The 140,796-nt window shown below is 33.6% G+C and overlaps 10 protein-coding genes, 1 long non-coding RNA gene and 7 pseudogenes across 12 annotated transcripts; 13 read left to right on the top strand and 5 right to left on the bottom strand.

The window, feature by feature from the left end:
• Positions 1-1,430: 1,430 nt before the first annotated feature.
• Positions 1,431-14,567, bottom strand: LOC120149676 (annotated as a pseudogene).
• LOC120149677 lies at positions 1,802-13,995 on the top strand. The gene is made up of 3 exons (XR_005518483.1): positions 1,802-1,934; positions 9,689-9,693; positions 13,985-13,995. It is a non-coding gene; the product is annotated as an uncharacterized LOC120149677 (long non-coding RNA).
• Positions 14,568-25,942: 11,375 nt separating the features above from the next.
• LOC120149631 (peroxidase A2-like) lies at positions 25,943-27,331 on the bottom strand. The gene is made up of 5 exons (XM_039162365.1): positions 27,080-27,331; positions 26,814-26,993; positions 26,554-26,716; positions 26,052-26,476; positions 25,943-26,003 (listed from the first exon to the last, which is right to left on the bottom strand). Exons 1-4 carry the CDS (start codon positions 27,290-27,292, stop codon positions 26,061-26,063), a joined length of 972 nt encoding a protein of 323 aa, XP_039018296.1. The 5' UTR covers positions 27,293-27,331; the 3' UTR covers positions 25,943-26,003; positions 26,052-26,060.
• A 13,039-nt stretch (positions 27,332-40,370) lies between these two features.
• LOC120149616 (peroxidase A2-like) lies at positions 40,371-41,626 on the top strand. Its single transcript, XM_039162347.1, has 4 exons — positions 40,371-40,583; positions 40,669-40,848; positions 40,946-41,108; positions 41,186-41,626. The coding sequence occupies exons 1-4, from the start codon at positions 40,386-40,388 to the stop codon at positions 41,599-41,601; spliced, it is 957 nt and encodes a 318-aa protein (XP_039018278.1). The 5' UTR covers positions 40,371-40,385; the 3' UTR covers positions 41,602-41,626.
• Positions 41,627-42,769: 1,143 nt separating this feature from the next.
• LOC120149772 (protein NRT1/ PTR FAMILY 4.4-like) lies at positions 42,770-45,574 on the top strand. Its single transcript, XM_039162479.1, has 5 exons — positions 42,770-42,916; positions 43,005-43,222; positions 43,299-43,739; positions 44,066-44,196; positions 44,446-45,574. The coding sequence occupies exons 1-5, from the start codon at positions 42,799-42,801 to the stop codon at positions 45,230-45,232; spliced, it is 1,695 nt and encodes a 564-aa protein (XP_039018410.1). The 5' UTR covers positions 42,770-42,798; the 3' UTR covers positions 45,233-45,574.
• A 4,054-nt stretch (positions 45,575-49,628) lies between these two features.
• Positions 49,629-53,785, bottom strand: LOC120149596 (probable E3 ubiquitin-protein ligase RHA4A). Its single transcript, XM_039162327.1, has 3 exons — positions 53,532-53,785; positions 53,352-53,437; positions 49,629-50,013 (listed from the first exon to the last, which is right to left on the bottom strand). Exons 1-3 carry the CDS (start codon positions 53,742-53,744, stop codon positions 49,830-49,832), a joined length of 483 nt encoding a protein of 160 aa, XP_039018258.1. The 5' UTR covers positions 53,745-53,785; the 3' UTR covers positions 49,629-49,829.
• An 11,377-nt stretch (positions 53,786-65,162) lies between these two features.
• On the top strand, positions 65,163-67,684 carry LOC120149572 (chaperone protein dnaJ 72). The gene is made up of 3 exons (XM_039162307.1): positions 65,163-65,697; positions 66,115-66,184; positions 67,351-67,684. Exons 1-3 carry the CDS (start codon positions 65,189-65,191, stop codon positions 67,408-67,410), a joined length of 639 nt encoding a protein of 212 aa, XP_039018238.1. The 5' UTR covers positions 65,163-65,188; the 3' UTR covers positions 67,411-67,684.
• A 7,161-nt stretch (positions 67,685-74,845) lies between these two features.
• Positions 74,846-77,878, top strand: LOC120149758 (annotated as a pseudogene).
• A 726-nt stretch (positions 77,879-78,604) lies between these two features.
• On the top strand, positions 78,605-80,630 carry LOC120149757 (annotated as a pseudogene).
• A 4,202-nt stretch (positions 80,631-84,832) lies between these two features.
• Positions 84,833-88,946, top strand: LOC120149654 (annotated as a pseudogene).
• A 1,584-nt stretch (positions 88,947-90,530) lies between these two features.
• On the bottom strand, positions 90,531-96,491 carry LOC120149653 (annotated as a pseudogene).
• A 4,889-nt stretch (positions 96,492-101,380) lies between these two features.
• Positions 101,381-122,143, top strand: LOC120149811 (palmitoyl-acyl carrier protein thioesterase, chloroplastic). Of its 2 annotated transcripts, XR_005518490.1 has the most exons (8): positions 101,381-101,564; positions 102,257-102,856; positions 102,992-103,125; positions 104,105-104,218; positions 104,512-104,683; positions 104,799-104,867; positions 105,296-105,632; positions 122,099-122,143. XR_005518490.1 is itself a non-coding variant. In XM_039162520.1 (7 exons), the coding sequence occupies exons 2-7, from the start codon at positions 102,353-102,355 to the stop codon at positions 105,563-105,565; spliced, it is 1,263 nt and encodes a 420-aa protein (XP_039018451.1). In that variant the 5' UTR covers positions 101,381-101,564; positions 102,257-102,352; the 3' UTR covers positions 105,566-105,826. The 2 variants fall into 2 exon arrangements, 1 of the variants encoding a protein (XP_039018451.1); XM_039162520.1 differs by lacking the exon at positions 122,099-122,143 and having other exon boundaries at positions 105,296-105,826.
• Positions 108,091-109,519, top strand: LOC120149812 (annotated as a pseudogene).
• Positions 114,034-117,958, top strand: LOC120149756 (putative receptor-like protein kinase At3g47110). Its single transcript, XM_039162464.1, is given in 5 exon segments — positions 114,034-114,662; positions 114,854-115,212; positions 115,215-115,367; positions 115,458-115,557; positions 117,794-117,958. Coding segments are annotated over 5 exon segments (1,401 nt in total). The 3' UTR covers positions 117,954-117,958.
• Positions 122,144-123,704: 1,561 nt separating the features above from the next.
• LOC120149755 (gibberellin 3-beta-dioxygenase 3-like) lies at positions 123,705-124,885 on the top strand. Its single transcript, XM_039162463.1, is given in 4 exon segments — positions 123,705-124,165; positions 124,300-124,331; positions 124,334-124,645; positions 124,648-124,885. Coding segments are annotated over 4 exon segments (1,032 nt in total). The 3' UTR covers positions 124,875-124,885.
• A 576-nt stretch (positions 124,886-125,461) lies between these two features.
• On the top strand, positions 125,462-128,243 carry LOC120149754 (annotated as a pseudogene).
• Positions 128,161-131,955, bottom strand: LOC120149607 (serine-threonine kinase receptor-associated protein-like). Its single transcript, XM_039162335.1, has 7 exons — positions 131,403-131,955; positions 130,875-131,010; positions 130,135-130,216; positions 129,500-129,675; positions 129,034-129,171; positions 128,814-128,953; positions 128,161-128,617 (listed from the first exon to the last, which is right to left on the bottom strand). Exons 1-7 carry the CDS (start codon positions 131,518-131,520, stop codon positions 128,352-128,354), a joined length of 1,056 nt encoding a protein of 351 aa, XP_039018266.1. The 5' UTR covers positions 131,521-131,955; the 3' UTR covers positions 128,161-128,351.
• A 3,999-nt stretch (positions 131,956-135,954) lies between these two features.
• LOC120149608 (GTP-binding nuclear protein Ran-3) lies at positions 135,955-137,816 on the top strand. The gene is made up of 8 exons (XM_039162336.1): positions 135,955-136,041; positions 136,162-136,231; positions 136,480-136,536; positions 136,628-136,745; positions 136,982-137,071; positions 137,162-137,341; positions 137,414-137,491; positions 137,622-137,816. Exons 1-8 carry the CDS (start codon positions 136,039-136,041, stop codon positions 137,689-137,691), a joined length of 666 nt encoding a protein of 221 aa, XP_039018267.1. The 5' UTR covers positions 135,955-136,038; the 3' UTR covers positions 137,692-137,816.
• The last annotated feature ends 2,980 nt before the right edge of the window (positions 137,817-140,796 follow it).

The raw sequence follows: 140,796 nt of genomic DNA, 5'->3' as shown, positions 1-140,796 counted from the left end.
CGTTCTATTTCTTATATTTCATAACAGTGTTGTTATGTGCAGGGAAATTGTGGGCCTAATTGACGAGCTTGTGATCAATACAAGAAGGTCGCTATAGCAGCTACTAGGGAAATTGAAAAGTAGAGAATATGATTGAACTTGAAGGATGTATGTTTTGTGAATGTTGAATAGGAAAGGAACTCTTATTTCGAGTATAGCGTTGCATAAAAACCCCTCTTGACGTAGATTACTATTATAAGTTTAATATATGCTCCTGTTTATATTAATTTGATATTAGCTCAATGTATATGGTATGCCATTTTCTCTGTTTTTAACTTCAGACAGTAATACAGGGGCAGTTAAATCTTCATTGAAGATTTGAGGTGCAATGCTTAGTTAAACTTCATTGGTCTCCATCTTCAACGTAAATTTGATCACATACTATAAGAAAACCCATTTGCCTTAAATTTCATCAAAACCAAATGGAGGTTCTTTATGGATTTTAGACTCAATGACCATCAGTGATAAATGTTCTTGTTATTAGCTATAGAATCTAGGTACTTTTCTTTTCCTGGAAAGAAAAAAAAAGGTACTATAATGACCAACTAATTATCTTATCAAAATGACTTCTCTTGCCCATTCTCTGCTGGACTGCTAATTGTGCCATGTACTATAGTCGTGAGATCATTTTATAACATTTAATAGTTGAGGGATTCAACAAAGTAACCCTTGTGGTCGGAGACCATTTATGTATTTTACTCTGTGTATTTATTTTGATTTTTTATATTTTAAAATTCTTAAATTTTTAAGATTAAAACCTACCGACTAATATAAATGCATAAATTATATTTATCCATCTAGTTTGAATTAAAATTAAATTAATTGCACGAACCAACTGATCTTAATGGTTAAGGGACTTGTTATTCTCTAGAAGTCACGGGTTCAAGCACCAGTAGGGGTATGAGCGTTTATTGTCAATTGATTGAGAGTCTTTGATTGCTTTGTAATTACTCCAGATGTATATTAAAAATTAATTTCCGTAGAAAAATAGATTAAATGTATTATTCTAATTAAACAAAGAACGCATAATCATAGGGGTAAACTGGTAACTGTTTAACGACTGACCAAAAATATTTTTTTTTCCTCTTAATTTTGACGTTTGTCCGTATACGGGGAGAAGGACAATGCATTGTATTTGATGATTTTTCACGATATTCAAATTTGGCACAAATCTCTGAACTGAAGGATATGTCTGTTCTTCTTGTTATAAGATATATAAAACTTCCAATAACTTTGTTTGATCAATGATTAATGAACTAAACTTTTGGTATTGTTATTATTCCAAAACGTTATAGGACTATGTTCCTGGTATGCATTTTGCTACAGTTTCCAACCAACGACAGAACATGATCAGAACGAGAAAACATTGTATTAAAGAAGAACAAAAACACACCTAAAGTTTAAACTTAACATATGGACAACCATATCATTGGCCTTGTAATATAGTCCAATCTTCTAGTTGATATTTCTGCAATCCAGCCTGACCTCTCCATTGGTACCAGTCAAGGGTTATGTTTCCCACCTTTATCATGGCCTTAGCAAAGCTAGCAAAAAACTGACTTTGGCTTCTTGTGAACCTATTGACAATGGCCACAGTCTCAGCCCCATTAGTGGAGAACAGTTCTTGATCGGATTGAAGGAGTCCCTTGCGGTTTTGAAGGTTCAAAAAGTACTTGTTGTCAAAGCTAAGGGAAGTTTGTTCGTCAAGATCGATCAAACTCGTGACATCTCCACCTTTAGGACATTGTTATTGAAGTGCTTTCGCGTACGTGGCGTTGAGGGTCGGGTCGACTTCGCCAGATACGTTATTGAAATTGTAGAGGCGGTCCATGAAAGCAGCGTATTGTGCCCTTCCAAATGTGTGAACACCTGAGAAGTATCCGGAATGAAAAATCGTTGACCCAAATTTTATCTGATGTAACTTTATTGGTGGAAGAATTACCAGACAAAGTGACAAGATCAGTGGAATCAAGTCCAACGCTCTCGAATCTGGCAGCAATATTGGCAAGGCTATCATGTTGAGTTGGGATGCCTCCAATTCCTTCAAGGTGTGCAATCCGACTATCCATTCTTCCTAGTGGGAATTTCCATGATTGACCTTCAACCTGCACACCAAACATCCGCTTTAACATTGTTCTAACACTAATTTGGAAGGAATACAAAAGATTAGAAGCATTAATTGGTAATGGAAAATAATACCAAGGTAACAGAAATTGAGCAAAGGGCCAAAATATCGGCACAGGAGACAACACGAGGAGAAGCTTTCTCTAACGCTGTTTTGATATCATCGATAACGACATATCCATCGGTTGAAAGGTTTGGAGTGGCAGTTTTTTCACCGTCCGTACCATTCAGCAGTAGTGAGGCATCGCAACCCTGTATGCGTGCATATTAATGTGGCTATAGGCATGTTACGTACGTTTCGGTATCAACGAGGAGCAAAAATTGTTGTGTTAGTTTTTGGCAAAAATTGGTCAAATCCTACATTGGAAATTAACAAAGGATGGAATTCTTAGCCTATAAATAGAACATTTTGGTTAAATGTTATCAATCACCCAAGTGGTGTATTAGTATTAGCTATATAATAGAGAATTTAAAGGGAAATTCTTTTGGGGTGTACTTTAGCTTTTGGGCATGTGTGAGAGTTAAATATTTGTAGTGTGGTTGTATAATTTTCCACATAGTAAATATTTTTTTCTTTAGTTGTCTTTTGACAACGCCTGTGGTTTTTCTCCATTTGAGAGTTTTCCACGTTAAATTATTGTGTTTTTCTCACTTTTATTTTTCAAGTATTTTTGTTAATGTTGTAATCTAAAGGGATTGTTTGATTACAAGGGTCTATTTTCCCAACAATTGGTATCAGAGCCAATGGTTTGGTAAAAGATAAACTTTAAGGCGGTGTAGGAATTTCTTTAAATTCTTAGTATGCTCTGTGGTTGCGGCTTGTCCGATCTTCTACATCAGAAAGATTTTTTAGAAATTGTTGTGGTTCAACTGGAGGTCCTTTAAATACATTATTGTGTTTATTGAGTGTGGTATTGTGTAAGTAAGTGCAACCAAGAAAGTTTTGTCACAAAGGCTTTAATCGCCTAAGGAGGTTGAGACTTAAGTGGTACTATTTGTGTCCCCCCAATTTCCTGGAAACTTTCTTAGTGCATTTTGTAGACAATTGTTCACTCATTATTCAAGTGTGAGATCACACATTGTTGAGCAAAAATGAGTATCAGATTTGATATTGAGAAATTTAATGGGAGAATTAATTTTGGGTTGTGGCAAGTACAAGTCAAGGATATACTAATCCAGTCTGGATTGTATAAGGCCTTAAAGGGAAAGCCAGCTTCTTTGTCCGAAGGAAAGGAACCAGATAAACCTAGTGACAACAGTGGAGACAAGGGAAAATCCAAGATGAGTGAAGAAGAATGGGAGGAGTTATGAGAGCAGCAAGTCATTCGTCTCTGTCTAGCCAAAATGTTCTTGCTAATGTTGCTAGATGGTCATCAACAAAGGATCTTTGGGAAAAGCTTGTGGAAATGTACCAAGTAAAAGTCTTTCAATAGTTATATTTGAAGGAGAAATTTCACAAATTACAAATGGAAGAAGGTACAAAAAATTCTGACCACTTAGTGCACTCAATGGGATTTTCTGAACTGGAATCTATTGGAGTGGAGATGATGAAGATAAAGCATTGAGACTTATTTGGTCTCTTCCATCTTCCTATGAGCACATGCAAACCGTTTTAATGTACGAGAAAGAGAATGAATTTTTCAGAAATGACAAGTAAGCTGATTTCGGAAGAAATAAGGCTGAAAAATGGAGAGAACAAATCTTCTGAAAGTGGAGCATTGTCGGTTTGTGGAAATAGGAAGATGTATAAAGGCTCCAAGGGAAAATTATCTGCTGGGGATGTGGGCAACCTGGACATCTAAAGAAGGATTGCAAAAACGGTGGAGCTAATTCGGCTAATGGCTCCAAGTGATGCTACTAATGTAGTCGTCTTGAAAATGAAGGCGATGAATTTGCTTTGTAAAGAAAGATATATATCCTCATGGCATGATAGCTACCAATTGAGTTGCCATGGAAAATGATGTATGAAAAGGTAGCATGTCCACATTTACACATGGGCATTGCTTGACAGTTGATGCAAGGTGTGTTGTGGAATTGATGTCGATGGCTAATGAACTTCCTAGAAAGTCAACATTGGAAGTTGCACCATAACTTATTAGCAGTTTTCGACATGAACAGGTCGTAAAAATTCTTGGAGTTAGTGAATTCCAAGTGTGTATACTCTTATGGTGGAGTATGACAATTCTTGTTTTTAGAATTGTGACTATCATAGCTGATGGTGTTATTGAGGTAGCTGTTGTTTTTTATGGTGAAGAATTGTATGCAATTTTTGCCAAGGTAGAGATTTGTTAGTTTTTGGCAAAAATTGGCCAAATCCCACATTTAAAATTAACAAAGGATGGAAAAATTCTTTTTAGCCTATAAATAGAACATTTCTCTTTGGTTAAATGTATGTCAATCACCAAAATACAAGTGGTGTACTAGAAAGCTATTAGCTATACTAGTAGAGAATTTAAAGGGAAATTCTCTTGGGGTACTTTAGCTTTTGGGCATGTGAGAGTTAAATATTGTAGTGTGGTTGCAATAATTTTCCACATAGTAAATATTTTTTTTTCTTGGTTGTCTTTTGACAACGCTGTGGTTTTTCTCCATTTGGGATTTTCCACGTTAATTATTGTGTTTTTCTCTCTTTTATTTTTCAAGTATTTTTGTTAATATTGTGATCTAAAGAGATTGTTGGATTACAAGGGGTGTAACAACCCGAATATTTACAAAATAAATTTAATTGAAATTGGACGTTAATTGTGAAAATTGGTGAAATTTAATGACTGAACTAAAATTTATGAAAGTTTATAGGCCATTTTATAAGTTGAAGGAAATTCAGGGACCAAGCCCTGAATTCCTCCAAGTGTCGGCAGGCTTATAATTTAAGCGTGGTTTCTGATTGTAAATAAGAAAACACAATTGAGAATTTGCTCAATTTTCTTCTCTCGTACCCTTACTTCCAAGCCCGATTCCGACGCCGTTCGACGTCCAATCGTAAAATTGAAACCACCGTTGTATTCATCATCAAGCGAGGAACAAACCATTCAAATTAATTGAAGTGAAACGCTGCCAAACGTCTGGAATTTTCAGTCAAAGCATCGTCGTTTTTTTTAGCTCTATCGCCGGGAAAAACTTAAATTCACCCGATCGTTGTTCCGTTTACGACACCTCCTGCATCGTGTTCCTTGTGTCATTGCGAGTCCGCCGGTGTCAACCTTGTTCGCCGTCGACGGCGGCGTGAGGAGGTGGAGCAGTCAAAGATTCGGCCGAGTTGAAATACGAGCTCTCCGTCGTTCAAAAATTTGAACCGATCGTTGTAAGTATCTCGAAATCGCTCAAATAATTTTTAGAAATTTTTCCTGGAATTTTCCGACACCATGGCACTGTTCACGCGCCGCACGCGCCGCCGCAGGGAGAGTGAACTGCATGAAAACCGGTTTGACCAGTTTTGAACCGGTTTGACCAGTTCGAACCGGTTTGACCGGTCTGAACCGATTTGACCGGTCTGAACTGGGTTGACCTGACCCGACTGTTGACCCGACCCGACCGTTGACCCGACCCGACCGTTGACCGTTGACCGTGACCGTTGACTTTCTTTGACTAAAAACTTAAAATGGCTTTGACCGACCCTTAAAACGACCGTAAATCTTTTCCGAGTATACCTATCCTGATAGTTTTCGACGTGCCAAATCCATTTCCACAGTGTTTCGCCAAATTCAAACCTGAAGGTCTCCAAATATACGGTCAAAGTGGTTGACTTTGACTTTGACCAAGAATCTGAATTTTCGAAAAGTCATACTTTATATTTTTCGACGTCCTGATTCTGTTTCCGCAATCCGTTTGGCCAAATTCAGACTCGAAATACCCAAATTGATAGTCAAACTCGAAAAATGCTTATATACTTAAGAAGACTAGCTTTGAACATTAAATAGGATTTGGGACTGATAGATTATTATTGTTTGAAGGTACAAGAGACTCTCCGGATCGTTCGACAGCTCGACCCAGCTCTTCTAGATCAGTTAAACCACGTGTGCCAGTATTCACCCGTTCGAAAATTGTAGCAGAGCGTGGTGAAACCAGCAATCAGTAATTTGCTATTTGAACCTATTATCGAGGTGTGTTCCCTACTTATTATTGAACTGTTTTATTGGTTTTAATATGTGGTACACCGAATTCATTGGCTATTGTTTTATGGATGCACCAATTTAATGTGACAATTTATGGAATATGGCTGCTATCAATTTTGTTTTGAAATGGTATATGATTACCATGTTTTTGGATTTATGGAATTTATGTCACGGTGCAATTGAATTTTGGAATTAAAATACGATGGAATAGCTCTGATCAAGCTAACTGGGCCTAATGTGACTTGAGGGCCCCAAGATGTTTCATTAGGTTGGCTTCCTTGCTGTGTGCTTAGGGTAAGCTATATGGACTTATTGACTTGGGCTTAAGGATACAAGCTTCAGAGCCTATCATTAAGTCGGCTTCTTTTTGCTATGTGCATTAAAGTAAGCTATATGGAAAATAATTTTGGGAACTACTGATGGTGTACCAGAAAAGGGTTTAAACTATGATTTTCAAAAGTTAAACTCTTTTACGAATTTGTGAGATTACTGGACTATGATTTGTACCTATGGTGATTTTTGGAAATGTTGGGACACACTGAGCCTAGCTCACCTTTTGAAAATGTTTTCCCCTTTCAGATACTGTTGGTTAGATACCTTGGTTCGAGCACTTGGAGGTCAACATATCTTGAAGTAAATCAAATTGTAAAGTTTTTTTATCTGGCAAGTTGACTTTATTTTGGTGACATGGACCTTATTTTAAAATATCGGATTTATAATGATAACTCTTTTGCTAATACTGCTCGGTTTATTGTGATATTGAATTTGAAGACAAGTTTTAAATTAAATTATTATTTATTGGTACTATATTTACGAGTTGGATTTTGATAGTATAATTTGTTTATAATTTCATGTTATTTATAATGTGATTTTATATTGATGGAATAACGGTTTCGAAAAATGTCTTTAATAATCATAAGTGATCCACTAGACTTAGTCGAAACGCATAGGTCGGTTTAGGGGGTTACATTTATTGGTATCAGCGCTTTTGGTTTTTAACCCTCGGACTGTGTATGAGTCCACATTGAAAATACAGTTTTGAAATATTTACAAAACGAGTTACTAAGGCCATGTCACAAAGTTATTAAGATTTTAACTATGTTCGAGACTCCAAGTGCTTATCTAACCTTAAGTTTATCTTCTGTAGTAATCTCGAGATCTACCAAATGAGTGCTAGACGTGGTCGTCGAACTAGTCGTGGACGAGGTCGAGTAGCTAGATTTGCAGATCCGATTGAGAGATACGAGTAGATCCCCCACCTCTAATAGGTGATCCTGCTCCTACGACACCAACGAATATGCCACCTACCGATGGTATTGGCATGACTACACCGATCATAGGAGCGACCGATATTGAGTCAGAGTCTACTGGAATTGCATTGGATGAGAATTTTAGTAGACAGTTTCTGCAGTTAATACAGGGAGCAGTTAGAGCTACTGGTGTTGTATCTGAGGTTCCTATTTCACAGACGTTGATTGCCAATGGAGTTAGAACTTTTGGGGACAGATTGGTGGAGCTCCTACTGAAGCTGAGGATTGGCTCCAGGATACAGAGAGACGCATGGTCAGTTGGGTTTGGACTCAACTAAGAGATATATGGGGCTGTAGCAATGTTAGATGGTAATGCCTACACTTGGTGGGAGTCAGTGACCAGTATGTTCCTACCGATCGTTTGACCTGGAATTTCTTTAAGGATTGCTTTCTGAGTCGTTTTCTGGGAGAGTGCTACTTAGCTCAGAGATGACAACAGTTTCAAGACCTGGTTCAGGGAGACATGACTGTTTCTGAATATGAGATCGAGTTCCTGAAATTGCTGAAGTATGGATTCAGTATGGTACCTACGGAGAGAGATCGATGTCGTAAATTTGCCCTTGGACTCATATACGAGCTGCGTAGGCAAGTTGTAACCCATCAGGATGAGATATTGATGTACTGGTGGGCAGAGCCAAAGATGCGGAAGAGGTGGAGGTTTTAGCTTCTGGTAGAGAGCGTGTTGATCAAGATTGATCTAAGAAATTTTCAGGCCCGATGGAGTCATCAGCACAGTCCGGAAAGAGGACTCGTACTTCAGCCCTCAGAGAAGCAATACACGTTTCAGGCCTGCAACATCCTCACCTTTAGCTGTCAGTCGAGGCGGTTCCTCGTCGTATTATAATGGGCCCCTTTATGAGTATTGTGGTAAACAGCACTCAGGAGAGTGTCGTAAGAAGATGAGTCTTTGCTATCAGTGTGGATCTAGTGGTCATTATCGGAGGGATTGTCCTCAGTTAGTTTCGTTTGAGCAGACCACTACCCAAACTCATGTGCGTTCGCAGACTACAGTACAGACCCCAATTAGAGATCGTAGTCAAGGAAAGACTCGAGGATCAGCGTCCAGGACAGACAGTAGCCCGACCTCAGCAAATAGAGGGCCAACAGCTTCTGAGGCTAGACAGCCAGCTTTGGTTTATGCAACTAGACGTCGTGATGACAGAGATGAGCCTGAGGTTATTGCAGGTACATTTACTATTATTCTACCCTATACTTTGCATTATTGGACAATGGTTCCACTCACTCTATGTATCGAGCTCAGTATCTCGAAACCTTCAGATTCCGATCGAGAACACTGAAAATACTGTTACAGTTACAAGTCCAGTAGGACAAGCGGTATTAGTGAATAAAGTATTCCGGCGTTGTCCTCTCGAGGTTCAGGGAGAAATTTTTCTCGCTGATCTTATGGAGCTTCCTTTAGAGGAGTTCGATCTCTTGGAATGGATTGGTTGAATAAACACAAGGTAAAGCTGGATTGCGAATACAAGCGGCTACTCTGAAGACTTCAGATGGTCGGACTGTTGTGTTAATTGGTGAACGGCGTGGTTATCTCTCCAATATAGTTTCAGCGATGGAAATTGATCGTATGATCCGGAAGGGATATGAGACCTTCATTGCTTGTATTTTGAACACCAAGGGTGCATTGTCCACGATCGAGGAGATTCGTACAGTTAGCGAGTTTCCTAATGTTTTTTCGGAGGAGTTGCCTGGGTTACCTCCTGATAGAGAGGTAGAGTTCGAGATTGAGACTTATGATGGATCGTCACCTATTTCTATGGCACCTTATCGTATGGCTCCAAGGGAACTTAAAGAGTTGAAAGTCCAATTGCAAGAATTATTCGATCGAGGATTTATCCGACATAGTACTTCACCATGGGGAGCTCCAGTTCTGTTCGTGAAAAAGAAGGATGGGTCGCTAAGATTATGTATTGACTATCGGAAATTGAACAAGATGACGGTCAAGAATAAATACCCTACCCAGGATTGATGATTTATTTGATCAATTGCGAGGAGCTACTATATTCTAAGATTGATCTTCGTTCAGGGTATTATCAATTGAAAGTTAAAGGATCAGATATTGCAAAAAACGGCTATTCGCACTAGATATGGTCATTATGATTCTTAGTGATGCCTTTTGGTTTGACGAACGCTCCTGCAGCTTTCATGGATTTGATGAATCGGGTGTTCCGATATTTGGATCAATTTGTGGTGGTCTTCATTGACGATATTCTGATCTATTCTCGTACTGAGGCAGAGCATGACGAGCATCTGAAGATCGTTCTGCGGACTTTGAGAGAGCATCGTCTATATGCCAAACTAAGCAAGTGTGAATTTTGGCTTCAAGAAGTGTCGTTTCTGGGGCATATTATTTCTGCGCGAGGTGTTCAGGTTGATCCCAGCAAGATAGAGGCTATTATGAATTGGAAACGACTTAAGAACGTATCTGAGATCCGCAGTTTCTTGGGCTTGGCTGGTTATTATCGACGTTTTGTTGAGGGCTTCTCGATCATTGCTTCTCCTTTGACAAAGTTGTTAAGGAAGAATGTGCCGTTTGACTGGGGCGAGGCACAACAGGAGCTTTGAGAAATTAAGGCGGTTTTGACTCAAGCACCGGTGTTGATTCAACCAGAGTCCGGGAAGGATTTTACAGTGTATAGTGATGCCTCACACTCAGGACTTGGCTGTGTTTTAATGCAGGAAGGTAAAGTGGTGGCTTATGCATCCCGTCAGCTGCGACCTCATGAGTGTAATTATCCTACTCACGATTTGGAGTTAGCAGCAGTGATTTTTGCCTTGAAGATTTGGAGACACTATCTTTATGGAGAGAAGTGTTATATTTTCACGGATCATAAGAGCTTAAAGTATCTCCTGACCCAGAAGGAGCTTAATTTGAGACAACGGCGCTGGCTAGAGCTTCTGAAGGATTATGATTGTGTGATGATTATCACCCTGGTAAAGCTAACATTGTAGCGGATGCTTTGAGTCGAAAGACGGTATCGGAGTTGAGATCTTTAATGGCCAGGATGAATTTATATGATGATGGCACTTTGTTAGCAGAATTGCAAGTTAAGCCGACCTTGGTTGATGAGATCAAGGCTAAGCAGCCCTTTGATAGCTCCTTGCTTCCCATCTTTGAGCAAGTAGAGCAGGGACAAGCTCAGATTACGCCCTTGACCGGGATGAAGTTCTATGCTTCAAAGGTCGGTATTGTGTGCCTGATGATGCCGAGTTGAGACAGACTATCCTTACTGAGGCTCATAGTAGTCCATATGCTATGCACCCCGGTGGAGATAAGATGTATCGGAATTTGAAAGAGAGGTATCATTGGATCGGCATGAAGAAGGACATCTCAAATTTTGCAGCGAGGTGTTTGACTTGTCAACAAGTTAAGGCAGAACATCAACATCCATCAGGTTTGTTACAGCCTATTAAGATTCCTGAATGGAAATGGGAGCGTATTACTATGGATTTTGTTACTGGCTTGCCTATGACACCTTCGAAAAAAGATTCAGTTTGGGTGATTGTTGACAGACTTACAAAGTCAGCTCACTTTATTCCTGTGCGAGTAAATTATACTTTGGACAAGCTGGCAAGATTGTATATTTCAGAGATTGTCAGATTGCATGGTGTTCCATTGTCTATTATTTCTGATCGAGATCCGAGATTTACTTCGAGATTTTGGAAGGCGCTACATACGGCTTTGGGAACAAGATTGGATTATAGCACATCCTTTCACCCACAAACTGATGGTCAATCTGAGAGAGTGATTCAGATACTTGAGGATATGTTGCGGGGTTGCGTAATCGATTTTCATGGTAGCTGGGAGAAATTTTTGCCTTTGGCTGAATTTGCTTACAATAACAGTTATCAGACCAGCATTCGTATGACACCCTATGAAGCACTCTATGGGCGTAAATGTCGCACTCCGATCTGTTGGACTGAGTTGCGAGATAGGAAAACGTTGGGACCTGAGTTAGTGCGAGAGACGGAGGACACAGTCAGATTGATACGTGACCGTTTGAAAGAGGCATTTGATAGGCAGAAGTCTTATGCAGATCAGAGAAGGAAAGATATACAATTTGAGGTTGGTGATCAGGTCTTCTTAAAAGTTTCACCGTGGAAGAAAGTATTGAGATTCGGGCGTAAGGGTAAATTGAGTCCAATTTATTGGGCCGTATCGTATTCTGAAGAAAGTTGGACCTGTTGCTTATCAGCTTGAGTTGCCTTCCCACCTCAGTCGTATTCATGATTTTTCATGTGTCTATGTTAAGGCGATACCGTCCAGATCCAGGTCACATTATTCAAGTTGAAGAAGTAGAGCTGAGACCGGATTTGTCATATGAGGAGGAGCCCATTCAGATTTTAGAAAGAGATGAAAGAGTTCTTCGGAATAGGCGAATTCCAATGGTCAAAGTTCAGTGGAGTAATCGAGGCCCCTCAGAAGCTACTTGGGAGACATTGGAGTCATGGAGGCTCAGTTTCCTCAACTATTCTCATAAGGTAAATTTCGAGGACGAAATTTCTTGTAGGGGGGAGAATTGTAACAACCCGAATATTTACAAAAATATTTAATTGAAATTGGACGTTAATTGTGAAAATTGGTGAAATTTAATGACTGAACTAAAATTTATGAAAAGTTATAGGCCATTTTATAAGTTGAAGGAAATTCAGGGACCAAGCCCTGAATTCCTCCAAGGAGTGTCGGCAGGCTTATAATTTAAGCGTGGTTTCTGATTGTAAATCAGAAAACACAATTGAGAATTTGCTCAATTTTCCTTCTCTCGTACCCTTACTTCCAAGCCCGATTCCGACGCCGTTCGACGTCCAATCGTAAATTGAAACCACCGTTGTGTTCATCAAGCGAGGAACAAACCCTTCAAATTAATTGAAGTGAAACGCTGCCAAACGTCGGGAATTTTCAGTCAAAGCATCGTCGTTTTTTTTAGCTCTATCACCGGGAAAAACTTAAATTCACCGCCGATCGTTGTTCCGTTTACGACACCTCCTGCACCATCGTGTTCCTTGTGTCGTTGCGAGTCCGCCGGTGTCAACCTTGTTCGCCGTCGACGGCGGCGCGTGAGGAGGTGGAGCAGTCAAAGATTCGGCCGAGTTGAAATACGAGCTCTCCGTCGTTCAAAAATTTGAACCGATCGTTGTAAGTATCTCGAAATCGCTCAAAATAATTTTTAGAAATTTTTCCGGGAATTTTCCGACACCGTGGCAATTTTCACGCGCCGCCGCAGGGAGAGTGAACTGCTGGAAAACCGGTTTGACCAGTTTTGAACCGGTTTGACCAGTTCGAATCGGGTTTGACCGGTCTGAACCGGTTTGACCGGTCTGAACCGGGTTGACCCGACCCGACTGTTGACCCGACCCGACCGTTGACCCGACCCGACCGTTGACCGTTGACCGTGACCGTTGACCGTGACCGTTGACTTTCTTTGACTAAAACTTAAAATGGCTTTGACCGACCCTTAAACGACCGTAAATCTTTTCCGAGTATACCTATCCTGATAGTTTTCGACGTGCCAAATCCATTTCCGCAGTCCGTTTTGAACAATTAAATAGGATTTGGGACTGATAGATTATTATTGTTTGAAGGTACAAGAGACTCTCCGGATCGTTCGACAGCTCGACCCAGCTCTTCTAGATCAGTTAAACCACGTGTGCCAGTATTCACCCGTTCGAAAATTGTAGCAGAGCGTGGTGAAACCAGCAATCAGTAAATTTGCTATTTGAACCTATTATCGAGGTGTGTTCCCTACTTATTATTGAACTGTTTTATTGGTTTTAATATGTGGTACACCGAATTCATTGGCTATTGTTTTATGGATGCACTAATTTAATGTGACAATTTATGGAATATGTCTGCTATCTAATTTTTGTTTTGAAATGGTATATGATTACCATGTTTTTGGATTTATGGAATTTATGTCACGGTGCAATTGAATTTTGGAATTGAAATACGATGGAATAGCTCTGATCAAGCTAACTGGGCCTAATGTGACTCTTGAGGGCCCAAGATGTTTCATTAGGTCGGCTTTCCTTTGCTGTGCTTAGGGTAAGCTATATGGACTTATTGACTTGGGCTTAAGGATACAAGCTTCGAGCCTATCCTTAAGTCGGCTTTCTTTTGCTATGTGCATAAAGTAAGCTATATGGAAAATAATTTGGGAACTACTGATGGTGTACCAGAAAGGGTTTAAACTATGATTTTCAAAAAGTTAAACTCTTTTACGAATTTGTGAGATTACTGGACTATGATTTGTACCTATGGTGATTTATGGAAATGTTGGGACACACTGAGCCTAGCTCACCTTTTGAAAATGTTTCCCTTTCAGATACTGTTGGTTAGATACCTTGGTTCGAGCACTTGGAGGATCAACATATCTCTTGAAGTAAATCAAATTGTAAAGTTTTTTTTATCTGGCAAGTTGACTTTTTTGACATGGACCTTATTTTAAAATATCGGATTTTATAATGATAACTCTTTTGCTAATACTGCTCGGTTTATTGTGATATTGAATTTGAAGACAAGTTTTAAATTAAATATTATTTATTGGTACTATATTTACGAGTTGGATTTTGATAGTTAATTTGTTTATAATTTCATGTTATTTATAATGTGATTTTATTGATGGAATAACGGTTTCGAAAAATGTCTTTAATAATCATAATGTGATCCACTAGACTTAGTCGAAACGCATAGGTCGGGTTTAGGGGGTTACAAGGGGTCTATTTTCCCAACAGTTACGTTAACGAAACAATCATGAAATTGAAGTCGAACGATCTTGGGAAATATCCAAATGTCATTTCCTTCAGCTTGCTGCAGCACACTACGAACAATATTGGAAATATTTGGACATGTTTTGGCATAGAATGTTGGACTAAGTTGAGAATGGGATCCCCCGAGCATCATTGCAGCAGCTAGCAGAAAAAGGGTGGTAATGGTTTGAAACCCAGACATTTTCTTTGATGGGTTAATGATTTTGAAAGGAAAATGAGATACTGAAGAGACCCTATAGAAGATCCCTTATATAGAGGGATTGCCATAGCTGGGGGTTACAACTTGCAGATTTGAGCATTATCTGCACGGGGGATTGACTTTCAGTGTGAATCACTTATTATTTTCATCACTTTATCAATAAAGCAGGCGCGTTATTCTGATCCAAGTTCTTGACTTGAAGATCTGAAGCAAATCCTTTTTTTTTTAGAGTGACGAGCCGAATAGGGATTCAAATCTTCCAAGATTCCTTTTATATACTTTGTAATCATGTTGTTAATTAGTGAATTATAGTTCCAACCTGGAAGTCATTATCATCATTTAAATACATTCTAATTCAATGCACGTTGTTTTAGCTAGGCATGCAGCTGGTTTAAGAATTCATGCACCGTATCAGTTATGTTTTCTGTGAAATGCGATGTGACATATCGAATTGATTGATTAATTCGTGGAGATGCAGTTAACCCATTCAAGCAAATTATATGCAATGTTTCTTCACCATATTTTGGCTCCTGGTCAGTATGCTTTTATCTCCCAAAATCATGGTTTTGGCTTAGCTAAAAGGGATTTATGTATTACATATATATATTTCACTATAAATGTTCTACCTCATTAAAAATTAATACAAAAGTAATTAAATATTATAATAATGAAATAAATTAGTAATAAGTCAACTACATAAATGTGTATAGAATAAATAATTAAATATAAGTTCATAATACATATCATTCTTGCCTTAAATAAATAAAACGACAGACTGTGGGGGGCTTTTTATTAAAAAGTCGCATTCAAACTAAATATTATAATGGAATGTTTGTGAAAGTGGAAGACTTGAAGCTGATATGGAGAGTTGAGAAGCTACACGGTGGCTTCCCACTTAAGATTCATTGCTGCAAAAAATTGACCAATAATTTGGCGTCCTTTTTCCAGCTGACGTGGAATTTGTAGAACTATATCTTGTTATCATGCATATACTGTACTACTACTGTATGTGAAAAAGGTTGCATGTTCCTTCTAGGTCAAACCAAAAAATTATTACTATCGTTTGTTATTCTAAACAACACCACATGTATATTTACATATTAGCATGAATTAAATAACTTTAATAACAAAGGGGTTTACTATTATTTCGAAATTTTGAGTTTAAACGCTCCATATGCAAGAGTATGAATATTTATTGTCAAATAGTTAAAAGATCAAGAGAAAAACATTTTCATTTTTTATTTCTTCATTTTCTCTTATATATATGAGTTTTATTGTAAATCTTTGCATTTATTATTGTGAGGTTAAATCTTTGTAAATACCTATCTAGAGAGATCTTTTTTTTACACATAGTAAACCTTGTAAAAAGGAGAAAAATTCTAGTTTAACCTTTAGAAAAACTTGAGAATTATAAATGTTGCACCTTATCCTTGAAAGATAAGAAAAAAATTAATGAATTTATTAGAAATCTTTATTGGTTAAGGGATTTGTTAGTTTCTACCGAGGTTTTGAGTTTGAGCACCGCATATACAGGAGTATAAATATTCATTGTCAAAAAATTACAAATTTATGAACATATAATATTGTATTCACCTCATATAAGATATCTAACAAATCATTCTTGCTGGAGAAGAAAAAAAAAAGAAATGCATGCATGCGACACACACTGTAAGGAAGCACAATGTTGCAAGAAAAAACATATTACTCTTGTATATTAACACGGGCACTTAAGCCAAGTTTATATAGGTACACATACAACAATAACTGCTCATAACAGATTGTAAACAAACTCTAAACAACCTGCTAACTAGCAAACATATTCTAAACCACCTGCTAACTATTCTTCAACTTCCTCAACTGCACTACCACCTACACTGCTAATATTCTCCCTGCTTTCTTTTCATGCTCTTCTATCAAATGAAAACACCTGAACGTTAGATCGAAACTGTTCAAATAAAGATTTGGACAATGGTTTAGTAAGCCCGTTTGTAACCTGATGGCTTGCTGGATCATAGTTCACAACCACTTGTTTGGCAGCAATCTCTCTCTCACAAAATGCACATCAAGCATGTTTAGCCTGCATGACATCTTACTACTTATGACCCAAACCACTGTTTACACCAGATACTGGCACTCCTTATTTCACCACTCCCATGTCTGAAAGAAGTTCATCAATCCAGGTCACCTCAGCTGCTACATCTGCCACGCTGCGATACTCAGCTTCCATCGTGGACCTTGAGACTGTTTCTGCTTCTTAGACGTCCAGAACACAAGATTATCTTCCAAGAATACACAATGTCCTAAATTGACTTCCTATCATCACGATTACCTCCCCAATCTGCATCAGCAACGCCACTATCTTCACATTCACTCCCATACGGGGCTATCACAAGTCATACTCAAGTGTTCCTGCAAGATACCGAAGGATTCTCTTAACAACAACCAAGTGACCCTGTCGTGGTGCATGCATATACTGAGCTACTTGGTTCACACTATAGGTGATATCAGGCTGAGTATGACACGCATATAGCAACGTTCCAACAATGCTACGATACTCCCTTGCATTTTCCAGCAGTTCACCAACATCAGACTGTAGTTTACTCAACACCATAGGTGTAACCACCGAGCCAGCTTTATCCATACATGTCCTTGGTAGCAACTCAAGGATGTACTTACGTTGACTGAGTATTACTGAACCTTCACACCTCTCAACCACAATGCCAATGAAGTAACCAAGTTCACCCAAATCTTTTAAGGCAAAAACTAGACCTAATTGTTACACCACATCATCAATTTCTGCATTCGAGCTACCAATGACAACAATGTCATATACATACACAAACATATATGTGTAAACCCCACTATTGTTACAAACAAACAACGACGTGTTAGCCCTAGACTCAGTGAATCCAAGCTGAAGCAAACACTGTTTCAATCTTGCTTGCCAGTTTCTAGGCGCTTGTCGAAGCCCATACAGTGCTTTATTCAATTTGCAAACAAGTTGGCTGCCATCATCAACATACTGCTCAAAACCTAGTGGTTGTTGTATGTAAACATCTTCATGCAGCTCACCATGCAAGAACGCATTATTTATATCAACTTGACGCAACTACCACCGCCTCGCTACAGCTAATGATAACATCACATAAATCATAGAAAACTTAATTACTGGGCTAAACGTTTCAGTAAAATCCTGCCCAGGCACTTGTGAATAGCCCTTTGTAACCAACCTAGCTTTGTATCTCTGAATTGATCCATCTAGATTAGTCTTTAGCTTGAACAACCATTTACACCCCACAATTGATCTACCAGGTGACAGCTTCATCACAGTCCATGTACAATTGCTCTACAGAGCATCAAATTCAGCATATACTGCTGTTTTCCAGTTGGCAGACTTTAACTCATCATAGACATTGGTTGGTTCCACTGTTTTTGGAGCCATCACGTACACCTTAGGTCAAAACACACCATACTTGCTCCTCGTGAGCATAGAGTGGGTATTTCCAGGAGGTACACTAGGCACTGATGATTCTTGAACAACATCAACATCATCATTGGAAAGCAAGGTATCTTGCACAGCATCACCATTTTGTATATTATCAGCAGTACTGTGTTTGTAACACCCCCAACCCGTACCCGGCCCGAATACGAGTCTGAGATGTCACATTGACTTTTCAAACTTTGAATCTTGACAAAATTCAAAGAAAATTTAAATATTTCATAAAATCAAAGCGGTTTAATTACATAAATTGACCAGAATAACCACAATCAATCAGAGCATAGTTAACTCAATCAATTAGTACATGCCAATTGTATTCAAAATAACCAAACACATTTAAATCATCTATTTTCTGATCTGAAATTTTGTAAGGGAGATGCTGACATGTCTTGCTCTTATTCGCTTATCTTCTCGCTTCTGTAACCTATGTGTGAAACAATCACACGCTAAGTCTATGACTTAGTGAGCATAAACAACTGACTATAGCATATCATAACTAATTCCTATTATGATTTCATGTAATCATGATAATCCATAAAATGCATCCAAATATATATATATATATATATATATATCAGGTACATACATATTGCTTCACAAATAAATACCCATATCATCATATAATTCAAGTAACATATTTCCTAACCCAAAACATATAAAGAGTATGCTCTTACACCTATTCTTCTTAACTAAGCTATGTACACATCACCATCATATCACCTATATCATTTCACCATAAAGATTATAAACAAGGAACATAATATCATACAAGGTTCTTTTATATCATCTTCTTTATTAGCCCATGTACACATATGAGAACTATATATATGTGAGTCTATAGAGGTTGTGCACTAATGCTATCACCACAGCTCGTATAAATGCATTGGAGTGTCATGTAGAATTACACCAAAGTGTCGTGTAGAAATGCACCATAGTGCCATATAAGATGTCCCTATAGACCACGTAGAATATTCCTTAAGAATCATATACATATGCCAAGGACCAAATATATGTCTCAAAAGACCTCATACATGTTCCAAAGAATACATATATGTCCCGAAGGACCGCGTAGACCCTCGACTCTTGGCATGCCAACTATACCCTAGCTCTCATGACACATATCATGGCATTATCTTTTATCTTCTTCTTTTTTCCATATTCATGTAAACATATCACTTATTCATATAAACTCGTAGCTTCATTTACATATACATGTAATCACGTAGTTCATGTAAATTCTCATATCATTTCGTATTCATATATCTCATAGCATATAACATTTCTCATGTGTTCCTATAAACATGTCATACATATCAGACATGTTTACACAACTCATTTCTATATAACTTACATGAATCTATATTATTTTTCATATACTCATATACTCATATAATATAATATTTCATATAACCTCATATATCACATCACATAGATATATACTCCAATACTCATAGTTACATATCACTTAAATTATTCGTATTTACATAATTCATGGTCATATAACTTCTATCACCAAGTCACTTATCTCTTATTCTCATATGTTCATATTTATCATATAACACATAAGATTTATTGCATATTTATATCGCATTCCTACATCACTAATTCCTAATATAATTTATATCGTATCATCTATCTTATTCTTTATTTCTTAGTATGCACTTACATTACATAACCTATATTATACCTATATATATATATATATATATATATATATATATATATATATTTATTACACATGGATCATTATCATACCTAAATCATAAAACACTCAATTATTCCTCATTAAGATATATATATTCATATAATCTCATATTATCCTAAGTAAATACTTATCTTATGGTTTGGTATCATCATTTATACTCAATTTCATTCACTAATATATTATTCTCATATTACTCTATAGTCTAATCTTATTTAACTCATCACCTTTCTCATGTAGTCATATAATCTATTATATTGATTCCTATAATTGATCACGTATACTATGTAACATATATGGTCACCTATCACATAACCTATTTCACATTCCCATGTAATCATATGATCATTTATATTAATTCCTATAATTTATCACATATATTCACACAAATCATTTAATACATATTGTAATATATACACATATACTCAAATCAAATATGCATATGATCATAATTCATGCATTCTAATATAGGAAATAGACTCGTCGCAAGTCTTATTTCCATTAAATATCATAAACTAACTTGTATACACTCACATTGGCCTCACTAAGTTCTAATCTTAACTTGATGTCATCTCGTAACTTGTTCGTGCTCGATATCTACATGTTTATACATGATACATATCAGTATTCCATGGATATACTCTATCTATCATTTCTTAGATCAAAAGAAATGTCTATTTCAATTTCCCTTTGAAGTGCATCGATGCATTATACAGTGTATCGATGCATCCCTTAACATGTGCATCGATGCACTCCTTATGCATCGATGCATTAATTGCATTCGATGTTTCCATTTTTAAGGGTGCATCGATGCACTTTTTGTGCATCGATACACACTAAACAATTTCTGAAATTTTACCCTTGATGCATCGGTACACATTGAATGTGCATCGATGCACATAGCCCAGAACTGTCATTTTAGCACGAAAATCATCAACTCTTCCCTTAATTCTTCTATTTTAAGCCCCTATTATGTCATTAAACTCAACTATCATTACTTGAACCAACTTATATCCATATAAATCATCTTTAACCTCAAAATCCTATCTTTCTTATGAAATTCAAGAATCATACTCAATTTCTAACATGTTCCAAATTCCATTTTATTACTTCATATCTCTTAATTAGATTGATGACAAGTCAAATTTAACTTCCAATTCAAGTTATAAACTCTATTCCAAGATTTTTTCCAAGAACCTCAAATCTTTAATCCCTCCTAACTCCATCATACTTTGATTTTAAGATAACTTAAGCTTTCATTAAGCTTAGTTATCATCTAATAATCAAAAACCAATCTTAAATTTAACCAAAAACCCAATAATCAGAAAACTCACCTTTGACACTTAGTTTTCACGCGTGAAAGAAGAAGAAATATGAAGAGAACTCTGGAACTTCTTTTCTCTCTTCCCACATGATTTCATAATCTTATAAGGGAAAATAAAAATATTCCTTATCAAATGACCATTTTGCCCTTTACTTAATATAATAATTACTAATAACTTTTATGATTTATTTCCAAATAAATCATTGAACTAATTCATTATTCTAATCTAATCACCAAATTCTGAAACTTTACAATTTGATCACTAACCCGGTATTGAGGATGTTACAGTGTTCTTGCGATTGAGATTGATTTTCAGAAGCTAACCATTCATTAAAGTTTCCTGAAGTGGCAGACTCACTTTCTCTAGGTGAAATCCCTCCTGAGACCTCCTGCACAGCACCAGACAGACTATCAACAGTTTCCATAGCCTCTGTTACTGCTCTTTAACTGCTGTACATCAGTCACAATCTCCAGATCACCTGATTCTAATTTGGCTACCTCATCCGCACTTGTAGACGGTTTATTAGATAGCCCTTCAAACGGGAATACAGTCTCATTAAAGACTACATGTCTGGAGATATAGATCCTCCCATTCGACGCAAGGCACAAGTAGCCTTTGTATTGTGAACTATACCCCAAGAAGGTACATGTTTGAGACCGAAACTCAAGTTTGTGAGTTTGAAAAGGCCTCAAATGAGGAAAGCATTTACAACCAAACACTTTCATCAAATTATAGTCTGGTTTCTTACCAAGCAGCTTCTCATAGGGAGACACACCATCTAACACTTTCGTTGGCAACCGGTTAATGGAATACACAACAGTCATGGCAGCATAAAACCAGTATTGCACAAGCATAGAAGCTTGTGTTAATAACACGAAGGCCAATTCCACGATGTGTCTGTACTTCCTCTCTACAATTCCATTTTGCTCAGAAGTGTGTGGACATGAAAGTCTATGCTCAATCCCTTCTTGTAGCAAGACCCGAGATAAACTCCTGTACTCTCATCCCCAATCACTTTGGATTGATTTGATTACAACACCAAATTGATTCAGCACTAGCTTCTAAAATAACCGAAACACCAAGACAACTTGAGCTTTGTTTTGCAGAAAGTAAATCCATGTATGTCTCGAGTAAACATCAACAAATGTTAAATAATATTTAAAACCTTTGGACGCAACATGTGCTGGTCCCCAAAGATCAGTCAACACTAATTCAAAAGGTTGTTTATAAACAGTGGTAGAAGGAGGAAATGGCAGCTTGTGACTTTTTCCAACACAACAAGCATCACATGTTTCATTTATATTGGAGGGAAAAGATACATCAACTGCTTTACATGCTTTTATTACATTATTATAACTGGCATGCGCTAATCTCCTATGCCAAAGGTGATACAAGCTAGAACTACTACCATTAGCAACATTAATTCAGGCTTTATCACAAGCACTTGATGAGCCAGCCCCCGAAAACACATACAGATCATCTTTCACTTTCCTTGTCAGCAACACCTCACCCGTAGAGCTATCCCGAACTTGACATCCATGCGCATGGAATTCAAAGTACACCTTATTATCCCTAGCACACTTTAAAACCGAGAGCAAATTGTTTGTTACACCAGGTACATAAAAGAGATCATTCAAAAGTAACTGTCGAGATGATGATGACAAAACAACACTACCAATCATATTAACTCCTAACGACATTTCATTACCCACAACAAGCTTACCTGGGCCAGAGTGCTCAGCTCGTTGAGTGACATTCTTAGATTCGGGTGTAACATGATGTGTAGCACCCAAATCAACCACCCATTGATTCAAACCAGTTGCTAATTCAGCACGAGCAGAGGATGATTCATCTACCTGAGCTACTCCACGCATCTTAGAGTGATAGCAATCACAGTTCGAGTTTTCCACAGCAGTGAAGTTTATATTTGTTGCTTCCTGCTTAGCTCGAAATTGACTTGTATCAACATCTACACTAGTGAAGGTTTCACCAAACCTATGCCAGAACCGATTGACAAGGTGTCCAACATTGCCACAAAGTTGACACTGTACACGTGGTCGTCCTCGACCACGCCTTGCCGAACGGCCACCAGACTGAAACCTGTATGTTGAATTGCGATTGACACCACCAACATTATTCATCGTGCCATGAGCAACATGAGCATTTGCAATGACATTTTCTTCTTGGTCAATAAACCCAGCCAATTGGGTTTCAGCATCAACTAACATGGTGTACACTCTATCAAGAGGAAGAGACACACTACTGGACGTTATAACCGCCATGAATGGTTGATAATCTCTTGGTAATCCTTTAAGGATGTTGGTAATGTGTTCTATAACAGGAACTGGACTGCCATAGGATGCCAAGGCATCGCATACTTCCTTAACTCGGGTAAGGTAAACCCTCTTGCTATCCTCCCCCTTTCGAAGAGACTGTAACTTGTAGTGTAAGTTCATAACCGACGTCGTGGATCGATTAGCAAAGAACTACAAGACAGTACTCCATACTGCAGTAGTTGTTTCTGCACCAACGAACTGAGGTAGCAGATGGGCGTTAATGGTGGACAAAAGCCAGGAGGCCACATCACTGTCTTGAGCGACAAAGTCACCATAAGCCTCTTTAGCAACTCACACACCATGTTCATTAGTGACCATCACCGGTGGAGCTCGCATCGTACCAGTCAACAGCCTTTCAAGACGATGACTCCTCAAGGTAAGAAGAACTTGTTGCTTCCATAGCAAAAAATTTGTCTCATCAAGAACCACATTCACTTTCTTCTTTGTGAACACTTTACAACTCCTTGATGCAATCCTTAGCCAAAGAACAAAGACCTTCACGCAAACACCAACACCAGCTACGCAGTAGCAACTTCACCAGGATGAATGGCGATTGATACCATGTAAGGAAGCACATTATATTGCAAGAAAACGTATTACTCTTGTATATTAACACATGCACTTAAGCCAAGTTTATATAGGTACACATACAACAATAACTGCTCATAACAGATTGTAAACAAACTCTAAACAACCTCCTAACTAGCAAACATATTCTAAACCACCTGCTAACTATTCTTCAACTTCCTCAACTGCACAACCACCTACACTGATAATACACACTATACTCTTTAGAAGTTTAAATGGATATCTATAAAACTAATTTGACTTAATAAGTAGTGGCTTGGAGAAAAATAAAATAAAGAAAAAGTTAAATATAATTTATCTTACTTTGTTTTATAATTTTCGTTTTCTAAAAGGTCATGTATGTAATTTTATCATTTTGGATAGGACACCTACCAAGTTCCCTAGTTTTGCCCATGGTGCTGAGAAGGGACGGGCACCTGAATTTGATAGGTTTTGACCTAATCCTATCTAATTGAGTCAATTTTAAAAAAAAAATTAATTCGGATCGAGTTGAATTTTTTAGAGGTTACGTTTGGCTCGGGATGAGTTTGGATTTAGAGTGAAAAAATATCCTACTCGACCCAAAAAAATAAAATTTTATCTTATCTATTTAGGGATAATTGCAATAATACTCATCTATATATTATTGAATAAAAATAATATTTATTAATAAATATATTATTTTGGGTCGGGTCGGATCGAATTCGAGTTTTATCTCAAGGGTCGGGTTCGAATTGGGTAAAGGGTGTATATTTTTCGGGTCGGATCGGATTAACCGAAAGCCCGACCCAACCCGATCCCTGCCCATCCTATTGCTAAGTTAGATAATGCATAGTTTTCTTTTTGCTCCAGGACATTAAATACTAAAAGTTTGAATACTAAAGAAGAAGAATACAAGAGGAATCACGAATGCATTCCTAGTGTAGGTCACCAATCCTCTAAAATAGTAGATGTTTCTGTTCCCATATATGCGACTACTCTATTACAATCTCTCTAGTACTCCATTATCCTTTCAAGCAATTAAGAGAAATCAATAATGGAGATTATTAGTATTGTCTTGCGCATGCAATTATGCCCTTGATTCCCAGACCCCTTGCGCAGATTCTAGAAAATAGTAACTCAACACTCACCAATCTTTCAAAATTCCCCAAAATTTAGCTTGGTCCCCTTTGACAAGAAATAATTCAATGTCATTATGCATCCCAAGTAGCATGATTTCATGGCTGGAATCACGAAAATAGGTCCACTATATATATGGGTAATATTGACAGACAAATTGAGCTCTACAGTCTAGTCCTTTATAGCAGAACAACGATACCATATGTTTCGTCTCGCCCCTTTCATGATACACATATAATTCAAATCGTCCCCATTCAACAATTCGCTAACCTTAAATTCTAAGAATCCTATGTTACTCGGACTCAAGCGTAGTAGCAGACACATGTGTCTAATACTTGAGTTTTTCCATGCATTTGGAGAGCTACATTTCCCTATCTATGTCCAGAAATATGTCTGAAACGGGTGCTGGACACAACTACATTTGAAAATGAAGATTTGGAGCAACCAATCATTATCATGCATGCCATTATGATTCTCCTTATCCCCACTTGCGTCAACGGCCCCTCTCTCCAAGTCTTCTGCAATTATATTACATTTCCTGCAGCGTGGCTGCATGCACATTTCTCTTACATATTTCAACACCATTATAAATTCTAATACTTTAAATACATCATGACAAAAAGCTTAAACGATTCAGTTATATCAAACTAAAAGAATTGGGATTCAATCCCAACTTTCAGCATAGTGAAAGGGCCAAAACCATTGTTTTACCATTATTATTCATTTAGAACGAATAATGAACAAAAAATTTGCTATTATTCCAAAACGTCATAGGACTATGTTCATTGCATGCATTTTGCTATAATTACCAGCCAAAGACAGAACATGGATCAGAACGAGTAAGCACTGTATTAAAGAAGAAAAGAAACACACCCAAAGTTTAAACTTAATTTGTAACATATGGACAACCATATCATTAGCCTCTTAATAAACTCCAATCTTCTAGTTGATCTTTCTGCAATCCAGCCTGACCTCTCCATTGGTACCAGTCAAGGGGCTTATGTTTCCCATCTTTATCATGGCCTTAGCAAAGCTAGTAAAGAACTGGCTTTGGCTTCTTGCGAACCTGTTGACAATGGCCACAGTCTCAGCCCCATTAGTGGAGAACAGCTCTTGATCTGATTGAAGGAGTCCCATGCGGTTCTGAAGGTTCAAAAAGTACTTGTTGTCAAAGCTAAGAGAAGTTTGTTCGTCAAGATCGATCAAACTCGTGACATCTCCGCCTTTAGGACATCGTTGTTGAAGTGCTTTCGCGTACGTGGCGTTGAGGGTCGGGTCGACTTTGCCGGATACGTTATTGAAATTGTAGAGGCGGTCCATGAAAGCAGCGCATTGTGCCCTTCCAAATGTGTGAACACCTGAGAAGTAACCAGTATGAAAAAATCGTATTGACCCAAATTTTGATCCGATGTAACTTTATTGGTGGAAGAATTACCAGACAAAGCAACAAGATCGGTGGAATCAAGTCCAACGCTCTTGAATCTGGCTGCAGTATTGGCAAGGTTGTCATGTTGAGATGGGATGCCTCCGATTCCATCACGGTGTGCCGTCCGACTATCCCTTCTTCCTAGTGGGACTTGCCATGATGGACCTCTACCCTGCAGACCAAACATTCGCTTTAACATTATTGTTCTACTACTAACTTGGAAGTAATACAAAAGATTTGAAGCATTAATTGGTAATGGAAAATAATACCAAGGTAACAGAAATTTGAGCAGCAAGGGCCAAAATATCGGCACAGGAGACAACACGAGGACAAGCTTTCTCTAACGCTGTTTTGATATCATCGATAACTGCATATCCATCGGTTGAAAGGTTGGGGGTGGCAGTTTTTTCACTGTCCGTACCATTCAGCAATAGTGAAGCATCGCAACCCTGCATGCGTACGTATATTAATGTTAGTGGCTATAGGTATGTATACGTACGTTTCGGTATCAATGAGGAGCAAAAATTGTTGTTACATTAACGAAACAATCATGAAATTGAAGGCGAACAATCTTTGGAAATATCCAAATGTCATTTCCTTCAGCTTGTTGCAGCACACTACGAACAATACTGGAAACATTTGGGCAGGTTTTGGCATAGAAAGTGGGACTAAGTTGAGCATGGGATCCCCCGAGCATCGTTGCGGCAGCTAGCAGAAAAAGAGTGGTAATCATTTGAAACCCACACATTTCTTTTTCTTCGACGAGTTAATGATTTTGAATGGAAAATGAGATACTGAAGAGACCCTATAGAAGATCCCTTATATAGAGGGATTGCCAAAGCTGGGGTTTGCAACTTGCAGATTTGAGCATTATCTTCAAGGGGATTGACTTTCAGTGTGAATCACTTATTATTATTATTATTCTTTCATCTGTTCATCAATAATGCAGACGCGTTATTCTGATCTAATTTTGGATGCTTGACTTACAAATGAACTGCACATCCTTTTATCAATAATCCTAGATTCTTTTTATACTGTCCAATCATGTTTGTCAATTAATTATAGTTCCAACCTGGAAGCCATTAGTATCAAGTATTCAAATACATTCTAATTCGATGCACGTTGTTTTAGCTAGGCATGCAGCGTAATGCCATGTGATAATGCATCAATATTTTTATGCCGCATTAAACCAAAAGCTACATGAGTTTATCGGTAGCTGTGCATACATATCAAATTGCTTGCATTATTCTTTGAGATGCAGTTAACCCATTCAAATAAATTATAAACAATGTTTCATTACCATGGTTTCTAATCATTATTTTTTTATAAATTCTAAATTTAATCCTAATCTTATTTAGAGTGAGAGAAAAAATAGATTTAATCCTAATATTATTTAGAGGGAGAGAAAAAATAGATTTTAGATTAAAAAAGAGGAATGCTCCTAATGAATTTAGAACCCATAACATAAGAAAATATAAAAGAACAAAAATAATAACTTGATCATCGACTAAATATATTATTATTTTTTGTACTCGAAGAAATTTTAAAGTTTTATATCGCAAAATCATGGTTGGCTAAGCTAAAAGTGATGTATATATTTCACTATAAATATTAAGACATTGATGTTGTATCTAATATTGACCTCATTAAAACTCTTAATACAGATAAATATAATGAATAAATTATTAATAAGTCAAAGATATGAATGTGTTTATAATTGATAAATAAATATAAATTCATAATATAATCAATAGGGTTAATTCAAGTGATAAACAATTTGATATCATTTAAGTATATCTTGAGTTTGTATCCTTATATATGTAAAAATATCTCCGTTATTACTTGAGAGACTCATCTGCTAAAATTAAATGTACAATACATATCAATTTAAATTAATCATAACAAAATCTCAAAGAACGGAAAGACAACCAAAAGAATATATATATATATATATATATATCTCGCGTTCTTACGTTTTTTTAATAAATAAAACGACAAACTTGGGTGGGGGGTTTATATAAAAAAAATTGCACTCAACCAATATTATAATTGAATGTTTGAGAAAGTGTAAGACTTGGACCATATTAAGATTCCATAACCGCACTCCTTAATATCACCTCGATCCATCCCTACATGTATTATATGTAAACAAGGTTACCTAATCTTTTAGATCAAACCAAAAATATTATTATAACATATTATTTTAAACACCGCCATATGTACTTGTGTGTGTGTATATATATATATATTCGAGAAAATAACCTCAGTGACCAAAAATATCTTATAATATATGATTTTAACCAACTTTTTTTGGATTTGCGAAAATGACCAACAAATTCGCAACGCGAACTCCTATTTCGCAACCCAGTTTCCAAATTCGCAACGCGAATTTGTAAATCGCAATGCGAATTTATAAATCGCAACACAGAAGTCAAATTCGCAACACAAAAATCAATTTCGCAACACTGAATTTCAAATTCGCAACTGAATTTCAAATTCGCAACTCGATTTTTGATTTCGCAACACAAATGTTTTGGGTATATAACTACGCAGCAGCAACAACTCATAACCTAAATCCTTAAATCGCAACTCATTCCATCTCCATCTATCACTCTCTCCGGCGACATCCGTTCCTATATCCAACGATATCCTTCCCCATCTCTAATTTTTTTTACATAATTTTATTTCTATACAATTTTTCAATGATTTCTCTCCCAAATTATCAATTATTAACTTAATAAAGGTATGTTTTTTCTCTAAGTTAGTGCTGATATCTAGTTTATAGCTCGTTTGTTTAGTAAATTAATTTACAATTTGTAAAATGAAATCATTTAATGTTGATCATGTTTGGATAGATTTGTGTTTTGGAGGGTCATGGGAGAATGTTCATGGTGTTTTACAATATGTGTCTTTACCCATGAATCTTCAACTAAAACTGTCATTAAAAAAGTTAACTTATAAAACTCTAATGTTACGTGCTGCAAAGAAATTGAATTTAGAGCCTCTAAGTGGATTTAGGCTATCTTATCAGAAAAGAGGTAAAGTTTATTTGTTAACCGACAATGAAGATGTTGAACGATTCATTGCTTACATTAGTGTTTCGCAAGATGATGTTACATTGTATGTTGTTGAACCTAGAAGTAGTGAAGTTGGGTCAGTAGCGGGTAGCAATCAACTCAGTTCTTCAACCCCAGTTTATAGTGCTCACAATGTGCAACGTTGTTATCAACCTCAAAATTTAATGGTTCCACCACAATTTCATCTCCAATAAAATTTTGTTTCACCACATTTCCAATACCAAACACAATCTCAAAACCCACAACCTTTTACTAATCCAAATCCCAATCAACTTTCAGCACCAAATTTCGGTTTTCGTATTGACCAGTTAGACGATTATGAGCCAACAGAAAAAATTGTGAGTACTAGTCAGTATTCGAAATTTGATCTTGGTCAATTCCCGGACTTTAATCTTGGTCAATACTCGAATTTTGATGATGTTTCAGAAGAAGAAACAAACCTGCATGTAATGATTTTGATATTGGTCAATACCTGAATTTTGATGATGAAACAGCCGCTGCCGAGGAAGATGTTGTTGATGATAATGAGGAGGAAGTTACGACTGTGAATTAACATGTGAACATACATTCTGTAATTCATATAACCCTGAAGAAGAAGAAAAAGAAGAAGAAGTCCCGAAGAAAAGAAAAAAAAGAAAATGCCACGTGAGTATAATTGGAATATGCCAGAATTACTTCAGATACCGGAAGAAGAGTTGGTAAAGATAGCAATTGATTGTTATACAAAAGTTATTCGTATCAAGAAAGATGATTGTTTTGATACAAAGGAAGACTTGAAGATAGCTTTGTATACGAAATGTGTGGAAGATGGCTATCAACTAAAAGTTAACAAATCAAGCAAAGATCGTTTCGAAACAAAGTGTATGATTGACAAAAACTGTACGTGGCGTATGATTGTAAAGAGGATAAAAGATTATGAAATGTTTCAAGTTAGGACTTTTATTGATAAACATACATGTTCAAGAACCCAAATTTTTCCTCACCATAGACATGCAAACAAAAAGATGTTGGGTGGTTTTCTGGCTGAGTTAATGTTTATGAATGTCAGAGTATATCGAGGACATAAAATTATGACTGACATGAAAGCTCGTTTCAAGATCAATATCTCATATTCTCAAGCTTGGAGAGCCAAATGTTATGCCTTGGACTTGTTGAGGGGGTCTCCAGAAGCATCGTTTGCCCAACTGTCAGCTTATTGTCACAATTTAAAGCTGAAAAATCCTAGGTCGGTAACTCATATCAAAACAGATAGAGATGGACGCTTTGAGTTGATGTTTATCGCCATTGGTGCTGCGATTAATAAATCAATATAATTTTGTTGACTCATTTTTGTTAGTTACATGCATTTCACATTTAAATGATTATATTTCTTGTGTATATTATTTTGTAGATTCGTTCGTTTATTACTTGCATGCGCCCAGTTATTATAGTTGACGGAGCACATTTGAAAGGTCGATACCTTGGAGTAAACTTATTAGCAGTGGCCATGGATGCTAACAATGGGATACTGACGATAGCTTACGGGGTTGGCAAATCTGAAACCTCTAATTTATAGACATGGTTTATGGGGCATCTTAGGGATTACATACGTCATATTAGCAATCTGACAATCATATCCGATAGGGAAAACTCAATTGACAACGCTGTTAGAAGGTGTTTCCCAGATGCTTTTCATGGACTTTGTGTGTGTTCATTTGTATAGAAATCTAAAATCAAGGCCGGCTGATATAAAAAAGGACAAATGGACATACTGGAAAGCTGTAAAAGCTTATCGGGAAGTGGATTTTAATAAGCATATAAATTGTTTAAGACGTGTTTTGCCTTAATGTGCTCAAACACTAGAAGATGTCAGGTTTGAAAGATGGTCAAGAGTACATCAACTTGGAGCAATATATGGTTTCATGACGTCTAATAGTGCAGAATCAATCAACGCTCTAAGTCGTCATTCCCAGAAATTACCCATTACTATGTTAATAGAGTTTTTTCGAGCCTCTATTCAACAGTGGTATTACAAGAAAAGAAACCATGCATGTATTATTTCTTTAAATTCGTAACTTATCATATATTTTACTAAGTATTGTTTATTTAAATTTATAGGAACATTGGAACGTCGTGTTACACCATGGACTGAAAAAAAGATCACTAAACATGTTGTGAAGTCAATGTCATGGAGAGTTAAACCATGTTCAAACACTTTGTTTGAAGTATTGGATAATAACTTAAATGGGCTTGTCGATCTAAATGCAAAAACGTGTAGTTATATGAAATGGCAAACATTTGATTATCCGTGTGGCCATGTTATAAAAGTTGCTATTCATCTAAACCAAGATGATTCTAGCGCATACGCTATGGATTGCTACACTACAGAAGTATATCGACAGACTTATGCCGAGATTGTCTACCCTATTCCACATCATTCTGAGTGGGATATACCGAATGACTTACAAACAGTTTTGCCACCAGTCATGGACAGCAAGCTACCTGGCCGACCAAAAAATCATACCGTCTAAGGGTGAAGAGAAGAGGATATCGACATGTAGTCGGTGCAAGGAAAGTGGTCATACAAGGTTGACCTGTAGATCACCAGTTCCATCACAATCATCTTTTCCTCTACCAAAATATGATCCTTATCAAAATCCAAAGCTCATATGGTGCCAAGCAAAAGGAAATCAAAATCGCAATCAAAATTAAAATCCCAATCACAACCGGCTTCACCTTTTAGGACTTATTAACTTAGGTGATTTTTAAATGCAAACTTTGTATTATGTGTATTTTATGTGTGAATGCATACATTTTCAGTTAGACATTCATTAGTAACTTGAGTTTGAACATTGCTATAATCTGTTCAGTTGTTATCACTTATCAGATTGTTGTCTGTTATCTTTTTGAAGGTGTTTTCCTTGAATTCGCAACGCGAAAGTTAAATTCACGTTGCGACTTTTTGTTGCGATTATTGCGAAAGTCAAATTCACAACACGAAAATGAAAACCGCAATGCGAATTTGACTTTCGCGTTGCGAATTTGACTATCGCAACGAGAAAATCGCAACGTGAATTAGACTTTCGCGTTGAGAATTTGATTTTCGCATTGCAAAAGTGTACCTTCAACAGTTTTTTTGCCTTCAACATAATGCAGATTGAATTTAAACAAATCAACTTTTACAAATCAATGAATCAAGTAAAAAATAATTCTTATTTACACATCAATTAAACAAATCAACTTTTACAAATCAACAAGCAAAAAATAATTCTTATTTCCTCAACAAATAAACTTTTACAAAGAGAACAAATCAATGTAAAATTCAATTAAACAAGGAAAAAAAGTGTACCCTAGACAGTTGTTTATGCACAAATACATCAATTTCATGCAGCTCACGTCAAAATAACCTGCAGAAACCAAACATTTGCTCAAACAACACTTTCTACACATCTAAAACCAACAAACAACAAATTATTGAATTCTAGATACTTAACAAAACATTTTCAAACCAACAAAGAGTATATATGTTAACAACACTTGCTCAAACTTACCAATTATTTATGCAAACTTTCAGTACGCGGATGCAGGTAGACAACGTCTCGCATATATCGCTCGAGCCATAAAATGCCGAAACCATAAGCCTACTGCAGCTCTATCTCTATCTGTGGGAGGTAGAAGGTGTTTATTTCCTGTCATCAAACGCTCCAAGCACATGCATACAAGAGGACCACAATCCCCTCTGGCTCCCTCTGTTTGTTGTGGCGCGGTATCGTCTCTGATCATTGTAACTTTGAACTTTTTTGGCTTCTTGTTTCCAGAATTAGTCCAATAATCAATCGTGTCCAAGTATTTCGCCAAATGAGCGCTCCATCCCTTACAAATAATATCTCTCAAATCAGACAATGGTATGTAATTCAACATGTTGTCATATACCATTGTCTTCAGGGATGGGAGCTGAAGCTCGACGAGAAGCCAATGATGATGTTCCAAAACAGGGATAAACACCTGCAATCATAAATAATTGCGCAATATTCTTCTGCAAATTGAAACTTAAATGAATTGCATTTCTTCAACAAAAAGACAAAACAAAGAAAAATACTAACTTCACAGGGCAGTATTGGCAGTAACCGAATGAATTTACTAAGCAATCTAAGTGAAATTCTTATAGATTATATATTGAAATTACCAGTAAATTTATCATCAATATCAGAAAAATCTAATAATAATACAACAATTTCAAAATAAAAATAAGAGATTAAACTAACTCTCGGTGGTTGATTTTCCATTTATGACCGTGAATGGTTGTGAGGGTTGCTATGAGAGATGGAGATAGACGGATTTCGTCGGAGATGGGAACGGATTTCATCGGAGATGGGGACGGATGTCGCCGTAGAGAGTGAGAGATAGAGATGAGACTGAGTTGTGATTTAGAGTTTTAGGTTGTGATTTGCGATAATACTGTTTACATTTGTGTTTCTCAATTAATATTGTGTTTCTCAATTAATATTGTGTTTCGAATTCGAAAATAAAATTCGCGTTGCGAAAATAAACGCGCTTTGCGAATTTGACTTATGTGTTGCGAATTTGACTTTTGTGTTGCAAATTTGACTTATGTGTTGCGAATTTGACTTCTATGTTGCGAATTTGACTTTTGTGTTACGAATTTGACTTCTGTGTTGCAAATTTGACATCTGTGTTGCGAATTTGTTGGTCATTTTCGCAAATCCAAAAAAAGTTGGTTAAAATCGTATATTATAAGGTATTTTCGATCACTAAGATTATTTTCTCTATATATTCTAGTTACCTAGAAAAATATTTTTATTATTTAATTATACAATATTTTTCTCCACATCCACCCCGACCAAAAATATTATAATTGAACTATTTTCAGATTGAATCGCGACCAATAACATAAAAAGTCAAATTAAACTATGAAATTAGATTTTTTTAGTCAACTTAATTAATGGTTACAAATATCCAAGTAAAATCAAATTTAAATTGAGAATATTATACTTTTACTTTCTTTTATGTTATTAATACAAGTTTCATATCATAATAATATATATTTTTAAATTATTATAGGATAATATTTGTTCAAAATCTTCTTAAGTTAATAATCGACCAACTGACGCAACTATTTAAACCCAAAACCTCTAAAGTAGTATTTACATTGATTTTGTTTTCATAAGATGATAACATGTGTTACCATTATATTAATTAATAAAATTAATTAAAATTAATAATAAAATAGTGATTTAGAATTTAAAAAAATATATACCGAAGTTATTACTATTAAAAAAAAGAACTAAGGCAATCTCTAGTCCTCATCTCTACTCTAGCGCATCTCTATCTCTAGTCTAGAGATGAAACAGTAATTTATATCCAGCTCTATCTCTACATTACCAATAAATCTACTTTATTCACGATATTTAACTATTATAATATTAATTTTAAAAATATAAAAAAATTTGAAATAGTACAAAAAAATTAGTATAATTATTTATTTAATTTCAATATATTTTTATATATCTTATAATTTAATATACTTTAATTAAAAAAAACTAAATCTAGCACGAGCTACAGTACCGCGTTAGATGTGGCTCAGTATTATAACAATATTCTACACTGGAGATAGATGTAGCGCAGGGCTGGAGCACGCTACGGTGAAAATATCTCCACTGTAGCGCAACGTTGGATATGCCCTAAAGTAATAGATGGATGAATAATTTTATAGATATTCATGTAAACTTCTAAAGAGTATTGAGCCACATGCATTCATTTTTTTCTCATGCAAGAGAGCATGATTTGTTAAGGTAATTACTAAGGTTGTAAATGAGACCAGCTAAATCGCGAATTATTTGATATCGACTCGATCAAAGCTCGATAAATATTTAATTTGAATAGACTCGACTCAAGCTCGTAGCGAGTCGGGCTACTTCATAGTCGACTCAAAAAACTCATGAGCTACTTAAAAAAATAATATATTTAAATTTTATTTTTTAAAAATTAAATTATTAATAATATTAACATTTACATGTTGATTTTTTAAAAATGTAATATAAATATATTTAATATTCAAGTTCGAGTTCGAGTTTGAGCTTTAACTCGGTTAAGTTTAAGATTTTTTTGTTTTATTTTGAGTTTTTTTTAGCTTTTTCGAGCTTCAATTCATGTTTTTAAGTTCAAGTCGAACTTGAAAATTTTAGGCTCGCAAGTTTTCGAGCTGAATCGAGTTCCATTTCAGAGTTTTCGAGTCGAGTCTGACTCGACTAATTTACAGCCTGTACTATGAAGTTTTCGTCGAGTCGGCATTTTATAATTAAATAATGAAAAATAAATTTTTCAAGCTAACTAGTTTATATATATACATACGGGTACATATGACGGTGTCTAAAATAACAAATAATAATAATAATTCTTTAGCTGCGATTGAATTTTAAGTGAGAAAGAACTCAGTAGCTTCGCAACTCTTAATAATATTGGTTGAATGCCATTTTTTATTTTTAAACCCCCAAAGTTTGTCGTTTTATTTATTAAAAAGGCAGGAATGATATGTATTTTGAATTTATATTTAATTATGATTATAGGCACATTTATATCGTTGACTTATTAATAATTTTTGGGCAAAGTACACAAAGGTACTCTAACTATAGGATATTTCTTTATTGAGTCTACTGATTATTAAAAGTTATAAAATGATCCTTCAATTATAGGGATTTGCTTTGTTGAGTCTCTCGACTGTTAAAAGTTACAGAATGGTCATCCAACTATTCATTAAGTTTCAAACCCATCCTTTTTTTGTTAAAAAATTAACGATCGTCCAAGCTAGATGTAAACATGTTGATTGAGATATGATAAACTTTTGAGATTATGATATCATATTTTATCATATCGCAGTCAGCATGTTAACGTTCATCTTAGATTATTGTTAATTTTTTAAAGAAAAAAAATGAGTTTGGAACATAATGAATTATCATGTGACCATTTTGTAACTTTTAGTAGTTGAGAGACTCAACAAAGTAATTCCCTATATTAGGGGGCCATTTTGTAATTTTTAAAAGTTGAGGGACTCAACAAAGTAACTCCCTATAGTTAGGGGACTATTTTATAACTTTTAATAGTCAATGACTAAAAAAGTAGTATCCTATAGTCAGGGGACCATTTGTGTACTTTACCCTAATTTATTTAATTATTTTATTTGTATTAAGAGTTTTTAACGAGGTGTTAATATTTTTTTGACAAAAATAAAAATAGTTAATTTTATTTAAAAAAAATTATAATAAGGCTTTATAATTAGATCCGTAAACTAAATACGTAATTATGATATTCTCCTATAACTATTAATACAATAAATTAATCACTTAAGATCATATAATGACCATATAAAGAAAATATGAAAAAACCCATCCAAAAAAACTCAAACAATAGGTAGATACTGTAAACGCAAATCAAAGTTGAACATCATGAGATAATTATCTAGTTACACAAGTTACGTATCCAAATTCAATTTAAGGGTCGAAAATATGAAAGATCAACATGATAACAAATGAGGGTCATCTTGATCAGTCGTGGCAACATTAAATCCAACTATAAGAAAAATAAACGATAAGAATAGTTAAACGAACAAAAAAACCCTAAAACATAACAAAAGATACAAAAAAATATACCATAAAGACGGAAAAAATCATGTCATGAATATAGAGTTATTACAAGAAAAAAAGTGAAATATTATATTATATTTTTTATGAGGTGTCAATATTTGATACAATATCAATGTCATAGATTAATATATTGATAATACAAACTCATATATCATTATATTTATAGTGAAACAGAATGTAATATATATATATATATATATATATGGATAAGATTAAATTGTACAATGTGAAACTCTTTTAGTTTTATATAAATTTAATATCGTTTGATAGGTGAAAATAGATAGTTGAAATTAACATTAAGAAAAGAGAATATATTCACAGGGTGGAAAAAACAAGGAGTCAATCTAACTATTATATTCACTCATCTAACAATCTTAAATTTATATAAAACTAAAGAATTTTACACTCTGTAAGTGGATCCTAACTCATATATATGCGTATGTATATCATTTTTAGCTTAACCAACCATAATTTTGAGAGATAAAAGCTTAAAATTTCTTGAGAATAAAAAAAATAATGATCAGAAACTAAAATATGGTGAAGAAACATTGCATATAATTTGCCTGAATGGGTTAACTGCATCTCCATTAATTATGCAAGCAATTTGATTTGATGCGGCAAAAAAATATTGATGCATTATCGGATGATGCCGACACGTTAGATCAACACATATGAGCACCGTTAATGATGAATATCATTAAATTAATTTATAAAACGTTAAATTATAAAATATTAAGTATATAATTATAAATTAGTTAAAAAATCTAAATATAATTTAATTAAAATAAAATATTTATAAAACATTAGTTTTTATAATAAAATATATCATTGACCACCAAACTATTTACCTCTTTTACTTTAACTACCAAATTTTCAATTTTGTAAATCATATCACCTAATTATTTAGATCTTGTCAATCAAGCCATCTGCCGTTAAATATTAACGGAGGAGATGATGTGGCAGTTAATAAAATTTTTATAATTATACATTTAGTCCTCATTACTTACACATTCTATTAATTTGGTCATAACTTTTATTTAATTCAATAAATTTAATTCTCAATCCGATAGTGACATGTGTCACCGTGTGATTGGATTTTTTAATATTTTTTATTTTATAAAATTTTTATCCAATCAAATGGTGTAACGTGTCACCAATTCAATGAATGGAAAATACATTAAATCAATAATTGATGTTGGTGGGGTTTGAACCTGGGACACAAACCAAAAAATTGAGCGCCCTAACCACTAAGCTAGACCAATAAATTTTTCTAGTATACAAAAGATAACCTATATAATTTATAATATAGTTAATGGTAATAAATAACCTTATAAGGACTCAAACATGAAATAATTGAATAATATGAAATTATAAAAAATATATAAATAAATATTATAATTGATTAATAAATGAATATGTTTTATTTATATTTTAAATCACATTTTAATGCAAAAATTAAAATAAAAGTGAATTTAATATGTTATAATTGAAATGTATCATTTTACATATTTTAAATTAATAAATTATCTTCATTATTATAATTTATTGAACTGAAATGTATCATATCTTATATTTTAAAATATATAACATCGATCGGATCTAATCTTATTTAACAACTCTATATTAAAATAGACCAATTAAATAAAAGCAAGTTTCTCGTAAAATTTTCTTCAAATATATAATGAATAAATAATAAAATATAAAATTCTTACTCTAACCGGGATATAAGCAAGTCAATGCATAAGTTAAAATGGTTACTACGATAATGCTTCAACTATCAGGAAAATTCTAAGTCAACTATGTTCTTCGTTATATTTCAATTGTAATATATTAAAATTATTTTTATTTTTTCATTAAAATGATTTAAAATATAAATAAAATACATTCACATATTAATCGGTTATAATATTTGTGTATATATATCATATTATTGTATTATTCAATTATTCCATGTTGTATTATTCATTTATTCCATGTTGGAGTTCTTATTAGGTCATTTCCTTTTTTTTATTTTCATTAACTATATATATTATGTCGTGACAAGTTTGTCATTTGAATGGTGCAACCTAGTGGTTGGGACATTTGCTTCCTCTCCTTACGTCATGTGTTCAAACCCCACCAGCAGTAATTATCAATTCAATTAATTTTCTATTCATTCAATTGGTGACACATGACACCATTTGATTGGATGGAGATTTTATTAAATTATATTAAAATATTAAGACAAAATAACAAATCATATAGTGACACGTGTCACCATCTGATTGAGGATTAAATTTATTGAATTAATTAAAAATTATGACCAAATTAATAGAATGTGTAAGTAATGAGAATTAAATTTTTAATTATACAAATTTTATTAACTGCACATCATCTCCTCCGTTAATATTTAATGGTAGGAGGCTTGATTGACAAGATTTAAATAGTTAGGTGACTCGATTGATAAAATTGTAAAATCGGTAGTTAAAGTAAAAAGGGTAAATAGTTAGGTGGTCAATAGTATAGTTTACTTAAAAACTAATATTTTTTAAATATTATATTTTAATTAAATTACATTTAGATTTTTAACTAATTTAAAATTATACGTTTAGAAATTTATAATTTAATATTTTATTAATTAATTTAATAATATTCATCGTTTAACGTGTTCTTCCACGCTAGAATTTTCTATCACATGCATATAATATTGATTCGTGCCTGGAACTATTAATATAATATTAATAACGACTTCCAGGTTGAAACTATTATTCACTAATTAACAAACATGTTTACAACAGTATAAAAGGAATCTTGGAAGATTTGAATCCCTATTCAGCTCGTGACTCTAAAAATGTTCAGAAAAACAAAAGGATTTGCATCATCTTCAGATCTTAGATTTCTAAGTCAAGCATCAAAACTTAGATCAGAATAACGCGTCTGCTTTATTGATAAAGTGATGAAATGATAATAAGTGATTCACACTGAAAGTCAATCTCCCATGCAGATAATGCCCAAATCTGCAAGTTGTAACCCCCCAGCTATGGCAATCCCTCTATATAAGGGATCTTCTATAGGGTCTCTTCAGTATCTCATTTTCCTTTCAAAATCATTAACACGTCGAAGAAAAAGAAATGGTGGGTTTCAAATGATTACCACTCTTTTTCTGCTAGCTGCTGCAACGATGCTCGGGGGATCCCATGCTCAACTTAGTCCCACTTTCTATGCCAAAACCTGCCCAAATGTTTCCAGTATTGTTCGTAGTGTGCTGCAACAAGCTGAAGGAAATGACATTTGGATATTTCCAAAGATTGTTCGCCTTCAATTTCATGATTGTTTCGTTAATGTAACAACAATTTTTGCTCCTCATTGATACCGAAACGTACGTATACATACCTATAACCACTAACATTAATATACGTCGCATGCAGGGTTGCGATGCCTCACTATTGTTGAATGGTACGGACAGTGAAAAAACTGCCACCCCCAACCTTTCAACCGATGGATATGCAGTTATCGATGATATCAAAACAGCGTTAGAGAAAGCTTGTCCTCGTGTTGTCTCCTGTGCCGATATTTTGGCCCTTGCTGCTCAAATTTCTGTTACCATGGTATTATTTTCCATTACCAATTAATGCTTCAAATCTTTTGTATTACTTCCAAGTTAGTAGTAGAACAATAATGTTAAAGCGAATGTTTGGTCTGCAGGGTGGAGGTCCATCATGGCAAATCCCACTAGGAAGAAGGGATAGTCGGACGGCACACCGTGAAGGAATCGGAGGCATCCCATCTCAACATGACAGCCTTGCCAATATTGCAGCCAAATTCAAGAGCGTTGGACTTGATTCCACCGATCTTGTTGCTTTGTCTGGTAATTATTCCACTAATAAAGTTACATCGGATCAAAATTTGGGTCAATACGATTTTTTCAATCCGGTTACTTCTCAGGTGTTCACACATTTGGAAGGGCACAATGCGCTGCTTTCATGGACCGACTCTACAATTTCAATAACGTATCCGGCAAAGTCGACCCGACCCTCAACGCCACGTACGCGAAAGCACTTCAACAACGATGTCCTAAAGGCGGAGATGTCACGAGTTTGATCGATCTTGACGAACAAACTTCTCTTAGCTTTGACAACAAGTACTTTTTGAACCTTCAGACCCGCATGGGACTCCTTCAATCAGATCAAGAGCTGTTCTCCACTAACGGGGCTGAGACTGTGGCCATTGTCAACAGGTTCGCAAGCAGCCAAAGCCAGTTCTTTACTAGCTTTGCTAAGGCCATGATAAAGATGGGAAACATAAGCCCCTTGACTGGTACCAATGGAGAGGTCAGGCTGGATTGCAGAAAGATCAACTAGAAGATTGGACTATATTACAAGGCCAATGATCCATGATATGGTTGTCCATATGTTAAGTTTAAACTTTGGGTTTCTTCTTTAATACAGTGATACACTGTTTCCTCATTCTGATCCATGTTCTGTCGTTGGCCTAAAACAATAAATTAAGTATTTAAGTAAATAATAAATTATCAAATTTAGTTTACGAAACTAAAATATCTTGTTTTTGTCTTGTCTTGCTTTAAAAGAGTTTAAATATATTATATGGTGTTAAATTTATTTTTTCTAATTCAAAATTTTATGATATTGCTAATAAGATTTTAATTTAATTTAAATAAGTTTATTTGATTTTGAATTTATTTCACTTGGATTAACTTTCTTTTTTCAAATTAAATTAGGTTATGACTCAATTAGATTTATTAAAAAAATTTACTTAATTCAATCGAATAGTATCACCCTATTTTTAAGGTTAAACAAAATGTGATTATAATAAATTAAATTATAGCTTTTTTATTGTCAATTTTATCGTATAGATTGCACTCTTAATAGGAGTAAATTACTCACTGTACCACAATCAAATAATTCTTGTGATTCAAACCTATTACATAGATTAGAGGTGAACATCCACGATCATTCGATCAAAGTTATCGAATGCAAGTTTTGATTTGATCATTCGAGTTTTGTAGATGCCAACTCTTTCAATTCAATTTGTTTTATTCTTAAATTTCATAACGTGAATCATCATTACTCTTACTTAAGAAATCTAATAACTCATTACACTAAATCTGGATGTTTCAATGAAATTAATTGTGAACTATACTAATTATGGGCTATGACCCACACATTTAAGAGATGACAATACGAACCAAAAAAAGGATAATGATGATATATAGGAATGACCAATGTGTTTTGGCATTACTCAGTCTCCATGGCAGCAGAACCACCAACATCTAGATTCTCGACCTAAGTGGGAAGATCAGAAGCTATTGATTACCTTGTTGTGGAAGCTGACTTGCTTAATCTTAAATACAATTTTGACCGCATTAATAAATCTAATGGATGTGATGGGACATGGCATTGGCACTACTACTAGGTCAACTTGGCCAAGACCATCAAGAAAAAGATAACCGGCAATTGTTTCATGATAATTGATTATAAATTTAGAACTTACTCGACCATTTCATTTTATTGTGTAACATACAGATTTAGAAAGGAAGAATGAAAGTCAAAGGAGAATCCATTTCTGGTTTCATGGAGGAGGTGTCTGTTGATTGGAAAGGCCGGCCCTGCAAGGCTAACAAGCATGGTGGAATGACTGCTGCTGTCTTCGTCCTTGGTCTCCCTTTCTTTCAATGTGTTTTACTTTTACTAGTGGAGAACTCGTGCAATCATCTATAGGTTTAACGGTGGCAACTGATTTTCAGGTCTTCAAGCATTCGAGATGATGGCAATTGCAGCTGTTGGGAACAATCTAATAACCTATGTTTTCAACCAGATGCATTTTCCTTTATCGAAGTCTGCCAACATAGTCACCAACTTTATAGGAACCGTGTTCCTCCTCGCACTCGTCGGTGGATTCTTCTCTGATTCGTATCTCGGCAGCTTCCGGACCATGTTGGTTTTCGGATTCGTGGAGCTCTCAGTAAGTAAAATCGTTTAATACTGAAAAAACTGGTGTTATTACAGCATTTTTTTTTATCCCTAGATGGTGTTTGCAGGGCTTTATATTACTTTGCATTCAAGCACATCTCCCACAGCTGAGGCCACCCCATTGTGATATGGTCTCTAATGGAGATCACTGTGAGGAAACAAAGGGCTACAAGGCCTTAATATTGTTTCTTTCACTCTACTTGGTTGCTTTAGGAAGTGGTTGCCTCAAACCCAACATTATATCGCTTGGGGCTGACCAATTCACCAAGGAAGACTCCAAGCAATCCAAGAAGCTCTCCACTTACTTCAACATCGCATACTTCGCCTTTTGCATCGGAGAGTTAGTTGCACTCACTCTTCTGGTTTGGGTCCAAAGTCACTCCGGGATGGACGTTGGATTCGGTGTCTCCGCCGCTGCTATGGGAATCGGGATGATCAGCTTGATTTCGGGTACGAACTTTTATCAGAACAAGCTCCCGAGAGGAAGTATTTTTACTCCGATCGCTCAGGTGCAGTGCCTTGATTGTTAAGCAACTTAGCTATTTGTGAACCTCTGTTTCATAATGACTATTAAAAGCAATAAAACTAAAAGAAACTTTGAAAACTTTCTAATTACTTCTTTTCTAAGGCTTGGTGATGATATGAAATCTTCTTATTGCCTCAACTTTTTGTATATAATATTATCTTTTTGGACGGCTCATTGCATTGCAGTAGTCAATTTATCGACAATTTGCAACTATTTAAGTAGAAACACTTGATTGTAAAGGAGAAAGTGAAAGAAGTTGAGCACATAGAGTTTTCTCTTTTTCATTGATTGGGTTCCAATTGTCTACAGGTTTTTGTTGCTGCAGTAAGAAAAAGAAAGCAAATCTGTCCTTCAAATGCAGAGATGCTCCATGTAAGTCAAAGCAATGCCCCGAATACACCGGTCGGTGTCGGAAACCTTCTTCATACCAATAAGTTCAGGTGAGGTTAAAGTATTACATGCAAAACGGAGATGAAACTAGGAATTTTGTATAATGGGATCGATATCGAAATTAAAAAAATAAATAATCAAATTATGTTGAATTACAATACAAGACTAAATGTCATATTTGAACCAAGTAGTGGTACTAAAAGCACATTTTGACCTAAATTTATGGAAATGGTCCATGAAAAAGATAGTAATATTTATTTTTAAGGCTTGTAATGATTTTGATGATATTGATATTGTAGATTCCTTGACAAGGCATGTATCAAGACCCAGGATGGAAAAAGTGAGAGTCCATGGAGACTATGCACAGTGAGCCAAGTGGAGCAAGTGAAGATAATCATCTCGGTTGTTCCCATATTTGCCTGCACCATCATTTTCAACACCATCTTGGCACAGCTCCAAACATTTTCAGTCCAACAAGGGAGCACAATGAACACCGAAATCGTCAACGGCTTCAAAATCCCACCCGCCACCTTGCAGTCCATCCCTTACATCATGCTCATCTTCGTCGTCCCACTCTACGAAACACTCTTCATCCCACTCGCCAGAAAAATCACCGGCAATGACTCTGGAATCACTCCTCTTCAAAGGGTTGGTGTCGGGCTATTTGTCGCGACGTTCTCGATGGTATCGGCTGCCGTGGTCGAGAGCAAAAGAAGAGTCTCGAACTCACATGACGACAATGGAACCATGTCCATCTTTTGGATTGCCCCACAGTTCCTTATATTTGGGATCTCGGAGATGTTCACGGCAGTGGGTCTTTTGGAATTCTTCTATAAGCAGTCCCTGGAAGGGATGCAATCGTTTCTGATTGCCATGACCTACTGCTCCTACTCGTTTGGGTTCTACCTTAGCTCCATACTCGTTTCCCTTGTTAACAAGATTACAGCTTCTTCGTCTCATGGGGGGTGGCTGAGTGACAATGACCTTAACAAGGACAGGCTAGACCTTTTCTATTGGATGTTAGCTGCCCTTAGTCTCATCAACTTCTTCAATTATGTGTTTTGGTCTGCTTTTTTTTACTTATAACCCGTCTCTGTCAGATGGTGGACAATATCATGAGGACCCAAAAGCAAGGCAAAGAAGCTTAGAAGCATTCCTATTGTATTAGTGATAGTTTATAGTTGCATAATAGATTCAGTAAGATTTTCCTGCTAGTCATCGTCATTAACTCATTATGTTCTATAGTAGTGAGTGTTGACTATTATGTGTGTTGGAGTTGAATTACAAGATTGAGCAAAGACAGAGGATTGAGCACATCATTTCTCTTTTTTGGTGGAGGAGAAAAAAAGGAGGAATATGTGAGTGGTAGGGTTCTTGCATTACTTAATAGTTTTTTTTTCAATAATAGTTATGGGTGGGATTCACCAATCTCAAACATTATGTTGAGATTAAACCTCTTTAAATTAATAATGTCGGGACCACGTAAATTTATTAATTTAAAGAGATATTAATTAATCAATAAATTAATAATTTATTAATTTAAAGAGTTTTTTATGATTCAACGAATCGACATTATTCTTCATGAATAAAACATATATATTGTATTAACTAATTAAATGATTTTCTTGTACAATGTGACTAATTAAATATAATACATACTCCTAAAAAACAAAGTTCATTGTAGTACGTAGTACTAATTAAAACTTAATGAAAGTTCATGTATGGTGGGAAATCAACCACTATATAAACAACATCAAACATTCCTAATTAGTCAATTCAAATCAAAACCAACCAACTATGACTTTACATTTAAAAGGTATCCCAAAATTAACCATGACAAATCAAATATGTAAAGCACTACGTGAGTATAAGAAAGATCACCCCACATGCACTCAAAAATATTTGTAATATTGGATTGATGAAAATTTTCATTTGAAAGTTAGTCAAGGTTCAATATCGAACACACTCAAGCGATCATCTGAGTATTTTTCGACTAACTTAGATAAAGGGGATACCAAATGACATACACTGCAAAATATCCAAAGATTGAGAATGTTCTTTATGAGTGGTTTCTCTAATGCCAAAAACATGTAAACATATCCAAAGAGTTAATTTTAAAAAAGGTAAGAGAGACGATAAAACTTCTATACCCTCAACAACCTCCTGAGTCGCACAATTTTTTTTAAGGTTGGCTTGAGAAGTTCAAGCTAAGACATGATATCAAGTCATTTCATCGCTTTGGAGAGAGTAGTTTTGTTGACATAGAGGACATGGAAAACACATTGGTGGCTATAAGATAAAAATAAACCAGTATCATAGGAATGATGTTTTTAATATGGACGAAATTGGTTTATTTTTCAAGTTACAAGCTGATCATACTCTTGCAACGAAACAACTTGAATGAAGAAAACAAAGCAAAGAAATACTTACAATTGTTATTTGTTGCAATGAGGATATAGCTCTGAAAAATTTCTTTATGGGTCATTGGAAAGTACGCAAGCCACATTACTTCAAAAATGTCAACATGAACAATTTGAATTGTCAATATCTTTCCAACACAAGAGCATCGATGACTAGTATGCTTTTTGATGAATATGTTCATTTACTGCACCGAAAAATTCATGGTAGAAAAAAAATTTGGTGGTAGATAATTGTCCAACCCATCTAAAAAATATTAAAGGGCTACATAATGTTAAGTTGTATTTTTTATCACCATACATGGCATCAAGAATCCAACCATATAATGCAGGGGTAATAGCAACTTTCAAGATGCATTACCGCATGAGATTTTACCATATAGTATTAGAGGACTATGAGTTGGGAGAATCTGATCCAGAAAAGATTAATGTTTTAGATATCATCAATCTTGTAGTCTCAGCTTGGATGATAAATATTCAGCAAAAGACAATAGTCAATTGTTTTCAAAATTGTAAAGTTTCTTCGTAGGATGAAGTAGCTCTCACATGTTACCTTTCTCTAATGAGTGTCCGTTCTCTAGGAGACCGTGTCTCCTTTCGGTGATCAAAGATAAGTGAATCATTTCTCTCTTTCTCTCAATTTTCTTTGGATTTTTTTCTAAAAAATATAACTCACATCATATCTTCTTTGCATGGATGGCTTTTATAGCCCTCGATGAGATCTTCTTTCCCTTAAAACTATATATTTGATATGTCTTTCTACATTAAACTGATAATTCTTCAAAAGAGTTATCATTTTAGCACTTTATACCTAGGTTTAGCTTGAAATTAAGTATGTTTAAAAGTATTTTAGATTTAGTTTAGTCTTATTTTTTATATATTTTAACATTGTTTAAAGTTTGGTTAACTTGGACTAATTTCTAAAAAAGGTGCAGATGTTGCAGCGAAGAAGCAAATGCTACAACAACTGATGACTCACTAGGTTGGGCAGAACCTTCTTGATTAGGGACAACTGGATGGGACAACTGTATCCTCTCTAGCCAGCTGTTGCTATATGGAGAGTCTTCATTGGAGACAATTTTGACCTCCTCCACCTATAAATAGGACCTCCCTCGGCTCATTTAATCATCAATTCTTCATTCTATCATCTTTCACACAAAATCTCTCGTCTCTTTTCCATGGCTGCCTAATCTACTCATCTAGGGAGTGCTGCAACATCTAGGGATCAATCTTTGCCGAGTAGAATCGGCAGCCAACAAGATCACTTCAACTACTTAGACTTTGCCTGAGATAGGAAAGTTTAGAAAGTTGTTTTTATATACTAGTGGGTGTTGAATGTTCTAAACTTAGTCGTTTGGGTGAAACCCTTGTCTTTATGAATGCTATTTAATTTGTTACTTTGTGTCTTATGCTTTTTGAATGGTGAAAGAGATTTCATTATTTAAATATGATGTTATTTTATTTAGAGATAAATTGAATGATTTGCATGCTGATTTCGTGGTGTTGGTATTGTGAGAAGCTAATGCATGCTGAGATGTATGTTGTCAAATGTTTAGCATCATTACTATGTGATTGTTTGTCTTAATGAGAGTTAATTCATATTGATTCGTTAATAGAAATTAATTCTAAATACATTGTAGTTAAGTTAATTGCATGAATTGAGCGAGGAATCCCTTTTATCATCCCACTTTATTTGATTTCTGACTCTCTGTTATTCCTAGTGTTGTAGCATACTCTGCCTCTATTCCATTATATTCCTTATTTTAATATTTGTTTCATTTATATGCCAATTCAATCAACACTTGTTTCTTAAACTCAATTATAAATTTTTGCTCTTTGTAGGTTCGACATCTGAAATCTCAAAAAGATTTCCACTTTGTTACTTGGTGACGATTGTACACATACGTGATTGTTATGATATATTTTAGAGTATCATAAACAGATGAGATTAGTGAGATATGTATTTTATTTTTTGGATTTGATTTTCTTTTTGAAAATAAAAATCCTTTTTTTTTCAAAAGCGGATCTTTTCAGAAAGATTTGTTGTCAAAATGTTGGAGAAGAGTCTATAGAAGAGAGACGTCGTCGACACGTGGGGTCAGTTCATCTGCGTGCGGAGGCATTCAACCTTTAGCGCGTATGTGCACACACCCAACTAGCTGGAAGGTTCTGGAGTGACTGGCGATGTTGGCCGCAAGATCTCCCTAGGGTTTCCTTCCTTGCCTAATGTTGTGGGCCAATGGGCCAACAAACATGGTTGGTGGGTCAAGGGTGTAACGGGCTGTTAATGGATTTATTTGATTTTTACATTTGGGCATGAAAAAGAAATAAATAAAATGTTTATTTTGTTAAAAATAAGCAAATTATTTATTTATAAATTAGGTTGAACAAAACGGTTTTTTTATGTTGGGAAAAATTGAGTGATTACGCCCTTATTGTCTTCCATGAAATATGTTGAATCTAGGTAATCCAACCTTTATTTATAAATTTACCTTTATGTTGTGGGTTGGGTTTAACAGTTTGAAAGGGGAAATCCATATTTTCTTTCACTCCCTTGCTCAGCTCTTCTGTTGATCTGTCATCACAAGCAGCGAAACATGTCCCCTACATGTTTTGTAATGAAATTCAGGCCTACATATATATATATATATATTAAAAGCTTTACCGGGAAAGTTGGCCCACTGCTCTAAATGCTATGGTATAATCATAAGGCAGTGTATGTTCATCACTAAATGATGACTTACGCACTAAGCTCAACCCATACGCACTACCTTATTTTACTATTTCTTTAATCTCCAATCATGCTTTCATTACTCAACTATTTCTTTCCATGTGTAAAACTTAAACCAACCCATTCAATAATGCCTTTTTAGATGTTTTGGGAATTAATAATTTTAAAAGTTTACCAACAACTAATGGTCTACTAGATGACATATTAGATCCCTTAAATAAAGTCAAATGTTCAAATTTTGACGTTTACAAATAAAATAAACTTCATTGAGAATATTGACACTATAATAGACATCTACAAATTCCGTTCCAAAATAGTAGTCGTTTCTTTATCTTCGTAAGTGTCATTGTTTCTCTCAAACATTCAAAGTTAGAGGAGGATACTGGTTTTACAAAATTTGAACCTTAAACATTAATATGGACTTAGAATTTTTATAATCACTTAACTATTAGTTTGTCGATCCGTTAGTATAGTTCTATTTTCCGATGATGTTAATGTACAATTCATGTGAGAATAAAACGAAACTATGTTGTGGCTAAGACGGCATATTGTGTTTGGTGATGGGAATAATAGTAAGGGTGACACAACATCTACAAAGCGGACAAGTAGAGTTGGAGCGTAGCCAACGATGCATGCATTCCATGTGAAACACATGTTTGCATGATGGGAGTTGGAGCAGTTCCTCTTTCATCTCAAATTCACCCAAGCAAACGCTGCATCTGTAATTACATTTCCCAAAAATAAGTTATGCAAATTACAATACAATCAAATATACTAATCGAGGGTTGGATATGAACTTATCAAGTGATCTTAGTGATAAAAGGAAGTGTTATTCTTTTTAGATGTCTCGAGTTTAAGCAGTTATGTCTGCAGGATATGTGTGCATTGTCATTGGCTAACCCAAAATGTCCAATAAGACATACATCATGAAGATATAACTGCTCAAACCCGAGATTTTAAGGAGATCAACACTTCCTTTAATCATTAAAGTCACTCGATGAATTTATACGTTTAACATAGATAATTAAAAATAATAATATCTAAATGCACATATCATTTTAGTTTCATCCTATCGTCAATTTTATACGGGTATACAAATACGATTTCTAATATTAAATTAAATTTCATTGTTTCCATTAAAAAAAAATCTTATTATATCCATTGTTGTTGATCTTATGAAAAACAGCCCACCACCTATTCAAATGGTATTAGCAACCCAGTTGCATCCCCACAGGAACTAAATAGTATCAATGGAGTTACGGTTTTCCTTATTGGCATCATCCTTAATGTATTTGGCCAGAAAGAATTGTTCTATGTGATTTCCATATCCTTGGCTACCCAAACTCTTTAAAGTACATGTAGGCATGTAAACGAACCGAACGAACACGAACGAGATATGTTCATGTTCGTTCGTTTAACTTTAACCGAATAAATGAACGAACACGAACATAAACGAATAATTTTTTTTGTTCATGTTCGTTCATTAAGAAATATAGTTTATTCGTGTTCATTCATTTAAATGAAAAACAAACATAAATGAATATACATAAACATAAATGAACGAACATAAACGAACATATTACCTAATGTTAATGAACGTAAATGAACGAACGAGTCATCTGTTCATGTTCGTTCATTTAGTAAATAAACGAACATAAACGAACTTCCTGCCCAACGGTTCGCCGAACGTTCAGTTCGTTTACAGGCCTAACTACATGGTTAAACAACCTTTACTCATTGCTTAAAATTCACAATGTTTCGAATTCATTAAGTGGCTTCATGTCTTTAATAGTAAAAGAGAACGGTATTCTCCTTATAGATCTAGATTCGAACAGTTATATTTGCATAATTTGTGTACAATGTCAATTGGTTAAGAAAATTCTAAACAAATATTATCTTATACCCACCTCATACTATTAAAAACAAAATCACAATGTTTCTCACGATAATTTTCAATGTCAATGTCAAGAGCTCTAAGATTTGTGTAATGGTAAAACAATTGTAAGGTAGATAAGTTTTTTTTAAAAGGAAAAGTGTGTTTTATTGAAAATTTACTCATAATCAGATCATGCAATTAGCAAAACCCCAAGGAAAAGAATATACCCACTATTATAAGATAAATCAAATACAAGACACTGTATCATGGACACAATGTACCATATCAAACCTATACAAATCACATACAAGGAAACCAAACAAATTGAACACAAAACATAAATAACAAACCGACAAAAGGTACCCGAACGAAGCTCCAAGAGAAGTACACAAAACTATAAACTATAAGTAAAAAGGTTATGAATTTTAACGATTTAATTAATAAAATTTTCATTCTCAAATTTTTTATCCTAAATTTTAATAAATTATCTTGCGCCTATATTAGCAATACGAGTATTATGTCATTATTTAAGAAACTATCACTTTCAACGGCTTCAATAATTTATCATTACTTTTAATAGTATGAGATGATTTCGATATAATATCTATTCAAAAAAAATTGAACTTATTGATGACATATATTTTAATGAACAAAATCTTAGGATCATAGATTGAAAACATTTTCTAGTATGCTTAAACTATTAGTCTACTAAATTGAGTATGGATGGCTCTCAAATTGATACACTCAAACACACACTAGAAAATTACTTTGTCATAGGAAAAAATATGCTAAACATGTAGCGTGCATTTTATGTTGTATTATTTACAACAAAATTATTCAAACCTGAAGATATAGTTATTAAAACTTGAAATCTTTAGGGAGAACAACACTTCTTTTTACCACTAAGGTCGCTTAATAGATACTGAGATTGAGTTATATATGGATAAAATCATCTTATAATATATGTTTTTTTTAATAGTCTGAGATGATTATAAGGTAGTATTTGTTTAGAATTTTCTTAACTAATTGACAACACGCACGCACACACCATGCAGACACAAATGCTCGAACCCAAGACGTCTAGAAAGAACAACATTCTCTTTTACTACTAAGTCCGGTTCATACCTCCTTATAATATCGAACGCCTCTCATGGAAGGCGATTTCATTTTCCTACGAGTGTCTGCCAATCTCTTGTGTGTATTGCACCTAAGACTTGAACCAACTGACCACAAACTAGTTGTTATATTGATTAAAGGAATTCAACATGGGATTGATACTAAAGAATCCGGCACTAGCATTATTCTATGCTTTGATATGGATGGTCCTAATTCATTTGTTGATTTCTCCATTTGCTATCAAAATATTTGAAATACGTTGTGGGTAATAGTCATTAATTAAAAATGAAAAAAAAAAGCATGTGAAAAGCATTAGATTCTGGAAATTAAGCAAAGTTTTCATCTGAGATGGGCAGCCACTTTATTGATGGTCAATTTCCCATCATTCTTTTCTCCATAGAATCATTTTTTTATCAATTTCTGTTATATATATAGTCACACCTCAAAGGCACATGGTGTAGGGCATATTGGATTATAGGCAACAGTGATTGCACATAATGTATTGTTACTTACAGGGACCGAATTCTTAATATTTTGGGGGTAATGAGTAAGTTAGAATTTTTTAAGAATTAAAATATAATTTTACCATTGATTTATCTTATAATTTTCAAAAGAATTAAATTGAAACTTTATCATTCATGGGTCAGAATATAATTTTATTATTATCTAAACTTAAAATTTTAGAATTTAAAGGGGGGCCAAAATAAAGTTTTTACCATTTAAGGGGGCAGCACCCTGCCAGTTCCCTAGCCTCGTCTCTTATTAGTTACTATAAATTATCAATAATTTTAGTGTAAAAATAAAAAAAAATAAGTTTAACAGTAAAGAAATGATGGTCTAATTATGCTTCTAGTCCTTTTATTCTTTCGACTCTTGTGATTTAGTATCTCTACTTATAATTCCAGGAATCGTCTTCTCTTCTTCTCTGACTAAAAAATGAAAGCCCAATGAATAACACTGTTAATTGATTTCCACTGAGATCGACGGTGTTTTCAACTTAGAAAGTGGGAAGATTACAGGAACTGGGGACATAATTAAACCGAAATGACCAATACGAAAACTTACAGCGTATCCCTAGTCTTCAATTCTTCATCAAATAAAACCGTTGGCAGCTTATCTGTAAGCTCCCTTTCCAAACTCAATTGACAAGGCTGCATGGTAAATGCAAGCAAAACCAGTAAAATATGAAAAAGTTACGAAACGATGCATGATGAATGAAGTATTGAATTAAATATCAGGACTTACCGTGGGATTAAAATTAGTAGTAGTAGGAAGAATAGGGCGAGAGTTGGAGAGATTAGAGGCTCTTCTCTTGAGGAAAAACAAGTAAAACAAGAGAAAGAGAATGATTGAGAAAAGGATGGGGATTGAGAATATGAATGCTTGGTAGAGTTTAAGTTGAAGAGCTTGAGGATAAAGGTGAGGAGCCGAAGGTGGTTGAGCTTGAGGAACACCCATCGGCTTATACCCTAAAGATATGAAGCTTAAACCAAATAAATATATATATAATAGAAATGGCAACGCTCTCTCTGCTTAGGCCTTAGCTTAGTGTAAATATCTAATATATACGCTACACATACTTATGCTGAAAGGAGGGAAAAGAGCACTTTATTCTTAAAGCAAAGATGTTAAAAATCGCATCAACCAAACCACGGTTAAAGAATTTATTATTATCTTTGAGATATCATATTCAAATATTACATATTTCAAAATATGAATGTTTATTATTAAAAAATTAAAAGTATTTAAATATATTATGTTCCTTGTATTCACTCCATATTTATCAAAATAGAAAATCATACTTAACTAATACATAAAAATATAAAATATATGAAAATTTTAAATTTTTAAGACGATTATCTCCGTCCAACCCTAATTGAGCGAGTGCACAAAGGACATGACGATAAATTGAGGATCAGACCTGTTGAAGAGGTGGATGATTCATCCGGTCAAGGAAGTTTGGTCTGGTCCGAGTCAAGTGTAACTAATTATTGTTTTACTTTATATTGGTCCGATAGGAATTTAAATTAAATAATAAAATTTAGGAAAACTACAAGCTTAGTACCTAGGTTATTATGTTTATTCCATTTTGATACTCAAACTTTATTTTTTTAAATAATATAATATTTAGTTTATGTTTCAATTTGGTACTTCATCGTTAAAAAATTAACGGAACTACTTACGTGATTTTTTATTTTTTAATGATGATGTGGCATTATCTTATGGTAACACGTTAACATCACAGTTAAATTTTTAACGATGAGGTTACAAAATGAAACTTAAACTAAACGTTAGGTATGATTTTAAAAAAAAAATAAAATTTAGGTAACAAGCATAAAATAATTTAGGTACTAAATGTGTAGTTTACCCTAAAATTTATTTTTTAAAAATTTAATTATAATAATATAATAATCATTCTAATAATATTACAAGATATATATATTTAATTTCAAATTTAGATAAACTCACACATATATATATACACATAAAACCAGTCAAATCTTAATTAGTCAGGATGAACAATATTCACTTCACCACTAAAAATGTTTCTTGAATTTAGATAATAAATATACTTTATAATATATAAATAATAAATCGATTCATTAAAATAAATTAAATCAAATTTAACTATGAACATGAAAATTTAAATCCACTTAACCTAAGAAAAAGTTTATTAATGATTGTACTTTATTTAGTTATCCAACATTTTCATTGATATCCGGTATGAACACGAGATGAAAAAGTAATCCATTTATTATTAAAAAAATACACAATCAAAATTTATACAATAACCAATAATCATTTAATATAGTTAGATGAAATATTATATTCTTTAAGTAAGATTAGAGGTCGAAACTCTAAAATTTATAAATAGAATAAACTGAGTTAGGAGGGTCTTCCCTATAATGAATTATATAAACTCGATCTGAATTAGTCAATCAATAAATCAAATATCAATGATTAATTAAAAATATATAATAAAAATTATTAATATATAATATGTTAATACCGTGAGAAAAATAAAATAAAAAGCACCCATATTTATCCTTTCTTTAGGAGGGATGTGACAATCACATCACTCTCGGACTCTCCACTAATAAAGGAGACGGGTCCCTTCATCCTCACGCTCACATCTTCTAAAGTTCTAAACATTAATCAATCCCATATTCTTCATCATGCCTTGAAGAAATTCGAAACAAATCTTACATTATTCTAGTCTTGTGCTTAATGGATAAAATGAAAGTTTAAATGATGACAACTAGGCACCTATTGTCTACTTAGAGACCAAAAAATAAATTCTTTTATGCATTAGGGTTAATTATTTTTTATATAATTATATATTTAATTTTATAATATAATAAATTAACATATTACAAGGGGATCCTCACTCATCACAAAAATTTAACTTTTTAATCGCTCAATATAGAGTAAGGGTTCAATATTTCCTTTCTAATCCCATGACCGCATGTAAGGACCCACTAAGGTCATCACCATCACTACAACCGCTTTCCATTGCTCTTCGCAAATCGTGTGATATGTCCAGAGCAATTAACTCTCAATTTTCTTATCGACAATGAGTACGATAAACGTTAACACATTTATAATCTTTAAATTATTCTTGACGAATAACCCACAACCTACAAAAGTATGATTTCTAAATAAATTCTCATAAAATTTTATGATCTTCAAGTATTTTTTTATGTTCATAAGATCCACATTCATTTTATTTATACTTAAAAATGTGGTGTTATTCATAAATAAATATATACATAAATATATATGGGGCACCCTTCATGCAGTTCCTCGGTTGCCTTTTCTACCTCCCCTTGGGTGTCACTCCTTCAGGTGCCTTGTTTGTACATACCTGAAGCTCCCTTTGAACTCACCCTTGGGTCCTTTCCGTGAACCCTCAAGTGCCAATAAATGAGCGAATTACTTTTAGCATCTCTAGACACATGTCAAAAAAAGATATTATAATTCATCTAAATCTTGTAAGGATATTATAATTAATTATTTGTTTTGAATAATATGTGGTGATTATAAAAATTGTATTTGTTTAAAAAAATTAATCAATTAACAATATATATACCTATAGATACAGCTGTTTAAATTTAAAACTTTTAGGAAGAATAACATTTTTTTCATTAAAATTACTCAATAAATTCTATATATATAATTTAAGTCCAACTAAATTGTTTGGAATTTGAAAATATATTATTTAATACCTGATTCATACTAGCTGGCCCTATTTTAAATGTCTATATTTTAACCCATTTCCAAGTAGAAAAAAATAGTAAAAATCCTTGAGTGGATTATTATATATATCCTTTTCTAGGCATGCAGAAATCGTTCGATCAATTCCATCGTTATCATGGCTCCTTTTGTGAATTCGAAATTTCATATTATATATACGGAGGATTCATTTCTATTAATATAAAATTAATTTTTATATATTTTTTACTAACTAATATTTTATAAGTTAAATTTTAATTTGATCAATATTATTACATTTATTATGCATGTTGATTCAAAATCATATATTTAATAATAATATATATTTAACGATTCAATTTTAATTAGGGGAAAGCAATTTGATTTTTTTCTTCTTTTGATCATTATTTTTTAGCTTAAAAGATTTTGGTCGTAGAATCTTATTTAGCCGTACTATTTTCTTTATATATTGTGATTTGAGATGTGAGCAGAGTTATTTTTTTAATTAATCATTTATTATTAATCTATTGGCCGATCAATCCAGATCATATTTTACAAAGATCGTTAAAAAGGCAATTCTCTTATCATAATTTGTTCTATTAACAATTTCATTATTCAAAGGGTAATTATACAAGTCATGTTTGGTCGTATTTGGTTTAATTTTATACTTTTCTATATTCTTTATGCCTAAAAAATATATTTTTTAAATTTTAGGGTAAACTATGTGTTTATACCTCAACTATCACTTTTATTTTGTTTTGGTCATCCAACTATTTTTATTTTCAAAATCATACCTAACGTTTAGTTTTGGTTTCATTTAGTTATTCATAGTTAAAAATTAAAGGTGATGTTGATGAGTCTGTAACACCCTAATTCGATCTGACCTAAAATTTGGAGGATTAGAATATTACACGAAACCAGAGTGACTAATCATTTTTTTCAAAATCAATATCATTATAAATCAACCATAACCATGTAAATCAAACTATAACATAAGTTTAAAACGTAAGTTCATACAATTTACAAAAATGGGCGCTCCCAATAGTACATCTAAAAAATAAACTGAGTTAATCAAAATGGAGTTACGAGTCAAGTATTTATAAGGTCTATGGATAATACATGCATGTCCACTAAAAACTCAAGAAGTACTCTGAACAAGCTTGATCAAATCTGTAATTCATGATTTGGTGATGAGCTCCTCGAACTAGCACCTAAGGACATGCGTACGGAAACAAATTCCGAACGTTGAGTTCACTAGCTTAGTGACACACAAACAATTTTACTATACTTAATGAATTCACCATATGCGCATGCTAGCAGGCATAATCATGAAACAATAAAGTGTGTCAATCATATAATCAGAACGAAAAACAATATGGTGTAATCTGAGGGTAACATAGCATCTTGGGACTCACACCCTTGTTTGCTTACAAAAGATGCTCTGAGTAAGATTCAAGTGACAAAATTACAACATCTTTCATCTAAGAGGCCCACCTGAGGTGAGGTCTGAGTCATATAACATGAAAATCATACACCTGGCTAGCATCAAAAGTGCCTTAGTACCGATTTGGATATAACAGGATATGACTAAACCAAACAAGATGATCTTTGTGTATACACAGGAACTCAGATGTCCTCATCGTTTCCCGAGTGTCAAACAAAGACATAAGTCTTATGGAATCTTACCTCATAACATTCTTATTATTATCACACACATTATTTTATGCTTTCACTTGCAAGCTTTTATTAATAAAGTTTGATGCCCATAGACCCCTCATTTGAGTCTCTACGCAAAATAAGGCTCCTAGCCTTTTTCTTTCTGAGGGTACCGATACTAAACCCTGGAGTATCAGTATAACACCCCTAACCCGTATCCGACCCGGATCCGAGTCTGAGGTATCACATTGACTTTTCAAAACTTTTTCTTGTACAAAATTAGTGAATAATTTAAAACATTTATAACATATAACTTATTCAAAACGTTTACAAAACTATTCAGAGCTTATACAATACATTATTTTGAATACATGTCAACTAAAACTTTAGTTGTTAACATACATATTATTCATGTTTCTTCTGATCTGACCTTCGGTAAGGAGAATTGACTTGTCTTGCTCCACATTGCTCTTTACTCTTCTCACTTCTGTAACCTACGTGTGAAACAATCACACGCTAAGTCTATGACTTAGTGAGGCAATAAACATATAATGTAAACATTTACTAGTAATCATTTCTTACAACTCATATATTGTTATATGTAACAAATACATACATACATACATATATGTCATTATCATTCATATCTCTTATCTCCTGTTCTATGATCTTTTATGTCCATATATATATCTGATAGACTTGTTATTATATCATCATCTCAATCAATTATACTCATTCACATATACCTTAACAGGTACTCACGTATACCATATATATATATATATATATCATGTCATGTAAAACATATATCCTATCGTAAATCAAACACACAAGCAATTATATCATCATCTTCATTCTTATCACTGTCATTGATTCCTTTTATCATATAATCTTATAATTACCATTTGTACCATCATATATCACACATAACATTTCATAAGGAAACAAACATAGCATCATATCCAGTTTATTAATATTATCTCTTTATTAGCCCATGGTACACATGTGAGAACTGTAGATACTTGAGTCTATTGAGGTTGTGCACCACTATGTTGTCACCACACTCGTATAAATGTCCGAAGGACCTATCCAGAGGTCATAAAGATCCTCGGTAACTATCCAGAGGTCATAAAGAACCTCAGCAATTGTCCATAGGTCCCGAAGAACCTAGGTAAACTGTCCATATGTCTCGAAAGACATAGGTAAACCCTCGAATCTTGGCATGCCAACTATACCTCTAGCTCTCAATACACATAACATGGGCATTTTTTCATTTATACACTTTCATTGCTCTTAGGATCACATATTACTTATCTTCTATCACATATCACATGTGCATATAGTCACATGGTTTATTTCATGTCATTTTTCATGTAAACATATGATTCACTTTCACGTATCACATATACTTTCTCTTTCATATAACTCATGTCTTGTGATCATTTAAACATGTATCACATAAAATAACATGTCAAACCTATCATTCCACTGATACAATATTCTCATATATTCTGTAGTTCAGTATCATATATCATATGAATCATATAAATCATGTCACATATACTCATCATACATAGAATTCACAAATCAAATAACATTTGACGAGTTACTTATTACCATAGTAACTCTGTCACTGGCTCATCGCAAGCCAATGCTTATTTGATAACATAAGTACAATAAAATTGCACTCACCTTGGCCTATTAAGTTTCAATCCACTTTACGATTTCTCTCTTTCGATCGAATCTTAACTTGATACACAACCCGTAACTTGTTCGTGTTCGATATCTACATAATTATACATTAATACATATCAGTATCCCATTGTTATAATCTAATCTATCATTTCTTAGACCAGAAAAAAATGTCTATTTCAATTTCCCCTTGAAGTGCATCGATGCATGCTACAGTGCATCAATGCATTCTTTAACATGTGCATCGATGCACTACCTATGCATCGATACACAAATTACCTTCGATGTTTTCATTTTAAAGGGATGCATCGATGCACTCCTTATGCATCGATGTACCATTTGCATTCGATGTTTCTTCTTTAAAGAGTGCATCGATGCACATTCAATGTGCATCATACACCTTGCCCAGAATTTGCATTTTAAGCTCAAAAATCCATTTAATTCAACTCAAATGCTTCATATTTCATCCCCTTTCATATTCCTTACTTACATATACATATTTGCCCTCATTTCTACTCAATAATCACTTCTTTAACCTCCATATCCTATTCTCATTAAGAAATTCAAGAATCATACCCAAATTTTAACATATTACAAATCCAATTCTAATACTTCATACATGTTAATTAGATTAATTACAAGTCAAATTCACTCTAAAACCTCATTAAAAACCCTCTTTTAAGATTTCACTTATTCCTCTCTTTTCTTTAATCCCCTCTATTCTCTTCATCTTATTGTTTCAAGATAATTTAAGCTCTTCTTATGCTTAATTATCACCTAATAATCAAAACTCAACCTTAAATTTCAGCTAATAATCAACAAATAAAAAACTCACATTTGCCTAGCTTGGGCACGTTGGAGAAGAAGAAAGCAAGTGAAGAAGAAGAAAGTTTTCATCTTCCTCTCCCCCACGTGTTAATCTCCTAATAAAGGGGAGAAAATATCTTTCCTTGTTAATTGACCATTTTACCCTTTACTTCATTTAATAATTACCAACAACTTTTATGATTTATTTCCAAATAAATCATTGAACTAATCCATGGTTCTACTCTAGTCACCAAATTTTGAAACTTTACAATTTGATCACTAACCCGGTATTGAGGATGTTACAATCAGTATCGACCTTTGAGTATCGATACTTACTATGGGTATCGATACCAATTTTACATTCGATGTTTTTGGAATAACTTCATAGTATCGATATCTCTATGTAGAGTATCGGTACTACCCTCTCATGGTATTGATACTAACCTTGTATCGGTACCAAAATTGCATTCGATGTTTGAAAAATTCATCTTAGTATCAATACTTTTATCTAGGGTATCTATATTACCCTCTTATGGTATGAATAGTGTCTCAAGTATCGGTACCAATTTTGGCTATTGGAATTTGAAATCAACTCTTGATATCGATACTTTATCCTCAATATTGATACCCTAAGAATAGTATCGATACCCGATGAACATGGTATCGATACTAGCTGTCCAAAATCCCTGATTTTGGCTCGTCAAACGAACAATACCGATAATGTTCTTCTAGTATCGATACTCCAAGCCCATAATGTTATATTTTCCAAGAAAAAAGACACCTCTACTCATACTCAAAGCCCTTTCAAGACCCTCAAGTGTTATTTAAAGCTTATATAAGTTCAAAGGGATCGTAGTAGGTTATTTTCATGCATGAACAACACCAAAATACCTTATCTTTTCTATGACCAGAAATGCACCCATAATGTCTCATGAAATCATACAAGTAACCAATCAACACATGATGATCTACAAGCATTATAGAAGAGTTAGAGGTGTGTTACCTTTCTCCTAAGATGTTGGAAATCACCTTAAGCTTACTCAAGCACGACCTTCTCCTTACCCTTACTTTTGGAGCCTTCTCCCACTTCTTTAACTAATCACAAATCAAAGAATGAGTTATTAACTCATCTAAGAACTTAGAAAAAGTAAAAGTGTTATTTCCTAACTTTAGAAACAAATTAAATCACTCTAGAGTCCTAAAACCCAAAACTCCTCCAAAAACCCCCACCATGGCCACTATGACCAAACCTTGAAATAGAGGGCTTGAATGGAAGCTCTAGGGGTGGAGATTATAGTTCTTACCTTCATAAATTTAGAACAGAGTTTCTAGACAACAAAGTTAGCTCCTTTGAGTTCTTTCTATTAGAGATGAATGAAAAAATGTGAAGGAAGCAATAAGACAAGAGAGTGAAGAAAATGAGAAGGGATGAAACAGCTTTGTCCCCCTTTTCCAACTGTGACATCAATACAAATTAATGGGATTTAGTCTTTAAAATTTTTAATAGGTCGATTACCTCCTTGGTCCTTCTCCATTCAAATTCAATTCAAAATTCCTCTTTTTATAATTATTTGGGCTCAACCTAAGCCCAAACTCAACTCGATCTTCATGAAAGCCTATTATATTCATCCATAGCCCACTCGGGTCAACTCGAAATTCGGGATGTTCCAGTATCACCATAAGATAATATCACATTATCATTAAAAAATTAAAAAATGACACATCGTCAATTCTTTTAATTTCTTAAAGGTTGGTGACCAAAATAAACAAAATCATAACGTTATGTAAAACATAAAAAAACTAAAGGGGTAATTGATGTACTAAACATATAGTTTAGCCTTAATTTTAATACACATAAAATAAATGATGATGAAAAGACCTGAGTGTCGCAGGAGTGGGAATAATGAGATAAGATCTGGAGCTGCTCCACTAAATCAGATTCTAAAGATATGCTAAAGTGGCTGTCAAAAACATATGCTAAAGTGAACAAAAATCAAATTTGTATATATTAAAAAATTGGAAATGTTGTTATTCTTTTTCCACGCTATTATAATTATTCTAATCATTATTATATAATGACCTTATCTCCAACACTCCACCTTTTCCTACTATATTGTTCTTTATTTCATTAGTGTTCACCACTATCGAGCTCAATTTTGAAAATATTACGAAGCAGTGTTTTAGGTTAAAAGTAAATTATTTAGGATTTATAGTAATTTCACAATAAACAATTGATATTATTTATACGAATTAAGTGATTTTAATAGTTAAAAAATCTAATGTTATCTCTTAGAGTCTCGAATTCGAACATCATATATATAAAAATATGAATATTCATTATCAAATCATTTAAAATAATCTTTAAACAAATACTATTTTATATTAACATCATATTAATAAAAAAACAATTAACATTATCTTTCACTTTGAATATAATTTTGAGTAAATTCGTGTCTTGACAACGATTTTTGATGACTTAATCACCAACGGTAAGAGATTTTAAGATTTTCGTATTGGTGACTGACAAAAATACCTCCATCTGCCGACAATTTTGGGAACAGGATACGTGGGATGATGGATTTCTATTTATTGAAACTTGGCTGGCAACTGAAATTAAAATGAAAAAATAATTGAGGTACCAGAAAGATTTAGAGTCAGATTGAACGATCGTTCAAATTAAAATAGTGTAAATTATTTGTTTAGTATCCTAACTATCATTTTTATCATTTAATTATTCCTTTTAAATTTAGAGTCATTTAATTTCATTTTGATTATTTAGTATTAAGAATTTAATAGAATTAATTATTAATTTATTAAATTTTGCATGCTAATATAATATCAATTGCATCTTATACCTAAAAAATATGAAGAAGTAAATAAATGTAATGATTATAGCCCAAATATTTAAGTGGTTCCACCCAAACCAATGAGAGAACCGAAACAAAAAAAAAAGGAGCAAGCCGTCTCGCAAACTTCTTATCCACTTTTGTTGGCCCATCTTTCTTTTCTTCAGTCCATAATAGCACTCATATTTTAAAGTCGGAAGAATTTTTTCTTACATACGAAGGAGGAGTGAGATGAAAGAATAATTTAAAAAATATATATATAAAAAGACATGACATGTAGATTGTATTTATAAAATTACAATCTTTGTAAACTAAATGAGTTATTAGGCTATAACTATGCTTTTCAAACACCATACAAATTGAATAACATGCTTCAAACAAAAAATCTTCGTCCATGTCTTGTTAATTTGAATTCTCAAATTGTCCTTACAATTTTGTTACCCAAGCATGTGGCTGAGGCCTTTGCTGTGTCAGGGGGTGGAGCCCTTTGCGGGGATCTTGCGCCCCGATGCATGAGAAATTTTAAAATAGCATTTGAATCTCTCTTAGTGAAAAAATTGTTCATACATGACATTTAGTTTTTGTTTTATTTTAGTATTTTATTAAAATTTTAATGGAAGAATTTACGTGGAATAATAAGTGACGGAGTCAGGACTAAATATTGGTAGGTGCCTAAATATTGAACATTTTAAAAAATATAATGATTTATTAGGTATTTAAACTCAAAATTCAAAAGAAAATGTATAATATTTAAACTTACAATGACCTAAATTGTTATTAAAACAAAAAATTTGAGAACATTAGATTATCCTTCTTTTGTTCGGTCTCTACTTGATTAGATATTTAATAAATTCTTGTATTTTTTAATTGAATATTTATTTTTACATGAACAAAAATACTATTACACCAAAATCTATCGAGTATATAATTTTCTTATAGGGGTCGGGGCCGTTTTGGACCCCAACATAGCTTCGTTCCTATGGACAATCAATCTGAACAATGGACCACGAGAGAATGATGAGTCGACCAACATAGTTCAGTTTCGGTCTCATCGCGACGGTGAACCATGGAGATTGGAGGATGAAAAAAAATCGAATAGTTCATCATCGATTTGGGGAGATTGAGGTATTTTTCGATGGTCGGAAAGGTATGAGTAAGAATGTTAAGGCTTCATTGATCGATAGATGCGAAGCAGGATACTAAAATGAAACAAAAACTAAACGTTAGGTATACTTTTTTAAAATGAAAAATTAGATACTAAAACGAACAAAAATTGATAATTTAGATACTAAATGCGTTGTTTACCTTTACAAAAAGGTAAACTACAGATTTGATCACTTTCGTTTGAGTTTTATAAACTTATGGTCATTAAATTTAAAAAAATAATACATAGTCACTTTTATTTTATTTTAATTATTATATGTCACTGAAACGTTGACTTCTATTAGTTTAATGATGTGACGCGTAAGTAAAAATATTTAATTTTTACTTTAATCCTTAAACTTTAAATAAAATAATCTTAATTAAAATAAAACAAAAGTGATTATGTATTATATTTTTAAAATTTAATGATCATATGTTTATAAAATTTAAACGGAAGTGCCCAAATCTGTAGTTTACCCATAAAAGAATTATGTAAACAAATAAACGAGGTTAAAGAAGAAAGGACATGGGCGAGCCACGAAGTCGATGGCGTGGAATGTAGTGAATGAAGAAATAAAGAAAGGAAAAAGAAGGAAAATTCACAAGACAGAGAGAGAGAGAGGGAGTGCAAATCGAACACAACAGAAAATGGATCTTTACAAGGTACTGGGCGTGAGCCGGAGCGCCACCAAAGAAGAAATCAAAGAAGCGTTTCGGAAGCTGGCGGTGAAATATCATCCCGACAAGCACTCCCATTCGCCGAAACCCGTACGAGACTCCGCCACCCTCCGATTCAAGCAAGTCTCCGAGGCCTACGAGGTCCTCAGCGACGATATCAAGCGCGCTCACTACAATCTTTCTTCCCCCTCCTCCTCCTATTATAATCATAATTATTCCACCAATACACAAACGCCACCGCCGCTCCGCCTCCGTTACGGTTCTTCCAATTCTTATTCTTATAAAAATACCCATCAACGTTACACCAGTAATTTCTGGCATATTCCACTTCGATTTTTCTCCACGCGCACCTTCCTTATCAATCTTGTCTTTGCCGGGTAATCTCCTTGTTTCTTTCATTATTTTCCTACAATTTTAATTTTATTCGTAATTGGTCTGATTATGGTTTCAGTCGCCGATTTAATCCTTCTTTACATAGTTTGATCTTCCAAGTCCTAATTGATAATACAATTAACTGTTGCTGATAATTACATGGATTTTTACTGTCAAAAAAAATTATATGAGCTACTTAAGAAAGTGATCAGCAGAAAAGATATTAATTTGGACTGACTAATAAGATTATTGAAGTAGAGGATCAAAATCAAATCATGCCAACTAAAAAATAAGATAGATAGATTAAATTTAAAATTCAGTATATGAGAGGAATTAAGATGATAATTAGACCTTATTATGAATTCTGCTCAACGCCTTACTGGGTTATTTAGCAATGACTGGCTTATTTATGACCTCTACAGTGCTTTGTATGGTGGAATTGTCGCAATTGATAACAGCGGAGAAGCACTATGGAAAATGCACAATCCTGGGGTATGTATATTTTGCTCTATCCTTTCTCTTTTTCACTGCTTCTCCTTTGAGTCTCTTCGTCTCATTTGTGACAGCTTTTGTCTTCCTGGATTGTTCACTATATAATCTGTAATACTAGCTTCCTTTTTCAGTTATTAAAAAAGTAGAAACTTTTGGGATGTCTTGTACTATGGGGAAGAACTAGGCAAACAAACATTCTTTACAGGAAAGCTAGCCTAGGAGGGTAATTTTTGTCGAATAGGTTTTTTATGTGAATTCTTGAGGTTTGAGGAACATAGGAACATATAATTGATGTAAGAGAAGATAGCATAAAGCTTCTTACCTAGAGTATCTTAGGAGTTATCTTTACTAATGCTGAGAACGCATTGATAATATCCGATATTTCAATAGAACGAATACGTTGATTTATTAGCCTCCTAACTTCCTAATCCTTAAATAGCTATAATTCTTTTCCAACATTATCCTAAAATATAACTTAGACTCCAAACACAGAACCTCCAACTCTAAACTGCAGTTGCCTAAAACGCAGATCGCTATTTGTTTGGAACCTAATTTAATAACTTTGCATTCCACACATTATGTTCCAATGTGTGTATAAAGTGAAACCTTTTTTCTTATGGTAGATGCTACATCATTTTGCTTGAGCATCCTTAGCACGTCATAAGGTCTAAGTGTTTTCTTTTATTATTATTATTGAATTTTATCCTTTTCCGGTATTTATGTCTTTTTAAGCACAGTCTAAGTCATTGTATTTCTGATTTGCTTTGACCCTGCTCTTTTGAATAAGGGGATTATGCACGAATAACTGAAGAAAAGGCTCAGGTGCTCTAAGCATAGATTTGAAGTTCTTAGAGTGCAGAATTTCAAGGCTTGGACTCATACTCATTTCTATCCATTCCCATTTCATATCTTTTTATCAGTTTACTTTTTGAAATAGTTGTAAATGATATGCATGCCAAATTTTCTAATATATACTCTAATCTTGTCTATTTTGACATTGTCTTTGTATGATAAAGCCTTACCTTTGACATAAATATACTCAGTAAATCCGAAGTGACAGGAAATTACGTTTGAATGACGTGACCTCTAATGTTGTTTGATACCAAAGGATATTTCCTCTATAGAGATTTACTTTGTAACATTACTGATTTCAAGTTTTTACGCAGAAATCATTTGAAGAAGCCATGGAGTCAATTGAGAAAGCCAAAGCACGTAGAGATACATAAGAAGGCCATTTCTCAAACTTAGTTCACTCTCTGCTAGGCTTTCCATGGTTTCATATTGGTGCCTTTCTCTGCAGCTGTGGATCAAGAGTATTGCTGTATAGTTCCTCTTGTTTGTTGATATATTATTTTCTGTTCCCATAGTTATTTTATGTTATAATTTTCAGTGTGTGATAGTATTGGTTATTGTAGTACCAGGAATATTTCTCAACCCTGTAAACTCATGGTTGTATATGATAAACCCACAACCATGTCTAACAGTTTTGCTGTTGGAAAATCATTATATCTAAGAGTCCAAGTTAATTCTATTATAATGAATGCTGTCCCAGAGAACAAGCAACCATCATTTATCTTGTAAGGTTCTCTTCCTCATAATGCTTTTATAAACCAAACGATGGAAATAGAATAATTGAATTAGGGGATCAAAACTTGAAGTAAACCAATGTTGTGCCATTTATATGTGATTATTTTGCAGGAGACTGACATTAGATTTATGGCTATTAGATGATTATACATATTCTTGATAAGGAATGTTACTCCACTTCAAGAAAGAAATGAAGATGATTGAGAATCAGCTAGAGTTTGGATTGCTAGGGACTACTTTAATCAAGATTATGTTATATATGGTATTTTTGCACTGTTTTTAAGGACTGGGGATTAGCCTATAAAATTCAAGAGGATTAGCCTATAAATATATATATTTTATAGATATGGGATAAATACAGGGTAGTATATGTTCGAAGATTTTTAATCCTTTGACAAACCTTGTACTTTGGATATACGCATTGCTTAAACTCAGGACCTGAGGGGATAATATTAAATCCCTTGAATTGCATTTATCTTCTCTTAATCTCTAGTTTCCCCTTGTTTCTATATCTGTTTCTTGTCTCCTACTTTTGAAGGCTCCGTAGGTTGTAGCGACAGCTGTGTTGGTAGTTGATTGACATTATCACGCTATGAAGTTGCATAAAACAATCACGAGTTCGTTTAAGTTTAAGACTGAAGTACTGATGGGGACTTGATTAGTTTTTGAGTATATGCAGTGGTTGTTGAAAGGTGGTTCGCAAAAGTAGTAGCGGACAAATAATCAGTGAATAAGCAACCTTGGCACTGACTGTCTTTGCCGGTTATAGTTTCCCCTTCCCATATTGTAATTAGTATTCCCTTAGGATAATTTGAACTCGGTGCATTTTCTGCCAAAACCCATTGCGTGATAAAAGAGAAATTGTTATTTTTAGAAGGTTTATATTTGAGCAGTTCTAGTTGTAGGGTATGCGTTTTTTTAAACGCACGTTGCATTTCTATTGCAATTCAATAGACTTTGACTAAGGATTTTGAGGTTTAGATTAAGGGTGTTTACAGCAGGTTAATCGTTTCGTTTACTCTAAATAACCGATTAATTGTTATAATGGTTACTGAATTTTATTAATTGTAACTTAATCGTTAAAAAACGGTTAACCATTATTAACGGTTCAATAACATGTTAATATTTAACCTATTATAAATTTCTTTTTCGCATGTTAATCGTTTCTTTTAAGCATAATGAAACAATCCATTTAATAAATATTATATTAAAATTTTCATAAAGAAATATTTAAATAGAGTGATTCTAAACATAAACTTCATATTTAGTTAAAAAAATACATACCAATACTATATAATAATTAATACAACATAAAATACATCATCATTAATCATACTACAAAGTTTAACATATTACAATAGTCTAATACACCATCAAAGTGTTAAATATAAACCTTTAACAAACACAAAACAAATCATTATGTTTTTATTTTTCTTAAAAATATACTTTAATAATTTTTAACATTTAATCGATGATTAATAATTTATCAAAATTAGTAACTATAATCGTAACGGTTAATAATCACTTTTAACGATTTGGTTAATTAAAATAATTTAACTTTAATGATTCAATTAATTAACATATAAAATATAATAGTTACATCAATTAACGATTATGATTAACGATTACAAATTAATCTGCATACCCCTAATTTGAATATTTCCGCACGAGCATTTGGGCTTAATCCTACTTTACATGCTCTATCTGATAGAACTCATGGCTTACTTTTATCCAATAAGCTAAATTCCACGGCATACTCTACATTGGTGGGGTTTCAAGATAGTTTATCAACCCCCCTTATCCAAATAATCCCCAATAATAATATAAAGCTTAATAGGACCGAATATAAAAATATATATATAAAAACTTAAACCTTAAATATATAAAAGTTTAAAGTTTTACTGAATAGATATGCCTAAACCCTTAAGTATATAAAAGTTTAAAGTTTTACCGAATATATAAACACGCATGCATGCATCTAAACAACTAAGCATGCAAGAGTGGATGGATTCTAAACTATGGGGCTTAATCATTTTTCAATAACAATATCCACTAAGAAGGATATTCAACCACACTGCATCTGTAACATCCCGAAAGCCGGGTCAGTGACTAAAATGTAAATTTTGGGAAATTTAGTGCTCAATTTTGAAATAAGTTAAAAGTGTTGGGATTTAAGTAAAGAATTTTGATGATGGATTGAATAGCATAGATGGATAATTAAAGGGGTAATTTAGTCTTTTAAGATTAAAGGATATTTTGTATTTTTCCTTTAAATACAGGTGATATACGTGGGTTTTGGGAGAGTTCTGGAAGCCTTCTTCTTTCTCTTTCTCTTCTTCTCGTAGCCCAGCTTAAAGGTAAGTTTGATTTTTAACTGTTAATTTCTGGAATTTATAAGTTGGTTTTGAATCTTGGGGTTATATAAGCTTAAGGAAAGCTTGTATAAACTAAACATCAAGAAGGGAGAATTAGAAAGGGATTTCTATTAAGAGAGTAGAAATGAAGTTTTGATATAGAAAGGTTTTTGAAATTATAAGGATGAATTTGACTTGTCATCAATCTAATTAAGAAGTATAAGGTGTTAGAATTGGAATTAGAACACATTGAAAATTTGGTATGATTTTTGAATCTCGTATGGAATATAGGATTTTGAGGTTTAAGATGAAATAAATGAATATAGATTGGTTTAAGTATGTGTACTAGAGTTAAGGATGAAAAGGGGATGATATATGAAGTGTTGAGAGGAAATGAAGTAAATTTCGGGTTGAAAATATGATTTCTGGGGCAAGGGGAATCGGTACCCATTCAAGGGGAACCGACCCCTTCAAACGAACAAGAATTTCCAGTATGTCATAGGGGAACCGATACCCCCATGGGGGGGGAACCGATTCCCCCTAAAGGAAAATTGGGGATATGGATTTAATAAGTTCGTTTAAATTGATAGTATCCAATTACAAGTGTGTAGGTATCTAATGATGGTCTCGAAATGTACATTTATGTAGATTCTACGCATAAAGCAATTCGTTAGCAAGTAAGATCGATCAAGGGAAAGATAAGAGATTGGATTTGGCTAGTGAGGCCAGGTGAGTGCATATTAGTTAGTTTATGGTGCTAAATGGAAACAAGACTTGCGACAGTCTATTTCTATGTTAGAATTTGGCTAGTGAGGCCAGGTGAAAAATCAGATATCTAAGAGTCCAATGTTAATCTATGATATGAAGCTGTCCCAGAGAACAAGCAACCATCATTTTTATCTTGTAAGGTTCTCTCCTCATAATGCTTTTATGAACCAAACGATGGAAATAGAATAATTGAATTAGGGGATCAAAACTTGAAGTAAACCAATGTTGTGCCATTTATATGTGATTATTTTGCAGGAGACTGACATTAGATTTATGGCTATTAGATGATTATACATATTTCTTGATAAGGAATGTTACTCCCACTTCAAGAAGAAAAAGATGATTGAGAATCAGCTAGAGTTGGATTTGCTAGGACTACTTTAATCAAGATTATGTTATATGGTATTTTTGCACTGTTTTTAAGGACTGGGGATTAGCCTATAAAATTCAAGAGGATTACCTATAATATATATATTTTATAGATATGGATAAATACAGGGTAGTATCTGTTCAAAGATTTTTAATCCTTTGACAAACCTTGTACTTCTAATATACGCATTGCTTAAACTCAGGACCTGAAGGGATAATTAAATCCCTTGAATTGCATTTATCTTATCTTTAATCTATTTTCCCCCTTGTTTCTATTATCTGTTTCTTGTCTCTACTTTTGAAGGCCGTAGGTTGTAGCGACAGCTGTGTTGGTAGTTGGTTGACATTATCACGCTATGAAGTTGCATAAACAATCACGAGTTCGTTTAAGTTTAAGACTGAAGTACTGATGGGGACTTGATTATTTTTTGAGTATATGCAGTGGTTGTTGAAAGGTGTTCGCAAAAGTAGTAGCGGACAATAATCAGTGAATAAGCAACGGTTATAGTTTCCCCTTCCCATATTGTACTTAGTATCCCCTTAGGATAATTGAACGGTGCATTTTCTGCCAAAACCCATTGCGTGATAAAAGAGAAATTGTTATTTAGAAGGTTTATATTTGAGCAGTTCTAGTTGTAGGGTATGGCGTTTTTTTAAACGCACGTTGCATTTTCTATTGCAATTCAAATAGACTTTGACTAAGGATTTTGAGGTTTAGATTAAGGGTGTTTACAGCAGGTTTTTCGTTTACTCTAAATGACCGATTAATTGGTATAATGGTTACTGAATTTTATTAATTGTAACTTAATCGTTAAAAAAACTGTTAACCATTATTAACGGTTCAATTACATGTTAATATTTAACGTATTATAAATTTCGTTTTCGCATGTTAATCGTTTCTTTTAAGCATAATGAAACAATCCATTTAATAAATATTATATTAAAATTTTCATAAAGAAATTTTAAATAGAGTGATCTCAACATAACTTCATATTTAGTTAGAAAAATGCATACCAATACTAATAATAATTAATACAACATAAAATACATCATCATTAATCATACTACAAATTTAACATATTACAATAGTCTAATACACCATCAAAGTGTTAAATATAAACCTTTAACAAACACAAAACAAATCATTATGTTTTTATTTTTCTTAAAAAATATACTTTAATATTTATTAACATTTAATCGATGATTAATAATTTATCAAAATTAGTAACTATAATCGTAACTGTTAATAAATCACTTTTAACAATTTGTTTAATTAATATTTAACTTTAATGATTCGATTATTAACATATAAAATATAATGTTACATCAATTAACGATTACAAATTAATCTGCGTACCCCTAATTTGATATTTCCGCACGAGCATTTGGGCTTAATCCTACTTTACATGCTCTATCTGATAGAACTCATGGCTTACTTTATCCAATAGCTAAATTCCACGGCATATACTCTACATTGGTGGGGTTTCAAGATAGTTTATCAACCCTCCTTTATCCAAGATAATCCCCAATTAATTTATAAAGCTTAACAGGACCGATATATAAATATATATAAAAGCTTAAACCTTAAATATATAAAAGTTTAAAGTTTTACCGAATATATAAACACGCATGCATGCATCTAAACAACTAAGCATGCAAGAGTGGATGGATTCTAACTATGGGGCTTAATCATTTTTCAATAACAATATCCACTAAGAAGGATATTCAACCACACTGCATCATCTATGAAGGATTAAATAGATAAATAGAGGTCAAATTAATCACCAAAAAAACATTAGCGTGCAATTCAATCAAGTAAAACTACTCAGAACCCTCATCAGTCGTACCAGCATTGCAATCTTGTGCTGTGGCCACTGCGTCTCCAACTGTTGTTATTTGGACCCAACTACGTTCATTACAGACTCCATCATATATATTAACTCTGGCTTCTTGGTTATATATATATTCAAAGGCCGTCCAATTCCTATACGATGCGAAGATCCCAAGAAGTTTAAGTAGCTGTTTTTTCAAACCTTGCTTTAGGAAACATCAAATCAAACTCTTTTTATTTTCTCGGGATTGTTTGTTGTCATTTTTTTCTCTCTATTCAATAAATTACATACTTAGAACGTACTTGTCCCAAGTTTATCTGCAGCGCGTGTAAAGTTTTTTTTATTTATTATTAGTATATGTTAATTATGAGATAATATATATTTTAATATTTTTAATAATTCGAAAATGACGTTTAAATATATTTATAGACGTCGTGTTCGAACTTAAAATTTCTAAGAATACCAATTATTCTTTAATATTGAGTTCCCTGATTGGTGCAAAGTTTAGATATTCATTAAATATGACAAGTTATATACATTTAACGTACTTTACATGCTTGCAAGCTAACTAATATGTTTTTAAATGTTAAACATATATGTTAGTGAAGTCTTAGTAGAGTTGGTAAAAATTGAGGCTTGAATCTTTCAATATTCTGCCTCAGTTTTCATCTTATAAATTATTTGCAGGATTTCTTTTAGATATATTCTTATATGCATTATTTGTGATTGTGTTTGTACTTGTAATTTAAAAAAAGTAAAAATAACATATATGTTCCCAAATACTTGTCTTGTAGGGTAATACTTGTAGGGTAATAAGAATATTCTTTATGGGAATAAGTTTATCTTGTCGGTTGTGAGTAGTTTAACCCTTTTAATTTGGACGGAAAATCACAGTCAGTGAGAGGATAACTGTGGATCGGTGTTTAGATGAAGTGTAGAGTGGATTATCATAAGGAAGAAGAAAAATGGCCATATCCTTTCCAATATTGATGTGAGTATTTATAGTGATCGTTAGTATGTGCATCAGCTGTAGGGTCGTGATAACTATTTGTAAGTTGATCAGGCTAGAAATATATGATAATCAAACCTTGAATTTCATCTTGATAAGTCACGTGGATATGTAAGGAGTCTTATCTTGTCTAGGTCTGGTTTATACACTTTAATTCACTTGATGATTTGCTCAGGACATGATATGATACTTCGATAAATAAAAAGGTTTGTTTGAAGACTAATTATTGAAGAAATGTTGAAAAATCCGGTATGACAGATAGTAAGAAGTTTCTTAAGAGAATCCCTATACATAACAGTTTTTTATATGTATTAACCAAGGTTGGATTTAGTGAACAGTATTTCAAAAATATGTCTTAAAATGATATGGAAAACTCGAGTAAATTTATAAAAGATAAGTTAAGACACTCCTGTAGGGCATGTAGAGCAGGCCCCGAGGTTAAAGCATTCATTAAAAATACTAATCATAGTCTTATTCCTTAGACTTGCTTTTTACGCGAACTTTAACCCTCCCCGGCGGCGTAGTGACCGGTCGTCAACTTCCTCTCACAGCCCCACCCGTTGACATACTTACTTCCATATTTACCACCCCCTCTTCCTTCAAATCATTGCTTCCATCTTCATCTTCCTCCTTTTGCATATATATGTACACACACGTTAACATTAGAAAGAGTTTTAGAAGAAAGAAAATAGTTGAAAGCGTGTTAGTTGATCATCAAGATTTTGGCTACTAAAAGAGGTGAATGGGTTCATCAAACTGCGGAGTGCCTCCGGTTCCGATTCCATCCCACCGACGAGAGCTCCTCCACTACTACTTGACCAAAAAGGTGTCGTTTCAGAAGTTCGACATGGAGGTCATTAGGGAAGTGGATTTGAACAAGATGGAACCTTGGGAGTTGCAAGGTAAAGTGTTTTGCTCCTTTGCTTGTGCTCCTTTTGAATGTTTGACTCAAGTATTAGGGTTTGATCCATTCTGTCATCGATGTTTTATCTAAAATTATATCATGAACTCATTGAGAGGACTCAATGTCAAACGAGGATATTGTTCTCTCTATAGAGATCCTGAATTCTTAGAACTATTACCTTATACAATTCAACATATAATTCAAATCCCTTTACAATCCCGAGTGTTCTACAAAATTGTTTTCTCTACACCCTACACTGATTTCAGTTTAATGTTTCATACCGTACTCCTCTAGGAAATTTTATATATTTATTTTAGTTTTAAAATTGTCAAGTTTGATTCGAATTCAAAATAAAAATTGAAGCTCGATCGAATTCGAAAAAATTGATATCAAAACATTCTTTGACTTAGTTTGATTGAAGCTCAAACTCGAGTTAGATTGAAGCTTGAACTTGAATTCGAACATAACCTTAAATACATGAAAGTCTATTTAAAAAAAACACACAACAATAAATGCTAGTATTATTATAATTTTTTTAAAGATTAAAAATTTAATATTTGTTTGAGTTGCTCATAGGTTTTTCAAGTTGTTTATGAACTTTTCAAAAAGAGTATCAGTATCATTTCGACTAGAATGGAGTTCGAGCTCGAATCCAATCCATTTGATATAAGTATTGTATGAGTTCGAACTCGAGTAACTCGCGATCTACCTCATCTCATTTAAACCCTAGTTTCTAGATATAACTCAAGAGTGTAGCTTGTTAGAGTAATTAAACAATCAAATGATGTACTTTTTTTTCAAGTTACAATCTTGTATAATTATGATGAATGGGAAGGGAGATTATAATATGCAATGTGTATGTATATACAGAGAGGTGTAGGATTGGATCAGTCCACAAAACGAGTGGTACTTTTTCAGCCACAAGGAAATACCGACAGGGTCGAGGACGATAGGGCAACCCATGCTGGGTTTTGGAAAGCGACGGGCAGGGACAAGTGCATTCGAAACAGCTACAAGAAGATTGGTATGAGGAAAACCCTTGTTTTCTCCGAGGAAAGCTCCCCATGGCCAGAAGACCGACTGGATCATCATGAATACCGCCTAGAAGACGGCGACGATCCCCAAGGAAACCCCCATGTTAGTACTCTCTTTCTCTCCCTCATGCAAATTATGGTTTTCATCCATCTACTCTACTTCAATTGGTACTTATATTCATAACTTCATCCTTGAACATTTTTTATGTTAGTTCATCTAAATAGCTAATACTATTAACCATCCAAGTAAATGAAGACTTTTTTTTATTATTAAAAGCAAACATTCTAACACAAAATATTCCACCTGAAAACGATGAGTTGAAAGTGCTTTTAAGAAAAACTCATATATGCATTTTAACTATAATGATGATTGTGTTTGGTTAGGTGCGAGCTTTTCCGAAGATAAGAGTTTTGAGAGTTTTTTTTTACATTCTTTTATTTTAGTAATTTTTGATATGTTCATACTATTGGTGTGCTTTTGACAAGATTATAGGCTTATTTAGTCTTTCTATCTTTAATATCAGCTTTTGCCGAGAAAAAAAAAGTTAACGGCCAATAACAGATCTTGACATTAGGTTTTAAGAGGTCTAATAAAAAATTTAAAAACTTTTAAGGGCTCAATGAGAATCTTTAAAACTTGTAGGGGTTAATTATATTTTCTGAAAAAAAAACTTAGGGCTCAATAAGATTTTTGAAGAAATTTAAATTGGCCTAATTAAAATATTAAAAGTTGTATAGGTTTAATGAAATTAGCTGACCATATCTCTATATAATGGGTAAGGGAGGTAGTTAGTAGGCTGTCCCCAACGCTAGGTTGAGAGCAACTTTCGTGGAAGACCTCCGGTAATTATGAATTGCCCACCGAGGGACTCGATCCCATTACCACAAGGTTAAGAGCTTACGCTTTACCAACTGAGTTGGACAGACAATTTTCAAAACAAAACAAAAAAAAACCGAGGAACTTAATGAAAATTTTCCAAAATTTTGGCAATGCCCCTTCGCTTCATCTTCAATATGTTTCGGTTAATAGTGTTGATTATTTAAATGATTAAATGACATTATAAAATAGACGATTAAATCATGTAAAAGTAAAATACATGGACTAAATTTAAAATTTAAGTATAATGGAGGGACCAAAACCAGAATTTGGCATTAGTAAACATTGGTGATTTCATCATTTATATATAAAAAAGAAAATTGCATGCATGTGTAGGAAGATGGATGGGTGGTATGCAGGGTGTTCAAGAAGAAGAACCTGTTCAAAGTTGTCAACAACGGGGGGTCAAGCATCAACTCGTCGAATCGGCAGCTGAACAACACCACACTTCAAGCGACAGCCAAACTCCACCACTTTCCTCATGCACAGATCAAGCAACCAATACAACCTCAACACCACCACCACCGCTCAACAAAGCTTGGAGGAGCTAAACAAGGCGGAGCTAGCCCTTCACTATCCTCCCCTGCACCCACCACCCACGCCTCAATACTCTCTTTTCCAAACCCAAACTCAAGTCAGCTATACCGAGTACACGGCGCCTGTGGGTCTCCCTTCGGAGTCTCATCATCATCACCCCATAATGATCAAACAACTGATGGGGAACCCTACGGATTGTGAAAGTGGGAGTGGAAGTGTGAGGTGTACCAAGCTGGTCTAGAGGGTGTTGGTGGTGGAAGAGATGATGAGAACGAGGGGATGAATGAATGGGGGATGCTGGTTACATCTCATATAGGAATGGCTCAAGATTCTTCCAAAGGATTGAGGTTGAGGACAGCGCCGCTGCCAACGGTGGTGCCTCGGTGCACCCAATCAACCAGCTTTCATTTCGAGGAGAGATGATTTTGGGACTATGGGAAATAGTTTTAATTGGATGTCATTAAACTACATATATTCAGCAGAAAACATATATATATTTTTCATTGGAGCTTTGCTATGGTTAACTATCAAAGAAATTGTACGATATAGTGATTTAAATACTGTCACGTAATTGTTTTTAACAAATACCGACCATTTATTTCTTGAATCATTATTCTTTTATTGCAATTACTTTTTGTTTTTTTAATCAGTACATGTGGTATATTAACGTATATGAAATCCAGAAAATATAATTTAAGATGTCATATTTTAAGTGGTTTAGGGTTTTTTTAATGATCGTGACGAATTATACACTTAAAATGACAATTTTTATAACATTAAGAACCTTTTAAATAAAAATAGTTAAGTACCTAAATAAGAAAAAATATTGTTTGGGACATTTTTTTTATATTAAGCTCTTATATTTTCAAAAGAATGTTTAAAATATATTTTTTTGTCTATTTAAAATAACAATAAGAATGGTGAAAAATGATTTTTAAAAGTGATTCACGAAAATGATTTTTTTAAAGTGAGTTTAAGATTGCTTACATTTAAGTAGATAAAATATTTAGAGTAAATTATATCAAATATCATTGAACTTTAGGTTGTATATCGTTTATTTATATTGATTTTTAAATTTTAATTATAGCATTAAATTTGATTTTAATTTTAATTATTCCATTGACCATTAAATTTTAACGACACGATAATATGGAACAAAATGATCGTTTTTGGTGCGACTATTAATATTCAAAATGATGTTGTTTTAGGTATTGAATTTAAGGGGTGCATCAGTTTTGCTATTAAACTTTTAAAAATTTTAATTTTTGACACTAAGCTTCAAGTTTTCAATAAGGTAAAAAGAATTTATTTATATTTAGATACATAAAAAATTAAATAAATTATATTTCGTTCTAATGATTTTATTTTATAAAGCGAAAACAAATTTAAATTTTAATAAAAAAAGTTAAAACCGAAACCCAACAAACACTTGAATTGGCGTAGTATGTTCAATCCGTACTCCGTAAGACGAGAGGCGCATAAACGTTGAAGGACTGTAAAGGCTGAGCCACCAGAAATTAGGACTGTGGGGATTGGTGAGACCGTCCGAGTCAGCAAAACGCTGGTATCGCCAAGAACTGGAGAAGATACTATAACCTTCAATAACCACAATGGCATCATCCATTTGGCTGCCCTTCTCGCCGCCCTCCACTACCTCTAACGTGTTTGCAGGTTCTCCTTAGCAGTCTCCGTTTCTAACGGCCATAAACCGACGAGGAGAAAGAGGCAGCAGGTGGTTTGTATGGCTCCAGGAAGAGAAATTGACTCGCCGCAATCCCCTCGATTTCCCCATCGTAAGATCCTTTTCCTTTTTACCTCGTTAATCTATTAAGAGTTTTTAGCTTGTTGCTAATAGGAAACAGAAATTTCAAGCTCTGGGTACGCGGAAGTCTAGAGAATTCAAAATAAAAAAAGATAGTGTTGTTCGGTTAGATAATTCAGTGACTGCAATCATTCAAGAAAAAGTTTCTTTGACAAATGCTAGGTTCTTTGATAAATATAATCATCTACAAGTTGTCAAATTTACTGGAGTTCAACTGGAAAATGATTTGAGTTCTCCTTGATTACTTATCTATCGAATTAGCCGAGTCCGTATATCTTAATGCTTCAGATAGTCCTGTATGTAATCGAGCTTTTTGTTTGTAAATTATTTTGAAATGTAAATACTTTTGAGAAGTTCTTTATTTAAATTCAAGTTAAGTTTGAGCACGAGTACGAGTGAGGTTATTTTTCACTAGATAAGCAAACTTATTGAACCTACTCAAGCAATCTTGATACCTCAATTTGCATCTCGAAAAGATTTAAAACAAATCTTGGTAAATTTGAGTTAAGCTGAAGTTTTAATTATAGTACGGATGATTATAAGGTAATATATATTAAAATCTTCTATACTTATTAATAATGTACATACACTTTGCAAATGTAGTTGTCGAATCCGAAATCTCTAAAAAAACATCACTTTCTTTTACTATCGAGTAAATACACTTTACAAACGTAGTTGCCTGCAATCTTTAAAAAAACAACATTTTTTTTACTATCGAAAACTACTCAATGAATTGTTGACGTCTAATATTTCTTTCTTCAAAATTGTATACCCATATTTAATTTTCACGTGTTAGGTGAATGCCAGACCAGTATTTTGAAGAAAAAAAACACTTTATACTTGATAATTTAGTATTTATCTATAATGCCGCCTTAGCATTTTTATGCAATGACGTTAATCGGTTGATGTAATCCGTTGGTCGACTACGTGATTTGCAGGAATGCCAAATGTTAAAAAGGAGAATAGTTTCGTGCGGTTTACATGTTGACCTTTATTTCTTGTAATTTTTGTTGTCTGAAGCAATATGTTTTAATATGAATACATTTCAGGAGTGGGAAAGGCCTAAACCGGGCGTAGACATGACATTTTCCCTCAATTCAGTCCCATGAAAACACCATTACCACCATCAATGCAATATGATCCCCCAGAAGAAGATGAAGAAGAGGAAGAGAAGAAAGAGGAGGAAGAAGAAGAGGAAGATCCCGAAACCCCCGAAAAAAGTCCTGAGAAACAATGGTTAGTTTTTGAAAGGTGAAATCATCAACCTTCTTTAATTTTGTTTCATTGAGTTTCTGAAATGGTGGTGGTATCATTTGCTGCTCTTAGGTAGATTGAATCGAAATGTTACAGTCACCCATTCAGGGAAACTTAGGTCTAAGTTCATGTTTTTATAGTTTCAAATTTCACTACTCTTTTGACATATATGAGTTAGGATCACTTATACAATGTAAATTTTTAAAATTTATACAAATTTAAGACAGGTGAATGAAAACAGATAGTTGAAATTAACAAATTTCTGTATAATTCTGTTTTAAGTACCACGAAAGTAAGCAGAAATAAGGCAAGAAGCTGAAACTGAACGATTTAAGAAAGCATTCATTTCTATGAATGTACAGTATTAACCAATCAACCATTATGATTTTTATTTGCAATTCAGAAGATAAAAGGAAAAAAGAAACTAGAAAGGGGAGACCATGTATGAAACAGTTAGAACGTTGTGTTTCCTTTGTACAGCTTTTTTAGAGCTTTGAACCGACATATCGACCGCCCTTACCAATATACTGGACGTGGCGGTGCAGTCACTTTCCCACAAATCGAGCGCCCCACGCATAATCCGCAATGTGGTGCCTACACCGAAACGACCCCGGATGCTTCGTGGGCGAACACAGACACGGCTTTATCATCGAACCACTTCTGTCATCTCTACCAATCCCTGTTCTCGGTGCATGAGGGGTGGCAGCAATCGTTGATGCCTGCAAAAGCAACCATCTGCGTTGAACCGCCGAGCGTTTGCCGGCGGGAGGAACGGTCGCGTAGCACATTTTGTACAGCAAAAGAGCTAATTCGTTGCGGTGAGGTTATATGGGGGAAAGAAAGGTATAAGAGGTGGGCAAGTAAAGTTATTTTATTGATTCCAGAAAGCTTTCGCTTTATCTCCAAAGCTTCGAGACCAAAAGAGTCGGGCTCATACGTCCACATGTCCACACACAGCCCAATAAACCAACCCCATAATATCAACACAATATGTCATAAAAAAAAGATAAACTCATAGATGGTAATTTAGATTTAGATTATATATATATATTAATATTCGATTTTATTTTATGAATTTAAATATTAAAATTTAATTTAATGTAAAAATAAGTGTTCAAATATATTTAAAATTAATTTTAAGTGTCTAAAGATTTTTTTTTTTCGTTTAACGTTACAAACGTATAAATTCAAATATTTTTATAATTTTATATAATTAAGATCCTCTCACTGTATATCCTGAACTTGTGCTCACCAAATTAGTCTTGAATTTTCAATTGAAAACTCCATGGGAATCGATGTAAGCGAAAAAGGAGGCAAGGCAATTGAGTTTGCACATTGCCAATCATTCCTCGGTTGCATTCTGCCCCATCATATTATAGACACCAATTTTAGTTCAACCTAGAAACCATTTCCCAACCTCAGTCTGAATCAAATAATGATATGAATTTTCGAGTCAATGTACGAGGGTTAACTCGAAAAATCTATGGACCGATGAGGGTTAACTCGAAAATCTATGGACCGATGTAAGAAGGTAATTAAAACCATTAGTTAAAATATGGGCCTAATCGAATAAGATGTGATCCTAATGGTTATAAAACAAAATTCTTGAGTTAGATCAAATAAGGCGGGACCATAATTATATGGTTAGGGAAAATAGACTGAATTCTCTTGGTTATGCTAATGTCATGGGTGGGGAACTAAGGGTGAAAGTTGATTTTTTTTGGTAAACTATAAGTTTACTATCTAAACTATTACTTTTTGTTCTATTTTAGTACTTAACTTATTTTTTTTTTCAAAATCATCTAACGTTAGTATGGGTTTCATTTTAGTACCGTCGTTAAAAACTTAACGGTGATGTTGACATTTTACCATAAAATAATGACACATCACCATTGAAAAAATAAATAATGTCACATCAATAGTTTTGTTAATTTTCTAACAGAGGGGTACCAAATTGAAACCTAAACAAAATATTAAGTCTTATTTTGAAAAGTAAAATAAAATTTAGATACTAAAACGAAACAAATATAATAATTTAGATACTAAACATATAATGTACGCTTTTTTTTTACTTCCTCTTCTTCAACTTCCCCTTCTCATTTGTCTTCTTCCAACCTTTGTATGAAACTAAAAAAGCTCCTCTCTTTTTTAATGTCAATTAAATATAATTCTGGACCATCACTCTCAGCTAAGTTCAATGCTCGATTTATCTTAATTTGAGTCAACATTTAAAATTGACCTAAATTTTGAGTCGTTAAAATGATTTTACAAGAAAATAATTAAAAAGATCAATCAAATAACTCAAGAAATTAAAAGACAAAAGCAACCACACCTATTAACAATGGAGGATAAACACCATAAGCACTAACGTAATAATAAAATATGACAATATGTCAACAAGTGTTACATAACTTTAATACGACATATTCTAAGGGTCTGTAAGCACCTATCAAGATAAGAAATAGTCGCTGATTAAAGAGGTGATGATAAATTCAACGCTAAAAAATTTACAAAATTAAAATTAAAATGTAATAAATAAAAGATTAACAAAAGTAAAAAATGTTAAAATGAAAATAAAAAAACTCAAACATTTACCTGTTCTTTCTTATTTTGGCTTAGAAATCATATATCATCTTTTATTTATTTATTTATTAATAAATTAAATTTTAAGTTACTCAATTTTAAAATTATATAAATTATTTTTAAAAAATAATATAATATATAAATATTGATGGCTAAAATAATATTAATCAAAATCATGTAGAATTGATGAAGGAAATCATTAATAGTCATTGAGATGATAAAGATTAAATTACCTTTCTTTTGTTGAGATTAAATTGCCTAATCTTCATAACTTCTACTTTTTATACGTTTTTACCATAAGAATTTATGAAGGCATAGAATTAGGGTATCGGAATATTATTGCCTTAGTTTAGGTTTTAACCTATTTGATTTTATTCCTTCTCGTACCTTGCTATCGTTAACTAATGTGTATTATTCTCTTTTATTTCCCTCTTTTTAAATTTAACCGGGACTTATATTTCTGTATATGCAGAGATTTTTTCGTGGATTTATTTATATTATTCTCATTACAACATGCATATAAAGACTGTATATTAAGATTGTTCAATTTGTATTATATTTATTTACACATGCATTTATTTTATCTTTATTTTTAATTTTCTGACGGACGGAAGTTTCACAGAAGCTGCTCAACCTGACGTTGAGGCAGTCTAATCTACCTCCTCCCCTATATATATATATATAGGAATGGATTTTGTTGAGATGATTGATTTGTATAATTCCAAATTTGTGAGGTACCTAGTAGGACTTTTAAGCTTTATTTATGTTAAATCGCTTTGTTTCTTAGATTTAACTCTTCAATTTTTTTTTATCAAGCACCAAACTTTTGTAAAGCAGGGTTTGTGTAATTTCAATGCCTTGTTCCTCTAATAAAAAGCTATATATTATTATATGTATGTTAGTATTTTGGCTTTGTTGAAAACATAAGCAATAAAAGAGGAAAACCCCAGTAAAAGAGGCAAATTGATTTGGGTATGTTTCTTTTATTTCTTTGTGCATTGTTTAATAGCAATCGGTTTTTGGTTATTGATTTTTTTATGCATTTTTAATTAGAGAATTGTTATTTTTCTTTAATGGTTGATTAGGGGTCAGATTTTGGGTCATAGTCTGGTTTTTTTAATACCCAAATTGATGCGCTGTATGACCAGGTTTATGTTTAGAGCTGTAATTTGAAATTTGTTGAAGTTTTGAACTTTTTTTTTTTTTTTGTAAAAGGAAAAAGGAAAACCGATTGGTAAAGTTTTGAAGTATTTTGCAAAACAGATTGTTGGCTGGTTCTGTTCTTAGATGATTTTTTTTGTGCCTGAAATTGATTAAGATTCAGTTTTGAGTATTTGGGATTTTGTCTAAGCTAAATATTAATGGCGTTTTTACTGATTTTTTTTTCTTTAATGATGATCATAACACTAAAGGTCTAAATTTCGGATATATGATTGATGAAGTAGAATCTTCGAGGTTGCAATAAAATTGAAATAATTATCAACTTTATTATAGTTGTTAATTCCCATTTTTGTGGGATTTTGTTTCTTATTTTGCTAAATCAAATGGTTATCCATTTAATAAATTTTACTTGCGTTTTGTGGTTATTATATATTTTGGTTTGAAATTTAGATATTTGCTAAGGGGTGAGTTGATGAAGAAAAGGGTGTACTGATGATTAAATAAAATTACATGAATAACTTTTCGGCAGGAGGGAGTTACCTTTTAGCTTGGGAAAGAATGTCGGATTCAAGAGGGGGAAGACAATCAAAGAGGACCAATGGCAATGACAACCCAAAGGTCCCTGCTTCCTTAGTTCCAACGGCTCAGAATGGTGCTGGTAACAACTCCTTTTAAGTTTATCTTTAAATCTTTTTTAATGTTTTATACTTTCTGTTTCGTTATGTAATATGAATCTGTGATCAGCTAGTAGAGGCAGAGTAAGAGGAAGAGGTAGAGGGCGTAAAGAAATGAATCCCGACTACAATTGCAAGCTTGTTGGGTCTGGTGCCTATGGCAGGGGTTGTACTGGAATAAACTTTCCAGTGAGGCAGGTGGTTGAAAAAAGCGCAGAAAGATTGGTGGCTGTTGAGGAAGAAGGAAGCACTAGTTCACTTCCTGAAAGGGTACTAATTTTCACTTTTATTAATCTGCCTTCTGGGGTCATTAGTTTGCTGTTGTTATAATGGAATGAATGGTTAAGTGACTCGTTTTAGTGGATTTCTATGTCATACTCAAACTGTTGAGGGTAAAGAACCACACAGGACCATACCCAGTTCTCCATATCAAAAAAAGGAAAAACGAAGCGCTTTCTTTCTGGCTATGCATGATTTCATAAATGTTATATATGGTCCAATCTAACCGCTTACTCATGATTTTTCATCCCCAAATTTAATGTGCCAAATCTTTTCATGTAATTTCTACTAAGTTTCCATTTGCTGATCCTTGGCAGGTACAGCTTGGGAACTCTCCTGTGTTCAAGTTAGAAAACTTGGTAAAGGGGGTTTTGGGCAGGTTTATGTTGGAAGAAGGATTTCAGGTGGCTCAGGTCGCAGTGGACCTGATGCCCTTGAGGTTTCAACTTACACTCTAGTTAACCTGCACAAAATTTACCTGAAGTTGACTACGGTGTTAATACCATTATCCTACTTCATTTTCAGGTTGCTTTGAAATTTGAGCATCGAAATGGTAAAGGATGTAGTTCCAGTCCTCCTTATGAATGGCATGCATACAGGTATAACAGATTTCATTATTGCAGTTGGTTGAACCTAATTTTTTTTTTACATATGTCTGTTTCCTGTCTCAATTCACCGTTCAGCACTCTTAATGGTTGTTATGGACTTCCCTTGGTTCATTACAAAGGTCAACTAGGGGGCTACTACATCCTTGTAAGTTCCTCAGTAAAGAATTTCTAATCCACTGCTATATTTCAGAAGAAAAAAAAATTGTTGATGTTTCTTTGAATCTTATGAATCTAGGTCCAAGTTTATGGGATGTTTGGAACTCAAACAATCAGATGTATGAAGCTATTATTCTTTCTTTCTCTCCTCTTTCTTTTAACATTATCCTAAGTGTTCCTATAGTATATGCTTTGAATTTTCTTGGGACACTTAGTTGTTATAATATCTTATTGTTTTTGCTCTTGGTATAGGCTAACAGAAGAGATGGTTGCTTGCATAGCAGTGGAGGCAATATCGATTCTTGAGCAGCTTCATCAGAAAGGGTATTTCAAATTTGTTGCATCAATTTTTTTCCTCGCTTCTTTTACTGCTGGTTGTACATTGTTCACATTTATCTTCTCTACTTCAGTTTTGTACATGGAGATATTAAGCCCGAGAACTTTTTGCTTGGCCAGCCGGGAACCTCGAATGAGAAAACTTGTATCTAGTCAATCTTTGTTTGGGAATATCTGCTTTCTGCTCCTTATACTGGAGATGCTTTACTATTTAAGCATATATTGTTGCATGACACACAATTCTTGATCTTTTTCAGCTTCAAGAGGAAGGAGGCGCATCTGCATGTCATGTTGATTATGACCAAAAGCCTGATGTTTTTAGGTAGCCGACTCTAATCAAATGAGACTGCTTTTTTTTAGGTCATGAACATGAACAGTTTCAGCGAACTTCGGTTTTTGTTTATTTATTATTTATTATTTACATACAGAGTTGTGTTCATAGATTATAAGTAGCTAACATAATTTCCCTGCCTGGTTCCTGATCTATCTTCAGACTCAAGGAAGGTGCATTTGAATTTGGATTGCCAATTTGGATTTATTATTATTTGTTCATTTTAGGGGAACTGTACAGTATGCAAGTGTACATGCTCATTTGGGTAGGATGGGAAGTCGAAGGGATGACCTTGAGTCATTGGCTTATACACTCATATTTCTGCTTAGAGGGAAGCTTCCCTGGCAGGGTTACGTCGTAGGTTCTTTCAACTTCTCCACTTTATTTCTAAACTTGGTAGCTTAATTGTGTCTTTTGGCATTAATGTCTTGTGCTTAATGTATTATGGGCTGCAGGGGGAGAACAACGGATTTCTTGTTTGTAAGAAGAAGATGGAACTTCTCCTGGCATGCTTTGTTCCTTTTGTCCTCTTCCATTTCAACAGTTCTCGAGACTGCCACCATATGAAATTTGATGAAGAACCGAACTACTCAAAGCTCATTTCCCTTTTCGTAACAGCGTAGATTCAACTCATCAATTCATCCTATCCAAATTGATGAGCTATTAAGGTTGTTACCTGGCATTTTATCTCGTCCCGAGCCAATACCTTTCTTAAATATATACACTTTTTATTTAGAATTTTTTTGATAAATCCTTAATGCAGCAGGTGGGTCATAAAAGGGAAAGATATTTTGCCGAGCTGGAAGATGGTGAGCAGCTTAAAAAGAAATCCGGCTAGGTTCCCGCTTCTCAGTGGATCTCAATTTATAATTCCAGAACTTCAATGAAGCAGAGGTAAAAGTTCTCTCCAAAACGAAAGGTATTGTATTAGGTATAACTGACACTACACATATTTTGGCGGATTCATATGCTTCACAGTCACTTGAACGGCACAATGTGTTATTGTAATGTAAATTTTGATCACTGTTGATGAAAGCTGTGTAACATGGGACTGAATCAAATACATGGTGGGAGGGGTCCTGCCCCCTCCAAATTTTTTGTTTCATTGAAATTTAGGTCCCTTGCAGTTTAAATGCTATTCAAATTAAGCCATGCCCCCCCCTGATTTTTTTGTTTAAATGCTAAATAGGCCCCTAAGCTATTTGCACCACCCCCCCCCCCCCCCCCCCAAAAGAGAAGAAAAAGTAGGTCATTAAGGGTCAACCATGACTGTTTCTTTGTACAATGTAGTATCTCCTGCAAATTTCTTGTTTAGATTCTTTTTTGTTATCAAATATTCACGGTACTTATTGCAGGTATCATTTCAATGTTATGGATTCAAGACTCAACCAGCATTTGGAGAAAGGAAAGGAAGATGATTTGTATATTAGCAGTGTAGTCATCATCGAATCTGTGGGCCATTGTTATGGATGGGACGGGGTTTACATCTCAGGTTTATGAGTTATCGCCAATCTTTTTGCACAAGTTAGGAGGAACTATTCAGTTCTCAGCCTTTTAGTTTCATGATTTTAATCTGGGGAGTCTGGGGAAGTTTATCCTTATGGTTTATATGTTCAGAAGTGGATAATGGAACAGTGGGAGAAGAATTACTACATCACTTCCGTTGTTGGTGCATGCAACGGCAGTGCACTGGTTGTTATGTCAAAGGGTAACCAAAGCTTTTTCGAGATTCATGTTTGCCTTAATTTTTCAAGTATCTATTTTCACGGTATCAGTTGTCCGAAGGTGACTAGTTTTATAAGTTTTAGTTTGTTTTCTGTGTCAATGTATGTGAAGCTGATGGGACGCGGGCCTGTAAATCCTGGTTACGGACATAGTATTGCAGTTCAACTCGAGCTAAGCTTCGAGATTAGGAATAATGGACAAATTGTTTCGTCATGATTATTATGTTTGATCAATCAAACCCCCATGATGGTAAAGGCTGATTTTGCATTTTCCGTATCGCTACTAAAGGTATCCCTACACGCAACAGTCCTACAAAGTTACTGATGTATTTCCCTTCAAATGGATCAATAAGAAGTGGAAAGAAGGCTTCTCTGTGACCTCAATGACCACTGCAGGCAACAAATGGGCCATTGTCATGTCCCGAAATGCAGGCTATTCTCTCAGGTTGTCGAATTCCGGTCTAATAATTCTCGAATACAATACTGTGGCAACCACTTACCTCATTTTTGTACTTGTCACTTGGTCTTTGAACTTGATTTCCTTTATCCGAGTGAGGGGATTCATCGAAGATGGGAAAAAGGGGGTATCGGATTACCTCAGTGGCAGCTACCGAGAACCAAGCTGCATTCATACTTAGTTCCCATAAGAGAAAATCACAAGATGTAAGGCAAGAAACTTTGCGTAATCTGCTTTTCCTGGTTCCCAAGTAAAGTAATATAATTTTGCATGACTTGGCTAATTCTGGTATTAGTCTCATACTATCCAGAAATTTGTGTTTGAAGCAGTCTTTCAGTGATATCATTGCCTATAAGCTTAGAAATGAAAGTTAATTAATCGAGGCTGCAGATTTTAGGTTAATAATGTAAGTATTCGACTGCTTTCATCTATTTGTAGGATAGATGGTTGGAAAATCTGTATTCTTCCATTTGCTAGGGAGGTAGGGATGGCAAAAATAATCGAACCCGTCGGAGAAAATCGAAAATTGAATTAAACGGGTCGGGTTTAGGATGATAAACGGGGAAGGGGACGAGTTTGGTATCCCCGCCTCGAATATCCAGCCAGATACCCGTCCCGATAAATATTAAAAATAATAATTATTATATATATAATATTTAAATAATTTAAATTAAACATACATATAAAGGAGATTAGGATTTAGGAGAACACATTTTGTCCTACTTGTTTATGCTAAACGGGGTTATCCGTTTTCTCGCGGTTTTTCCTAATTACCCGATGGAGATTCCCGTTTAAATCCTCGCGATTTTTTTAAGCGGGGACGGGTACGGATTTTTTAATTAGGGACAGGGATCAATCCCCGACCAAAAACTATCCTGTTGCCATCCCTAATGGGAGGACGGTGTCCTGATTTGGAAGATATAATGGCAGTTACAAGTGAGCCTACTCCTACGATGCCAGCTTTTAAGTGTGAACTCAATCTAATTTCAAGCATGTACTATCTAAAAGTAATTGTTCAAATTTAATTACCAAGTTAATAATGCCAATCATTTTGAATAAATTATATCTTCCAAGTAATTTTTAAATACATCAACTCTTTTAAAATGTAAAACAAACCCTTTTCTTTAATTTTTATTTGGTATGAAACTATTAAAAGCTATGAAAAACAAAAAATTTGGTTTAATCAGGTTTTAAATGTCATTTGTAAATCATGTGCTGTTTTATGTTTAAATTCGGAGTGAATCTAGTTTATGCAATATAATGATTCCAATGCATTCCTTTTTAATGCCAAGAAGTATTCCAGAAAAAAAAGAAAATGCGAAATAATAATATATAAAATGCATGGATGGATGGGGCTAAGACCAATGGCACAACAACTGCAAGTTCTCCAAATAATTATCACTCCGATGAAAAAGCCAAAAACACAACCATTTTTATTACTGCTACTCTTGAACACGGACAAGACAAAAATAATTAAAATATGGCATTGATATACAAACTCTATATAACACATGATTGATGTGAAAATCTATATATATACCTAAAATATGATTATGACTTTAGAAAATAAGACCAACACACGAGTCAATGCCATATCTGTTGTACCCTTGCAAGTCTGAGCTAGCTATTTTCTCTGCTGTTAAAGCATCAGACTAATTGGCCATCCATGTTCATATCAGTTCTTAAACCAGGAAAAAGAACGACAGAAAACCTATTATAGGGCTCCGATCATTCGAACTAAAACCAAAACTTTCCAACCGTTGATCTAACAGTAGCAACAAAGACACTTAGCTGGAAATGGGGTCCGGGTTTTGTTCATATTCAGCCGAATGGGTTGCCCACACCAACAGAAGAGAAAGGCTGTGGGGTAGCAGGTGCTGAGAATCTACCAGCCCATGTTGATCAGTATTTATAAAACCATACGATGCCTCGCTGCAAAGCATCAAAAGGTAAAAAGTTAATCCTACAAACCTAAAATCCAACTCGGTCCATATGACCATCTTGAGAGGTTCCATCTAGCTAGTCTACTCTAGAAATAAATCTCAGCATCTATGACCCTTTTTTTCCAAACTGTGACCTTTGTATCCCAATCTAAAAAGAATTAATCCTAAAAGAAATGAGAACTGATTTACCTGGATGGTGGCAAGTTACCAGGTAATTGAGCTCCTGAGTATGGCCCTGTATAATTCTTTAGAATTCAGCACATTTAAAGTAACAAAATAAAGTAAAAAAATAAATAGAATGGGGAATTAAAATGGTTTACTTGGTGGCAATGCTGACACATAATACGGTGACTGTGATGGCATCCCTGATGCGTACGGTAAAGATTGAGGTGGCATCCACGTTGATGACGGAGTACCAAGGCTAGAAGTGCGCAGTAGGCCAGAAGGATGCACATTTGGTAAGGCACCTTGTAAGGAAGCCATTGAAAAGGACTGCATCACAAGCAACATGATATAAAGAAAATTGTCAAAAAAAATGAAGATAAATGTGCAACTGTGATGGGTTCAAGAACAAATGAATGGAATTTCAAAATGCGCGAGTAGGATGGTAAGTGCAGCTATTCGATGAATTGATATCAGAAAACCCAGTTTCAGCTATGACCTACAGACGCAAATGAACACAACTCCCCTCACAGATTCAGCAAAAAAAATAAAACTCAAAATAGCATCAATAAAATTAAACAATAACCTTGTTCTCTCTATTACCGAGACTTTACAAAAAAAGACATAATTTCTATGCAAAGGCAAAAAAGCATGCCAGCATTAAAAAAGTTTCATATCAAAGGGTCCTTAACCCCTGTGGGACCAAGTCAGTCTGGCAGGAGCTATGAAATAGTTCAAAAGAAGTGAGTAACGTACTGTTTGAGCTTGGGGATGAGGTGCTTCACCACCGAGATCAAATGGGTTTATCAACCTTGATGACTGTGGAAAAGCAGATGTTGGCTGTAACAACAAAATGCGTGGAGAATTACAAGTGATTCATCAAATAACAAGATACGCAGTTTAGTAAGAAAGAATGAATTTGTGAAACTAATTTTTTCTAGAAATGTAACAGTACCACTGCAGTATTATATTGCATGGCGAACCCCATGCTGCGTGGTGGGCCAGTTTGCCATCCTGGTGCAGCTGTCGGATAGGTAGGATATGTTGCAGTAAATAGATCCTAAAAAGAAGAAGAGGCTAACACAATAATCTCACAACAGAAAACTACACAATGTTCAATGTCCATAGTCTAAAAAGAAATTACCACAGGTAGTTCCTGCCTTCCACTTGCTTTTGTTTCTGTAGGGGGATACTCTGATGCAACAGCAGGTGCGACATCCTGGAAAGGTTTTGAGACAACTTGAGGATTTGTGCAACTGATGCACCCAAAGGCGCCTGCATATGCGGGGAAGGAGCAACATTCCATGGCTGCCAAAAATGAGAGATAAAATTAGGTGAGTGAAGAGTCAATTATCCACAAAATACTACAAATATAAGAACACTAGAAAATAAGCACCTGATTGGTTGAAGGTCCATTAACCATTGGCATAAATTGTTGGCTATTAGATTGACTGCCAGCTGAAGAGGAAAACTGAGTCTGTTGGTGCTGCATATTAGGCCATTGCTCAGCATTGTTAACACTGAGCTGGAAACTACCACTGCTGACAGGCATTGTTGGCATTAATCCAGGAATGGCTGTCGGAGCATCAGTAGGAGGCAAGGTTGAGAAATTGCTAACTGGTGCAGATACAGGAGCACCAGCACCAAAGGGTGATGTTTGTATCTTCCCAGTGAATGCAACATTGGAAGCTGCTAAATTTACCTTGGCCACAGGAGCAGGTGCCTGACCAGTAACACTGCTAGATACTCCAGATAGATTACCAGGTACAGATGCTGGAACTGACAACTGAGAAAGAACAGAGTCCAGGGTGTTCATATTAGGAGGCTGAGAAGCATTTGTCTGAAGGGGAAAATCAAAAGTGGCCCAGTTGTTGTCATTGGTAGAAGCCGGCGGTTGCACAATTGATTGTGTGGCAGTAGTTTGTTGTGTCTGAGTAACTGTGGGAGCTACTGGAGGTTCAGGATCAGCATCAAAATCAATTAGGCTACCAGTTGTCTCCAACTTGGCTTGTACTGGGTTTCCACTGGCAGATCCTAAGCTGCTGGAAGATGCAGTTCTCTGCTAGAATAAATCCTACAGTAAGTCCATTTCCTTTATCCACATAAAAATGAGAAAAAAGAAAACAATCTAGTTTCTTCATGCAAAAATGAAAAAAAGAAAAAGAAAAAAGCAATGCATGCTAACAAGTGACTGTGAAGTTCTAGATTGGAGAGTTTTGAACAGCAAAAAAGGTTCATTCATTTGGTGATAATTAACACTCATGTTATACTTATACTGTACATGAATTCATGCAGGAGTGAGGAACAGAGATATCTAAAGATGTGAAAGAATCAACCACAAAACAACTGCAAAGATTTTAATATGCAAAACCATACCTGCTATGCTTTTATCTATCGGTAAAAAGTTTATGTAACTTCAAGGTACAAATTATAATGCCAAACATTGCAAGTGTTGGAGCAGAAAGTGATGTGGTCTAATAATCAATTGATTGTAATTTATCATCATTAGAGGCACGGAATATCAATCACTATGGCTAACATAGAGTCAAGTCTAGGACAAACTACCAAGTGGTTCCAATAAAAGGTTGTCAACTAATGAAAAATAGGAAAGCACAGATGGATTCCTGAGAGGATGAGAGTTATCAAGTCCAACAAAAGGTAGGATAAATACTCTGAATAAATTACAGCAAGGAAAGAGAAAAAGTAAATTTAAAAGGAATGAGAACCTTTCCAAGTGGTTAATTGAGGTAAAAACATCATACCAACGCTATAGGATTTTTCAATAATTTCAGAAGGGCATAATGCTAAGACATAAGTAAATTACTTTATGTGAGAGAAGAGGAAAAGCCTATCATTTTGCTGGACAAGATCAGAAAAAAGAAAGAAAAGATATGTTAACATGCAAATTAAACCACAAGAAGACCAGAAGGTCCAGAACATTAAAATACTGTTTCCTAGCACATAGCAGAATCTACCTGTGTCTGAGGGCCATCAACAGTTCTGCCGCCATTTGCTTTTGGAGGTTCACTTACACGAAGGGGTATCACATTCTCACCCAAAATTTCTCTAACAGGACGAACCATTGGGGGACTGGATGACTCTTTTGGACGCTCAGGTGACCTCCCTTCTAATTTTGAATTTCCATCAGAAACTATATGATCTTCAGCTTTTCTCCCATTACCAAACCTATCTTCCCGGCGCCAGTCATTGACAACCTCAGGTCGAGCAGGACTTCTGTAATCACCATATTGTCGACTTTCTTGATCATATCCAGGGCTTCGTCTTTCATCATAACCAAATCTAGAATTTCTATCATCATTTCTTCTCCCAGGACTGGGCCTATCACTGTAACGGCGATCATAGGTATCTTCATAAGGTGGACTTCTGGACCCTCCCTGATATCCATCTGTCCTCCTATTCTCATAGAAGTCTTCCTTGTCACCCTGCATAATACACAATTCAGAAAATCCTTACACAGCACTCTTCAGTTGCAGATTTAGTAATATCAAGATATCTAAAACTCCCTCCCCTCCTAAAGAAGCAGGGACATAAACTATAATATCACCATTTTTCATACTGTATCTCACAACTTTATAACCGATTGACATTCAATGGAACTTAGGTATAGGGAAGTAAACCTTACCATCTTTCCTCGTGGAGGCTTGTCATTGTTTCTCTCACCACTGTATCTTCTATCCACGTAGACATGCTTAATGAAGTCCCGGAGTTTCTCCACGTTGCTGGCAACAAAATTTTGACTCATAAACATCGAAGCTAATAAAGATACGAAATAAAGATTGGATATTTGAGAGAAAACTGCTGTTAGGAGCAGAATTACGCTGAGGATCCCATTCTTTAAAATATATTTCTTTTGCACGCTACAGACGGGGAAAAATGAGAAACTGGAACATCAGAATGGGAGGGAAACTACACATATGGAACAAAACTTTTCTTTTTTTCCTCCTTTTTTCATCATCAGAAGGGAGAGGGTTTTATCTCTACCTGGTTTCCGCCTTCTTGAAGAGCGGCAACTTCTTGAGAAGTAAATTTAGCCATCGATACCGATTTAACTCTGTGTGTGAATTCCCGGCTGGAAACAATTAAAACCACAAGCCAGTTTAGTAAACATATGGACTACAATTAGAAAGGCATTAAAGTCTCAATATAAGCTAATCAATATCCAAAATATGAATAAACCTTAATACTTACTGTATTCCGCCACAGGTTGTGCAAACGAATGTCCAGAAATTAGTGCAAACATATTGAGGCCCCTGCTCAGGTGACAAGTTAGCAAATAGCAACAGTGATAGAGAAAGTATATGCACTCCATATTTACACATTATAGGAAACCACACTCAATTTAGCACAAGGAAAATGCTGCAGAAATCATATTACACAGGGGCATCCAGACAAACATTTCACGGAACAAACACTCCCCAAAAGGTTAAAGAGTGAAGATTGAAGCAATTGTCATAACATTTATCAGACTTTCTAATTTTCACAAAATTCATATCAATATTTGTACTATACAACCTATCTCACTAGTCATAACTACCAACCTAAGCAGAACCCAATATGTTTGAGGAACAATTCACACAGTTTTATTCCTTCAATCTAAGGCAGGACATGGCTGTGTGGTCACCAAATATCCCATGCCGTTTCAATAACAACAATCATGGGATGAAAACATAAACAAGGAAAACAATAAAAAGAAAAAGAAAATCATACCAAACTGTTGCAGTTAATACATCTTCGATTCTCTTGTTGTTTGAGAAGACCCCGAATTATCCGCTCATTTTTCTCATCTTCTTTCACTCGACTCGCCATGACAACCTTCCTATATCAAAATAGGAAAGACCAAAATAGAAATTATTTTTTTGAAAAAAATGATCAAATAGTTCAAAAAAATTACTCAGTCGACACGATTAATCACCGGAAAGACACAAAAATATTAATTAGTTCCAAAATCCTAATCAAATTAATTCCAATTTTGCTTCTTCTACACTATTACCGTTTCCATAAAAAACGATTAAACCTTAATTTCCAATGCTTAAGTAAAATTCAACAATCAAAACTGCAAACCTCCTATTTTTCCCAAACCAGATTTTCTCCAGCTAATCAAAACAAATAAGGAAAAAGGTACAACGCACAGGAATTCAACTAAACAAAGACCGCGGATCTGAACAATCAAAACAACTTAAAATACCAAAACAGCACAGATAGACGAAAACAGGGGCGTGCTTGGAGCCCTAGAAAAGTTGGCACCGCGAAAAAGAAAAGAAAAAACAACGGACTCACCTGGAATCAAAGAGAAAGAGCAACAAATTGTCTCAAACTTGGGTTGAGGCTTCCAAATGAATCAATTCCGGTCCAAAGCCAAGAATATTATGAAAACAAATAAAAGCTTAAATATAAAGAATCATATGAGAAAGAGATCTAAATTGGCAGTTCTTTGAATGGAGTTGGGAAGAAGCTACGGTACAGCTAAGAGCTACACAACATGAACAGGCTGCCGTAATGTTTTTTATTGTGATTTAAGAGAGAATTTAGAAAAGAGAGAAATTCGGGATTTATTTCTTTTCACGTTGTTCTAACAAATGAGGGGAAAGAGGAAAGGATTTGTCGTCGTGTAGTTGCCCATTTTGACGGTATTATGATTTTCTTTTTCTTTTTATGATCAGATTAATTATTAAATTCATCTTTTAGGTTTTTTTATAAAAAAAGTAGTAAAGAAATGGGCTTCATTGTTTAAATATATTATTTTTAATATTATTTATAAAAGCAATACCCTATTAAAATAATTATTAGCTTTATTTTTAAATATTAATTTTTAAATTACTTATAAAAATAACAATAAAAAATTTATATTTAATCATCAATGTAACGATTGTTTGTATTTATAAACAATGTGACACTTCAAACTCAATTAATATAATTTTATATAAAATTAATATATTTCATATTTTATGATTGTGTACACCAAGTGATTTAGTAGTTAAAAGAAGTGTGATTTTACTTGAAGATTTTAAGTTCAAGCATATGTGTATGTAGGGTGTGATAGTTAAGAAATATTCTAAACAGATACTATTTTATAATGATCTCGTACTATTAAAAAATCTTAAAACGATCCACAATAGGATGTGTTCTTTTATATAAAATCAATGTATTTCATATTTTATGATTGTGTGCGTATAATTTACTTAAAATGATCTACAATATGTGAGCATGATGTATTATTTATGTTACTTAAGAACCTATTATGTTGAGTGGTAATGTTGTAATATATGGAATGGAGTATGTGATTGCATCGATCAAAACTCTCATTTGCAATTTACTATTAATGCATGTTATAGTAAAATATTTTGTTGTGCGTGCTAAATGTTTGTTTTATTGAAGTTTATGTTTTATTGTATGGGCTGAAATGGGAGAATATAAAATTTTAACCCAAAATTTATGAAGACTAAAATAATGTGCTTCGATTTAAGATAATTAGGTTATTTAGCTTAATAATAAATTAAATCATATACATCCATTCAGATACTTAATGGATATAGTAGATTAAAATTTGATCGATATGAATTTATTGAATAATCTAAGTAGTTTAAGGAAGTGTTGATTTCATCGGGTCTTGTGTTGTCAATGACTAAAAAAAATTATGCACATATACCATATTGTAACCACCCAGACTATTCAAAAAAAAACTAATTAATATAAATTGATCCTCTCCACCTATTTGGACTGAACAACTCAATCGAGAAAATTAAAATGAAAATCGTTTGTTCTAAGTCAAATCAAATAATATAAAAAAAGTAATAATTATCCTAAACAAAATTATTTTAAATTTATTATAGGAAAAGTTAAATAAATAAAACCTTTAAATCAATAATTTTTTATGAATTTAAATTTGTATATTTGCTCGATTTAAGTTTTAAGTTTTATCTTCTTGGATGTTTAGTTTGAAAAATAGTGAATAGTCAAAAATCGTAAAATCAAACTAAACCGACTCAATAACTGTAGTTTTTATACCATTCGATTTCGATTTTAATTTTTAACAACCCACAAAATACGATTCGATTCATATTTTTTAAAAACCCAAATCAAATTGAATCAAACCAAATCAAATATAGCCCTAGCACCTATTGCACACATTAAATTAATGAAAGAACTTATAACCCTCGCTACGAGTTTATGTGACAAAAGAAGGAGAGGAAAGAGAAAATAATTTATTATTGATTTTTTTAATAATTTTAATTAGTTAATTTTGCCCTGATAAATGATAATGCACTGGAGAAAAAAATCACCAATTAATGCACCCCAACATTATTTTTTTTAAATGGAGTTATTTCTATAATACCATCGAAAAAACGTCCAAATCAGTCGGCGTCTTCATAAATACAGTGCGATGACATGTCGTCTTTTGCAGGGAGATAAAATAGCGTAAGAGATCGACCATGTAAGAGGTATGAGAAAGACGTACTGTCATCTTCGCGTCTTTCCTGTTATGCAGAAAATGTCATATGAACCTAGCGTCTTGACATTAGTGTTGTTCATGTAACCCCGTTTTAGAAAATATTATTGGAACGCACTATGTGAGATTTTTTTTCTCACAATAACATCTAGGTGATTTTACCATTTTAATCATCACTTTTAATTTCGTATTAAATATGAAAGTTATATTTTTCTAACATCTTATCTATTGTTGATTATGTATTTTTTAAAAATAATTTAGAATGATTATAAGATAATATATATTTAATTTTTTTGAATTATTAATAATATATATCCTACACACGTAACAACTCGAACTAATATGATATTTTATTTTATCACTAATCACACTTGAAAAATTAATTGATTATATAATGTTAAATTTTGATTTGCATAGTTGAATTCTTGAATTTATTTTAGCCAGTAACGGAGCATTTAAATATTCAAAGATCAGAATGTAAAGGTATTATCTTTACCATACTTCAACATAAAAATTAACTGCAAAGTCCAAATCGAATAAAAAAGGAAAAACGACAAAGGCAAAAACCTTACCACAGGATTTATTTAACGTGTGGAACACAATTATTTGCAGCCGTTTCATGGCAGTTGAGCTACTCTTTCAAATACATGCAAATTCCAATAATACATCATGTCTACGAGCTCTTTTCTAAAAATATATATATATATAATTATATAACTCATTTTTAAGTAACAAATATTTATATTTTAACCACTTATCAGTTTTTTTATAAATAAAATGTAGACAAAGTTTTGTTTAATAGTATGAGGTGATTACAATAATAATATCTATTCAAAATATTTCTTAATCATTGACAACACACATACTCTAACTATTTGAACTCATGACTTCTACAGAAGACAATACTTCATGAAATAAGAGACGTCAGTGACAGATCTATCCTTATCTTAAAACCCGAGTTAATAGGTGAATCCTATGCGACTTAAATAATTATAAACTAATTTTCACATCGTCACAATGATAAAAGCTTTATATATATTAATATATTATTTGAATTTTAATGATTTAATACTTACATTTGTAACAAAATACAATTTGAATATTATAAATTAAATAAAAAATTAATGACGAAAATGAAACGAACCCAAAAATTCAACAATATAGTATAATTTACCTACATTTTTAGCCTAAAATTTTGATAATGTTCAAAATTAGGTTAAAATATGTTGCGACTTTATGTACTCAATAAATCTTAAGATTTAATATATATATATATATAAGTCTTACTTACTTTAAAAATTTCACTTAAAAGTCAACAATCTTTAGAGCATGCAATTAAAAACTTTAAGTTGAAATCTCTTCTCTTATTTAGATTTGTGGGTTTAATATCTATTTAGAGTAAAATTCTCATTCTCCCTATATATAAATTATTTATAAAAAACACCGCCTTATAATTAGAGATCATTTTATAATTTTTAATAATCAAAAGACTTAACAAAATAACGGCTTATAATCTGAAATCATTTGTATAGTTTGCCCAAATTTAAAGTTATGACAGGTCAGGGCTCGGCTACCTAAAATTTTCAATGTACATGTGTACACTATTAGACGGTGTTGTTGAACGCCATCATCCCAACCTCGCATTGTTTTCTTATTTATTTTTAGGGTAAACTACTTCAAATACTAATCACATTAACTTTTGGGCTCGTTTATATTATTAATATTTTAATTTTGTCAATTTTAACACTAATATTAAAATTTAACTACAATTATGCTATTCCGCCGTTAATGGCTTAGCGACACGATGACATGATATCTCCGTTTCGTGACGTTGTTTTGATATGACTGTGTTTGATGTTAAAAAATCCAAAACGATATAGTTTTGTTTGAGAAAATTTTGTAAAATTTTCCTTCTCCTTAGATAAAAATTATTTAAAAAAAACTGCCTTATAGTTAGAGACCATTTTATAATTTTTAATAATCGAAAAACTTAACAAAATAACGACTTATAATATGATATCATTTGTATAGTTTGCCCAAATTTAAAGTTATGAAAGGTCCGGGCTCGGCGACCTAAAATTATTAATGTACATGTGTACACTATTAAACGGTGTCGTTGAACGCCATCTTCCCAGCCACACATTGTTTTGTTATTTATTTTTAGGATAAACTACTTCAAATACTATTCACCTTATCTGTTGGCCTCGTTTATACCATCAACGTTTTAATTTTACCGTGACGTTGTTAGGACATGACTGTGTTTGGTGCTAAAAAACCTAAAACAACGTAGATTTATTTGAGAAAATTTTGTAAAATTGTGCATTTGAGAGATTTGATCTCAAGACCTTTTGAAAAAGAGTTTAAGTTTAGTCACTATGCCAACTTAATTTTTTTATATAATTATACAAATATAATATACATAACATGAGTCAGTATTACAAAGTTACTTTCTAAAAAACCATGAAATTATTAAAATTATAAAAAACCTTAAATTTCAAAATCTCAAAAAACTAATAAATTTCTAAAAATCTCAAAAAAATCATAAACTCTAAATCGTAATCCCTAAAAATAATAAAATTCATAAGTTGGTGTAGTGATTAAGCCTTGAACTTTGGTTCAAAAGGTCCTGAGTTTAAATCCTCTCAAATGCACAATTTTACTAAATTTTCTCAAACAAAACTACGTCATTTTGGGATTTTTTAACAACAAACACAATCATGCCAAAACGACGTTGTTTTTGTGAGGGAGCCACATTAACAACGCCATGGCATGAAAATATCATGTCATTTTTTTGTTATCCATTAACGGCAGAGTGATATAATTACAGTTAAAACTTGATCATTAATATTAAAATTGATAAAATTAAAAATTGGTGACATAAACAAATTCAAAACTAAAGGTGAATTGTATTTGGAGTAGTTTACCCTTATTTTATTTTGAAAAGTCGAAGTGAAATTTCAGAAAATAGAATCTTTTTAGAAAAAGTGGCAGAAGAAACAAAAGGAAGGAGAGGGAACCAAAGTGTAAGGAAGATACATTAGTTGATAAACAGCCCTAGAAAGTTCGGATAAGGGTTTGCCCGTCCTCGAAACGCAATTTACATTTTCCAGAGGAAACTTTTCCCTCTCCGATTCGATTGTTCTTCGTTGAGGTACGGACGTGAAAGTTTTTATTTTTAAAAAAAATTCTCAGTTTTAGTTTGATCTGAGTTTTTGTTTTGGTCAAACGAAATAAGAAGTTTTGGATGTCTTGAAAGTCTTGTTTTATTGTTTTCTCAAAAGGTTTTGAATGATGGTGGCGGCCAAATGAGATCTAATAATTTCTCTCATTTTCTCAGCAAACAATTGCAGTTTAAGTTGTCGTTTTTGTTCTCGATGGAAAAAGTGCAATGATTGTTTGGAGAATGTTCCATTCTGTATTTGTAACTTATAGCAAGTTTCATACTTGTCATAAATCGTTTGCTACTTCCTTCTTTTTTAAATCATATTTTCGTTGTTTAAAGTTTTAAAAGCTTGTTCCCCTTTTTAGCGATTCCTTTGCGGTTTTGCGGCTATTTTCTTCGTCACTGATTTTTTTTTGGAGTGGCATATTTACGGAACGCTCTCTGTTTAAGTAATGTTATTTTAGCATATTAGATCTTTAGAAATTAAAAACTTTGGTGTGTGTGTGTGTGTATATATATATTACCATTTCAAAATTTCTGTTTTGGAAAAAAGGTGGAACCTTCTTTTAAAATGTTGAATATTTAATCTTCATTATTGTCAAAATATGAAGATTTATGTGCTTATCTTTATTATGGGTGCGCTTTTTGGAAATTTTCTGATCCTTTAATATGTGATACAGTTGGCTCATGCAACGGCTGCTGGTCTAAAAAGCTTGCATTTCGCAAAAAAGAAGGGATTTCAGCAGAAAATTGATTTTTTTTTAATTTATAAAACCATGGTTGCAACTGCTGCTACATCAGCATTTTTTCCAGTCACTTCTTCTCCAGACTCCTCTGAATCAAAAAACAAGAAGCTTGGAGGTGGATCTACTAGCCTCGAAAGCATCAAGTCGAAACCATTGGTTTCTTCTGGATGTTTGCAAGTTAAGGCAAATGCTCAAGCCCATCAAAAAACAAATAGTTCCACCGTTGTGACAACTCCTGTGGAAAGTTTCAAGAACGATGATGGTGTGAGTTCTCCTCCTCCCAGAACATTTATCAACCAGTTGCCTGATTGGAGCATGCTTCTTGCTGCTATCACAACCATGTTCTTGGCTGCTGAGAAGCAGTGGATAATGCTTGATTGGAAGCCAAGGCGGCCTGACATGGTCATTGATCCATTTGGCATAGGGAAGATTGTTCAGGATGGTCTTGTTTACAGCCAGAACTTCTCGATTAGATCATATGAGATAGGTGCTGATCGAACAGCTTCTATAGAGACTTTAATGAATCATTTACAGGTAGAGTTAGTTATTTGGCTAGAATGTTTGAGCAACTAACATTGATGAGCAAAATTTATATTTATTGATTTATTTATTCTTTTATGTAGAGATATTGAATAAGCCTGGATTTAGTTAATATCTCATTTTTGGCAGGAAACAGCCATAAATCACTGTAGAAGTGCTGGACTACTTGGAGAAGGTTTTGGTGCAACACCTGAGATGTGCAAGAAGAACCTAATATGGGTTGTAACCCGGATGCAAGTTGTGATTGATCGCTATCCCACTTGGTAAGATGTATAATAAGCCACTTTTGCTCTAGCCATATGGTTGCTATTCTATAGGTTTGTGATGCCATGTTGATAGAGGGTGCAATATGATGTCCTTAAGGCTTTGTTTGGCATGATGGATAAGGGGGTGAGTATGGAAAATTTGTTAATCAAATGGTTAAGATTCATAATCACTTTGCTACTTTCTAGCTTAACCATTAGATTAATAAAGTTTCTATCCCCACTTCTTACCCTTCATGCTAAGGAAAGCCTAAGGCATCTGGCATGTGTTCTGTCACTAACTAGTTTAGTTCTTGAATTCTGGCAATATATATACTCTTGTGGGCTGATTTTCTCCCTAGGACTATATTCAATGATGTGAGTGTTAATATTCTATATAATATTCTATATTATGCTAATAATCATTAATATTCTATATTATGCTACTAATATGTGTTACATCACACCTGCTCATGTTTCTTCCATTAAAATGTGAATCTGTGTTGTTGTTTAAGCTAAAAGGTGTATGGGTTGAAGACAATTGAATCAAGCCACCAGCAATGAATAAGAGAAGGAAGATAAACCTGATATACTTCTTTATTTAATGAGAATCCCTATGTGAAATATGAAGAATGGGACCTTTGTCATTTTTGTTCTTACTTTCCCTCTAATTTGTGATTTAGGTATTCATGCACTATCTTGCTTTAAGCTCTGGTGATAAAAGTTAATATTCACTTAATTTGGCTATAGTATTGTCACTTCACTGGTGTTACCTCGGTATTGGGGCTTGTAAAAAATGTAATCATGAAAAAGATGGGCTAAAATAGTTATTGTCAGCAAGGTATATACTTGTATATTCCAGCACATTCTCTTGAGCAATTGAATTTTATTTAGCATCATTCTTTCTTATACGTCACAAAAATTATTAGTTCTGAATGTATTGGGAGTGTTTCGAAATTTTTTATCATGAACAATGAACTTATTTATGTCTGTCTTACAGGGGTGATGTTGTTCAAGTAGACACTTGGGTCAGTGCATCTGGGAAGAATGGGATGCGAAGAGATTGGCTTGTCAGCAATAGTGAAACTGGTGAAATTTTAACAAGAGCCACGAGGTGGGCATTCATTATAACAGGACCACTACCATTTGCATTTTGTGTCGGTAGTCTGTTGTTTTGTGCCTCAAATTTGTTCTTCTCACAAGAATAATCTAGGAATAGCCAAAATCTGAAACAACTGAACTGTAAAATATATCAAAATTTGTTTTGCTATCATTTAATATGTTTTCAGCAGATACATTGAACGACCCCCCCCCCCTACACACATTTTTGGTTTGGTTGCACATTCTTCAATGGTGTTTCATGAGCGACTAATCTGGGTCCTCCATTTCGGTTTTGGTAATGTACAGTGTGTGGGTGATGATGAATAAGCTGACTAGAAGATTATCTAAAATTCCAGAAGAGGTTCGTGGAGAAATAGAACCTTTCTTTATGATATCTGATCCTGTTCTGGCTGAGGATAGCCAGAAACTGGTGAAACTGGATGACAGCACAGCTGAATATGTGTGCAAAGGTTTAACTGTAAGTCCCTGCTGATCCCATCTTTCTTCTTCTGTATAGCTATGGCAGTCAGCACTATAGGTGTCTTTCTGTTCATTTTTTGCTTTCCTAATGAATTTTTATTTATAATTTGCAGCCTAAATGGAGTGACTTGGATGTCAACCAACATGTGAATAATGTGAAGTACATTGGCTGGATCCTTGAGGTAGACTCCCTGCAGCTACATTTTAAGGATTTTCTTTTGAACCTGCTCCCTCTTACCTCTTCCTGTCCGGTGATAACAATTGAACAAAAGTCATAACCATTTAGTTTTATATACCTTAACTTTTACCTGTGATGCTGGGCTGGAACTTACTGATAAAAATTTCTTTAGGGGAAAATTTAGGGGAAAATTTCTTTACTATAGCATTCCCGAGAAGTGTTTAAAGTTGCAGTTATTGATAAAAATAATCATGTGCTGATGACTTTGCTTGGCTAGTTCTTATTTACCAATGTCCCCGATATCGGTAGAAGTTTTATTGGAATCAATAGCTAATATGAAATGCAATTTGCTTTTTCTTCAGATCTTCACGAATTAAGTCATTTATATGTTTGGTGTTTACATGCATTTTAACTGGAATGTAATATGTGCAGAGTGCTCCATTGCCAATCTTGGAGAGTCACGAGCTTTGTGCCATGACTCTGGAGTATAGGAGGGAGTGCGGAAGGGACAGCGTGCTGCAGTCACTAACTGCCGTCTCCGACTCCAATGTGGATAACACCGAAAATTCTGGTGAAATTAATTGCCAGCACTTGCTCCGACTCGAGGACGGGGCGGAGATTGTGAGAGGTAGGACCCGATGGAGGCCCAAGGATGCCAAAAGTTTCAGTAACGTGGAACAAATTTCTGCTGAAAGAGCATAGAAATCCAAGTCTCTGAATCATGGCTGGAGAGTGAAGAAGCAGCAGTGATCTCATTGCTGTGTGTAGTTATCTACCGACTATTTATTATGATTTACATACATATATACATATATTCCTTCTGGTTAGTTTCCTTGAGAGAAAAAAGGAGGTTGTAAGTAGACTTGTCTAAGACTTGGGTTCTCCGCTCGGTTCGTATTAGCCGGGCCTCAGACAAGGATTTTGTTAATTAGGGCTCATGGCCTAACCAGCAAGCTCTTTGCATGAAAGTGGTTCTGCTTCTGAATGTTGATAACCTTGTGAAATGGCTCCCTACATTAAGGGCTTTTTCACCGGTTAGAGTGTGGCTAGTTTAGGATTAATTTGGCAGGATTTGTTTATTTATTTTGCTTAACCTACTTTTGCTTTACTTTATTTTGGTTTTGGTTTAGGTATTGAATTAATAATTAATGCTCTTTATTAGGCTCCTTTGCTGAAAGGCTCAAAGCCTAAAGGTGGTTAGGTGGTGAGTCAACGAATCTAAAAGACTTAAAAGCCTGCTAATTTTATTATATTAGTGGAAGAAAATGTTTTATATATAAAATATTTTATTTCTAAAATGTTTTAAAAATGATTTTAGGTTGAATGGTAAAAACGAATAAGTAAAATTATCGGACACAAATTTAGTCTTTAATGGATTTTTAATGGTTTTAATGATATATCTGTATCACTAGATAAATCTTAGATTTCAGTAAAATTATCGGACACAAATTTTGGAAGTGTACCAAAATCTTGGATATATTTAAATTAATTTCTACTATAAATAATATATTAAAAGTTATTTTAATTATTGATAATCAAGTACATGCACATGGATGCCATCATAAAACTGGATCTCACATGCAACAACAACAAAATCCATTCACATGGTTGGCATCAAAACCCAATTATAATAGTAATTTGAGTGGTTGCATTCTTTCATTCCTCAATTAATATTATTTTGATTGCAAACACGTCTCAATTCAGTCTTCAATTAAGCATGTCTAAAAATTATAAATTTATCCAAATCTCCACTGAAATTATCACCATTTTTAATTTTAACACCCTTTTAATTTATTTGAGAAATAAATAAATACTTATAAAATGAAATTCAACAAGATACCTAACTTTATATTAGGTTATATTTTGAAATGTAAAAAATATAATTTTATTATTAGTACTTTAGCTTATAATTATATAATTTTTAAGAAGATTAAACTTATAGTCTATCATTTTGGTGGACTAAAGTGAAATTTTATAATTTAGAGGGACCATACCCCTTGCCAGCCCCCTCCCTTCGCCCCTGGGTTTGAGTCGTGTAATTCCTAGGGAAATATGTGAGTTGAAAAAAATTACAACACATCAAATAAATTTTGTTAATAAAAATGAGTTATAATTTTTGAATTAATTATTTGATTCTTCTCTTTGATGAAGCTTTGTTTTGATATTTTTTATAGACTTAGTCTTACGCTATAATTAAGATTTTTAGTGATTATTTAATTATGACACTAAAGAATTTTATCATAAAAAATATGTTATTTATAAATAAAATTATTTTTGTCACTTTTGAATTGAGTAATTGTAACTATTTTTTATTTAGCCACTCTTTATATAACAATTGTGACAATTTTAAAGTTTATCACAAGTAATTAGTCACTAATAATGTTCTATTGTGATCAAAATAAGTTGTCATTATCAATTAATCACAAAGAGAATAATCGAATTGGCGCCAACTTATTTTTAAATTGTAATAATGATAATATATTAAGTATTCACTATTATTATTCATAATAGTGACGAAAACATTTTATCATCAGCCTTAGTTGGTGATCTATGACGACAATTATTTTTATCACTATTTTTAGTTGATGATTTATGACGACAATTGTTTTTATCACTATTAAAATAAATAGTTGTATTCTATTTATATTTGACTTTAGCATACACGGGAGACCTATTAAAATTCAAAAATTATGTGAAAGAATTGTAGTTATTCGAAAAATATAATGTTTGGGGTACTCTATGTCTCATGTTCGGAGACCTTCTTTTACGGGAACTTCCCTTCGGAAAAGTGATTCGGAGAACTTGGTGCGTGGAGCAAAGAAGATTCGAAAGTGATATAATAAACATACTCCCTATTGAATATGAATTAATATTTAGCATTTAAACCGATAATTAAATGAACGAAATGACTTCATTAATGTATTGATTTAAAGTCTAGAGTAACTAATTATTTTTAACGATGAGTTGAAATATAATTATAATTTACATGCACGGAGTATTGGGTCCAAATTTGATTAAATGAACCGACAAGGTGCTCGAAATTTAATGCTGCTTATGTGACTACATGAAGTGATTCAGAACCTTGCAGTTCCCACGTGTCCTGTTCCCATTGACTGACCAATCAATCTTCTTCCATCTTTTGCTTATAAAGCCGCAATTCCCTGAGCTTTCCTTTACTGCTTATATGCACAAAGTTTTGTGTTTCTTCTTCCTATGCAAAACGCACCCGTTGAAAGAGAGATATGGTATCGGAAGAAGCACTGAATTCACCTGAAAGTGACGTCACCGGCATGAATTTCGAGGAGACGGAGCTGACTTTGGAACTGCCAGGGGAGGGACGGTCATCGGCGGCGGCGTTGGCTGTCAAGTGCTCTACAAAACGTGGGATCGCTGATCTTAACGTCGCTGTTTATAAATCCGGTGCCGGAGAATCTCCTCCCTCCAAGTAAGGATGCCTACTCCCCTTTGGCTTATTTTTATACCGGTACAATGGCTGTTTATATATTAATCACCTTGAAAATGAAGGGCTCAAGTTGTGGGTTGGCCACCAGTGAGATAGTAGAAAGAAGGATATAAAGGAGAGGCTTAAGCATGTGAAAGTAGCCATGGATGGAGCTCCATATCTTCGCAAACTCAACTTACAAGGTTGCTATAATTACCGGGAGCTATTCAAAGATTTAGAGAAATTGTTCAATTGTTCCACAATTGGTGAGTATCATTTTCATTTGGTTTAGGTAGTATTACATTACTTGGTGTGGTGGTTTAGGTGCTAATACAGAGGAAAACAAGCTAATGGATGATGTGGACTATGTTCCCACTTATGAAGATAAAGACAATGATTGGATGTTAGTTGGAGATGTTTCTTGATAGTAAGTTTCATTTTTAATCAAGTTTCGATAACCTTTACACACATAAACATATATTATTTTGTTGGGTAAAATACAAAAATGATCCCTGATTAAAAGGTAATGCTTTGTTGAGTTCCTAACTATTAAAAGTTACAAAATAGTTTTTGATTATATGACGTTGTTTTATTGAGTCTCCCGACTATTAAAAGTTACAAAATGGTTAACCGACTATTCATATGTTCTAAACTCAACATTTTTCGTTAAAAATTTGGCAGTTGTCTGAGTTGAATTTTAATCTGTTGATTATGATATGATAGATTATGATCCCAAAATCGTTTAAGTTGTATTTTATGTATCAACTCTCTGTTTACATTATGTCACGGAACCAATGCTTGAAAGCAAATACATTGCTAGTAGACATCATTAAAATATGATTTTATCATATTCCAACCAATAAATTAATGTCTATATCAAACAACCATCATTTTTTAACAAAAAAAAAATGAATTTAGAACATAAGAATAGTTGAGTAACCATTTTGTAACTTCTAATAGTCGTGACTCAATAAAATAGCGCTCTATAGTCGGGGACCATTTATACATGTCACCCTATTTTGTTCGTGTAATTACCGATTCCAAGACAACTCCCCCAAAACTTGAAGGAAAATTAATAATAAAAATCCTAACTTTGATTGAAACAGGATGTTTATAGAATCATGCAAGCGTATCCGTTTGATGAAATGCTCGGAGGCTGCAGTCTTATCCTCAGGTAATTTATAAGTATACATGAACAATAAGATTAAATATTCTATATTAATTTCTTTGATGAATGGAACTTTGCAATAATGTTAATTTCATTTTATATAATTGACGCAGAATCAAAGGATTCTTCTACTTGCACTACAGAATGCTGAAGCCCAGTTGATCGGATGGTGTTTCTATGGCTTCTTTGAGTGTTTTTCTGTTTTTTCTCTTCTTTTCTCCTTAGATTTGGTGGAACCCTTGTAATTATGTAACATTCCACAACTGAGTGCATGCTTTAAGTTATTGAGCACTTAATTATTTTAAACATTTGAATATATTCAATTCTATATTTTTCATGTATAATCATATCAACTGATTAAACTAAATTTAATTAATACTTTTGTTATTTTTTAATTATTTTATTCTAGTTTAATCATTACTTTACTCACATGGATTTTTTCTCTCCTCATACGCGCCGCTCACTCTTAAACGTAACATATAACAGTAAATGCAAGATGATGCATTTTAATAAAAAGTACAATTAAGCATTCCACGTTTACTGTTGTACGATGATAAATATTTATTGTAATTTTGAATATTTTTTTAGTAAGACTAGTTATCTCTATTAAAAAAATTCTCAATAGACATACAACAATAAATGCAAGATGATATATTTTTTAAATAGTGTACAATAAATAACAAATACAATTATGATGTAACAAAATATATTCTACAATGTCTTGATTTAACTAAAAAGAGTGAGAAGAACGAATCCTAAATAGCTCTGAATTAAAGAAGGGTTACTTGCAACTGAGAACGTGTTTTTCTCCTTATCCATCAGAAAATATTAAATTTTTATATATTATAATTTTTTTTAAGAAGAATTGAACTGTAAACGACCGATGAAATAAATTTGTTTCTATCAACAATTTTGACATATAAATAGATATAATAATCTTATTTCTGACACTACCAGCTAGAAGCATTATAGATATTCCTAAGCCAAGTATGAGAGGAAGGTCAAACCTTTTAAAATCTATATTCAATCTCCACTTTCCAAATCCTTTTCTTCCATGAAACACTTCTCAACAGTTATTTCTTCATTGATTAAGATTTTATATTCAAATTAGAAGAAAAAAATTTAACGATTGACGGAATAAATTTGTTGTCATCAACAATTTTGTTGGTTATATGAAGTTTCTATTTCTAAATATATGCAGGTAAGCTCAACTTCGGCTGCCCTTCACCGCCACTGCCTCCACCCCTATTTAACTTGTCGGACCGTATGGCTTCTAGGAAACTCTTTCTCTTAATGCAACTTTGGCATTATTAACTAAGGTTTGGCTATTTTGTGTTAGGTTGTACCTTGACTTGGTGCGGTGATGGGAGCTGTAAAACAAACGAGAGTTGCCACCAATGCGACTGTAACGATGGCTCTGATAATTTTCACCAAATGCCTGCCTTACCCTGCTTCAAACCATGTAATTTCTTTACCAAATTACGATTACTAAATAATAATAAAAACCACGAATCTAAAGCTTAATCAGCAAAGACTGACATTTAACACTTTTAATCTAGATCGCTTCAGATGCTACAGGACCGGATTGTGATGGTGTTGGTCTGGGTGAACCACCAACGCCGGCACCTGAGCCGGCTTTATCTTCCCATGGTAATTACGTTTTACTTCCTTTTCGAGCTAAGCCTAACATTTTTTAGGTTAAACTACAAAGATAGTCCTTTGACTATAGGATACTTTACCTTTAGATCACATAAGGAAAAAACTCTGATAAAATGAGAGATCATAAACTTCAATAATAGTCATCAAATTAAACCAACCCCACCTTAAAGAATTTTCCTTTGAAAACTTCCATCATCCACAAAATCAATAGTGCCTTAGGGACTTGGCGCCTCAACTGTGAGTTCAAGCTCGGTGGAGTTTTGGTTGATGGCAAATTTTAAGAGATTGTGGTGAGTGATTTTCAGTTCAGTGAGGTGTTGATGGAGCTCAAATTAAGGATGTTGAAGGGTTTCCTTAGGCGGTTAAAGAAGAATGGAGGGGTTATGGAAGAAAGCAAAGGGGATAATGATGGTGGCAAACGATGGTGTGAGGGTTGAATGGTAGAGGTGAGAAGAAATTAATAACAAACAAGTTTTAGAAGATTAAAATGATATAATACTTGCATGCATATGTGGGCAAAACTGGACTTGGAAATTTTGATTTTCGACTCGACTCGATTTAAAAAAAAAAATCAACTCGATTTGATTTGAAAAAATTTCAATTTCGAGTTGAGTTATACAATAGGACTCGAATAACTCAAATAACTTAAAAATTTCAATAAGTAATTGATTGATTTTCAAGTTCGAGTCAAGTCCCTTAATTCTACATGATATATGCATATCACATATGAAGAAATATATATGTATATCTTATATGCTTATAGAAATTGTTTAAATTATAATCAATTAGTATCATAACATCATTACAATTAAATTTAAACAGAAACTCGAACAACTTGACTCGATTCGACTTAATTCGAATTTCATAAACTCGACTAGATTAAAAAAAAAATAAAGTTTGAGTTATAAAATAGGACTCGTCAATTTGAATAACTTGAAACTTTTTGACTCGATCGAATACTCACCCCTACTTGCATGTTAAGAGTTTAATTTTTATAATTAGGACTAAATTATAGCAATACAAAAGTTAATAATATCAATCTTGTTAATTGTGACATTATCTTTCTGTCTAAAATCTTAATTTTCATTGAAACAAGATGGTTATAGATGGATGGAAGTGTATCCATCTCAGAGGCAGCTCAATATGTAACTTCAGATAATGATACGTGTACATGAACATTGAATCATTGAATATGATTAAATATCCTATATTTTGTTTATAATCTTAATTTCTTCTTTGATGATTGCAAATTCGTAACAATCCTAACTTGATTTGATTTAATAAATGCAACATCACAGGGTTCTTCCACTCCAAAATGCTATAAAATATTAGAGGTATTTTTTTATAATATATCATAAATTAAATATCATTCAAAATTATAAAATTATTTATAGTGCTATTTTTAAAGAATACATATATTTTTTTGGATAAAGTATAGATGAGAGTATAAAAGAGTCAAGGGATTGATGAGGAAAAAAAAGATTTTATGAAAAAATACATTCTAATAACAAAATTAACAAAAATGTAACGTTGAAGGACTAAACTTAGAAAAAAGAATAATTTTTTTAAAAAATAGAAATAGAAATTATATAAATATTTTGTAGCAACAGTGAAATATAAAATTAATACGAAGAAAGAAATGAAAAAAATAAGAAACTATACAAAATTGTGAGATTAATTGGTAGAAAGTGGTGACAAAGTGGGTTTACTTCAAGTCTCCCACTACCCTCTTTCAACCTGCACTATCAATCCGGTTACCAAGTTCCAAACTTTCATTATATCGTATGAATAATTTATTTTTATTATTATATTTTTTTAATAAATTGATGTGTATTTTATTGATTAATTGTCACCTTTAATAACAGCTTAATGATTCAATATCATCTTTCATCGTTAAGTAACGTGATAAATAAATAACTGATCAAATATGAACTCGAGTTGATACTCGATACAACCTAATTACTATAAATCCGAACTATATCTAAATCACATCTGATCTAACCTGAATCGAACTTAAATTAAATACAATCTAGAGCTAAACTAATCCAACATAATATAACCTAATTTGAAATCAATTCTAACGATCCGATTATCACCTTAGAGTGCACCAAGATTTGTTTCAACCATTAAATTCACATATTTAATGACCTTGTAAGCTTAAAATATCAAAACTTTTGGAGGAATATTGAAATTCTTGATACGAGTTACATAAATATGACTATTGTCGAAATTTCTCCTTAAATTGAGAATTTTAAGGTTCCTCTTGATGAAATTTGAATTTTTATTAATGTGAAAAAAATATAGTTCAAGGAATCATCATCAATCTTTGTATAGGATATGATTGGATCACCAAAAGATTTGTCATTTTAATGAAATTTATTTTAAATAAAATATTAAAATAATAATTTTCTGGTTTGCATACTCAAAAATCAGATTTAGAAATTGATTACACGTGGAAAAAAGTTAGCACCTCACAACTCCATATATTATTAAATCGTTGTCTTTACATTAAAGAATTTACGAATTTAAATCTTGATTTAATTAATGATCCTTACTAATAAATAAATGAATGAATGCTACAACTTACTAATCCTTACTTAAAAATTTAAAGAGAAAAACAATAATATTTAATTATTTACAATTTTGGATAAAAAGATCTTTCAAACATTTAAATTATTTTTCTAGCACCCTTTTACATTTAGTAATAGAAGATAACAAAATATTGGGTAGAATCCAGGATGGAATTGGAAATCTAATCAATTTGGGGGTGTTAGGGGCATAAAAAAATCAACTATCATGTCCAATTCCCTTTGATATTGGTAAGCTTCACAAGCTGAAGACCTTCTACGCCCAGGCAAATTCTCTCTCTGGGACTATTCCCCATCCTGTTGGAAATTAACAATGTTAATCAAACTTGCTTTAGATTTTAACTATCTCCAGGGCATCATTCCTTCAAGTTTAGGTAAGTGCCAAATGTTTCTTTATTTGGGTCTTTCTAATAACAATCTTAGTGGAAAAAGACCCCCTCAAGTACTTGGGCTCCCATCCTTGACCATTACACTAGACTTATCATCGAACAATTTGACCGGTGAGCTTCCTGTTGAAGTAGAAAAACCAAAAAATCTAGCTGAATTTGATGTTTCTCAAAATAGATTATACGGTCTTCTTCCAAACAACCTTGGTAGCTGCATAAGTCTAGAGAAGCTGTTCTTGGAAGGCAATTTGTTTCAAGGGTCCATTCCATCATCTTTGAGTTCACTGAGAGGCCTTGAGACATTGGATATATCTGACAATAATCTTTCCGGTGGGATTCCAGAATTTCTTGTGAACCTTGGGGCATTGAAGCATTTAAATCTCTCATTCAATGATTTTGAGGGAGTGATTCCAAATGAAGGAGTCTTTAAGAATGCAAGTTCTACATTTGTTGAAGGAAATAATAAGCTTTGTGGAGGCATCCCTGAGCTACATTTGTCCAGATGTAACTCAAAAACATCCAAAAACAAGTTAAAAATTGCAATTGTTGTTGTGATGTTAGGAGTGACTTTTGTTTTCACTTGTCTCCTCATCTTGTGGTTTAGAAAGAAGAAAAAACAAAATCTAACATCAACTTGTGTAGAAAATTCACTTTTACAGTTATCATACCAAAGCATCTTAAGGGCTACTGATGGTTTCGCCACGCAGAATTTGATTGGCTCAGGAAATTTCGGTTCTGTATACAAAGGAATTCTCGAAGAGAGTGGAGAAATGTTGCAGTAAAGGTGCTTAATCTTCTAAATAGTGGAGCATCCAGGAGCTTATTGGATGAATGCGAGGCCTTGAAGAACATTCGACATCGGAATCTTGTCAAGGTATTAACAGCTGTTTCGGGTGTTGATTACAAAGGCAATGATTTTAAAGCCTTAGTATATGAGTTCATGGAAAATGGAAGCTTGGAGGACTGGCTGCATCCATCTGTTAGCATTATTGAACCTGAGACAATGAGAAACTTGAACTTCTTCCAAAGAGTTAATGTGGCCGTAGAAGTTGCTCATGCACTGGAATATCTACACCATCATTGTGAAACGCCGATCATTCATTCTGACTCAAGCAAAGTAATATTCTACTCGATGTCGAGATGGTTGGCCATATAAGTGACTTTGGCTTGGCAAGAGTCCTTTATGAAGATAGGTTTAACCATCCTACTAATCAGTCAAGCTCCCTTGGCATAAGAGGAACTATTGGTTATGTTCCACCAGGTAATAACATTGTATTCATTTCCTCTGCAATTATTTAGAGGATTTTGCTCCTGTTGTTTGTATATATAATCTGTGATGAATTAATTGTAGAATATGGCATGGGAAGCGAGCTGTCAACAAATGGTGACGTGTATAGCTATGGTATCTTCTTACTAGAGATGTTTACAGGGAAAAGGCCAACTGATGAAATGTTTAAAGAAGGTTTAAGTCTTTACAACTTTGTTTCGGAAGCTTTTCTCGATCGAATGATTGAGATTATAGATCACATTCTTCTTCAAGAGAGTGTGATAGGAGGAACAGTTGCAGGCATTACTCTCAATGGAAACAGTCTGGGAAATGACAATCTTCAATGCTTGAATTTGATATTCGAAATTGGTCTCACTTGTTCTGCTGAATCACCAAGTAAGTGATGGGGATAGATGATGTTGTTACCAAGCTTTGTTCTGCTAGGGACAAGCTTCGTCGTCCAACTCGATGCCGTCGTAGGATTCAAACGTCATACGCTATTCAATCATCAGGTTATGATGTTTTCTTGTCTTAGCAAAATATTTGATCATTTCATCACTTAAGCCACATTTACATTACGTTTCAGATGAAATGTTGTGCTTAAGTAAATCCTTGTTTCATAAGTTGCAGGTATCTAAGGTGTAGTATGGATGAACTTGAGACCCTTAGGTCTGGAGAAGTGGTTGTTGTTCTCTTTTGTTTACATTCTGCTATGAGAAAAGAAATCAAATATGGAGTTGTTCCAGTTTTCCACCAATAATTTGTCAATGTAGTATGTATTAATATATCTCTTCTTCTGTCTTAGCATCATAAACTCCTTTATGGGAGGTCTTAGAATAAAAAAAATTGTTCAACCTGGTTGCATGTCTACTGCACAATTTCATTAAATGTTGCATGTCTAATGAATAATAATCCAAGCGCACTTGCTATAGTCAATAGGGGGATCCATATGGAATTGCTAGTCACATGACTATCAACGTAAGAAAACATAAACCGATTGAGTGATTATACATCTTTTATCCTTGTTTATGTGGTCATAGATGTTGCTCATGCAATATTGCACCATGTTATAAAACATCCATCATTTATTGTGACCTTAAGCCAAGCAATATTCCTTGATGAGGAAATGGTTGCACGTTTAAGAGACTTTGTCTTAGCAAAAATCCTTTCTGCAGACAGCCTCAACTATGCTGCTCACCATTCAAGCTCCTTATGCTCTACATAGCAAGTTCACTTTATTAATTTCTTTCATTATTTCAAAAAATACAATCTAAAACAATTTTTATTATTATTTTGACTATTTCCCTCTGAAATGATTTTTATATGTGATTTGTGATGAATTGATTGTAGAATACTGCATTGGAAATGAATTGTCTACAAAAGGCTATGTATATAGCTATGACATCCTCTTACTAAAGATGTTTGTGAGAAAATAATAGATATTTTAGAATTTTGAAGATATTATTTTATTTGTAAATTGGCTGTTTAAATAATAAATTATAGTTTTATATTCTACTTCATTAGACTTTTAAAACAATATATAATATGCTCAAAACAATTAATTGATGAATCAAAAATAAATACTCAAAGTGAAACTACTTGCAATAATGTTGAGAAAATTTGAGTGCTTAAAACACTTTCTTCCCACGTGGGAAACCTACGAGAGATTGAAACATGTTTATAATTAAGAAACAACTTGGTGGTTATTTAATGTTCAATATATGACTTTGTCTTGTGCCCTAGCATAGATTGGTTGGGCCTGTGGGTCTTCCAAAAATTCACCAAGGTTGTACTTTTAAGAGTGAACGTTTGTTATTTTATCCTAGAGATAGTCATCCGATATTCTCAAACATTAGGGAGAGGATAGATCTACCAAAATTTTAGTCCATGTAATTTATTTTTTTTCTTAACAAAATATCTTTTATATTTGATAACGATTCTGAAATCAATTATCATTAAGACATGTGTTTTTAAATTTTATTAACTGCAATTAATCTCGTTCTATAAAAAAAGGTTGGTCAACCAGTTTAAAACACACAAAATACATTATATTCGAAAATATTTTCTGGTGATAAAAGAAGGCAAGGTTGAGTTTGATTGTTCACCAAGGTTGTATTGACAAGGATGAACTTTTGTTATTGTATCATGAGAGATAGTCGTCCAATGATCTCAAACATCGGAGAGAGAGTGAATTTGTCTTAAAGAGACTTTTTTATACATATCTCAACAAAACACCGTATCGATTCGATAGTGTTTGATACAATAGGTAAGATGTCCTGTTACTATACAAATTTCAGTAATTTATAATCGAAATTCAGTTTTATAGTTAAGTTCTTCGTATTTTTATTTTTCCTAGTAATCTATAATTTGGATTATATTGCAATTATGGTAACAATGTTCACAGGGAAAACCGATGAAAGGTTCAAAGAAGATTTAAGTCTACTCAATTTTGTTAAGGCAGCTTTTCCGGATCGAATGAACGAGATTATAGATCCCATCCTTCTTCGAGTGTGTCTGAGAAGAAACAATCGTAGACATCGCTCTCAATGGAAACAACATTCGAAGTGGCAAACATCTTAAGGGCATGAATTGTTTTTGTACTAAACATTATGTGCACAAATACAAATTTATCAAATTACATGAGACTTGAGACTACAAAATTCTAAATATGTTTTTCTCCACCTGCAGTTAATCAGAATTTCATTTGATTTTGTTTCAAAGTTTCCGCAACCGCGTGTCTGATTTTATGATTAAATCTCCATATCTCTGGTTTCATGAACAATATTCTTTTTTGTGTGCGTTGCTTAACATTTCTCGACAAATATCATTCCTTGAAGCGTATTGACCCAAGAACCAGAAAGAAGAAATCGATTTAGCATATTGAAGCGTCCAGTTCTTTTTTTCTCGTTTGCTTTCAAGTTGTACTTCTTCTCACATGGTTCAACTTGCAGGGTCTTAACTCGCTTGGTATACCAGCAGCAACCCCTGTTGTTAGAGGAAATGACACCGATCAACCAGCTTTGCTCCAATTCAAGGCCAAGAGAGCGAGTGAACAGCTCAAGATTACGGAGCCTTGGAATAGTTCGAATCACTTGTGTCAGTCGCAAGCATCAGAGAGTCACCAAGTTGAACTCAAACTCGGGATCTTAATCACCATACATTAGAAACTTGAGCTTTCTCAGGGAGTTAAGTCTACTCTAGTGGGAAACAGCTTCTACAACCAGATTCCTCAAGAAATTGGTCTGGAAACATTAAACCTCACCAATAACTCATCAGTGGCAGTACCGGCGGAACTAATTAAGACTATTGGGGTCGTGGACTCCCCAAAAATATTAAAAAAATAGAATATATATTTATATACGGTATAAGTTTCGATTATATAATGTAAAATCTTATTTTTTCAGTGAATATTTTTCATTTTCTATTGTTAATCTCAGTCATTTATTTTCATTCATCCAATGACCCTAAATCTATATAAAACTAAAAGAGTTTACTAACCCTAAAGATGAAAACAAACTCCAAATAGATCCGGACCAAAGCTCCAAGCAAGCTTAGTCGGTCTTGGAAAAAATCGAAGTCAGCAATACTAATCTCAACATCTTCTACCAACCCTGTAGCTCACAGACCTTTCCTATTCAGATCCCATTACATTACACATGAACTATACATAATTGTGTATATATATATATATTGTTGATTTGTCATTCTGTTCAATCTCATAGTTTACTCCAAAGACGAAACTTTATACTTGCATTTATGTCTTTCTACTTTTATCGTGGTTGAGTAGCTCAGTAGCCGATTCTGCATCATTCAATGTAAACCTACAGCCAGGTGAAAGACGGACTATCTCAAAATGTATTAAACATATCTTCTTTTGTTGTCCACCAAACATTCATTGCTTCCACCCATGATTTGTGGTGCAGTTAACGGTTGAGCCATCGTAAACTGCGTCCAAGGGAGTTGCAGAGAAACAGATGGTTCATTGTTAGGTTTCGAATGCGACTGCTACCCTGGCTGGACCAAGTACCGACTCGGTCCTCGTCTTTCCCCCATGCATCATCCCCAACTGTAACACCTTCTCACACCCTTCAATTCATTCATTTTTTACTTCTTCATATCAAGTTTCTATTTTTAAAAACATGTAGGCATGCTCAACCTTGGCCGTGGGAATGGGAGTCCTTCACCTCCGGCGCGCCACCGCCGACGTTTAATTTGTCGGACCGTATGGTTCTTAAATAGAAAGCTTTTTCTCTTAGTTCAACTCATTATTGATTTGCTATCAGCTAAGGTTTATTTCAGGGTTAATTTGTGTTAGCTTGTACCCTTACTTGGTGCGGTGATGGGAGCTGTAAATCAAACGAGAGCGGCTACGAATGCGACTGTAACGATGTCTCTGATAATCTGCTCGATATGCCCGCCTTACCCTGCTTCAAACAATGTAATTTCTTTACTAAACTATTGCTACTTCAAAAAATTATAATGGATACAAAATTTAATTAATTTTTCACATAAAAATTATATTTAAAGATTTTTATTCAATCGGTGCAGGTTCTTTAGGAGTGGATTGCCATTGCCATGGTGTTACATTGGGTTAACCGCCACCTGCAACATCATCTTCCCATGGTAATTATACCTTACTCAAAATTATAGATGTTGATTCACTTTCAAAAATATTCTCTGTCTACATCTGAATTTCCTTGTCTAAATCTCAACCAAAATCCCTATTCATTATCTAAGATAAGGATAATATCACATTTGCTTATGTAATTTAACAAAAATATGTAATATGAGAAATATATTTTTAAAATATATGATGCGATACGTCTTCTTTGACTAAATATTCAATAAAATATATGATGTGATGATACCTATACTTTATCAAAATATTCAATATGATACAAGAACTATCATTATGTGTAGTACTGGTACCTAATTTTACATGGTAAGTGTTGTAGTTGAACTATCATTTCATAAATGATTATGATATTTGTATTAATACCGTTAATAAGTGTCAAATCAATCAATAAATATTTATAAATATTTGGGCATAAAACTATGATTAAATAGTAGGAGGAACTAAATTGCTTAACTTTAAAATTAATAGGGACCTACTAAGTATTTAATTTTAAAATTAGGATGACACGACTTAATTTTATAAGTATTTAAACTAGTTGAGACTAAAATTACTAGTATTAAACAAAAAAAAATTGGGGGACTCGGCCCCCTCCCACTCCTTGCTAGTTTTGTCCTTGCATGTATTATAATAATACACAAAATGATTGTTCAAATATTATATTAGATATTTTTTCTCAAATTATATGGACTACATTAGAGATTTTGTCAAAGTACAAGTATCAAATTAGAAAATTTTAAAAGTAAATATACCATATTGAATAATTTACCGAAGTATAAATGCCAAACATGATCTTTGCTTTTAAATACTATAAAATTAAATTTTTTATATTGTCTTCCCGGTATTTATATATTTTTGTTCATCATTATTCATTAGACGTAACTTTCCAAACTTAGTCAATCTTTTATAAGTAGGGTGGTAAATGAGACGAGATAGATTGTGTGTTATTTGAGATTAATTTGGTTAAAGTTTGATAAATAATATACTCGAATGAATTCGACTCGAGTTCTTAACGAGCCAAAACAAGTTATTTGATGCTTAACTAAAAAGTTTGTGAGCAATTCGAAAAAATAATATATTAAAATTTTGTTTTTAGAAAATTAAATTATCAATATTATTAACATTTATGTGTTCATTTTTTTAAAAATATACAATATAAGTTTTCATGAACTTAATGTTCAGGTTCGAGTTTGATGTTCAATCGAGTTAAGTTTAAGTTTTTCTTTTATTTAGAGCCTTTTCAAGTTTTATCGAGCTTTAATTCATGATTTTGAGTTATCAAGCTTGAAAATTTTAGGCTCGCGAATTTTTGAACCTAATCGAGCTCTATTTTAAATTTTTCGAGTTGAGTTGAGCTCAGCAATACTCAAGCTCAACTTGACTCATTTATCGCCCTACTTATAGTGTAATATTATCTTACATCATTGTTTATGGGTAAGAAAATTTTGACTCAAAAACATTGAATTCTTTAAATTTTAAGTTATTTGAGTTATTGTCAACTCGAATTATCGAGTCGATTTTCAAGTTCAAGTCGAGTTGGAATTTAAAAATTCGAGTCAACCAGAAAACCAAAAATTTAACCAAGTTTTTTTATAGTTTTGCTATTTGGTCTTCTATTTCCTTATTTCTTCAATTCTTACTTCATTTTAAGTTTATTTTTTTACTAAATTTGAGCTACATGCTCCTAAACCATTGTAAAATACATATGTATCTTCAATTCCTAGTTTTTTTTATAACGAAATTAATATTTTTTTTCAATTCATCATTCATTTTAAATTCAATTTTACGAAATTTAAACCACATACTCCTATACACTATATAATATCTATGTAACTTCAATTCCTATTTTTAACTAAAATTTCTCTTTTTCAATTTATTCCCTTAGCTTTATATTTTATTCAATTTAATCTTTTGACTGCACTTTTTTTTTGTAAATTCTTTCTTCTAATTAATTCATTGACTCATTTATACTCTCATTTATAGTTTATACTCAAAATAAATTCTTTGAAAAATAATATTATAAATATATTTTGTAGTTTAAGATTGAATTTGATTTATTAAATAATATTGCAATGTGAAAAAGACTATGAACATATATATATATATATATATCATATGGTTAGATAAAGTTGATAAATTATAACCAATTTGTACTATAATTACAATTAAAGTTGTATAGAAACTCGAACAATTCGATTTGATTCGAAAAAATTTTAAATAAAGTTTGAGTCATAAAATACAACTCGTCAACTCGAATAACTCAATTTTTTAACTCTACTTGATACGATCAGATACTCAATCATACTATTATTTTTATATATTAAAATACTATGTTGAATTTTATTTGAGTTTATTATATATTATAATATTATGTTTAATTTTGTTTTTGTAATTTTCAATCTTTATTGTAGGATGGGCTTCCACGATCAAAGATAGTTTGAAAACGTGGTTAATGTTGGTTGCTCTGTTTCATCAATGTTTATAAAGGTGATCGTACTGTGAGGATTTTCCAACTGTTACTAGACCCATTGTAGATCAAACTATATATTATTTATTTTGTGGTTTCTTTTTTTATATTCAAAATTAATAAAATAACAATTATCAAATGGAATTTCAATTTTTTTATTTAAAAAATTATTATAATTTTAATTATCATTCATTAAACATAGTTTTGTTTTTTAAAATCAATATATATATATATGAATAATAATACTTAAATAAATAATTCGTACCCTCACCCATGAAATGAGTGCTTTCTTTCACTAATTTTTCACCCATGAAAGTCTTAAATATTTTTATTTTGTTTAGAATTATTATACTCCTTTGGATCTTTTCAAAAGTAATATCTTCATTGTTATTTCTCTAACTGTAGAACGTTGAGACCTCCAGAATTCTTCAAAACCTTCAAAATTCCACTTCCTTCAAAGCTCTATATCCTTTAGAGATCTATATCTTTTAGATTTTCTTGAAACCTCCGAAATTTCATATCTCCTAAAAATTAACATACTCTTAAATTGACTACTAGCATACTCATGTGATTTATCAAAGTTAAACCTACTATATGAAAGTCATGCCATTTGTCTAATGAAGGGGTCAATATACAAGTACAAAGGATCAATATAAAAAGTAGTCATGCAAGGCTAATGAAGGAGCTCCCTCTCTCTCCCTCCCTCCCTCTCTCTGTCTCCCTTTATACATTTGTCTCTTCACTAATGTTCACTATCATGTTTAGCCGTTTACCCTCTCCTACCTTCTCAACTATCGATCGTCTCTCCGTCGAAATCAAAAGGGGTGAAATACACGTAGTCGATATACGCGTTAATGACATACAAACTAGTAGACATTAATATTTTAATTAACATTTATCTTTAAAATAATTTTCTTTAAAAAATAAAGGATAAAATTGATTAAAAAAGTAATATTAAAATTTTCATTATAACCAATTAATTTCGCCCCATCTATTTGTCTTATTTATTAATTCAATTAATTACTAGATATCATCCAGCAAATATTCTTTATTGTCACACTCCACCATACATTTGTAGGACTTCCACTTGCCACATTAATGAACATACCATATAAACAAAATTCAAGCAAGACGGCGGTTAAAGAAACTGTCTATATATGTTATATTCTTACTGACCAACCCTCATTCACTACAAAGTTCTCATCTCTTTTTCTTTGATATGAATCCCACCATGAAAAACCAAACCCAAGCCTTCCACCATCTCCTTCCATTAGACTTCGACAACGTTTCTACACTGCCTGACTCTCATGCATGGTCGACAAAAATTGACGATATGTGTCACCTCCTTATTGGCGACGGTAAATCATTGCTGCCCATCATTGATATCGGCGAGCCGGATGCGTATGACCTCGTAAGAGATGCCTGTGAGCAATGGGGAGCTTTTCAAGTCATCAACCATGGCGTTCCGTTGAGTTTATTTTCTGAAACCGAGTTCCAAGCTCGGCGGCTGTTCTCGCTGCCCAGGGAACTGAAGCTGCTCGTTGCACGACCACCATCGGGAATCATTGGATATGGCATGGCCCGTATCTCATCCTTCTATCCTAAGTTGATGTGGTCTGAGGGTTACCGCATGATGGGGTCACCAGTGGAACATGCTCGCCAACTTTGGCCTCAAGATCATGCCAAATTCTGGTACGAGCGTTACTTTGCATGCTCGCCAAATTCATTTTGTCTTTTATTCTTTCAATTTTCTGTTTGTAAAATCTGTTACTTTATTTTGTCTCTTTTCTCAAATAATTTGTTGGTGCTTTTGGGTTTTGGTGCAGCGAGGTGATGGAACAATGGCAGGAAAAGATGAAAACTTGAGCGAGAAAATAGTGGCAATGATGCTTGGCTCATTGGGTTTAACCCATGAAGAAGATATGCAATGGTTCGAACCCAAAAATGGGAGTGACCGAACCAAATGTGTGCTTCAACTGACCTCGTACCCAGTGTGCCCCGACCCTGACCGAGCCATGGGGTTAGCCCCTCACACGGACACATCCCTCATCACTTTGCTAGACCAGGGTAACATCAATGGCCTCCAAGTTTATAAAGATGGTGAGGGGTGGGTCGCTGTTGAGCCAGTGGAGGGAGCCTTGGTGGTCAATCTTGGTGATTTGATGCACATTGTCTCAATGGCAAGTTTAAGTCCGTCTTGCATCGTGCGGTAGTGAATAAGACGCACCACCGCGTGTCAACTGCGTTCTTCTATGGGCCGCCATGGGATGCCAAGGTCTCACCGTTGCCAAAGTTGGTTGATTTTGATCATCCGAAGCTGTATCGGTCGGTGATGTGGGAGGAGTATCTTGAAATCAAGAAGTGCGACTTTAGAAAAGCACTTGAGTCAATTCGTCTTTGAAATTTAGATTAAAAAAAAGGAAGGCAATGAAATGTGATATCGTACTATATATGAAAACGATGAATAAAACGATTAAAGTATTACAGATTAAATATGACAATATGAGAATTTGATACAAACATATAAATATTAAATGATCACCATAAGAGAAATATTTATTTTGTATTCTATTAGATAAAATAATCAACCCAACACGAAATATTTAATTTATATTTGGGTAAACTAGATCGGATATCATCGAGGTTTAGGTATCGTATCATTTATGCTACTGAACTTTCAATTTTTTCACTTATATCACTGAACCGTTAAATCATTAACGGCACGATGACATGGTTGACGGATGTCGACGTAAACACCTAACCAAGATTACATCGTTTTGATCCGACCGTCAATGATTTAACGGTTTAGTGGTATAATTAAACGAAAATCAAAGTTCAGTGTTATAATTAGTAAAATTGAAAGTTCAATGATATAAACGATACAACGTCTAACATTCAATGGTATTTGGTATAGTTTACCCTTTTTATTTTATTAGTATTGAACATAGACCAATTCTGTATCCACCCACAACGATCTTCAAATCGACAATGAACTCCATGTTCAAGTAAACTATGCCTGAGGGAACAAAGCATGGTGTTTAAAGGGTTAGTTTTAATTTCTTGTATGATGTTCTTCATCGGGGTTCAGACGTCATATGACCGGAATTCAAGTTCGTCGGCAACCCGATATCAAAGCTTGATGCAATCACGGTTCATTCTTTTTAACGTTTATTTGTTGAAATTTAACGAAAAGATGAAAAGGAAATTGACAATTCAAATTCAAATTCCATTGCTGTACTTAGCCACTATTCTTATCAAATTTCCCAAAATGGCTGAAAACAAAGCTAGCAGCCGTCATGACTTTTCGAACTTTTCATTCTCTCCATTTGTCCCTATTTTAGCGAAAAGCAGTTTTAGGGGGTTTTAAAATCGAATATTTTAGTGCTTTATCATTAAGAGAACTTATTCAGCAAATAGTACTTTCGGGGTCTTTTTTTCTTTCCATCTTCTCGGTCTCCGTGGCCGCGCTTGAATAGAGATTCAAGTGATCTCCGGTGCCTGACGGACATTAAGGTGAGTTTTTTCCCCCATGGGGTTTTCGATTAATTTCGAATTAATAGTCGTTTATATTATTGTTTCAGACTTCCATTGTAAATTGTGATCATGGTCTTTTCTCTTAGTGTTCTGTCTGAATGATTGAAATCATTATCTTGGTTTTATGCATTCCCCACAATCAATGCTGATATACTATGTACAATTTATGAATTTGATGCGAAATTCTGATTTGGGTTTGCAAATTTCTTGTTAGTTTTTTAAGAAAAGCAAAATTCCTTTGGCCATACATTTAATTTATCATTTTGAACTTAGGTTTTGAAGCTTCTTAGGGTCTAAGATTGCCTCAAATTTTACTTCTGAAGAGGGGAACATGAATAAATTGGTGCCATTTTTGTTGTTTTTTAAAGAGCATGTAAAAATTTCTGGTTCAAGTTTACCTTTGAGAAGTTATACATTTTTTAGTGTTTGGATGGTTCTGTTTGTTGCTGGGTTTTAACTTTTAAATTCTCCTTTATTTTGACTCTTTTTTCTGTAGTTGATGTGATACAATTGGTTCAACCTTTTACAGGGATAGGTTGGCTGAGAAAATACCAGGACTTCAACAACCTTTGATCGGATCATCGTCTCAGAACCTACCTGATTTCAAGAAATCCGTCAAGCTCAAATATGTGAAGCTTGGTTACCATTATGCAGTCACTCGGGGAATATACCTATTCCTTTCCCCGCTTGTCATTGTAGTTGCCGCACAACTCTCGGCATTTTCCGCCCAGGACCTTTATGATTTTTGGGAGCATCTGCGATACAACCTCATTTCGGTTATCATCTAATCAATGCCTCTTGTTTTCTTGTCGACCCTCTATTTTGTAACGCGCCCTCGTCATGTTTACCTTGTCGATTTTTCTTGCTACAAACCAGATGAATCTCGGAATGCACGAAAAGGATGTTCGTGGATCAGTCTCAAATGACTGGTACATTCACAGAGGAGAATCTTCAGTTTCAGCGGAAGATCCTCTAAAGGTCAGGGCTTGGGGATTCAACGTATCTTCTGGAGGCTGTCCTCAATATACCACCTAATCCACCGATGCAAGAAGCTAGGAAAGAAGCAGAGACGATTATGTATGGTGCTATTGATGAGCTTTTGGCTAAGACCTCTGTAAACCCAAAAGACATTGGAATTTTGGTCGTGAACTGCAGCTTGTTTAATCTGACACTGTCGCTGTCTGCCATGGTTATCAACCATTACAAGCTTAGAGGGAATATCCAAAGCTACAAGTTGGGAGGGATGGGATGTAGTGCAGGTTTGATTTCAATAGATCTTGCTAAAAATGTTCTTCAAGTCCATCCAAACACGTATGCATTGGTTATCAGCATGGAGAACATCACCTTGAACTGGTGCTTCGGGAATGATCGATCAAAACTTGCTTCAAACTGCTTATTCAGGATGGAGGGGCTGCAATATTGCTCTCAAATAAAAGCTGACAGAAGAAGATCTAAATACCGACTGTTTCACACTGTTCGAACCCATAAGGCTGCAGATGATAAGTGCTTTGGGTGCATTACCCAGGAAGAAGATTTGACGGGAGGATCGGTGTTACATTGTCAAAGTATATCATGGGAGTTGCTGGTAATGCTTTAAAGACCAACATCACCACATTGGGGCCACTGGTTCTTCCAATGTCCGAGCAGCTGCTTTTCTTTGCTACATTGGTTGGAAAGAAGCTCTTCGGAATGAAGATCGAGCCATACATTCCAGATTTCAAGCTAGCTTTAGAGCATTTCTGCATTCAAGCTGAACGAAGAGCCGTTTTGGAAGAACTTGAGAAGAATTTGCAGCTTTCTGAATGGCACATGGAACCATCAAGAATGACTCTTTACCGATTTGGGACCACCTCTAGCAGTTCTCTTTGGTATGAATTGGCTTATTCGGAAGCCAAGAGTCGGATTAGGAGGGGTGACCGAACATGGCAAATTGCATTTGGTTCCGGATTTAAGTGTAACAGTGCTGTGTGGAAAGCTTTGAGGACAATAAATCCAGCAAACGAGAAAAACCTATGGATGGATGAGATCCATAACTTCCCGGTCGAAGTTCTAAGGGTATATCATCCATCTAAATCCCAGAATGACTACCGAAGATCACAGCGAAACTTTGGATGGGATTTATACCGCACATTTTATTGTTTGTTTAGAGATCAAGATATCACAATTGCATGCAATGTCAGGGAGATCTCATTTATCGCTTATATAAAGCATTTGGGTCTAGTCTACATAATGTAAAATGAACCAAAGACTTGAATTATGCCGATTCTGTCTATACGTGTGATATGAAAAACTACATTGATGATATTGTCTAATGGGTTTATGCTTGCGAAGATAAAGCCCGAAATCAACCTTGTTGCTCGATCTCTGTTTCTTTCGCTTTGATCTTGCTATCTTCTGTAATGTGTAAACCACCGATCTTGCGTGAAATATCTTCTGTGGAAGGCTTTACCTTCCCGATTGACCCATGTGCTGCAATCGGTTCACTGTCATGTGTCAAAGAGCCTGTCTGCCATATTCTAATGGTTCCATCCTCGGATCCTGAGGCATATGACTCCCCTACTGGTGAAAATCGCACACAGTGTACCGGACCATGGTGACCCTTATTGCACGCTGCAGACCAGAAGTAAAATCGGTGATTCCAGGAATGTATATGGTACCATACACAAGGAAATGGGAAATTCAATATGACAAAAGATAATTGAACTCGTGCACTAAATTTACAGAACAAGCTACAGCCCACAAAATCCATTACGCTAATCAGTATACTTTAAGAGCTAAAGTCTGATAAGTTTGAGAACACACATACCTATCTCATCCCCGGTGTGGAAATCGAAAACACGAACCCACATATCTTCTCCTCCAGCAACAAATTTATTTCCATAAATCGGTTCCAATGAAGCTGATTCAACTGTGCATGGCATGTTGTACCTCTTTACCAACCCAAAGCTGAAACAGAATATAATAATCAATAAAAGCAGATAGTCTATCACACCAGAACACAATCTGGCTTGAAAGTTTAAACTTACTGGTTTGCATCCCAAATCTTAACCATACATCCATCTGCAGTTGTGATATATCGACCATCTTGACTCACTTCAGCACTGGTCACAGATGATTTGGTCTCTAGGGTTTGAACTATTTTACCACTCCTTACATCCCACAATCTGAAAGTTGCCGATATTCAACATGGGAGGCAGAAACATAGGTGCAAAAGAAAACCAAGACGACAATTAAGACTCCACTGATAACAGCATTTTATGGATACTCAACATAGTCAATACACCGACAGAATGCTTTAAATTAAGTACACATTGAATCAACAAGCCAACAAACATCCGGACTGCAACAATAAATAATGGATCTGTTTATTTGATCTCAAAACCTTGAAATAATAAAAGAATCAAAGCAAAAATGCTTACTTTTAAAAAATAACCTACTAGACATGTTACAGAAATTACACAATAAAACCTCCACATGAAAGAAGATCGATACCTGACACCGCCCATATCAGTGCAGGAACTTAATATTGTCTGGTCACTATGCATCCATGTAGCAGTTCTGACTGAACCAGGTGATTTGTCTACTTCTCTTGGAGGTGCATCAGGACGATTCAAATCATAGATACGGAGGACTTTCTCAACTCCCCCAGTCAATAAAAGGAGTGTATCCTGCCATAAGATCCGAAAATCTTGAATGTGATGAATAACTTAGAAACAAGAGATAAAACAACAGAAAAACTACCAATTAGCGGTACTTGGTCAAAAGAAATTATAAAGGTGCAACTAAGAAAATCAATCCATAACAGAATTTTACCGTTGATGAGCAGAATACCTTTAAAACAAACTCAAGTATTGCTATTTGCAGATAACAAGCTTTACAAGATCCTGAATTCCCCTCATTTTATGGTTTTCCATACTGAGATGATAATATCAACCTTAAGGCTTTATCAGTTTAAAACAGGTCCTCCTATATCAACCTTATGATAGTTTATAGTATAAACAACTTTTTATCAGATTGATGATTCATGAGCTTGTATAGCTGTCGCCATTAACACCATTATTTCTTTCATTTTATATGTACATTCCAATAATTCCCCCAAGTGAACTGAATGGAACCATTGACTCTACCTCTGAAAAAGCACAAGCTCGAACTATATGTTTGTGTTCAAATGAGTGCACTACGTCACCTGTTAGAGCATCCCACACTTTCCTGTACGAAAAACATTCCAAAGGATATGTCAATTATTTTATCAGTGAATAACACATCAACAAACAGCAGACCCAACACAAGATCACAAAATTCAAACTAGTGCACGTGAGATTGAAGCATGGCGGATATCTAGGGCATAGCAGCAGCATCCACTTAGGTGTGATAGTATATATCATCTGAGAATCAACAAGGCAACAGTAAAGAGGAATATGCACGAGAAAAAGAATATCGGAAATGGGAAACCTAGTTACATGAGACAGTATTAAATATTCAATCTACATATAAACATTTGTCCACGAGGCTTTTCAGGTGTTCCAAGACAATATTAAATATACAATCTACATATATATTTGTTGATAAAATTCATGATAAAAAAAATAACAAAATCACCATTTTTATTCAATAAGATGCTAAAGTGGACGGTTGACAAATTCCATCCTAAAAATAAAAGGCAGGAAATAGACCGAATCCGTGAATTCATTTCATGGAAGTTCAACCATACCTTCATTTTACATGAAAAATATAAACCATATGTTAATTTTGATTCTAAAATAACAAAGGATTCCTTTTTCCATGTGAAATAGGCCCATATGAATAATCATACTCTTAAGTCTGGACAATTCCTCAATATATTGTGGAAGAAGGGAATTGAACATACGCAGAAAAATCAGCAGAAGCAGAAGCAGCACGTAAAGCATTTGAATCCAAGCAAACACTCCACACAGCACCCTTGTGGCCTTCAAAGGTTCCTATCCAATCTCCAGTTTCCCCATTCCTCAGCATGGGACACGAATCTGAACCAGACAAGTAAAGCCTCATTTTTATGAGCATGAGATCAATATCAAAGTATCCCTCTATAAAATAGTTCTACAAACAGTTACATCGAAGTTATTATCACCATTAACGTACATATAATGAAATCAAATCAGTAAAATATATTTAATAAGTAAACAACAAGTCATAAAGCATTACGCAAGAAAAGCCCCATTTCTATAAGCATGAGATCAGTGAAAAAATATAGCTCCACAAAACTGCATATCCCTCATAATTCTATGAAGAGTTATAACGATTTACATATATATGAAGGCTTATAAAATGGAACCAAATCAATAAAACACAGACTAAATCAATTATAAAGAATATTAGACGAAAATAATCTAAGTTTACAAACTAAATTTATAATTACCTTTGCTCCCACTGATGAGAAAAAAGCCATCAGGAGTAACAGGGCTGTAAAAGAGATCCACAACAGGACGTGAATGGCCATGGCATAAAAGAGAGACCGCGACCTTTTTCTTTTCCATATTTTTCTTCGTTTTACTTGCAAACAAAACGGGGGAAGAAATCCCTAATCCTTAATGATCTTCAAACAAGAAAATATAAACTTGAAAGTGATAACAAATCTACACAAACCCAAACAATAAAAAGACAAACTGGGGTTTTTTTCTGGGTATTCTTTGAGGGGTCAGATATATATATATAGAGAGAGAGAGAGGAAAAAAACGAGGAAAACAGAAATGGCAGTAGTTTAATACAGGCAGGAAGACGCTTCGGTTTAGAGGAAATTGGATTTGATGGCGCGAATCCACACCTCCTAACCCTGGGCTCTGAAAAAGATGATGAATGGGAAATGTTAGGGGGAAAATCAAAGGCATAGGCGCAAGGAAAAACGTGCAATCGATCCCATTTTATATACACACAACAATGGCTCACTTCAGGCCAGAATTTTCCCACACTGAAAAATTGAGCTAGCCCAACAATTTTTTTTATTTTTCATTATTGGATAAAGTATCATAGGACGTTGTTATATTAGTTTATCGATTATTAAAAGTTATATAATAGTTATTTATAAGATATTATTTTGTTAAATTTTTTAATTATTAAAAATTATAAAATGATCACTTGACTATTTAAATATTTTAAATTCATCATTTTTTTTTGTTAAAAATTGATTATCATCTTATATTGACATTAACTTGTTGATTGAGATATAATAAAATATTATTTTAATGATGTCTATTGGCATCGGTTGTTACTTTCAAACACTGACTCAATGACATAATATTTCAAGCACTGACTTGATGTCATAATGTAAACATAAATTTGATCTATAAAATACAATTCAAATGATTTTGAGATCAGATTTTATCATATCTCAGTGAAGTATGTTAACTTGCAGTCGAGACTACTGCTAATTTTTAACAAAAAAGGACGAGTTTGGAACATATGAATAATCGAGTGATCATTTTGTAAGTTTTAATAATTGGGAGACTCGACAAAACAACTCTTATAATTAGAGATCATTTTGTAACTTTTAATAATGAGTAGATTCAATAAAATAATGTCTTATAATCAAAAAATCATTTGTGTATTTTACCTTGTAATAGTAGGTTTAATGTGCAGTATTTTGATTTTAAAAAGATTAAATTGGTTTTCCTACTAATCGAATAAATCCTATCCTAATTATATCTGTTTGAATTTAGGTTTAGTGAATTTTAGATTTTTATACAAATATTTTTTTATCAAATTAATTCATTTAAATCTTGAATTTGAGTTTCTAATTAGACATTCATTTTTAATAAAAAAAATCATCCAAATGTGAGATGCCAAACTATTAGTTATTAGATGTTAAATATGTCATCTTCATTCTTCAATTCATTCGTTGTGATTTAGTGATGTCAGGAAATTATGATTAAAGACATAAAATATAAATATTTATATATTTTACTGTCACACTTAAATAAAAATAACTCCTTATTACTATTATTAATTTTATTAAAATATTTTTTATTAAATACGAATTTGAGTTAATTTTTTTTTAAAAATGTGATCCCATTGATGAAGCTACATAACGTCTAGGAGGGATTATTGTTCCTTCTAAAATTTTTGGTATAATAGTATTTTGGGTCTATTTTAAATTAAATATTAATTAAATAAAGCATTCTTATCTCCTAATTTTTGCATCTAACTATTTAATATATTCTTATTCTTTTGATATAAAACAAATTTACCTCTCTCAATTTTTGATTCTATTTCCATCCTTGCATTGTGAGTCGAAAAGTCTTTAAGCTTTGGAGGTGGGCCCTCCTTTAAAGCTCCGCTTCGGATATGGATTTATTCATAGTTCAAGGAAGTTGCCACCAATCATTGTTAATCTGTGAATGTGATTGAATTACCAAAAAATTGTTAGTTTAATAAAATAAAAATAAAAAACAAATTGAAGTCTGCTTACTATAAATAATTCGAGAGTCGAATACGTGTGGAGAATGATTTATTCTCCACAACACTCTTTAGGTACTTGATCAATTAAGACGTTGCCTTAAAATGAAAAAAATAAATAAATTCCAATTCCAATTTAACTAGTGATCCCTTAGAAATAAAATTCGCTTATAATTTAAAAAGGAAATAAATTTAATTAATAATATATAAAATGTTATACAAAAATGTGGTAGTCTAATATGAAATAAATAAGTAAAAGAATTAAACTCATCTACCATAAAACTCCTAAAAAGATTTAAAAATATTAGTAAAACAAATATTAGTAAACAATAAGTAAATAAAATAACACGGATAAATAGAAAAAGTGAAGTAATGGACTAATATGGAAACAAAACAAATACCAAGAGTAAAATAATAAATAAAGATAAGGACCAAATAAACATATTAAATTTAAAATAAGCTAAATTAAAAGAAAAAACAAAAATCAATGGTCTTGATTAAAATAAACATGAGAATAAACAAATAAAAGAAAAATAGTTAGAGTGAAATACTATGCATACAAACTAATCTAAATTAAATATAATTAAAAGAATTGGACTAACACAAACGAAAAAGAAAGTTAAATAACCAGATTAAAAGGAATAAAAATGTAAAAAGGACCAAATCGAGTTTCTAAGGAAACTACAAGGAACCGAAACTGTGATTTCCCCAAACCCATAAGCACAAATATCATTTTTAAGCCAATTTTTCTTCTTTTTTCTTTTCTTTCTTTTTTTAAGGGAAAGATACTCCCTCTTCTCTCTGAAGGTCAGTCACCATTCTGTTATCCACAGTCGTCAAGATTACCGTCGTTTGTATAAGACTCCGAATTTTGGGTTAGTAGTTTCGAGTTTACCTGAAAAATATGTGGACCATGTGGAGTTGACAATTAAAATTGTTGGGCCAAATGTGGGCTTGAATGAATATAAATTGAGCCTGACAGTTATAAAAAAAGATTTTTACATAAAAAGTAAAATACAATGGACAAAAAGTGTAATTAGACCATTAAAAAGAGACTAATATCTTAGGATTTTATAGAGTGAGTGTGGCTTTTGGGCACAAAAAATTGAAGAGTTTTTTGTCTATTCTCTTCATCTTCATCTTCATCTTCCTCTTCTCTATTTTATTCTTCCTAGTCATTCATCAAGTTACATAGATCAAAGGTAAATCTTTTGGGCATATTTTAAGTTCCTTTTAAACTCAAAATTCATCCTTAAGCCTTCTAGCAACCTTGTTTTCATGTGTTGGCTAAAGGAAACGGGTGGTGAGCATAATAGCTCAAAAGGAGAATGAGATATCAAATGTATTAAGGAAAGGAATTTTGTTTCGGGATTTTTTAATTAAGTATTGTATTTTTAATCTTTTATTGTGTTATGACTTTCCTAGGCGTGATGCTTTGTTGGGAGTTTGAGTATTTGAGCATATTGGAGATTTTGCTGGATTCAAGCTTAGATGACATTTTAGTGTAAAGATGATGCTTTTCATAGTGCTAAATGACCCTAAATAATTTCCTTAAGCTTTAGAACATGATTTGGGACCAAACACTTTGGGAGGGTTTTTGAGTGATTATCGAGTCTAATTTTAGACTTTCTAGGTTGTAATATTGATATCATTCATATTCTAGGTCAAAATATTGTAGCTCAGTTATTTAATTTTACAATTCTCTCAAATTTATTATCGAATTTTACATAAAGTGAAAAATTGCGGATATCATTCAGACATTTGATCCTTTGGCTCCCATGTGGCCTCTTTGAAATTATGATTCTTCCACAAAATCTTCAACTAGTGAAATTCTCTTATTTATGAGTTTTTTGAATTTTCGAGCCAAAATCTAAACATATTTTTCTTTGTCTATCAAGTCTGAACGAATCTTCACATACTTAAACTGAACAATAATGGAAAGGTACAATTGATGTCACTGAAGCATTGAAACATAAAATACAATATGAATCATGTTCAACTATGATGGTAGAATTCAACGATAAGCCACTAGACTGATCGATTAATGAATAATCGAGTGATAATTTTATATTTTTAATAGTCAAGAGATTAAATAAAAAATTCTCTATAATCATAAAATTATTTTATAAATTTTAATAATCAATCAAATACAATGAGTGACCATTTTTATATTTTATTTATAAAAAAACACTTTTCCTGTTTTTAGAAAGAGGGTTGTCATGCTTTGATTTTTATTTATTTATTATTTTTACAGAGCTTGAGGTGGAAGAGAGAGAGGGCGTTTCTTTCTAAGATTACGAATTCAAAAGAAAAAGATTGCCGAAAATATCTTTATTTTCTGTTCACACGATAGAAGTGGACCCAGGGGAAATTGATCGGACGGTCAAGATGCTATAGAAGATGGGAGGAAAGATATGGGAGTAATCTTATCTAACGGCAGAGAGATTCGCGTCAATTTAAAGCCGAGACCCTGAAAACCCTCCTATAAAACCCTTGATATTGCCGTCTCCCCCAAATCACCGCTTCTCCTTCCTCTCCATTTTCTGCTTTCCTCTAACGCTAGCTTTTGTTACTTCGATTCTCTCTGCTGAGTTTCGTAATCAATGGTGACTCTCTCGCCCCTTCTCACTCGTTTTTACGTTTTAGTTTGTTTTGAATTCTGAGCAGTAATATATGGTTTTTATTTTTTAGTTTGGTATTTATATTCCTGTTTCTTCGTGGTGTAGGCTTTGCCTAACCAACAGACTGTTGATTATCCAAGCTTTAAACTCGTTATCGTCGGCGATGGCGGCACTGGTAATTCACTTTTTCTCTTTGCTTTTGGATCGATTTCTATGTGTTTTTGTACGATTAGGATTAGATTTTTCTTTCGTTTTTTCACTTCCAGTTCAATTATTTCGATTTAAAATTATTTTACTTATTAAGTGCATTTATGTAAATGGTTAAAATTTGCCCATGTATACTGAATGGTTCCAAACAGCCCCTAAATGATTTATTATTAAGAAGATGCATTGTTTTGAACTTGATCGTGTTATGGAGTGCAGGAAAGACCACATTTGTGAAGAGGCATCTTACTGGAGAGTTTGAAAAGAAATACGAACGTCAGTGACAATTATGTCTTGAGAAAACCTTTCAGTTTGATTAGCTTGTTTCAGCTTTTAACTTGAGTGCTTTATCATTTTGATTATTCAGCAACAATCGGTGTGGAGGTTCACCCTTTGGACTTCTTCACTAACTGTGGGAAAATCCGATTTTATTGCTGGGATACTGCTGGACAGGAAAAATTCGGTGGTCTCCGAGATGGTTACTAGTGAGTATATTATCACGGGTTCTGTTGAGTTTGATCTAATTGATATTTTGTTGGCTATTCATCATGGTACATGAGTTTGCTCTTTATTATTATTTATAATTGTTAGTAAGTATTCCATGTATGGTTCCTGTAACCTAACGTTCAAAGATCTGTTTCTCTTTGTTGATTTACCAAAATTGTTATGTTCATATTCTGTCACTTAACTGTTATTGCTATTATTGTATTTCGTTTTGCAGCATACATGGGCAATGTGCGATAATTATGTTTGATGTTACTGCACGCTTGACATACAAGAATGTTCCTACGTGGCACCGTGATCTTTGCAGGTGTGGGGAAGTTTTTAACTTGTATCATTTACAGTTTCTTTTTTTGGTTTTGCGGAAAATCTTACATGACCATGTTGTCTCAAATGCCAGGGTGTGCGAGAATATTCCTATTGTTCTATGTGGTAACAAGGTTGATGTGAAGAACAGGCAAGTTAAGGCAAAGCAGGTTACATTCCACAGGAAGAAGAACCTGCAATATTACGAAATATCGGCTAAGAGCAACTACAATTTTGAGAAGCCTTTCTTGTACCTTGCCAGAAAGCTTGCAGGGTATTGAACTTTCCCTCTCTTGTACTGAAAATGTTATGCCAAATTCTTTAATTGGTCCCTTGGTGATTGCAGTGATCCTAATCTTCACTTTGTGGAGTCTCCTGCTCTCGCTCCTCCGGAAGTACACATTGACTTGGCCGCCCAGCAACAGTAAGTATCTCTTGCCGAAACTTATTATTTCGCATTCATCATTTTATAGTGCTGTTGTCAGCTATGTTATCTGAATTTGATCTCACAAGGACCTGCATTTTAATCCATTTTTGGTGACAAATTATGGCAGACATGAAGCAGAGCTTGCGGCAGCAGCGAGCCAGCCTCTTCCAGATGATGATGATGATGCATTTGAGTAAAGAAGAGGTGGAACTTTTTCACTGGCACTGTCTGATTATGTTCGGTGTTTGTCAGCTCTCGAGTACAGCTACCGTAGAGACTTTGCTTTTTCATGTTTTTGGTTATTGATTGTGTTTCTGATGGATTTTGCTTCCAGTAAAATCCCTTTCCTTTATATTTTATATATGCTTTGAAGCTGATCCTACAATCACTCAAAAAAGACAAGAAAAAAGTTCCCAACAAATTGGTATGATCATAATTCATTTATAAATTAAGCACAAAAGGACTTTTAAGTGAGAGAACATGTAGAATGCTTTGCCATAAATATGCATAATGTCTTATTGGGCTCCGAATGATAAATTTAAGATTGCAAGTGATAAAGGCACCACTTTGGAATGCGCATAAAGTTGATGTTTACGAGTGTTGTTGGATTTAGGGCCAAATTGAACTACAAAATGAAAAACCCCAGTTTTAGTCCCCCCCTCAATTGACAAAAGAGCATTGTTCCAATGGGTGTCGGTTCGAAGGTCGACCCAATATAGCAAAAATCGTTGTCGCGTTGGATTAAAGAAGCACTATTAAATGCGTCTACATGGTTCCAAGAAGTGGGGCAAGTGGAAGCTGGTCTAAGCCAATGCCACCATGCTTGCTTAATTTTTCACGAAAATGGGACCCGCTCTGGTGAATTCTTGGCTATTACTATCGGTGGGTGGTCGGAGCTTTTAGGTCTTAGGGACTGTGAACGAACGATCTCTTCAAAAGTCGTCTTTCATTGTTGTTGTCCTCTAAATTGGGTTCTATTTGTCTTCCTACTCACTGTTATTCTTTCATCGTAACAACTCCTCACTGTCTTATCTTAATGCTTTTTGTTTTTGTCACTGAAATTTTGTATTTAGGTGTCATTACCGTAGCCCCTACTATGGTAAGAGATCCTCCCTAATTCCGACTCAAGAATGGTGCAAGATCCTATATTCTTGGAAAATTCCAATATCCAAGTGACCATTGCTATCTCTAATCAGCTCACCCCACCCCTCTAAATTGGGTTCTATCTGTGTTGAGTTTTACCCATATTGACGTTGGTGGCACCCATTTATGGCTCCTGATTATGTGTGAAAAGTTGGAGGAAAATATTAGATTTAGACTAGTTTAACTTAATTATTTTCTTTATTAAATAGATTAATATAATTATATACCAATACAAAATAAAATAAAGATAGCTTTTCTGGAAAATATAAAAATTTAAAATTTGAACTTTATTCTCAACCAAGTTTAGGGGTAATAAAAATAATATTGATTTGATTTTGATTAAATCTAAGTCTCGAGTTTAATCTTAACGAATAAAACAAAAAATAGTAATTGATATTTTGAACAGTAACAACTCTGTAAAAGTAATATTTTATTTGTATAACTAATTTTCCACCTTCAGAATTACATGGATAAATGACAACCGATCTTCTTATTTTCATTAACCCAATCATCGGAGGAAGTGTAGTGTACACAGTCGCAATATTCTGACGATTGTCCGTCCATTATATAAGACTTATTTGTTAAACTTTGAGTTTTAATGGACTTAATTAAAGTGAAATTAAATATTTAAGGGATTAAATCAATCATATAAGGATTTGTGTGCCTACAATAGAAAAGTAGGAACCAAACTGAATGTAGATAAAAGTAGGGATCAAACAAACATTGAAAAGGGATTTCTAATTAAACAAAAAAAAAGGGAAATATTAAAATAAATCTAGAAATATATGTTCAAAGAGTGTTGGCACAAGTGGTTGAGATTCATGAATTTGAGTTTGTAAGGCCAAGTTTGAATATTACCACCATCACTCTTGGTGGGCAATCTGTAAATTACAATGTAAATCCCAATTGGGTCTTAGGTATGCCATGACCCTGGATTGGGGGAGCCACCTTTGACCTAAACTTTACCCAAAAAAAATCTAGAAACATATGAATGCCATGGATGAAGCTTATAATGTGCCAAGGGCTAAAACCCCCTTTAAACCTCAAGCTTGCTATAGATCACATTCCATGGAAGATGTGGAGCTTTTCTTAAAGCTTAGAAGATAGAAATCAATAATCTTACATCCTGAATCACACACAGTCACTATAAAGCTTCCTCTTTTAAATTTATAGAGCATTATGGCTTGATGAAAGAACAGATGAATGAGAAAGGAAAAATGATAAAGAAAAATGGGGTGGGTAAGCTAACATTAAGCTTTCCCCCTGTCTCTCATGTAACAGAAGTTGGGTCCCTCCTAATTTGATCTCAATTCATATATTTTTTTTATGGTCAATTAAACTCGATTCTCCCCCCCATTAGACCTACACTTTGACTAACATATCTAATTATGCTCTCTCATCAGTTTATATATCTATTGAGTCAACCTTTAAGCGTCGACTTAAAATTTTGAATTATCGCACATCCGACTCAGATAAAAAGTATTTACACATAAAACTTATTCATCTTAGAAGGGGAGTGGATGGCCTCGTTACCTTCTATAGGTAGCTAACTCAAAAAACAATTATTTTTTAATAATATAAAAATGAGGGTCACCAAAGTATAATGTGTTAACTCTTCTGTATATTTATTTTTGTACGAAAAATGTCCACTTGTTGTTTGATTTTGTACTTTTTTAAAATACTTGTACCATAAGATTATGATCTCACATGCTTTATACTATATTGTATGTGGGAAAAAACCACTATTGAGTTGGTAAAAGATCAATACTTAAATTTTTATCTTGTTGGTAAGTTTAGATTTTCTCAAAAGAATGTGATTGCAATATCATCAAAGAGTTCTTCATGAATGATTAAAGGTTCTTCTTCTTCTAATAGAGGCATGTATGACATTGTTAGCCTTTTATTTAACCATATTGAGTTATTTTGTTGTAATATTGTTTTCTTGATAATTGAACTGTCATAATCAGACTAATAAACTCTATTGATGAACAAACTTTTATTTCTTGGTTGGATTCGTTCTGGTCAATGTGTCACCGATCATACCTTTTTAGGATGGGTATAAGGTATTACATAAACACCATAGACGTCGAAATCCTCTTGAATAATTAAAGTGATTGGATCTACTTAAAATAATTAAATGTAAAATAATTAAATGTCAA

The sequence above is a fragment of the Hibiscus syriacus genome, unplaced genomic scaffold (genome assembly GCF_006381635.1).
Source record: "Hibiscus syriacus cultivar Baekdansim isolate YM2019G1 unplaced genomic scaffold, ASM638163v2 tig00111008_pilon, whole genome shotgun sequence".
Classification (NCBI taxonomy): Eukaryota; Viridiplantae; Streptophyta; class Magnoliopsida; order Malvales; family Malvaceae; genus Hibiscus; species Hibiscus syriacus.
The sequence above is the reverse complement of the archived record's forward strand: the minus strand, read 5'-3'. Positions and strand labels throughout refer to the sequence as shown.

Excerpts from the sequence above, each read along its gene's own strand:
- LOC120149616 (XM_039162347.1), top strand. The coding sequence starts at position 40,386 with ATGATTACCACTCTTTTTCTGCTAGCTGCTGCAACGATGCTCGGGGGA. Across the intron at positions 40,584-40,668 it reads TTCATGATTGTTTCGTTAAT|GGTTGCGATGCCTCACTATT; the intron begins GTAACAACAATT and ends CGTCGCATGCAG. Across the intron at positions 40,849-40,945 it reads CTCAAATTTCTGTTACCATG|GGTGGAGGTCCATCATGGCA; the intron begins GTATTATTTTCC and ends TTTGGTCTGCAG.
- LOC120149596 (XM_039162327.1), bottom strand. The coding sequence starts at position 53,744 with ATGGGTGTTCCTCAAGCTCAACCACCTTCGGCTCCTCACCTTTATCCT. Across the intron at positions 53,438-53,531 it reads CTACTAATTTTAATCCCACG|CCTTGTCAATTGAGTTTGGA; the intron begins GTAAGTCCTGAT and ends TTTACCATGCAG. Across the intron at positions 50,014-53,351 it reads TTGAAGACTAGGGATACGCT|ATGCAGCGTTTGCTTGGGTG; the intron begins GTAAGTTTTCGT and ends ATGTAATTACAG.
- LOC120149608 (XM_039162336.1), top strand. Across the intron at positions 136,232-136,479 it reads CGTCGGCGATGGCGGCACTG|GAAAGACCACATTTGTGAAG; the intron begins GTAATTCACTTT and ends TATGGAGTGCAG. Across the intron at positions 137,492-137,621 it reads GACTTGGCCGCCCAGCAACA|ACATGAAGCAGAGCTTGCGG; the intron begins GTAAGTATCTCT and ends AAATTATGGCAG.
- LOC120149607 (XM_039162335.1), bottom strand. The coding sequence starts at position 131,520 with ATGGAAAAGAAAAAGGTCGCGGTCTCTCTTTTATGCCATGGCCATTCA. Across the intron at positions 131,011-131,402 it reads TCTCATCAGTGGGAGCAAAG|ATTCGTGTCCCATGCTGAGG; the intron begins GTAATTATAAAT and ends TGTCTGGTTCAG. Across the intron at positions 128,618-128,813 it reads CCACACCGGGGATGAGATAG|CGTGCAATAAGGGTCACCAT; the intron begins GTATGTGTGTTC and ends TCTGGTCTGCAG.
- LOC120149811 (XM_039162520.1), top strand. The coding sequence starts at position 102,353 with ATGGTTGCAACTGCTGCTACATCAGCATTTTTTCCAGTCACTTCTTCT. Across the intron at positions 104,219-104,511 it reads ATTTTAACAAGAGCCACGAG|TGTGTGGGTGATGATGAATA; the intron begins GTGGGCATTCAT and ends GGTAATGTACAG. Across the intron at positions 104,868-105,295 it reads ACATTGGCTGGATCCTTGAG|AGTGCTCCATTGCCAATCTT; the intron begins GTAGACTCCCTG and ends TAATATGTGCAG.
- LOC120149572 (XM_039162307.1), top strand. The coding sequence starts at position 65,189 with ATGGCGTGGAATGTAGTGAATGAAGAAATAAAGAAAGGAAAAAGAAGG. Across the intron at positions 65,698-66,114 it reads ATCAATCTTGTCTTTGCCGG|TGCTTTGTATGGTGGAATTG; the intron begins GTAATCTCCTTG and ends TGACCTCTACAG. Across the intron at positions 66,185-67,350 it reads GGAAAATGCACAATCCTGGG|AAATCATTTGAAGAAGCCAT; the intron begins GTATGTATATTT and ends GTTTTTACGCAG.
- LOC120149772 (XM_039162479.1), top strand. The coding sequence starts at position 42,799 with ATGAAAGTCAAAGGAGAATCCATTTCTGGTTTCATGGAGGAGGTGTCT. Across the intron at positions 43,223-43,298 it reads TCGGATTCGTGGAGCTCTCA|GGCTTTATATTACTTTGCAT; the intron begins GTAAGTAAAATC and ends TGGTGTTTGCAG. Across the intron at positions 43,740-44,065 it reads TTTTTACTCCGATCGCTCAG|GTTTTTGTTGCTGCAGTAAG; the intron begins GTGCAGTGCCTT and ends AATTGTCTACAG.
- LOC120149631 (XM_039162365.1), bottom strand. The coding sequence starts at position 27,292 with ATGTGTGGGTTTCAAATGATTACCACTCTTTTTCTGCTAGCTGCCGCA. Across the intron at positions 26,717-26,813 it reads CTCAAATTTCTGTTACCTTG|GGTAGAGGTCCATCATGGCA; the intron begins GTATTATTTTCC and ends TTTGGTCTGCAG. Across the intron at positions 26,477-26,553 it reads CGATCTTGTTGCTTTGTCTG|GTGTTCACACATTTGGAAGG; the intron begins GTAATTCTTCCA and ends GTTACTTCTCAG.